Source organism: Delphinus delphis, chromosome 16 (assembly GCF_949987515.2).
Source record: "Delphinus delphis chromosome 16, mDelDel1.2, whole genome shotgun sequence".
Classification (NCBI taxonomy): domain Eukaryota; kingdom Metazoa; phylum Chordata; class Mammalia; order Artiodactyla; family Delphinidae; genus Delphinus; species Delphinus delphis.
The window spans coordinates 34,374,904-34,516,695 of record NC_082698.1 but is presented as its reverse complement, the minus strand read 5'-3'; the positions used below and the strand labels follow the sequence as shown (position 1 = coordinate 34,516,695).

The window sequence follows — 141,792 nt, the reverse complement described above, 5'->3', positions numbered from 1 at the left end:
GAAGTCCTCTTAAATTTCTTTAACTAAAATATTGGTCTGCAACAAATTGGAAATTAAGAGGAAAACAGAAACAGTAGTCCCTCACAGATAATTTGAAAGGTAGAAGAAAGATATCTGTTTTTTTTACCACTAGACCCATCACTTAGCACAGGCTGACACATAGTAATTCCTCAGTAAATTTTTGTTGAGTAAATAGTGATTAAGTGATTGGGCTCTAGATGGATCTGGATTTGAATTTTACCTTATCCCACACCAGTTTTACAGCCTTGAACATATTACATAACCTTTATAAGCCTTACAATACTTATCTCATAGGTTTGTTGAGGGAACTAAATGATCTTCTGTATGTGCCACTAAGTGCTGTACTTGGCAAAAACTGGTTATTGTAATTATATTATTATTTCCCTGAATCCCCAGGACCAGTGGTTGAGTTTTCTCACTTGTCATGGAGATATAGAACATAGAATTTTAAAACAGCAAAATTTATTTGCCACTGGACTGCTCCCTTTGTTCCAATGAAACCTTAAGAAGCTCAAATATGAGGTATGTATGTCCCTAGGAGGCTGAGGATCTCAGTTTGAAAAAGACTAACAAAAGCACATAGACATTATGGCAACCTGGTTGGGGAAGGAAGACATACCCATAACCCAAGCCTGCATCATATTCCTACAGTACAGAAGAAACAAACTCCACTCAAATGAACTCATGATCAAAAGTCCAAAACAATCCACTGTGAGCATACGTCAGTGGACACAACCTTAGAGCTTTAGCACCCTCACAAACTTAATGTAGGATGATAACTATGGAATGAGAATATTTAAAATGATTGGCTGGGGGAGGAAAGCATAAAAACCATTAGAAAAGATGACACTGGAAAAGGCAAAGTAGATTTGAAAAGCTAACTCTTTTGGGGAACTAAAAAAATGTATAGTTAATGAAATTAAGAGCCCCGTGGACAGATTAAACCACAGATTGGGCATATATGAGGAGAGAATTGGTGAACTAGAAGATAAATCAGGAAGATACCCTGGTTATAGCAGAGGAAGGGATGGGAAATAGGAAAAGGCTAAGAAACATGGAGAATAGAATGAGAAGATCCAACATAAAGAATAGGGGAAGGAAGATATTTGGAGATTTTTCCAGAATTTTAAAGGAGGTATGGATCCTCAAGTTAAGAAAGTGTAACAAATATCTAGGAGAGTGAATAAAAACAAGTCTGTTTCTAGACATATAGTACAACTACAAAAGAAAAGAGAAAAATCTAAAAGGGACTAAGAAGAAAAGTTACCTGCAAAGGAATAACTACGCTGGTAGCAGGCTTTTCAATGGCAGCAATATAGGCCAGAAGACAATAAAATAAGTTGTAAGTGTTGAAAAGAATTGATGTTAAAAAAAAAAAAGAAAAAAGGATGTTAGCCTTGAAATCTATACAGAGACAAATTAGCATTCAAATGAGAGGGTGAAAAACACATTTTCAGATTTTCCTGAAAGAACTCATAGGATTTATTCCAGAAAGAAGGCAGTTGAATCCAAAAGGAAGGAGTGGACTGCAAGAAGCGTGGTGAACAAAGGAATTGGTAAACGTGTTGGTAAACAGACTGAAATTATACTCGTGTAAAAAAAAGAGTAAGTACTAACTCATAAGGAATCATCTTCAAGATACAATAAATGAAAAAAGAGGTTGATGACTATGTATGATTTGGTACTCTGTTTGTATAAAACAGGAAAAAGTACAATATACATTTGCTTCTTTATGCGTAAAACACCTCCGGGATACACACAAACTATTGGGAGGACACCTAGGTGCCAGGGTACAGAGGTGTTGAAGAGACTTTTCACTGTATAGTCTTTTATTCCTTTTGAATTTTATAGCAGGACTATTTTTTTATATTTATTTATTTATTTTTGGCTGCATTGAGTCTTCGTTGCTGTGCGCAGGCTTTCTCTAATTGCGGCGAGCAGGGGCTACTCTTTGTTGTGGTGCACAGGCTTCTCATTGTGGTGGCTTCTCTTGTTGCGGAGCACGGGCTCTAGGTGCGCAGGCTTCAGTAGTTGTGGCGCACGGGCTCAGTTGTTGTGGCTCACGGGCTCTAGAGCCAGAGGCTCATTAGTTGCGGTGCATGGGCTTAGTTGCTCCATGGCATGTGGGATCTTCTCAGACCAGGGCTCGAACTGTGTCCCCTGCATTGGCAGTTGGATTCTTAACCACTGAACCACCAGGGAAGTCCCTAGCAGGACTATTTTATCTATTTAAACAAAACTATAATAAAATAAGCATTGTCTATAAAAATACCGTAGGAGTAATAAATAGATAATGAGATTTTAAAAACAAGGTGGAATTTAAAGTACTACTTGACAATAATGTGGGAGATAGGAGAAACTTTAAAAGTGTTGATGAGCTTCAGAGTTTAAGTATGCATATTAAAATTTTAAGAATAATCACTAAAGGAGTAGAAATAGAACTGTAAAGATGAAAAAAGGTAAAAGAACACTCCAGCAAAAGTGGGGATCAGAGGTGACTCATGTACTTTTTTTCTCCCAAAAGGTATGAAAGAATCCTAAACAAGTCGGAAATTATCTGTAAAGGGGTAAGAACAGGCTGGACATTCCTGGAATGGTGGGGGCGGGGGCGTCAACGAGAGGACCAGACGTCAAGAATAGCATTAAGGCGCCAGTAAATAAGTGTAGTAATATTGGTGCAGGGATGGATTCATCTGACCAACCGAACAGAGTATAAATGGGATTTTTATATACACCAGAGGTAGCACTACAGATCATGTGGGAAGAAGGAGCTGTTCAATAAATTGTCAGGAAACAACTGGTTATGCATATGGGAAAAATTTGTATATCTGGATGCATACACAAAAATCACTTCCAGATGGATTTTATATGGGACTTAATATGAAAATCAAAAAAAAATTTTTTTTTTGAAAATCAAAATATTTTAAATGTTAAGAAAATACAGAAGAAGACTTTCTGATTTGGGGATAAGAAAGAGCTTTTAACTGAGCTTCAAAGAACACTTAACCCTAAAAGAAAAGATTGGTAAATTTGTATTAAAATTAAGAACATCTGTTCATCAAACGACCTTTGTAAAGAAAGTAAAGAGGCAGGTCACAAAGTGGGAGAAAATATTTGCAACACATTTAAAGGGCAAAGGATTCATATCCAGGATATATTAAACTAAGGGGGGAAATGAGTAAAAAAATAAACAGGCATTTCTCAAAATGGGAGACCCCAGTGACCACTAAGCATTCCAAAAAATGCTCAGCCGTATTGGTAATCAGGGAAATTCAAATTAGGTAACATGGTAATACCATTTTACACCTGCTGGAATTGACAAAAGTAAAAAACTTGAGACAATGCAAACTATTAGAGGATGTGGATCTCTTACACATTGCTGTGGGTCTAAGTGCTTTGGAAAACAATTTGACATTACCAGTAAAATGAAAGAGCCTAATTCTGGGTATATAAAGAGGAAGCAATAAAAGCAATGAAAATAATGTCACGTAGAAACAAAATAGGACTGGCACAAATAGGATACTGTATGCTATTCTTGGATAGAAAAGTTCAATATTATAATGATTTTGGTTCTCCTTAAGTAAGTATATAAATTTGCCATGACCTAGTAACATACTGGATTGACATATACACACTACTATACATAAAATAGATAACTAATAAGAACCTACTGTACAGCACAGGGAACTCTACTCAGTACTCTGTAATGACCTATATGGCAATAGAATCTAAAAAAGAGTGGATATATGTATATGTATAACTGATTAACTTTGCTGTACAGCAGAAACTAACACAACTTTGTAAATCAACCATACTCCAATAAAAATTAATTCAAACAAAAAATACCAACCCTTTTGAGGGAAGAGGTGGGAACCTATGCAAACTGATTCTAAAGCTACTGTGGAAAAATAGATATACAAGGATTCTTATAAAAAGTTTCTGAGAAAAAAGTACTGAAGGGCTACTAGCCATATCACATATTAAAAAAATTTTTTTAACTATTAAACAGTAATACTGGCACATAAGCTAATTACTGGAATGGAATAGGGAGTCCAGAAATGGTCTCAGATCTACGGTAGGAAAGGTAGGATATTATGAAACTGTGGGGAAGATAATGGTCTTGCAACAACTGAGGAGCCATCAGGACAAAATAAAGTTGGACCCTTGTTTCATGCATCAGAATACTTCAGTTGAGTCAAGTATGTAATGATAGAAAGTGAAACTACAAAATTACAAGAAGAAAAACAGAACAATGGTACCAATATTGGTATAGCAAAGACCTTTCTGATTATAACAAAACCCAGAAGCTTTGAACAGAGATTGATAAATCCAACTTCACACAAATTTTGTCTGCAAAGTTAAAAATGGCAAACTGTAAGGAATATTTGCAGCATGTAAACGAAGAATTTAATTTTTTTAACATTAAAAGCTCTTCAGAATCAGGAATCAAAACACCAACAACCCAATAGAAAATGAGCAGTATACAGAGAAGGAAATTTTTTAAAACGGCATTTAAAGAGGAGAAATGCAGCTTAACTATGTACCATGGTGCCATTTTCCGCTTCTCCTCCTAAAAGAAAAGATGGAGTGATATTCAGAATATTTAACAGCCAGACACTGACCAGGCAGAAGAGACTGAAGACCGCCTCTTCTGCCTGCTGTTAACCCTTTAGTTGAGAGATGGTGGGAGATTGTGGGGGAAGTAGGGCCTCTGGGCTGTCTCGGAGGCTCTAGATAGCAGGGAGGAGCACTCAGGACTGGGGGCAGCAGGTAGTTACCAGCGGGCGCAGAAGCATGCCGATATTTAACAGCCAGTACAGTCCCACTGGTGGAGGAAAATACCTCTCTTGCTTCATCGAGAAACAGCCTCTAGAGGGAAAACCGAGCAGTACTTGTCCAAATTTTAAATGGGGATACCCTCTGAGGAAGAGGACCTGTGGTAAGGAAATACATTACAGCATTATTTGGAAAGACAGAGTTATAAGCAGCACATCTCTCCATCAATAGGGGACTGGTTAAATAAATTACAGCACATTTATACACCAGAAAGTCTGGAACCATGAAGAGAATGAGCCAGTCCTACATGTACTGATCGAGATAGATTATTGAGTGGAAAAAACAAAAGCAAGGTTCAGAACTGCGTATAGAGTCAGTTACCATTGTAAAATATAGAGAGGAAATACCAACACACAGGCATAACTTGTGCTGAGGAAGAGATCCAGGTGGCAGGAGACATAGGGGTGGAATGAAAGCCAACTTTCTATTCTGTATCTGTTATACTTAGAATTTTGTACTTTATGCACTCATTTAAAAATATTTGTCTAAAGATGAGATTTGAGTTAGGTAATATCTAAGAGGTTTTTTTAAGCTGTAAGTCTGGAAAAGTTTGACCAAAACTGAACTGAGAAATCCCCCAGGGGGGGTTGGGGGGGGTGGGATGATTTGGGAGATTGGGATTGACATATATACACTACGATGTATAAATACATAACTAATGAGAACCTACTGTATAGCACAGGGAACTCTACTCAGTGCTCTGTGGTGACCTAAATGGGAAGGAAATCCAAAAGAGAGGGGATATATGTATACGTATAGCTGATTCACTTTGCTGTACAGCAAAAACACAACATTGTAAAGCAACTATACTCCAATAAAAATTAATTTTTAAAAAAAAGAAATCCCCCAAAGCTGCTGTGCCTTCAGTCTTCCTCTTCGTAGTGAAAGACCTCTCCGTCCGTCCAGTTGTTCAAGACAAAAACCTTGAAAGTCAGCGTCCTCTTTCCCTCACAGCCTACATCAGCTCACCTGGCCTTCCTGCTTTCACCCTTGTCCACTACCGAGCCCTTCCGAACCCCACGCCCAGGTCCCTTAGTCTACTTTCAATTCAGGGGCCAGAGTGATCCTTTTGAAGCATAAGTCAACTATGTCACAAAACCCTGTAGTGACTCCCCATTTCACTTAGAGTAAAAAGCTTAAAATACCCAGGTTGACCCTACTCGATCTGCCACTGCACCCCTGTGATGCCATTTGTCACTCGACCCCTGGCCACTCCAGCCTTCTTAGCATGGGCATGCCCGCACCCTCAGGGCCTTTGCAGGGGCTGTTTCTGCAGCTAGAATGCTCTTCCCCAGCATTCTCTGTAATTCGTTCCTCACCTTCTTTCCTGTTTGTTCAGGTATCACCTCAGGAAGTTTCTCCAGAACTACCTTATTTTATTTTATTATTTTTTTTTGCGGTACGCGGGCCTCTCACTGTTGTGGCCTCTCCCGTTGCGGAGCACAGGCTCCGGACGTGCAGGCTCAGTGGCCATGGCTCACAGGCCCAGCCGCTCCGCAGCATGTGGGATCCTCCCGGACCGGGGCACGAACCCGTGTCCCCCGCATTTGCAGGCGGACTCTCAACCACTGCGCCACCAGGGAAGCCCCAAAACTACCTTATCTCAAATGCCACTGCATACTCCCCATCTCCCTTAACTCACTCCCAGTCCTCCCTACCCTGCTCTATTTTTCCCTATTAAACTAAAAAGTTCTAAATTCATATAATTAACATATTTATTCTCGGTCTCTCCACACTAAAAGGTAAACTTCACAAGGGTGGATTCCACTGATGTAGCCCAGTGCCTGGAACAGTGTCTGGCACATAGGTGGTGCTCGATAAACAATTGTTAAGTGAGTGAGTGGGCTTATATGATCTTCACTCTGTCCTTTTAAAGTCTACTCACCATTATATGGAGAAATGGTTAGTACTGGCATTACCAGCAGCAACAGTAAAAAGTTGTTTATATCAAATCCACTACCAGCAGTAACACCAATAATCATAGCTATCATTTTTTAAATTCACTACCGATAATATCAATAATCACAGTTCTCAATTCACTATCAGTTGGATCAGTAATCACAATTACCATGTATTAAATGCCTGCATCATAAACCAGATAATCCCACATGAAGGGAACTGGAGCTCCAGAGTTAGAAACTTCCCCAAAGCCAAGGCTGGTAAGTCTTTTCCGATTCCCTTTTGCCTGTGTTTCTCAGCCCTCCTAAGTGGTGCTGTGCTCTTAGCGAGCAGTAAATCAGCCCTGGGGAGACAGGAGTCTTTCATATAGGCTCTTTGGGAGTGTCACTGGTTGCCTCTACCATATGGAGATTCAGGGTGGGTAGGTCTTTCCTGGGACGTCCAGTCTCAGATCAGGGGAATTAACGGCCGCGTGCCTGTCCTGGAGCCAGCACTCCTCCTCACCTCAATCGATGTGCAGAATCTGTCAGAGGAGCTTCATGACTCTAAAGGCAGAAAACTGCACTACCATGCTTGGAGGCTTGACCCGAAAAGGAAGTTGATGAAAATCTAACTGCCTGCCTCAGTGCCTCCCCTTTTGACGCAGATGCTGGAAAGCATGCTTTTACTTAGAACTTCTAATCAGCTGAGTGGTAAACTGAACAATTGGAGGAACAGATGGATTCGGGATGGAGCTGTAATCTAGAGGTGGAAACTGATTTCTTTTGATAGTTTCAACCCTACATTTTTGTCAGGAGGAAATAGTGGGAACTCTTCTGGGGGAGTGTTCTGTCCCAGAAAGAGGAGAATGTTTCTGTTCTGACCACTGAATAAAGGGAGAATTAATCTAGGCAGAAATGACCTGCCTGAAGTTTAGTAGATTTCATTATAAAAAGGCTAACAGATTCCAGTGGAAGCGAATGTAGGCAATTTGTATTTATAGACAGGGATTAAATAAACCAATCTGACGGGATTCTCTGCAAGCAGTTGTTTGGGAATAAGGTAGATCCATCTGCATGCAAAGAATTGTGAATGAATAAAGATCCATGGCTCAGTGGGCAGGCGGGGCATAGGGGAGACCACCAGTCCAGATAATCAGACATTCACATTTCCCACTGTTTTGTTCTATTGTATCAAAATGTGAGAAGCTGCTTGCCAGGCCCCCACATACAAAGCTCTTTACTGGACTTTACTGAGGCATGATCCTGGCTGTTTTACTCAAACTGCCAACATCAGAAGGAGCTTTGCTTGATGGCGTCTGACAGCTCAGCTGTGCCCCCAAGTAGATTTATGAGCTGAGAAAGATGGTCAAATTCACACCCTAAGCATTCCTGATAGAATTAGAAGGTCGGAGATATGCCAGCATTTGTATACCACCCTGATGGAGCACACCATCTTTGTGTCTTCCCAGCCCTCCTGGGTGGGGTTTGGAGAGGGAGAGCAGGAGGTGACACCCACAGCCCTCTCCCAGCTGGCAACACAGAGGGTCACCAGGAGATTCCAGATGATGTTATTTGGCATTTAACATGTTCTAATGGCAGCATCTCTCAGTCAAAAGGACTGAACTCTTTCAGGGCTGAATACCTGTCCATGACTCCCTCTGGAGAGAAAGAGCCAGTCTCTTCTCTGGGGTGGGATTGACTCCTCCAACCGTCCTGACAAGTACTGGGGGTGGGCCTTAAAACATCCATTTCAGTAATATTAATTACTGATTGTTGTGCTTATAACAGTAAAGAACATTCACTGCAGAAAATCTGGGAAAGGCTGAAAGATACAGCTAAGTAAAAATCACCCATCATCCCATTACTTAGAAACAGCTTACCATTAACAATTTTGTGTATTTATTTACAATCTGTTTTCTATGCATATAGACAGGAAATTTGTTGGTTGTAACAAAGCCAGATCATATTGTTTAACCTGAATCTTTTAATATTATATGCAGAGCATTTTCCCATGTTGCTAAATATCTCCTTTTGGAAAAGCTTCTTTTTAATCACTGCATCCTGTTCTACCATATAAAGTATCTCAACTTAGGTTGCATTACCCAAAGTAGTATGTTTTAATTCAGGGGACAATGTGCATGAACAAGTGTGTGACACACAAGCAAGATGCAGTATCAAGACTCTCCCCCCAAATTTGCACTACCTGATTCTAAAACATACTACAAGGCTATAATAATTAAAATATGTGCTATTATTATAAGAAGGGACAGTGAAAGTTATTGAAAGAGAATAAAAATGGTATTTCCAATCAATAGGGAAAGAATGAATTATATAAGTGTTCCTGATAGAAGTAATTAATTGTTTAGGAAAAATTAAAGTTAAATCTTTACATCATAGTCTAAAATAAATTCCATGTGGATCTAAAAGTCAAATATTTTTTTAAATAGAACTAAAAGATGATAAAGGTGAATATTTATATAATCTCAAGATGAAGAAGCATAAAAGCAAAAGTTGTAAATCAAAAGATTGAGATGTGATTACATTTTTAAATTTAAAATGTAAAAAATACATAGATACCAAAAAAGAAATACAAAATAGATCAGAAATATGACAGGAAAAAAGTTCAACACTAGAACTAATAAGATGAATGAAAGTTAAAATAACTTATACCAACTTTATCTATCAAATTGGCAACTTTTTTTTTTTAAGAATGATACTCTGTGGTGGAGGTGCTAAAAATGAGTATTTTTTTAAACTGCTGGTGGGAATGTGTATTGGTGTAACCCCTTTGTAGATTCATTTGTAAATCTGTAAATCATAAAACAGCATTTTCCAGCCTTCCTTTTCAGACATTAAAAGAAATAAACACCACCTACCGTGTAGTGTTACATATCAGACTCCTTACCTAAATGATAACCATTAATTTTCGTAGCAGACCTATGAGGTTTTATCTATAATGATGCCCATTTTATAGATGAGAAAAATGGGAGTTAAATATTTGTCAGCTGGGGACTTCCCTGGTCGTGCAGTGGTTGAGAATCTGCCTGCCAGTGCAGGGGACACGGGTTCGAGCCCTGGTCTGGGTAGATCCCACATGATGCAGAGCAGCTGAGCCTGTGCGCCACAGCTACTGAGCCTGCACTCTGGAGCCCGTGAGCCACAAGTACTGAGCCCTCGTGCCACAACTACTGAAGCCCACGCGCCTAGAGCCCGTGCTCCACAACAAGAGAAGCCACCGCAATGAGAAGCCCGCTCACCGCAACGAAGAGTAGCCCCCACTCGCCGCAACTAGAGAAAGCCTGCGTGCAGCAACGAAGACCCAATACAGCCAAAATATAATTAATTAATTAATTTAAAATATATATATATATATATATTTGTCAGCTGTATGTATTTCATTGTTCTGACGCTAATTCCCATGTGTTGTTATTTTTTCTTTTGGTCTGATTAGACCCCAGTAGAGATAATAAAAGCATTATTCCCCACACCCCCAAATAAAGTTTAAAGGAAAATCCTTATGCATAGTCCTTCACCTGCCTTCTGAAATCTTCAGAGCTGCCCACTAGAGAGGGTGTGGGTGGAGTGATAACTCTGCACTGTGAGGCCCACTGACTGAAGAATCATCATCATCATAGCAGCACACACTTGGGCCCCCAGTCATAGAGACAAGAAATGACTAGACGGTTATCTGTGTAGTTGAAATTCCACTGGAACCCTCTAAGGAATGGATGGAGGCTATGAGAAAACCCTGTGATTTAAGAAGTTTGGAAAATACTTCTTGATTCCCCAGGACTCTTACCACCAAGGTATTCCATCCTGTCTCGTGGATAAGCCCTGATCACTCTATGGCATGTTTTGATATTGTATGCCTGCCACTGGATATTTTTTAAAGCATGTATTCAGGCTTCTTGTCATTTATTTCAGGATTAAAGTGTTGTTTGTGGTATGAAATGGGGTTTCAGAACAGTGCCCTAGTTCCTAGCCTTGTATCTATAGAAAATACATTCCATTTTTATGATTCAATTAAGGACTGTCATCTAGGAGTCATTTAGATTGTATTATCAAGTAGGAAGTTGTGTAACTCTTGTGTTAGGGGTTCTCAGTCCTGGTTGCCATTAGAATCACCTGGGAAGTTTAAAAAATGCTGCACGGTCCTCGCTTCCAGATTCTGATTCAGTTTGCCAAGAGGGGACAATACAAGAATATTGGCATTTTTAAAAAAGATCCCAAGAAATTCTAATGTGCAGCCGGAGTTGAGAGCTGCACTGTTTGATCCCTTGTTCAGTTGCCTTTCCAACTGGGCTACTGGCTCCACGTAGACAGGGACCATGTCAGTCTTGTTCGTGACTGTCTTCCAGCATCCTGCCCAGTGCCGTGGACACATGTTTGAAATGAATGCAGTGATATCCTTGGGAGTTCATTGATTCAAGGCCTGAGTGGCTTTTGGGAGGATGCTGGAGGCTCTGAGAACCAGTTTTTGCCAAGCTTGGAGGTAACTGGAGGAAGCAGGTAAAGATAAGCACATGATGAGTGACCAGGGTATGTGGGGGGTTTACCAAGGGTTGGGGGCAGGCTCAGCTAGCCTTGAGTTTGAAATGACTGATTTAGTGTGAAAGGCAATTATTTATCCCTTGAAGGACCTGGGGACGTCAGCTGTGTGAGGACATTGAGATGTGGTGCCAGTTACGAGCTTGCAACAGAGACAGGAGTTGGCCAACCCTAGGGAGCTGTTGGGACACCCCCGTGTTCAGAGCTGTGCTTCTGCTTTCCTTTAATTCCAAGCACGAAGTTGTGCTGTAAATCAGAGCTCTGGTGGCTACAGGCCCAGGGAAGATTGATGAGACGAGTAAGGGGGACAGATAAGAAAAAGGGGGGATTAATGCTAGCATGGAACAGTTCTGAAGACTAGGAAGCTAGAGGGAAGAGATGCTGCTTTGGATTTTCTGCAAGTCGCTATTTGAAAGGATGAAGGGAGGCCCGAGGACTGGCTTCTTTAAAAGAGTGTGTTGTTCTGGCCCTGAAGCAAAGCCATAATGGCCATGCTGGTATAAAGGAGGGTGAAGCCAAAGTGTAATTTTTATATGTTTGTTTTAAAACATTATTTATTTAATTTGAGTAGGTATTATATTTACATGGTTCAAAAATATTAAAGTATAAAAAGATATTCAATAAAATCTCTTCTTTTATCCCCATTCCCGTCACCCAATTCTCCCACATAAGATAAATGCTATTATTTGTCTCTAGTGTACCCTACCAGAGATTTTAATACATACACAAGCAAATATGAATGTATATATGTATGTATACATTTTAACCCCCTTTTAAAATTCATATTATACACACTGTTGTGCGTCTTCCTATTTTCACTCAACAATGTATCTTGTGCATCTCTGCATGTTAGTACATTGAGAGCATCCTCGGTGTACTAATATGCACAATGCATGGCTTTTCATTTTGTAGGTGTGCCACAATCTGTTTTACCAGTCTCCTACTGGTGGATATTGACAACGTTTCAAACATTTGCCATTACCAAAAAAAAAAAAAAAAAAGCTTCAGTGAACAACTATATGGTCATGTCATGTTTTGAATGTGAGTATACCTGTTTGATCAATTCCCAGAAGTGGAATTGCTGGTCAAAGGGTCAAAGGGAGTGATGGGCAATGTCCAAGGGTAGTTTAAAAAAGTAAAATGCACATAGTGAAAATCAAAAGGTAAGAAAAGGTATAGCATGAAGAGCAAGCCTCTCTCCCAAACCACTCCCTGCCACCCAGTTCCCTTCATTGAAGTAACCAGCATTATCACTTTTCCATATATGTATATGGGTTCCTTGTTTCTCTTTTCTTTTTTAACACAAATAGTAGTACACAAGACACCTTGCTTGCTTTTCTCTCTACAGCATTTCTCCAAGATACTTCTAAGTCAGTATCGTGTTCCCTCAATCCAAATTGAGGAATTTAGAATTTTCTAATCCTACTCCAGTGTGCTGCAGTTGTATTCATTCTTTTTTTTAATTTCTTTTCTCATCCAGCTAGAAGGCAGTTTAGCTCAAGTCTGAGATTCTCACACCGTTGAAAAAACTCTTAGAGGTTACATCTGTTTTTAAGACATGTGTGATTTGGGAGTTGGTTTTATTTGCATCTCCATCTCTGTGAGCCATGGTATCAGGGAAGAAGGGTGATTCAAGGAGGTAAAACTTCAAATGAAGCCTCACGTGTGCTCTACACTCTCTGACTTTCTAAGTCCTGGTGGACACCTGTCATATCAGACTTCCCCTGTTCTACACATTGGTCTCCAGCATAACATATTGTTAGAAATAAGGATTTGGATCTGATATACCTTCTTGGATTTCAGAAGAGGGTAGTGAGGCCAAGAAAGTTTGAACAACTTATTTAAGTCCACCCAACTGGCAGGTGCAGGAACAGAACGAGGGTCTCCCAAGCAAGGTCCACATCCTTCTCTCCTCATGCCGGGACCCTCATCCACCTTCTCAGGACAGCTAGTGTCCTAAGTTGACAGCAGAGTGTTTAACCAGCTCCTCCAGATAACACCTGTGCATGTTATCACTACACCACCCAAACCTGAAGAACTTCCTAAAGAGTGGACACGCTAGGCATTCCAGAAGAACCACTGGGAGGACTTCGGGGGAAGGAGGCAGTAGGTAGACATCTGACCTGTCCAGCAGCACACAGGGCTAGTTGGTGCAAGGCCAAGGAAACACTAGACCCAAGAGCTCATAGGAACCACGAATCAAAGTGAAACACTCCTGGGTCTTGTCTGGGTAACAAGTTACCAAAAGTGATTCTTACCAGAATCACTTGGGCAGTCTGCAGGTTAAAAATAGTCTCCCCGGTGCTGCCCCAGATGGTCACTTCCGGAAGATCCAAGTGTGGTCCAGAAATCTGTATTTTTCATGAGCTCTGTGGGTGGTTTAAGTGGTTTAAGTGTAGGCACAGCTTGCCTACACTTACTTACAGGAATATTCTTTCGAGTGGCCTCCTCCTTAGGCTGTTCATGATTAATGTGCTTAATGTGATTATTAATAATTTTGGCAGACGTTGTGCTTTTTTTAATAAAGAGGGGGGAGCCATTTTCAAGATAGAAACGATAGTCCTTTAGCTGTTGCCTATGAAGCGACAATTACAGCATTTTTTCCCCAGTTTCAAAATGTTGCATTTTACCTTCTCTTTAAGGAAGGACCTGCCATTGTAAGTTTCAGACCCCAGTTAGTCCACCGGCATTCCTTAGGAGGGCCTGGTTTTCTTATACATCCGGATTTTGATTCGCTTTTTCTCCAACTTCAATAGACATTTCCTGAATGTGTCCTAGAGGCAGGCAGCGCAGAGGAGAAGATGGAAACAAGAACAATGACTAGCAACTACTACATGCCTGCTGAGCAAATGTTTTCCTTCAGAAAACTAAAAAACATCAGCTTCCCTCCCTTTGCTTTAGTAATTCCCCCAACTTTGCTATACATTGGGATTACCTGGGTTTTAAAATAATTTTTTTTTAACATTTATTTATTTGGCTGCGCCCGGTCTTAGTTGCGGCACGCGGGATCTTCCTGGAGGCATGTGGGATTTTTAGTTGCAGCATGAGGACTTCTTAGTTGTGGCATGCATGCAGGATCTGGTTCCCCTACCAGGGAACAAACGCGGGCTCCCTGCATTGGGAGCACGGAGTCATACCCACTGGACCACCAGGGAAGTCCCTTAAAATAATTTTAAAAAACGCTGTTGCCAGGCTCTCACCCCCAGACATTCTGATGTACGGGAGTGTGACCTGGGCCACAGGGATTTTAAAAAGCTCCCCAGGTGATTCCAATGTCCACGAAGTTAGGGAACCCCTGGCCTAACTACTTTTCTCAGGTTTCAGCTCAGTATTTCTTCCTTCAGGAAGGCTTCCTGATTCCCCCTCTCTGACACCTCCACACACACCCATGACCCTGACCCAGTCGGGTGTCCCTGCAGCACCCTGGGCTCCTGCAGCACCTGGTACTCACTCTTTCATAATACTGGCCACCTCAATCAACGCTCTTCCTCAGGAATACTGGCAGATTCTGGAGGGCAAGACCGGTGTTCCACACACTCTTGAATCCCTGGGGCCTGGGGCATTGTGGGTTCTTTAAGTACTAGTTAAAGGAGTGATTTAATTTTCTATTGGACATTTCCTTTTACTCATTCTGTACATGCCAATTTACTTTTTCTGGTGATAATGTCATTTTGTATTGCCCACTTAATCACACTTTCTCTAATTTTCATGGTAATTGGATAGGTGATAAAAATAAAGGATTTACATTATTTTATGTTTTATATATTTTATAAAATAGTTTAGGAAATATTGCCAGCTGAAGCTATTTTTAAAATATGGTTTTTACAGAAAGAAGAATAAATTATTAGATTTGGTGGAGCATTATTTATGAAAATAATATATTCTTTTCATTTAGGTTTCTATAAACTTAAAACCCAGTTCTTCTATTATTTAAAAAAAAGTTTATATTTTATGAGAGGTGCTTTATAAGATTAGACAAGGGCAAATCAGGAAAAGTGTCTCTTTTTTGTTTGATTCATAGGGATTTAATGAAAGGGCGTGCGCACACGCACACACACATTTCTCAAGTTGTACCACGCTTTATTTCCAAAATTCAGACAAAGGAACAGATCTGCAAACACAGGCCCCCTGTCACATCACGAAAGGGGTCAGATTACTAGGCTAGTCGACGACGGGGGCCTTAAGAATCACGGTAATTGTCTCCACGTTCCTAGCCCATCATTTCTAGATTCTGCGACGACGTCCATAGACTTCTTAATGTCCCGCTTTGTAACCCCCGTCGGGCCGCGTGAATGGTGGGGAAGGTAACGTGACTGCAGAGCGCAGGGTCGGCCCCGGAGGGGCGCGAGCTTGGCCAGTGGGAAGGTTGGATGCGGAGCCGCGACATCACCCCACCGGCATCAGGCCATCGCCTCCATTCAGCGGCGGAATGTGGGCGGGCAGAGGATGCGCGGGCCCCTCGGCCTGCAGTTAACCCTGTGTGTGCCCGCGGTGGAGCATCACCCGGCGCGCGGAGCACCACCGGACGCACAAAACATCACCCGGGTCGCGGAGCACCTCCCGCTCCCGAGCACCGCGCGCAGTGCTTTGGCTTGCCAAATTCATTTTCCTCTAAAATATACTTGTGTTCGTGGCTCTTTTTTTTTTTTTTTTTGCGGTACGCGGGCCTCTCACTGTTGTGGCCTCTCCCGTTGCGGAGCACAGGCTCCGGACGCGCAGACTCAGCGGCCATGGCTCACGGGCCCAGCCGCTCCGTGGCATGTGGGATCTTCCCGGACCGGGGCACGAACCCGTGCCCCCTGCATCGGCAGGCGGACTCTCAACCACTGCGCCACCAGGAAAGCCCCGTGGCTCTTTTAGTGTTGTCTTTTTTTTTTTTTTTTTTTCAATCTTACATTTAATCACCACGGTTACATTCCTCAGGACCACATTTTCTCACTACAATTCAAATAATGTAGAAAACATTTTAAGGTAATCGTGGGGCCTGGGAAGCTTCCATTGCACAGAGCCCACAGGAGAGAAGCCAGCAAGGCAATGGCTCTGTCTCTCTTACTCTCTCTGTAACTTTATTATATTCCTAAGTAGAGGCGTGATCAGTTTCCAGTTAGTTTTTCTTCAGACTTTCTATTTAGGAAATATTCAAATCTACAGAAAAGTTGAAAATGTAATACAATAAGACAGATGAATATTCCTCTACCCTTCATCTACGTCCACCACTTGTTAGCATTTTGCAATTTAGCTTTATCATATATCTGCATAGAGAGATTTCTTTCTCCTGAATTACAAGAAAACTGCGCATCTCATAACAGTTTGCCCTGAAATAATTCACATGCAGGAACTAGGCATAAGGACGTTTTTCTTCATAAACACAATACTGTTATCACACCTCGGATAATTAACTCTGCTTAAATATCATTTAAAATATAGACCATATTTAAATGTTCTCAGTTTTTCCCAAAATGCCTTTTAACTAGATTTTTTTTTTTTTTTTTTTTCCGGTATGTGGGCCTCTCACTGTTGTGGCCTCTCCCGTTGCGGAGCACAGGCTCCGGACGCGCAGGCTCAACGGCCATGGCTCACGGGCCCAGCCGCTCCGCGGCATGTGGGATCTTCCCGGACCGGGGCACGAACCCGTGTCCCCTGCTTCAGCAGGCGGACTCTCAACCACTGCGCCACCAGGGAAGCCCTAACTAGATTTTTTTAAAAAAATCCAGAATCCAATAAAGTTTCATGCATTGCATCTAGTTATGTTTTTTCTTTTTATAGTAATTTTGTTATATATTATTATTGTTTTTATTATTTTCAGCCTCCCTGGCATATTTCTGGAGTTTAAATTTGTGCACTGTGACCTACAGTGCAATATGGATCTTGAATATAGTTCCCTGTGCTATACAGTAGGACCTTGTTGTTTATCCATATTGCACTCTATTTTTTAATCCCTTAGATCACTGAGAATGAGTACTAGTCAAGATTGTAATAGAAAATATCCAAATGGAACTCATAGCAGAAAAAAGGCTGAAGGGAAAAAGGAAACAGAACATTTTCAGAGTGATCTGTTTATTTTTTAAACCCTAAACTGTAGAACATGACCATATAAAATGTGCAAATATGACATTAGAAATTCTTTAATGAATATTTAACTACTTCTCAAAACAATGAAATCCGGCTAGAAAATTACTCTCATCAAATCTACAGCTCGAATAAGTAGATGAAGGTCTCTGCGCCTCCAAAGTCTTTACTAAGTGGAGAAGTAATGACTAATCAAAGCAATGAAAAATTTAAAAGAATTATTCCTTTTAAATCACAAATCAAAAACTTCAAATGCTACTCTGGACTATTAGCTGATAAAGAAAATTACATTTAAAATATAGGCCATGAAATCGGCAAGCTAGATGAAAAAGAGGAGACCTCTGGAACGATTTTGGGGGGTTAGGATCCTGGAAAATGGCCCTCACATCCTTCCAGCATGAGGATGTTCCTAGCGCTACCCCCCAAAACAGGTTAAGTTCAAGTAAATGATTATCCAAGTTTAATATTTCATTGTACATAAAAATTTCTTCAGATGGAGAAACTGACTTTTAAATTCTAAGCACAAATGCAAAGTATTCTGTAGCTCCTCTTACATGTTTCACAATCATGTCATAATTAGCTTTGACCAATGGAGGGACTTGTGAAAGGACACATTTAGATGCTCTATCAGAAGAACATGACTGTCACTTGTGCATTAAAAAAACAGACACACACAGACATGCAAACCCTAGAACTGAAAAAAAAAAAGCTGAATAAACAATTAATAGTATTTCAATAGCTGATTCACTTTGTTATACAGCAGAAACTAACACAACATTGTAAAGCAATTATACTCCAATAAAGATGTTAAAAAAATATTATTTCACAAGGACAACTAAACACCAATATAAAACATCCACATAATAGTCATAAAATAATAATACATATCCAGTATTCAGCTAGACATGACATTTTTCATGGCACTAACGGCACATTTACAGAAAATAACAGCAGATTTCTGGATTTGATTAAAATGATTTCAAAAGTTATAGCCAGGGGCTTCCCTGGTGGCGCAGTGCTTGAGAGTCCGCCTGCCGATGCAGGCGACACGGGTTCGCGCCCCGGTCCGGGAAGATTCCACATGCCGTGGAGCGGCTGGGCCTGTGACCCATGGCCACTGAGCCTGCGCGTCCAGAGCCTGTGCTCCGCAACGAGAGAGGCCACAACAGTGAGAGGCCCGCGTACCGCAAAAAATTAAAAAAAAAAAAAAAAGAAAGTTATAGCCAGAACAGTCCAAACTAATGTTTCATTAGTCTCACACCTGTTGTAAAAAGCACAGGTTTTCACTCAAGAATTGAAGAAACGAAAATAAAATATCAACTGTAGGTATTGATTTAAAAGGTTGTTGGGGACTTCCCTGGCGGTCCAGTGGTTAAGACTCCATGCTTCCACTGCAGGGGATGTGGGTTCAATCCCAGGTCAGGGAACTAAAATCCACCCCCCCCCCCACCTCTCCCACCGCATGCCGCTCCAAGAGGACTAAATAAATAAATAAAATAGGCCTATACCATCTTGGTTAAGGGAAAGATGTGCAAACCAGAATTTTGGACAAAAATCCAGAAGCATTCTTGGTGTTCTACACCAGCACTGTCCAATAGAAATATAATGCCAGTCACATACGTGATTTATTTTTTAATTTAAGGGGTTTTTTTGCCTCACCATGTGGCATGCAGGATCTCAGTTCCCCAACTGGGATCGAACCCGTGCCCCCTGCAGTGGAAGCATGGAGTCTTAACTACTGGACCGCCAGGGAAGTCCCACATATATGTGATTTTAAATTTTCAAGTAGTTATATGAAAAAACATAAAAAGAAACAGGTAAAAGTAATTTTAATAGTTTACTTTCTTCAACCTACCTAATATCTCTAAAATATCACTTCCACATGCAAGCAATATTATAAAATTTTTTCATGTAACATCTTACATTTTTGTGTTGTAGGGGGAGGGGTACCAAGCTTTTGAGACCCAGTATGTATTTTATACTCTCAGCCCATCTCAATTCAGACTAGCCACATTTCAAATGCTCAGAACCTCATGTGTCTAATAGCTGCTATATTGGGCAGTGCAGTGCATAGTTTGACTTTATTTCAGGAGACAGGGTCTCAACTGTGCTAGTAGCAATGGCATTCTTTGGAACAATTCAAAGATTATATGCTCTATTTTCTGGATCTGCCCAGAGATGTCACATCTTGATGAAGTACACATTAAAATTGACCTTTCTGACACACAATGTGAGAGCCTATGAAATGGTGCTAAAGCAATGGGACTTAAGCTAGATAAGACAGAACATGTGTGAGATGAGTTAAGTGAAACAGATCTTCAAATGAAGAACAAATTGTAGTTGGTGATAGAAAATGAAATTAATTTAAAATGTGCTCTCTCCGTACTTATTTTTGGTATATCACTTGCTATTAATAAGGTTATCAAAAGCTTATAAGAACAACATATAGATTCAAGATTGCCTATTTCACTTTTAAAAAAATTAAAAATACTTTTTTAATTTTAGTGAAAAGTGGTTATTTAAATTGAATGAAACCGCATGTGACATATGAACAAAAGTGACATTCTAATAAAACATAAGGAAATCAAAATGGAAAAGAATGTTTGCATGACTTTGAAGGAAAAGATTTATTCATAATTGATTCTAAACTAATTTCAATAGAGCCTATTTTCTGGCCTTTGTAGAGCAAGGTATCCTGTCAACTGAAGAGAGATTTGAACAAATTGGAAACTTTGAATTTAATATTGAATGGTTCTAGATATTGCTTTAAGAGATGAAACACTGAAGTATAAGTGATAGCAATTTATAGGATTAAATTAAAATGTTTTACAAATACATTAAATATTTTATGCTACTTTCTGTAATAATGTTAATTATCATTTGCAATTCCAACACCAGTGCTTGAATGTGATTTATAAAATTTCGGGTTCATTTCTGAATCTAAGAAATTCATTGACAAATTCAGTTGCTACTGCCTCAGCAGAATGAAGTTTCTCAAAATCGAAATGAATAAAAAGCCACCCAACAACTAAGATGACTCAAAAATTATTATGTAATTGGGCATTTCTGGCACAAATCTTGCCGTTATAATCCAGACAGCATAATTAGCAATTTTGCTGAAATGAAGACAAAATATTACAATGTAATAACTTGTGAATTATATAGGTCACTATTATTCATCCATCGTTCACCGGCCCATCAAGAGGACCCCAAACACGCACCATGATCATTAAATTTCATTGTCTTTGACATTTTACCACTTTCAATCGTATAAAAATTATAGTTTTCATACGTATATATTTAAAATTCTGTTGTTCAAAGGTATAGCCAAGATAGGAGGATAGACTATATTCATTAGCTTGCGTTACTATTATTTAATATTTAGACATACCGTATGTGGACTTCCCTCCACTGGAACTCTTGCCACAGGCCCTGCAAATATTGGAGGAGGACCTAAAGAGGGAAATGCGACTTGGAGTGATGTCTCTGCCTAAATAATCGTAGTATTCCCACCCCTATTTCTATAGCTCTGAGAATCAATCCCTTACTCACAAGGGGTCCCCTGGTACATTTCCAGAGAGACTCTAGTGGGACAGACCTTCTTTCAATGTGCTCCTGGGTTTAGTGCAACCCACCCCTCCCTGGGGACCTGGCACGCTTTCCTGGGGGTTAGGTGGGAAGTCAGTTTGAGCAACACCATGTAATGCAGTGTGCCTTTGATCCCCACCAGCTGTTCCGCCTGGGAGGTTAATAAGCAGCCATTATTCCCCAACACATGCGGAGTTCAGACTTGGGAACAGGCCACCAACACAAGTTCACAAGCTCATTAACCCTTCTCACTCTTAGATCTGAGCTCTCACTTTCAATATTTAACAAGGACCAGGAAGTCTATGAATTTCAATTAGGATCTAATGGCAAACTTTGAGATAAACAACAGAATCGTAAACAAAGGGACTTTTATGTTATTGATATAGAATTTTGTGAAACTGCATTCGTTACCAAAATAACACACCAGTCATGTCTAAATGGTTTTCTAAGTTATTTTCAAAATTCAAGAAGATCATTGACATTAAACAATAGTTATTATTTTTTAACGGCAAATGAAACTTCATGACTGCTAAAAGAGAAGGCCTCCTCTACTATTTTGAACAAATTTACCATTAAACAGTGGCCAAATTTCGAGGCTGCAGTCAAAGGGGCTCAGTCGAGGCCCCTTCTGGCCCATCCCCTCTTACATCCTACCAGCTGGTCTCATGAGGCTAATTATCCCTCCTGCAAATAACTTGAGCTCTCCAGCCTTCAATCTGCCCCCAGCCTTCCTAAGGCAGCCCACCTGCTTCTAGGCATACGTGCTGTCCTCTTACACTGAGGTCCTTCATTCTCGGTGACTCAAAGTTTTTGTAACAGTGTAGGTGCCAGCCATTCACAGTTACTCAAAGTGATTTCACCCTCCAGATTTTCCTGAGGGTTTATGTTGTGGATTTTAACAGGGTTTTGCAGGAACATCCAAACCCATCTGAGAAGCTGGTTGCATACCCACATGGTGGAGACTGCTGGTGTGAGCTAAGGAATGAAAGACGTGACTGTCCTAATCAACTTCTTTCCTCTGGGCATACTGCAGGCAGTAAGTTTTCAAAATACTCCAATCCTCTGTGTGTGTGTGTGTGTGTGTGTGTGTGTGTATGGTGTGTGTGTGTTCTGTTGTGTAGTGTGTTCTTTTGCTTTGCTTTTTTAAAATTTAATCGAGAGCCCTCCCAAGCCTTAAGTAATAATAGGAAGGGAGAAAAGAGAGAAGATAAAGAGCTACCTCTAAATGCTGGCAAACATTTCATCCTGTGGCACTCCCAAGGAATACTAACACATGATTAAATATAAACTGTGACATCTCACCCTCCTGGGGATCCCACACTGGCCATCTTCCCTTCACCTCTCTCCCCACATCTTAAAATCAATGCATAAGGGCCCTCTCCCTGTCTCGATTTGGAGAAGAATCGTTCTCATTGTGATCGTTATGCCTGGGAACAAAAGAACATATGGATCAAAGGTTTAGGGTCCTCAGCCCCGCCACGATCACATGACCACCCAGCTCAGAGGCGGCAACAGTCAACCGAAGCGCTGGTTGGAAGCTTCTGGCCTTCTATGGAGAGTCCCTGTGGTTACCTAGAAACAGTCCACTCACATCATTTACATTGTTTTGCACTGTGCTGCCAGCAGTCCTTGGGGAGATTCTGTATTTAACCATTTCAAATTGTACCCTTAACCTCAATGAAAGCATCCTTTTTTTCTCTCTCTCTGAAACATACAACCCTGCACCCCTCCAGTCCCCAAATTCGTTTTGGTTTTCCTTTGGAATTTTAGAATCAGTTTGCCCAATTCTCGCACCAAAAAATCCTTTTGGTAGTCTGTTGTTATCATGTTTAAATGTATAGATTATTTACAGATTGACATTTTTAAATGTTAAGGCTTCTTTAATCATAATCATAATCATAATCCACACATGTTTTCATTTACTCAAGTCTTTCTGTTCTGCCCTCAGAAGTATTTCTGTGTTCTTCACATAGCTCTTGTATATTTTTATTGAGTTTAATGAATTGGATTGCTATTATTAATGGCACCTTACATTATCTTTTTCTAACTGCTGTTGTCTGTATATAATGACCACCTAATAATTTTAATATGGCTGAAGCAGCTGTCTTGCTTTACAAAAGGGAAAGGAAGGCTTTGGTCTGCTTTTATGCCTGCTTTTAAAAATTGAAATGGGGAAGAGTTTGAATGTGGTGAGCCAGAGGTCACAGGAGGGACAAACTTGGGGTAAGTTCATCAAAGCTCTGCAGCTGTAAGCATCGGGCAGGAAGTAAGGAGAGATGCTCTTTGAAGTTGTAAGAAAACCATGGAGCTGGGAGGGCAGCTGTGGTCCCCAAGCCTCCAAGACCAGAAACATTCTCATCTCCTTTCAAGTCGCTGTCATCGAAGGACATCACACATACCCTCTTGCTTACGCGTCAGGGATACGAGCACTGTATTTTGTTCTCCTCATCAGATAATTCTCCCTTCTACAACTACACATTTCTTGCTTATTTCTTTTTATGTGGCTCCCAGCTGAGATGGAGAGTTTCTGATCACCATTTTGTGTAAGTGCCCTGTAAGACTGAATCCCTTTGGATAATTCCCTGGCAGTCTACTGCAGGGGGGGCCAAGTTCGTTCCCTGGTCGGGGAATTAAGATCCCTCAAACCTTGCAATCCTATCTTTAGGGGGTGGTCTCAAGCTACTCTGAGCTTCCTTTCCTTGGCCAAGATGAATTTTATCTAATGGTCAATGTTACTCAGAATGTGATTCATAAACGTGGCATGAAACTATGGTCAATCTGAATGTTTTGCCAATTGTGTGAAGAATGTACAGAATAGGTAAAAGATAGTTTACATTTTCTAGGGGCTGGTCAAGGAGGAAAAAGTTCAGGAGATCTTCAGTATCTGTAAGATTGTTGCATTTACCATTATTTTAAAGGAGAGGAGGTGAGAAAAACAGAAGGTCAGCCAAAAACACTTATATCTGGTGGTGGCTTAAATGTCTCATGGGTTCAGCCCTGTAATATAAATGAATAAAGTCAATTTATAAGACGTGCAGCAGCAGTGGGAAAACCCAAGAAAATATATCTACTCTAAAGAGGTCAGCCAATATTCAGCATCATCCAGTTGTTGCAATGTGGAAAGATGTGTCCAATGTCATTAGATCTAATTTTACAAGAGAATTCAGAAATCTGGCTTTTTATATGAAATTATCTAATTTTTAAATGCTAGCAACAAATCCCAATTGGGAGGGAGGGAGGAAGAGTGGAAAAATGAGAGAACTTCATGCAGGCCAAACAGAGCAATGATAGGACCCAGGGTTTGTCAGTTTGTGATTTTTCCCTTATGCAGACTTGTTCTTGTCTTTCCCCAACAATTCAAGACGTTTTTAGGAACTAACTTCAAGGTATACTCAGAACTAGATCAAATGCAGTCAAAATTTCCATTGTCCTGCCAGTTCTTTAAATCTAGCCGTACAGTTTTTATTGAGCGCCTAACACATGCAAAGTCTATCATTTCATCTTATTTAAAATGAAATATGTTAACAATTAATTACATGAGACAGAGAGATGACTTCCATAATGGTCCAAATGACTCTGAGATATGTACTTACATTTTAGCTTTTTTAAAAAATACGATCAAATACAAAGAGAATTGTTTTTTAAAACCTACTGGAGCACTCAACTCTTATAATTCACTTCTGAATTTGGAAGGTTAATAGGACAGTTTCAGAACACTAGGCATCACTCTGTTTAAAAGCAGCACTTCTAAAAGAATTCAAAGGCAATCATGCTGAAAACCTTTTCACTGGAGTCAGTTTTGAGCTCTGAATGGCTTCAGATCCATTGATCCCCTATAGGGATCATCTATGACAGGAGAGAGCACCCAAGTTCATACTAATTCCTAAAGAGAAAAAAAGTTGGTAATCTTGTCAGCTGAGTAGGTGAGATGGCACTGAAAATTCAACCTGGCTCAGGTTATCAGCTGCTCATGAGTATATTTTAATAGAAATGCGTTAAACAGTGTACATTGTATCCTGCTTCCCACACGAGAGTCACATCATTTTAGTCAATTTTTCCCACTCATTTTTTCAGCCTCTCTCTGTACCCGTCTCTCTCCCCAGTCTACAGTTTTTACACATTTAGGGTATGCCTACTTCTGTTTCTATTAGTTCTTCTGCTCTTAAACAGGGTCGACTCTTTATAATTTTTAACTTCCCTGCTGTCTCAGAGACTCTCCATAGCCTTTATACTCTCATCCCAAGCCCCACCTCCACCCCCCAGACCCATTCTAGAACCTGGACTCTTCCCCACTCTCTATCCAGTATCTTGTGGCCTAGGATGCCCTTAGCTTCCCCTCCCGGGCTGCGCACAGATCCCCTCCCTCTCTCTCCCCTTCCCTCCCCAGGCCCGCACCCTCAGCCATTCCAGAAATTGACAAAGAAGTTGCAGAGGGAATGCCACTTCTCAGCACAGTAGGTCTCCGTGAGCTTCGTGTTCTCGTCCAGCTCGTCGGGATCGGGCCGGGTCCCCAGAGATCGCTCCTCGTCTGGGTTCCATGCAGCCTTTCTCTTGCCTCCTTTGGTCTTCTTCTCAGAGGGCTTCCCTTTGGGCGGCGCGTTCGAGGGAGGCGGGGCCCCTACGGTGGGGCTGCGCGCGGTCTCTCGGGGCTGCCCCCGGCTCCTGGCCCGGAGCTTGGGATCCCGGGGAAAGCCCGCCCCAGTAGGGCTGACGAACGGGGATGCATGGGGCACCAGGCGCAGCTCCGCGCCCTGGCCCTTCTTGCCCGCGCACAGGCGGGCCTTGAGCGGCGCGGGGTCGTGGCAGGGCCGCCGCTTCCTGCGCAGCCCACCCAGCACCTGCTTCCAGTAGTGCGAGGGGCTGGCGGCATAGACCGGGCAGCGCCCCGGCTCCCCGCGGTAGGCACACTGGTGGCGCGCCCCGTCGGGGCCCTGGCAGCGCAGCGCCAGCTCGCTGCCCGCCGCGGGCCCTGGGGCGGGCGGCAGGAGCTGCCAGCTGCACGCATGCCGCTCGGGGCTGACGAAGCGACCGGAGGAGCCGCCCGCGGGGCCCGGGGCTGACTCGACCGCGCTGCCGATCGCCTGCTGGTTTCTCCCGGCGCCCTCGAGGAGGTAGCCACCCAGCAGCAGCAGCAACGAGAGAGACGCTCGCAGCCTCAGAGGACTCATGGCTCGTGGTGTCTGCACTCAGGTCGGCTTTCCAGGTACCCCTGAGCGCTTCAGTGGTAGCAGGGCCAGGATAGCAGCATCCCTTAGACCTGGGGACAGAGGCAGAGACGGCTACTGACTGAGTCGGGCGCAGCCCTTGGCCCAAGCACAGGCACCTGCCAATCTTCCTCCCCAGACTTTCTGGGCCTCGGTTTTCAGTGGGCAGCAGCAGTTTGCGAGTGGCCCCTCTGAAGAGGTTTCCTGGGAAAAAGCCAATTACTGTCTAATCTTTTTGAAACTATTTGCGCATTGAGGTTTTTCTCCCCATTGCAAATATGATAGCAAAGCGATGCCTGATAATTACCACCTCCACCCCTTCCTCCACCCCTTCCTCCACCCCCTCCCTTCTCCACCCTCCAGTAAATTATCTACAGTGTCATTTCAGATTATTCTTTGGAAAAACGCACTTTTACTGCACTTTGAACTTACCGAGTTCTGGGCGAGGTGGCGGAGCCTTGTTAAGATAGAGGGAATGACTGCAAGAAGGATTAGTCTGTTTTAGCCGGCTTCCAGTAAATGAACGTGTTATCGATGGAACGGAACAGGCCTCCCTGACTATGCCCCTCCCAGACTTCTCTCTCTCTCTCCCTGGGAGACTTCCCACCACCGTGCCACACACGCACACACACACACACACACACACACACACACACACACACACACACGGACACACAGACACACAGATGTATGATAGAAGTGGCAATGTAACATGAAATATAAATCTTTTTTGCTTCCAGTGTTTAAAATAATCACGCGAATTTTAACAAATCATTCTTTTCTTTCCTTTTACATATTTTACTTGAATTTTATTTATTTATTTTAATTGAATTATAGTTGATTTACAGTATTGTGTTAGTTTCAGATATACAGCAAAGTAACTCAGTTATACATATATATGATATATCTATATTCCTTTTTTAAAAATTCTTTTCCATTATAGTTTATTACAAGATACTAAATATAGTTCCCTGTGCTCCACAGTAAATCTTTGTGTATCTATTTTATGTATGGTAGTGTGCATCTGTTAATCCCATACTCCTAATTTATCCCTCCCCCCCAAACCACTTGTTTTCAATGCTCTTTTAAAAATAGGCATTCATAACTATATTTGCAGTATTAGAAAAAAAGCTTGAATAGTGCTTCCCTCACCTACTTTTTATTGAGATATAGTTCATATACCATACAATTCACCCATTTAAAGTGTAAAATTCAATGGTTTTTAATATATTCACACATACGCGCAACTATCACCACAGTTAATCTTAGAACACTTTCATCACCACAAAAAGCAACTCTGTACCCTTTAGCTACTACACCCCCTCTCCTTTTACATATTTAATCATGTGAAGATAAAAGTTAAACAGAAAGATCTAAGTTTTAAGAGTTAAATATAATGAAATTAAATAAAACAACTGTCAATATCCTTAACTGGGCACGATTTACACTCTATTTTTTATATCATTCTGAGTTCTATATTTTTACCTACCATTTCTGATAGTTTTTCTCATCCTAATACTCTTAATCCTAATAACTGTTACTACTAATAAAAATGTAATATCCTCATTTATTGATGCATTATAATGTCCAGCATTTCATCCAGCGGTGAGCATTTGGTCTTTTGATTGTTTTTAGGTATTATAACTCAATTACAAACTTCTTACAAAAATTAGAAGTTTAAAAAATTATTTTGATTATAGTGTAATATTACCAATTCAAATGGTTAATCTTTAAGAATCAATGTGTTCTTGAATCTTAAGAATTTTACAGGTAAACAAAGCAATTTTTCTTTTACACTTTAGGATATTCCATTATCTTTTAAAAACTGTTCTCAGTAGTAAATGTGATCTTTTTTATTTCAAGAGTTTATGCCTCTGACTATAATTGTTTAATACAAGTATTTTCCTAAAATACTCCCTCAGGACATCAAGAAGTCTCATTATATTTCCTAATGTCTTCTTGTGGGCAGTATTTTCTGTTACTGAACTCCCATTGGTATTGTATTTCAACAGTTACAATTTGATTACTACTATAAAAACCAAAATATTTTAGAATTAGAGTGTACTTAAATATGTTTTAGCACAGAGCAAATATACGGTAGTGTATATTGACCTAAGAAAGGATGTTTCTACTACTCTGGTGAAATCAGAGAGATTAAAGGACTTACCCAATGTCACACATCATTTAGTGGTAAAGCCACCTGACTTTCAATGATAAATGATCTTTACATTTCAGCTTTGTGTTTCACTATCACTTACAAAGTTAGTTATGTCTTAATTACACAAACTCAATTTATAGTGAAAAACAATTAGTACCAATGAAGTTAATAAACATTAACATAAATTTCATGAACAGAGTAGCTTATTAATACATTTCACAGATGGAAACCTTCTCTTTCCCAGAAAACCGTATTTGTATGAGCAAAGCACTATATACAGGCTTTTATCTGATGCTCTGGAATTACTTATAGCTATCGGCTACTGAACCAAATTGGAATAGTTTTTCAGCTAAAGAGTGACATCTAGTGACATTTTTCACTAATTACAGTGAAAAAGTTTGCTACTGGAAAGTCATAATTATTAAAGGAGACATTCGAGACCATGCTTTCTGTCAGAAACATTGCCCCCAAAACAAACATAAGGGCACACAGATGTGCTATGCCATGTCAGAAAGGGGTAACGTCTTACTAGAAGTTACTTTTTATAAGTTGTGGTTAAATACACATAAAATAAATTGTACCATTTTTTTCTTTTTTGTATTTTGTTTTTAAAATTAACTTTTATTGGAGTATAGTTGATTTACACTGTTGTGTTAGTTTCTGCTGTACAGCAAAGTGAATCAGCTATACGTATACACATATCCCCTCTTTTTTGGATTTCCTTCCCATTTAGGTCACCACAGAGCACTGAGTAGAGTTCCCTGGGCTATACAGTTAAGTTCTCATTAGCTATCTATTTTATACATAGTATCAGTAGTGTATAGATTTCAATCCCAATCTCCCAATTCATCCCACCCCCAAATTTACCATTTTAACCATTTTAGGTGTACAATTCAGTGACATTAAGTACATTCACACATGGTTGTGCAACCATCACCACCATCCAGCTCCAGAACTTTTTTCTTCTTCCAAAACTGAAACTCTGTACCCATTAAACAATAATTCCTCATTCCTACCTTCCTCCACCCCCTGGCAACCACCATTCTACTTTTTGTCTCCATGAATGGACTACTCTGGATACCTCATATAAGTGGAATCATACAGTATTTGTCCTTTTGTGACTAGCTTATTTCACTTAGTATAACTTCTTCAAGTCTCATCTATGTTGTAGCATGTGTCAAATTTTCCTTCCTTTTTAAGGCTGAATAATAATCCATTGTATGTATAGTGCAGTTTGTTTATGCATCCATCGGTTGATGAACACTTGGGTTGCTTCTACCTTTTGGCTATTTTGAATAATGCTGCTATGAATATGTGTGTATAAATATTTGAGTTTCTGCTTTCAGTTTTTTTAAATAATTAATTTATTTTTATTATTTATTGTTTTATTTTTGGCTGCGTTGAGTCTTTGCTGCTGTGCACAGGCTTTCTCTAGTTGCAGCAAGCGGGGGCTACTCTTTGTTGCAGTGCGCAGGCTTCTCATTGCGGTGGCTTCTCTTGTTGTGGAGCATGGGCTCTAGGCACGTGGGCTTCAGTAGTTGTGGCACGTGGGCTCAGTAGTTGTGGCTCGTGGGCTCAGTAGTTGTGGCTCGTGGGCTCTAGAGTGCAGGCTCAGTAGTTGTGGCACACAGGTTTAGTTGCTCCGCGGCTGCTTTCAGTTCTTTTGGGCACATACCCAAAAGTGGAATTGCTGGATCATATGCTAATTTTATTTTTAACTTTCTGAGGAACCTCCATACTGTTTCCCATAGTGGCTGCACCATTTTACATTCCAACCAACAGTGCACAAGCGTCCCAGTTTCTCCAGATCCTTGCCAATACTTGTTATTTACTTTTTTAAAAATATAATTTATTTATTTTTGGCTGCGTTGGGTCTTCGTTGCTGCGTGTGGGCTTTCTCTAGTTGTGACGAGTGGGGGCTACTCATCGTTGTGTTGTATAGGCTTCTCATTGAGGTGGTTTCTCTCCTTGCGGAGCATGAGCTCTAGGTGCGTAGGCTTCAGTAGTTGTGGCACGCGGGATCAGTAGTTGTGGCTCATGGGCTCTAGGGCACAGGCTTAGTAGTTGTGGCGCATGGGCTTAGTTGCTCAACGGCATGTGGGATCTTCCCGGACCAGGGCTCAAACCCTTGTTCCCTGCATTGGCAGGTGGATTCTTAACCACTGTGCCACCAGAGAAGCCCGTTATTTACTTTTTTTGTTTGCTCTCTTGCGCGCGCGTGCGCTTTATAATAGCCACCCTACTGGGTATAGTTTTTTTTTTTTTTCTTTGTCTGTGTTGGGTCTTTGTTGCTGTGTGCGGGCTTTCTCTAGTTGCAGTGAACAGGAGCTACTCTTCGTTGCAGTGCACGGACTTCTCATTGTGGTGGCTTCTCTTGTTGTGGAGCACAGGCTGTAGGCGCGCAGGCTTCAGTAGCTGTGGCACACAGGCTCAGTGGTTGTGGTTCGCGGGCTGTAGAGCGCAGGCTCAGTAGTTGTGGCTCATGGGCTCTACAGCGCAGGTTCAGTAGTTGTGGCACATGGGCTTAGTTGCTCCACGGCATGTGGGATCTTCCTGGACCAGGGCTCGAACCCGTGTCTCCTGCATTGGCAGGCGGATTCTTAACCACTGCGCCACCAGGGAAGTCCTGCCATTGATTTTTGAAGCCACCTTTCTTGTGATAAAAAATAATAATAATAGCTACAATTTATTTAGCACTTAGTATTTCTTAAGTGTATCATGTATCAACTCATTTGCTCCTTACAACAACTTTACAAAGTACAGGTTCATGATCCATTATTTACAATTCTGGAATTGAAAAAGGTCTGAATGATACTTTAAAAAAAATGCGTCTGGCAGCAAAACCTGACCTAAACTGCCATGCATCTATTTAGAGTTTCTTATTTAGTCCTCTTAGTATGGCTATTCCTATGTTTTGCTGCAGAACTATAAATGTACTTGACCATGGGGTGCTGCCCTAGAAGCTGCTAGGGTGTGACATAATATGCACTGGATTACCTTTCAAAATCTAAAAAATTCTAAATTCAGAAAACCATCTCTAGCCAGGGTCTCAGATAAGGGTTGTGTACCAGTACTAATATTATCCCCATTTCACAGCTGAGGAAATTGAGACATAGAAGGTAAGTCATTTGCTTAAGGTTGCATAGTTAACAAAAAGAACACTCAATGTAGTTAATAATGTTTCTGAGTGCTTAAAGTTTCAGTCACTGGGTTAAATGCTTTATATTCATTATATCCTTACCACAACCCTATAAGGTGCTATTATTGTCCCCATTTCCCAGAAGCAATTGAAGCTTAGAAAGGTTATACAACTCCCTGGACACACAACTGTTAAGTGTGGTGAGGAAGGATTTAAAAACAAGTCAGTCTGACTTCAATATATTTGATTATTACACTATGCCTTACCAATCTGTAACACCAGCCTTTTCTTCTCTTCTATATGTCCTTTAGAACTATATATCTAATTACCTCTTGGATACTAAAGAGTAAGATTTTTTAAAATGTATATCAGATCATTTTACTCACATGTTTAAAACCCTCCTATGACTTCCTATTGCTTGACTAAAATCCAAATACCTTACAATGGCCCCTTTCTACCTCTCCCATCTTGTCTCCCAAGATAGCCAGCTTCTCTTAGGTTTTTACACTAGATGTATCCCCTATCTGGAAGGCTCCCCAGGTTTTCACATAGCTGGCTCCCTCTTGTCCTTCAGGCCTCAAATTAAGCTCCTTCTTTGTTTCCCCCTAATCACCCAGTCTGGGGTCTCTAATCACCCTCTCTATCCCAGCATTCTGCTTTCCATAGCATACAAACATGATATTTTCTCGTTTATCTGTTTGCTCTCTTTCCTCCCATTAGAATGTAAGTTCAACTAGAGTGGGCACCTTATCTGTTTTTGGTTTCTTTAGATGCCCTAATCTCTAGTATAGAGTTTAGCATGTGGTAGGTACTTAATTTTGGCTGAATAAATGAATGTAGTGTACAATCAGTAAATGTACCTGCTTGTTAGCTTCAGTGGTGTTAGATGAACTGAAAAGGCAGGTGGGAGGAGGCTGTGAAATATGAAGACATGTGAACATCAGCTTAATCAGATATTGTCTAATAGTATAAAACAGTGCCGAGCAGAGTGTCTGGCATAGAGCAGGGGCCAAATTAATATTTGTTTAAGAATGAACAGTAAATATTATTAGTAGCTTGGATCTTGGGCAAATTACTTAACCTTCCTGAGCTTAGTTTTCTCACCTGTAAATGAAGATTAAAACTTACTTTACAGGGTTGGCCTACAAATTATATGAGATAATGCATGCCAAATGCCTAACACATAGGTTCTTAAGTTAGTTTCTTTCCCTTTATGCTTTATAAACTCTTGTAAGCTTTTCTAGATACATGACCTCATTTTATTTCTATAGTACTTCTCATTAGCCTCATTTTATAGATGAAAAAGACTCAGGGTTGAGGCAAAGCCTCTACAGATAATAAGAAACCAATGGATAAGTTTTATAAGCAGAGGAGTGACACGGTGAAAGCAGTGTTTCATGAAGATTAATCTGCTGGAGGCCTTTAAGATGGGCTCAGTTGAAGCTGGAGAAATATTACTTTGACTACTATCAAAAAATCAAGTTTAAGGTGATAAGGGCCTGCACTAGGTGACAGAAGAATGTTTAAAAGCCTAATAAATTAAGCGACTGAACAGCCACATAAGCAAATAAATAAATACATAAATAAATGGCTGAGAGTTTTCAAATATGGTTGAGAAAATCATGGTACCAACAACACAAGCAATTAAGAAATCAAACATGGCAAAATGGTTGACAGAATACCTTCCCTCCAATACCTAGGCAGAACATATGGCAGATAGATGGCAAACATTCGAGCCGTGTCTTCTGTGCCGTTGCAGGTCTTTCTGGATTTCACCCCTCCCACTGGCATCGCCACCTGGACTAGAGCATGCTATGGTCCTGTGGATTCTGCTTTCTCTAGAAGCAGTCTGGTGAGATGGAGATCGGGGCAGTGAGGAATTAGAAGCAAAGGTTTTAACTCCCAGAACCTTGGCTAGATCGCTTCTTTTCCTTCCCTAGAAAATAAGTGGACTCATTTCTCCTCTCTCGCCTCGTATGAAGACTACCGACCCCCTCTAGATGAGCAAAGACAGCTTGTTTTGGCGGCGCGCGCCGCCAGGCCGTAAGGGCTCATACTCCTACTCAGCGGCGGAGCGGAGCCCCTGGCGGTGAGCTGGCGTCACTTCCGGCGCGCTGACGCTCAGTCCGGCGTGCCGACGCCTGCGTCAGCAAAGAGCGGGGTTGGGGGCACCCGGTTTGAAGTCGTGCGGGTCGGAGGAGTGCTGCCTCCGCCGACGTCTCAGACCCCTGCTCCCGGGCCGCGGCAGGGACGAGCTCTGGTAGGCGGCGGGGCAGATGCCCGAGGGCCCGCGCCGGGACATCCTGCGCTGCACCGGCCGCTCCTATCTGCTCCGTGGCCTGGGCCTGCGCCGCTCCGCTCCCTGGAAACTAGCGCGTCGGTAGCGCGGCGCGTCGCTCGCGGGGAGCTCCGAACCGCCGGCGCCCGGCCATGGCGGTTTCCAGGTGGGTCTAGCTTCTCCCGAGCGGACGGGAAGGCGGCCCGGCGAGGCACGGTCTCCTCTCGGAGCCCCCACTCCTAGAAAGGAACGGTTCCTATTGTCACTGGGCTCGGGTGCCTTCCTCCCCAGACTCCGCGGTTCGCCCCTCGGTCTGCGGGGGTTTGGGCTCGGGTTACCCCTCGTAAATCGGTTCAAAAATGTCTTTTTTGTTGTTGAATAGACCCTTTGGCGCGTTAGGGCTAGTTTTTCTCTTTCCTCACCATGTTTCTCTTCTCTGGTTTCTCTTCCCCCTTTCAGTTCTGGGAGAGTCTCTTCTCTTTCTGAGCATTTTAAGGCCGATCCCTAACCTCCATTTCACGGGAAAACTTGGTAGCAACTGTCGAAGTCGGGGAGATTTTGAGTTAATATTATCTACGTGGCCTTCTAATTATGTTAAAATTTTGCGTTTACGGCTTTAGGGATATGTTCTTTCCTGAGGACTTTTTCCTTACATTACAGTATAATTCTTCGCTTTGTTTGACAGTACACATTCAGTCGTCAGCATTGTAATCTTTAGCAAATTATTGTATTAGCATCATCTTCCTCACCTAAGGCGTGAAAGATGTATCGCGAGTCTTAAACTAGTTTGAAGCGATGCCCATCGATAGGAAACTGTAGAAAGGCCAACAAGACATTTATTTGTATAGCTATAGAAGGAAAGTTCTCCTTTCCTCCAATATGAGAGAGTGGGGAGAGTACATTTTGTCAGAGGCTTGAAATTAGTGGACATGTGTGTGTGTAAGTAGGGGATAGTCCCTCTGATAGCAGTCAGGATTCGCCAAGTTTACTGTTAGTTTTCGTGAGAAATGGGTCCTTCTGCCACATAGACTGAAAGGGGAAAATGATGATAGTTCAGAAAACATAGTTTTTGTTCATCTTTCATAGTTAACACATTCCTGTTTTGCAAATGAAATGATAACCCATCCCTCACAGATTCCCTAGATAACTGATAAAAGAGTTCATGGGAGAAACCCATGGGAGTTGGGTGAAAGGGGTCCTAAGATACCTGTAGTGGGGCATCTAATTTTTATTTCATAGATTAGTTGAATCCGTTCAATGTGAGGAAATTCTTATTTTGTGATATGTAAAATCGCCTCGAGAGTATACAAGTAGTATTTTCAATTTTTGCAAAGACAGAAAGGTGTACCATCTAATTTGTTACCCCCATATGACTATATAAATACATACATTATAAATACATTGATATACAAACTTAATATGGTATTCTGTTTATAAGGTGGTAAAACGTTTAAGGGAATGAGTAGCTCTTGAAATTTCGTTCCTGAGTAGACGGTATATGTTCACAGTATTGGTTATAGTTTTATAGAGACAAAATGAAAGATTAAAGGGTGCCTAATCTCCTTGGCCAATGTTAATCTATTTACAGAAGTTTAGAGCACCTAAACTTCTGAATGAATGAGTGAGTTTTGAAAGCAAGTGCTTTTTGTTCTCGACATTGGATTTCAAAGGGTGGTGCTCTTTTTTTCTATAGATCTTTTTTATTTAGCTTGCCAAAATTCTATCAAATTCTGCTGTAAAAAGAAAGCCTGTCATGGTTTTATGAAAGAGCTAGTCCTGTGCTTATTTTGGTAATATAATAGGTTCACAGAAAACACTTTTGAGACACTTTCTGGTTTCGGGATACTGTCAGTCCTTGACTTTTTCATCTGAGGGTTCACTTTGGATAGCAAACTTTTAATTTCAAGCTGGTCTTCTCCATGCACTGAGCACCTGTCTTTATTAACTAAATTTCCTTTTGGTGTGGAATACAGACTCATTTTAATACTTTATTGTAGAAAAGGTGGAAGATGGTTCAAGAGATAAAAATCATATTTGCTAGAACCAAATCTAAAATATTTTTTGCACTGTTTATATCAATGTGTGTAACTGAAAAGAAACTGTAATGTTTTTAGAACCTTGTAAGTATTTCCAATAGAAGGGAAATATTAAGTTCAGATTGCAAGATCCAGAAATCTAGGAATAATATTTGACTTTGCTCTCCCTTCCTTTCCCCCAGTCTAGCTAGTCCCCACATCCAATCTTGTCAGTTCAACCTTTCTAATCTTTCTCTGGCCAGTCTTTTTCTTTCCATACTAATTACCACAGCCCTCCTCCATACCACCACCATCTCTAATCCGAGACACCTGTAACGGCAGCCACTCTGCTCTTCCTGCCTCCCATGCATCTCTTTCTAATTTATTCTTCATTTCAGTTATATTATTGTTTGCTAATATGCTAATTTTAATATGGCCTTTTTTCTGCTAAAAACCCTTTAGTTTTCTGTTGCCTTAAGATAAAGGCCACATTCCGTAACCAACACATCTTAACAGATCATTTGTGATCTGGTTCCTACTTTACCTTTTTAAGCTTCATCTTGTCTCAGGTTCCCTGCATCTCTCTCTCTCTCTCTTCTCCACTCCCCTTCATTCTGAATCTTTGTTCTCACCTCCAAGTCTTTTTCTCTGGAACATTTTTCCTACCTCCCCCCTTCCCCCCAAGTCTGGCTAATTCCAACCTTAGTTTTTAGGTCTAAACCCTAAGCCTATACATATGTCACTTTGTTTGGGAGACCTTCTCTGGTTTTCCTTCATCTGAGCTCTTTGCACCAATGTGTACTCCTATCAGTCATATTTATCATACTTGGTAAGTGATTGTTTAATTGTTCTCTCCCCTGCTTGAGCATCAGTTCTGTGAGAGAAGGGAATGTCTTTGATCTTTCTATCTTCAGGAGAGTGCCTCGTTCCTGGTAGGTGCTCAATATATTTTAAAAAAAAGGAATAAAAGAGTGCTTTTGTTTCTTGTTTTAATTCCTCTCATGATTTTTCTGTAATTTATATATAGTAGGGTATTTCTGGTGTTTTTCAATGAGTGCTTCTGAGTTTTACAGTTTTCCCTGAGGGAGAAAAACTTTATAGCTTTGACTATTAGCCAGAATTATAATTTTAAAAATATAATAAACATTGTCAGAACTAGTTTTTTTTTTTTTTTTTTTTTTTTTTTTTTTTGCAGTATGCGGGCCTCTCACTGTTTTGGCCTCTCCCGTTGCGGAGCACAGGCTCCGGACGTGCAGACTCAGTGGCCATGGCTCATGGGCCCAGCCGCTCTGCGGCATGTGGGATCTTCCCAGACTGGGGCACGATCCCGTGTCCCCTGCATCGACAGGCGGACTCTCAACCACTGCGCCACCAGGGAAGCCCCAGAACTAGTTTTATAAGTTTATATAGCATGGTCTTTTATAATGCAAATTGGATATAATGTAACCCTGCATTTTGTGTAATCAAAATTTTTAGACCCCACTTAGTTTTATAAAGGCCTAGTTTTAATGTACTTTGAATTATAAGAATGTAGCAGATCATGAAATGTATGGTCAACTCTTGATCCATGGATGAGTTAAATCTTGCCACAAACAAACACCCCCCCCAAAAAAAAACCTTTGTGACTCTCTAAAATTGCAAATACAATTATAGCATTTGAAATTCCTGTAAAATGCAGTGAAATACTACTGAAAAATGTATGACTCCTTTAGACCCTAAATAAAAGAGAGCATACACATGTAGGAGAACAATGTTGCCCTTAAGATGTGAATACTGGAAGGTCAGCCAAGCTCACTCACTAGCTACTTGACTTGCTCCCATAAAATCAACCTCAGCAAAAAAACAAATTAGTATATATTACAGGCTTTCAGTGTTATTTGCAAACAGTTTGAATTATAATTGTTAAATCTTTGAATACTGTTTTGTAGAGGCTCACAAGAGTCTCTCTCCCTGTATTATCTGTCATCTAGTTGGGGTTGAGTCACCAATAGTAAAGGCAACCTTAGAGGGATTGTTAAAACTTATGCTCATTACAGAAGGTGTAGGTGAAATGTGTGATGATGTTGGGTTCCATGGCTTAATACAGATTTTTTAAAAAGATTGTTTTTGATACCTTTGCCTGTTTATGCCACAATTGATTGACTGTTGTTATACATTGATTAGCTATTATGAACTTAGTTTTTCCTTGATCATATAGAGAAAATGTAAAAATATAATTTAGAGAATTTTTCCTGAGTGATCTCTGCTGTAAAGTTCATGTCTAAAATGTCGAGACGGTAATTATGACTTGACTGTTTTAGAAGTCGTGCCTTAAGTCTGTGACACATACTCTTTGCATTTAAAAATGATGCAGTGTTCAGAAAAGATTCAGGGGAAAAAAGGGAACATACCCTCTTCTGGAAGAAACAAATTGCTACATGTGAGCAGAACTTTGCTCAATTTTGATAATTCTCTCTGTGCATTGCTGATACTTCAGAGAAACATTGTTTCAATGGCCTGTTCTGCCAAGTAAAAGGAGGTTTCATGATGCGGGGGCAAATTACAGTGGGTCCTTGCTCTTGAAAATGGTAAAATAATCTTACCTATAGGACAGCACAGGTTGCTTATGTTTGCTAGGCCTATTCCTCCATCATTGCTAATTTCTATCCATTATAAGATTGACAGAAGGCACTGTTGTAAATTGTAATGTATCAAATATTTTGTTATTTAAAAAATGTAGGGACAAAAAGCTAGGAAAGGTGGAGGAGGCATTATATAAGTGTATCCATTTTAATCCCTGTGGTAAATTCCTCCCTGTTTTAGTTTATTTCTCAAAGTACTATACACATAACAAAATTCACTGTTTTAAAGTGTATAATTTCAAGTGAAGTTTTAAAACCACAGATATTTTTCCTGCAAAACCTAGATTTTGTCTTTAAGATAAAGTCATGCAAGAGGCGGAGATTAGAAAAAAATATGGCCTGAAGGACATAACGCAACTTGGTTGTCCTTTTTCAGCACTCATTTAACAAGTATTTACAGAGTGCTTTTTATGTTCTAGGTGCTTGGAGATACAGCAAAGAACAAAAATGGAGTTCCCATTCTCATGGAGTTTGTTTGTGTTCTAGAGTGGGAGTGGGGGGAATGTAAATTATCTAGCTGCACCTGCCCTTGCACCTGGCTTTGGTGTGGTTTCACATCTTCATATTTGTTCTTAGTGTCCTATGTGGTATTTCAAATTAATCTACTTTCTTGTTTAAAAAACATAACATTAACATAGTTTCAAATAACCCACAGTAGGAACTAGAAGGCGTACATTTTAAAACATCAGTCTAGACAATTTCTTGGAAGTTGTTTCTTTTGACCATAACTTCCTTGCTTAATGATATTATGTAGGACTAAGTACAGTGTTCATATCATCTATTTATTTTCTTATTCCCTAAGTAACACAGAAAAGTTAAAACTTCAAATAGTAAATGTAAAAATGTATGACAAAATGGACAAACTTCACTGACCAATCCCTTTTAGTTAAGATTACAAAGCCATCTGCGTAAGTATTCTGCCAGTAGACCTTCCATAAATTTTCAGAGTGATTAAATTTATTCTGAGAATATTGAGATTGGAAGTAGATTGAGGAAGTTATATCTTATACTTTTTTTCATCCTCAAATGGCTTAGGAGTGGAAATGCAATATATATATGTTTATTAATGATGAAATAGTAATCTAGGACACATTTTATAGTGCAAAATGCATATGATTTCTTTTTATATTTTTACTTTATGAATTATCATAATGGGAACAGCTGAAGTTAGATCACAGTTGCCAGCATAACCTCTACAAACTCCCACGTACTTTCCTTTTTCTAGGCAGTCTTTTTTTTTAAACAACTTTTTATTTTAAATTGAAGTATAATTAATTTTCAACATTATATTGGTTTCAGGGGTACAACGTCGTGATTCAGTATTTTATAGATTATACATCATTTAAAGTTATTATGTGCTGTACAATGTATCCTTGTTGCTTATTTATTTTGTACATAGTAGTTTGTGTCTCTTAATCCCACACACGTCTTCCCATTCCCTCTTCCCTCTAGGCAGTCTTTAGAGCAGTTTTCTGAAATCACAGGTTTGTAAAATAAACATGAATCATATCTTTTATAGTTATTTCTGTGAATTAAAATCCAAATTGAAAATGGGCCAGATTATCATCATCAGTAGATTCATAACCAGTGGATACTGTCAAATATAATTGCCTTATGTTTTATTAAAATTATTCGTCTACAGTCTTTGGTACCTTCCATTCGGCTTGACATCTGTTACCTCTTTCTCCTCCATCTGTCTATCCTTCGGCGAATGAAGAATGTCATTTTTTTCTATTAGCTGTTATGCAACATAAGGTTTAGCCAAAAGAAGTATCGTGGTAAGTACTGTGTTCCCTCAATCAGCCCTTCTTTTAACTTCATTTTTCTTTTGATCACCTAGCCTTCAGACCTCTCCCTCATCAAGGGCCCTGTCTGCCCTCCAACATAATAATGACTCTGTCTCATGCCCTTTCCTGTCCCCTACCAGTTCATTATACCAGCCTTTTCCATTGTGGCCTGGCGCTGATGCTTACCCTGCTTGCCTCATAGCTGGCTATCTTGGAGTAACAGGTCAGATTGCCCTCTTGTGAGATCCTGGTCTGCACATCCCTTTGTTCTTCCTTTTGTGTGGCATCTAATCTGTTGTCCTGGAGAGAGGAATGGAGAACTCCAAAAGGGGCTTTGAGTCAAGAGGACTAAAGAAGCATTCTTGGGTCCCCATTCCTCTATTCAGGGAGGCAAATTTGGCTATCAAAAGGTGGGAGATGTGAGAATAAACAAGCCTGGAATTGGATGAGAGGGTGAGCTGATCTGCTACCCTCAGGGCAGTTGGCTGGTGAGGGAGCAGAGCTGACATGACATGGCATTGGGATAAAAGACTTCGAAGAAAGCAGGAGGAACTGTGTGGTTGTGAGGCAGAGTCAGCATTAGGTTAGAGAGGAGTCGAAGGTCTTTGAGCAGGATATGGTTCTAATGAAGCTGGGTAGCAGAGGACTAAAGGAAAGTTTAGGAAGGGTAGAAATTATTGAAGGAATACAGTGCCTACTGTGTGGTCTTTTTCCGCTTGCTCTTTGGAGCAAGTGTAACTGCCGTGATGTTCAGATTGCTAAAGTACTGCTGTGTTCATCTTTTCACTTAGTGAAACATTCATTGCCTTAGCATCACTTCTGTTATTTTTATAACTTGTTTTTATGTAATATAGCTATGACAGATTAAGGATATTTCTTGAAGGAAGCAAAAAAAATTGTAATATAACACCCTCTTTCTTTGCTTAAAAATGGTGCTTAAACCTGTCCCAAGAAACTTGAACTTTTCTTTATCTATAATTTTAATTACAGTAAATACCAAGTATTCAAATATTTGACTACTGTGCAAAGACACTGTGCATAGTATTGTGGGGGACAAAAAAGAATCATTGAAGAAGGTGAAGCCTAACGAGCATAAGACAACACGTGACAAATTAATGTATAATGCCAAAAAATGCATAATAAATGCCAAAATGGTTATTTAAGATGAGAATCCCTGTGGATTTTAGAAGAGGATATAATAGTATAGTAGTCTGAGATGGTTTCAAGAAGGTAAAGGACTTGAACTGAACCTTGATGGGTGGGAGCTAGCTGAAGAACTGGACCAAGAAAGGCATTCCAAGTAGCGGAAACAGGGTAGACAAAATTGTGGAAACCAAAATGGACCCTGTTTGGGAGATACTTTTTTGTTTTTGATTGCTATCTGGTAGGTAAGGGTGAGCCATTGAAAGTTTTAGAGTAAGGTAATAATTTGATCAAAGAGTGCTTTAGGAAGTAAATTTAGCAATGAGATCACATTAGTATTGAGTTATGCTCATCAGGCAGTTGAAAGTGTGGCACTGGAGCTCCCAGATGGGCTAGGTTTGGGGATTATTTTTACTGTGTTATAGTTTAAACAAATTACAGTTTCCTACAGGAGAAATGGGTGAGAGATGGGCAGCCAAGGATTGAATCTAGGAGAATGTTCATATTAAGAGTGTTAAAGAGTAGGGAAACCACAGAAAGAATTAAGAGTTCAGAGAAGAACAGGGTAACAGAATGTTGTGAAAACTTAGGAAGGAAAATATTTTAAGAATGGGGTACTTGCTGAAATCACATGTCATAGAAGATTCATGAAAATTGGATTTACAAAAAAACACAACAACATTAGATTTAGAGCTTAGAAGTTCATTGGTGACCTTCAGGTGTGCTATTTTAGTAGTAAAGAAGGATAGAAACTTGATTTATAGGGATTAAGTTGGGTATGGTGAGGAGATAAAAGAAGTGATTTTAAGCACTTGTTCAAGATGCTTGGCAGCAAAAAGAAAGTGTTCTAGAAGATGGAAGTCAAGCAGTTTATCTTCTCATTAAAGATGGACCTCTGGATATTTGAAGATAGAAGGGAATAGATTACTAAGGCAGTGATTTAAGATATTGGAGAAAGGATAATTGAATGAGGGTAGAAGGAGATGGTAAAAAAAAAAATAGCGGGACTTTATGTAAGTCTTGAAGAAGAGTGAGGATTGTCTTTTCATCTGAAATTGAAAGAGGATAAGTGTAAAGCCCTTTAGAGGTAATGAGTAGAGAACAAGATAGTTCTTGTTCCATAATCTAGAGATCTACTCAGTCCATTCCTTTTTAGGGAATAGGGAATGGCAACTGGGACTTGAGGAAAGTGGAAATGATTGGGGAAAACTATCAATTTTATTTTAACTTTTTACACATGGATTTATAAACAGGTTAGTATTGTCACTTCCTTAGAGTGTTCATTTTGCAGCCAGCTTTGCTTTTAGTCACAAAAGCAGAAACTCCATCATCAAAAAAGGGATTATGGGGACTTCCCTGGTGGTCCAGTGGTTAAGAATCCGTCTGCCAATGCAGGGGACACGGGTTCGATCCCTGGTCCGGAAGATCCCACATGCTGCAGGACAACTAAGCCCGTGTGCTGCAACTACTGAGCCCGCGCACCATGACTACTGAAGCCCGTGTGCCTAGAGCTCTTGCTCTGCAACAAGAGACACCACTGCAATGAGGTGCCCACGCACCACAACGAAGAGTAGCCCTGCTTGCCGCAACTAGAGAAAGCCCGTGTGAAGCAACGAAGACCCAGCATAGCCAAAAAAAAAAAAAAAAGGGAATTATGAAGTAGTTTAAGTCTTTCCAGAGGTGCAGTCTAGGGAACTTTGCATCAATAAGTCAAAGATATGACAAACACTGTGGTATATAAGGGAAGAAAAACCTATTAAAACAAATACAATGATGTGAAGCTATAAAATATGGCTAAATCTAGTTTAACCCTACAAAATAAGAGGTTAAGCAAAGTTAAGTGAGCTTATCTAAGTCTTCTAACAAGTAACAAAAGTAGTGCTTTGTCTCCTAACTTCCAGTCTAGTTTGTTTTTCCATTTTACCACTGTTTTCCTGTAAGAAAGTCCTGGGTTTATGTGAACTGTACACATACAAGAGAGCCCGATATTGTTATAAAGAATGCATGCATCATATGCAAATATAAGTCCACTGTTGCATAAATTTTACGTAAGACATAAATTTTATAATAAAACATTTAATCTTTGATAATTTTGCCTGCCATAGAATATAGATTTAAAATGAATATTTGCCTTGATAGAAAGTTGTTTATAGATTATTTAAAATTTCTTTTTGCAAATTTCATTGAGCAGAGGCATTCAAAATCAGAGTCATGGAAATAGGCATTTATTTGTTGTGAAGGTTCAGAGAGAGTTTCAGTAACTTTAACATCACAATCAGTTATAAAGATGAAAATACGTCAAAGAGCATTCTTAGGGTTATGTATGGGATGTATAAGGGAAGTCATTTTATGGGGAAGGGATTTGGGGTCTGACTTAGTGTTAGAACTTTAAGAAAACCAGCTGTCAGAAAATTTTTTTTTTCTCCCTTTTGTCCCATTATCTGTGAGTCACTGTTCATCAAATCCTGTAGCAAGGCCTGAAGAATGAATGGGTAAAGACAAGTATTTAGATAGCCTTGAATGGATAAGGAGAAATATTGTGTCAAAAGGTGTGGTGTGTCTATGCACAGTGTATAAAATAAATTGATTTTTGCATGTTTTTTAGAAATAATTTCTGTAAAATCACTCTGTGTGCCATTCAGTATATTGGAAGCAAAAAATGTGTTGTATTACTCTTTTTTTCCCCTTTATTTCGCTGGCTTTAATTACCTCAGATATTTTTCTTGAAACATGTCCTTCTTATACATACCCTTAACTGAAAAATGTGAACGTCACCTCTTAGTGTTTTGTTCTGAAGCAGTTGAAAAGTTTTCATAGTACCCTTAGCCTTCTTGACTGAAAAAGATCTATTTTAGTTATATATATATATATTTTTTTTACCAGTTACAGTGATTTTGTGCTTATCAGTGACTGGCTAGTTTTATAAATACTACCCCTTCGAAAAGAAAAAGTAAGAAAAGGAAAAACCCTGCTTATTTCATTTGCCCCCTTATAGCTTTATATTTTCTCGTAAAAGGTTTTTAGAGCTTTGCTTTCTAAGTTTTTAGCTCTTTGTGAAAGAAAAATAATCCCAGAAGTAAAATACGAGTCTCTCTGCAGTTTATTAATACTTAATGCTCATGCTTAACTTTGGGACCTTGCTTGCTTTCCTTTCCTCATTAGATGACATTTAAAGGTGTATTCTCTAAATCTCCCCTCATATAGGATTGGGCACAATTAATATAACCTTGCCCCTTTTCACCCTTCATCTTGTTTGAAGTACCCATTTATTCTGGGTATGAAGCCGCCTTCCTTTTGTTGTCTGTGGCATCCATTTGCCTCATTGAACCTGATGAGTACTGTGGTGGAAGGGCTAGATCTTCTACCATGTGGACTGCTGGTGGTAGTTACTGGTTTCTTTGCCTTTTTAAAATCTTAGGATTTTTCTGTATCTCAGAACAAGGGACACAGTTTTCCATTTCTCCCCACTTATTCCAGGTATAAGGCATTGTGGTTTTATTCCAAACTGTTCGTTGGATAAGTGGCAGAACTGGGATTTGAATCGTGGGGCTGTGGCTCTGGAATTTGTCCCATTATGCTATTTATCTTTACAAGCTCTTTCCTCAGAGATCTTATTGCTGTATCTGTCACTTCTATACGAATGACTCATATATCTATATATCTTTCGTCTCAAATTTCTCCTGAACGTCAGATCTCTATTTCAATTATCCTTTTTGGTCTCCCCCAGCTTTCCTGTTCCTGCCACTAATAAACTTGTCATCTTTTCTCAATAACATTTCTTCCACTAGTTATTCCCATATCTTTTAATGATATCTTCATTTCTAAAATTCAGAGTCTCAGAATCCTTTCATTTCCTTGACATTTCATGGAATTACTATATCGTGGTGTTTTACTTCTGCAGCGTTTTCCCCAACTTCTTTCTAGTCTTAGATTGTAGTTCAGGTGTGAAAGTTCTCTGAAAGTTTCCTTCCATTTTACTTCATGCTTCACACTGCTGCCAGACTAATCTCTCTAAAGCATAGCTCCAGTCCCATCACTTTCTTGACCCAAGACTTTCATGGCTGAGCTGTAATTCAAGGGTCTCCACAATATTAGCTGTGTCTTCCACTGTTCTCTTAAGTGTACCCTGAATTACAACCAGGCTGTTTTACTCACTGCCCTAAATATAGTCTCCTTTTATTGCTGTTCTCTTCTTATTCCCTCTTCCAGATGTATCTCCCCCTTTTCCTTTTTACCACCTCATCACCAGTATTGAAATTTTTTTCTACCATTAAGGTCCAGCTCATACACCATTTCTTTTAGAAAGCCTTCTCAGTATTATACAGTTGGGGATGTAGTGTTTGTTGCCTCCATTCCCACTCCCCAAAGCACTTTGTATGTCTTTTCTGACATGTGTCTTATTGTATGTATCCATGCATGTACAATACTTGTATTGGACCCTATATTCTAGTTGTGTGTTTGCCTTACCCTTTCACTCCACCTCCATAGCAAGTTCCTTATGAGTAGAGGTTAGATTATCTCCTGGGACCCTACCATAAATCTTTCTTCATAGGTGCTTAATATGTACATTTACTGACTCAGACTTATACATATGAAGAAACATTTTAGAATAAGCATTATATTTTTGTTATTTTAGGCTTGATCGTCTTTTTATCTTACTGGATACTGGCACTACTCCAGTTACAAGAAAAGCTGCTGCACAGCAACTTGGAGAAGTGGTGAAGCTTCATCCCCACGAGCTAAATAATCTCTTATCTAAAGTAAGAACTCTTTTTTGTTTTCTTTTAGTATAATACAATTGTAGAAATTTATCCATGGGCAGGAACATAAAAGTAGAGAAAGAAATTGTCTTATTAGTGACACTTTGTGGTCTTCAAATTCCATTAAATATCTCAATATTTCTCCAGATATTTTAAAATTTTTGCTATTTTTGTTTGTCACAAGGTTTAAAATATTTTGTTTTTTGCATCAAGTTTGTTTGACATTATAGAACCTTTGGCCTGTGGCACAAATTTGAATCTGATCCAATTTGGTAACAAAGTAAGTTGTTAATCTAGTTTTTTAGTGGTCTGACTTGTTCTTAGCAGCTAATAATTATACTAGTTGGCCGTCTTCAAATGGATGAGTACTCATGGGTAATGGTGGAAATATATGAGAAGCTAGTTGTTACATTCTTAGTTATTAGCTCTTTGAAAGTGGAGCCTTTCTGCTTTGGTGGATAAGTATTTTCATAATCCTAGCCCATGTTCTTTCCCTAAGCAATGCTTTATTTTTACTGAACTCTGTGGGCTTGTAGAAGTGTGACTGTATGATAGTAAGTAGCAAATTCCATGTATTTAATTCTCTGGCATGCAAAGTAAAAACAGGAGTGCTTTGTATCTGTGTTTAGGGGGGTGGGAGCGGTGGATAGAGGATAAGGTGGGAAGCACTATGATAGCCCAGATATAGCAAGACTCAATATATCCCTGTTCCCACCAGTCTTATCTCATCCTTTCATTCTGATTTGTCCCTCCCTGCTTCCTATGAGTAGGAGTTCTAAGCCCTTTGTCATCATACACAAACCTGCACTCTATTGTTCCTATCATAGGGGCTAACAGCGATTCTCATTCCAATGCACTCCCCACTTAGATACTATCAGAACTTTCTAACCAAGATGTCGATGAAGAGGTAGTGATTTGACATCTACAGGCTCCATATTCTCAGAATGGAGAAGGGTGCGTATGAGACAATACCATACTCATGTGAAAGGTGTGGGGATAGAGAGGTATACCCATTTATTCTCATCCCAAGGGAAGAGATGGAGGACTGAATGAGCTGAAACTGGAAACAATGAACAAGACTAACTTGTGCTGAACTGAGAAAAGGTTTCCAGACTTCCAAGTTAGTTCTGGTCTTCTTAACTCAGACCCCACCATATGGCTGCCATCAAGTAATTCCAAAAGAGGCAAAGTTTGTTTTCAGCACCTTCTGACCTCCTATGCCCTCTCTGCCCTCGTGTTTTCCTATTGCCTTTGGTTTTATTTTTTTAAAAACAGCTTTATTGAAATATAATTTACATACCGTACAATTCACCCAGATAAAGTGTACAATTCAGTGATTTTTAGCATATTCACAGATATGTGCAACCATCACCACAATCTAATTTTAAAACATTTCTATCACCCCTAAAAGAAACTTCATGCCTATTACCAGTCACTCTCCATCACTCCCCCTCCCATAGCCAGTCCTAGGCAACCCCTAATCTACCCTCTGTCTATAGATTTGCTTATTTTGAACATTTTATATAAATGTGTGACCTTTTGTGATTGGTTTTTTCACTTAAAGTATTATTTTTAGGGTTCATTCATATTGTAGCATGTTTTGTTTTTCATTCTTTTTTATCGCCAAATATTGTTCCATTGTATGGATATGGATAATGCTGTATGGATATAGCACATTTTATTTATCTCTTCATCAGTTGATGGACATTTTGGTTGTTTCCACTTTTTGGCCTGTTATGAATAAAGCTGCTATGAAAATTTGTGTGCAAGTTTTTGTGTGGATGTATGTTTTCATACGTGGGTGTATACCAGAGAGCAGAATTGCTGGGTCATATGGTAACTGTGTTTATTTAACTTTATGAGGAACTGCCAGACTGCTTTCCAAACTGGCTCCACCATATTACATTCCCAACAGCATGTATGAGAGGTTGGATTTCTCCACATACTCGCCAACACTTAACTATTAACTGACTTTGTTTATATCCGTACCAGTGAGTATGAAGTGATATTGTAGTTTTGATTTGCATTTTTCTGATAACTAATGACATTGAACATCTTTTCATTTTTTTATTGACCATTTCTATATCTTCTTTGGAGACCTGTCTGTTCAGATCCTTTGCCCATTTTTAAGTGGGATATGTGTTCTTTTATTAATGAGGTGTAGGAGTTCTTTATATATTTTAGATACAAGCCCCTTATCAGGTATGGGGTTTGCAAATATGTTCTTCTAGTCTGTGGATTGTCTTTTCACTTTCTTGATGGTATCCTTTGAAGCACAAAAGTTATTAATTTCAGTGAAGCCGAATTTATCTTTTTTTTCTTTTTTTAAATACATCACTTGTGTGCTCTTGAGATCATATCTAAGAAACCTTTGCCTAACCCAAGTTTACAAAGGTTTATCCCCATGTTTTCTTCTAACAGTTTTATAGTTTTAGCTCTTATTTTTAGGCTTCTGGTCTATTTTGAGTTAGTTTTTGTGTCTTGTGTGAGGTAGGGATTTTAAGTCATTATTTTGTTGCTCTAGTACCATTTGCTGAAAAAACCCCTTTTTTCCCATTGAATTGTCTTGGCACTGTTGTTGAAATCTGTTGACCATAGACACATAGTATTATTTTTGGACTCTAAATTCTATTCCATTGATCTATGTATCTGTCCTTCTGCCAGTACAATGCTATCTTGATTATTGTTGCTTTGTAGTAAGTTTTGAAATCAAGAAGTGTGAGGCTGCCAACTTTATTATTCTTTTTCAAGATTCTTTCGATGATTATGGGTCCCTTACATTTCCATATAAATTTTAGGATTAACTTGTCAATTTCTGAAAAAAAGCCAGCTGGGATTTTGATAGGAATTGTATTGAGTCTGTATTCAATTTAGGGGGTATTACTATCTTAACGATATTAAGTCTTCCAATCCATGGACATGAGATGTTTATTTAGGTCTTATTTAATTTCTTTCAGTAGTATTTTGAATTTTTTTGTAGTCTTCAATATACAAGTCTTGTACTTTTTTTGTTAAATTTATTAAGTATTTTATACTTTTTGATACTATTATAAATGAGATTATTTTCTTAATTTCATTTTCAGATTGTTGAAAGTGTACAGAAATACAGCTGATTTTTGTATATTGATGTTACATCTTGCTCTCTTGCTGAACTCATCTTTTCTACTAGTTTTATAACTCTTGTATTAAGTAATGGGACTTAATGAATAATATGCACTTTGCTTTTTACTATGTTAAAAACTATGTTATTTTTAAAATGCACTTAAGCATTCTGTTTTGGCCACTTTGAAAAAACAATATTTTTTGTTATATAACTATTTAATTTTTAATTTTTTAAGGTGTTGATATATTTAAGGAGTACAAATTGGGATACCCGGATTGCAGCAGGACAAGCTGTTGAAGCTATAGTGAAAAATGTACCTGAATGGAATCCAATGCCAAGAACCAAACAAGGTGCTTTTAAGTGGAAAAGTCGGTTGCAGTAAAAACTACACATTTTATATTTTAGTAATTTCACTTTTAAAGACTTAATTTTCATGCTTTTTAGGTGCAGTCTTGTCAGGAAATAATAATGAATACTGTGATTTTTCACCATGTTTTAAAAAACATACTAGACAAAATGTTTTCGCATATATGTTTTATTTATTTTTCTTTATTTTTTAAATTAATTTTTATTGGAGTATAGTTGCATTATCTCACATATATTTTAAATTATTCTACAGTATGCTTGATTTAGAGATTATTACTTCCCTCAAGGATTAATGTTCTAAAAAAAGAAATCAATACAATGTAAATATTTGAAACAGTCTATTTATTCTTGTTGCTGGGAAAATAGTGTAATTGTTTACTAAATTTAAGCACGATTATGTGTGGAGATTTGGAGGGGTCAGTGTTTAGTGTTTTTTATGTGTCTTTTAGATGTCTTTTAGCGGAAATTACTTGTTTTCTGACTGCCTATTATATATGACATTTAAAAATGAATGTATGCTTTTACAAATAGATAAAGGTATACATTTTAATTAAGTGAGAATTTAATACGGTACAAATGCATTTCGTTTTCAAGTCACTTTGATAACATGACTTTTATCATATGTCTTAGCTCGTCTAAAATTTTTGCTTTAATTTGCCTCACCTATTATTTTGAGGGATTGTGTTAATTTGTCTTCTCTCATCAAAAGAAATATATAACCAGAAGAAGTTATAACTTGTTTTAGAAAAGAACCTTTTCCATTCCAGCCTATTACTCAAATTCTTTTCAAAACACATTTTTAAAAAAAAATTTTTTTTGTCCTTGCTGCGCAGCTTGTGGGATCTTAGTTGCCTGACCAGGGATTGAATTCACAACCCCTGGAGTGAAAGCGTGGAATCCTAACCACTGGACCACCAGAGAATCCCCCAAAAAACTTTAAAGTAGTTACAGTAGCATTAAAATATATAGTAAGGTTACTTGTTATCATTAGAAAACTTTAAGATATTCATAGCAGTTCCCTTTCAGTTTAGCAATTATACTTTAGTTTACAGATGAATTATATGCAAATGCCAGTTAAACGAACTATTAAGTCAGTGAACAATTACAGTACATTTAAAAATTTACAATGCCATAACCTTTTTGGGGGAATACAGAACATTTTATAGATAGTTTTAGACCCCAGTTGGATATTTAATTTTAGCAATTTGCCAGGAGATTGTAATTTGCTTTATATTATGAGAAAAGAGTCCTATTGATTGAGTACTTCCTTTATGTCCTAGATATTCCTCAGGTATAGGGAATGATGATGCTCACTAGTTTTATTTATGAATATATTCTATGAATATGTTTATCTTCCAATTTATCACTATGATAAACTACCTTGGTATTTTTTAACTGTTTAACAGATTGCACGATTTTTAACATACGTATTTCAACATGGGGATGCATTTCTTCATATGACATTGTGCTTTCATAGTCAAAAAGTTATACACACACCCACTGACATTCTGATACTTTGTAGTAAGGGAGCCACCTACTAAATAATTTTTTCATAAATAATAGTTGATCATAAGTAAATTCACAGTAGCTTTTCTACTTCTTCCACATTTTACTTTTCTTAAAATACCCTCCCCCCTGCTCCCCCTGAAGTGATGCTATTTTCTTTCGTTCTATACTTTGGCTATATAATCAAATGTTTTTAAACCTAATCTAGAAACTACTTCAGAAGGTGCTATGGAAGATTCATCTACTACAGATCGATTGAATTTTGACAGATTTGATATATGTAGATTATTACAACATGGGGCATCACTTTTGGGATCTGCTGGTGCAGAATTTGAAGTACAAGATGAAAAATCAGGTATGTAGTAGTAGTCCTACAGAAAAAAGTCTGAAATGCATGCATTCAGACCAGTTTGTTACTTGGCGTGCTATGTTATCAGTCATGCAAAATCTAATAGATGTCATGAAATGCAAATTCACTGAAGTTTTCAGTTTGAGGTGTGGGGCATGCAGGTGGGGAAGGTAACCAGAAGCACTTTGTCTAAAGCTACTATAGGAATATTTTTCTTCCCTTAGTTGAATATGTACTATATATATATATATATGCACCATTAATAGATACATATTAATATTTCAGTATTTCAATATAGAAATTGTAAAGTGGTACCCAAGAGCTTCAGTTGAATAGATTTTAAAAGCCAGGATTAGTACAGATTGTGGTAATGTTTTCACAATTCTGGAAATTTAAGAGGCTATGATAGTTTCCTTTTTATCATATGTTTTAAACATTTAAATAATTGGATCTACTTAGGCTGATGACCAAAACAAAAACTAAAAATGAAAAATAAGTCTTAGATAGGTAATTGTCCCATTATCTTTAAACTTACAGAATCCATCTGGATATAAATAAATGTTTTGGCCATTCAAGATTGATGCCTTGAGTGGAAAAAACCTTGATGTTTTTAATGGATTTCTGTAAGTAAATAAGTTGCTTTTTTGACTAAAACCAAAACAGAACAGTGTTTTGTTTTGTTGCTAATTTATTATTAGTCAAAGCATATCTGTCTAAGTTAATGAAATGATCTTCAATTTGTTTATTTAAAAAAATGTCAAATACCCATTTCTTCTTTCCTAATATACTTTGTATTGAAAGATCTAGTGTCATTATTTATGGAGAGAATTAAGAGGAGAACTTGCTTAAGTTCCAGAAAAGCACAGTTTTTTTTTTTTAATAAGGGAGGTAGAAGTCTTCAGAAACTTTCCAATTTGAAAAAGTTATCTCTAAGTTTACTAATTAGTAAGTTTACTAATCTTACTAGTGTACCCATGGACATGATGAGAGATCATTGGCCCTTATCTAAGGATAAAAGTCAGTGTCACTTTTGTCACTTAAAAAAAAGTACGTGTTTGGGTCGTATCTTAAAGATTCTGATTTAATAGATCTGTGGAGAGTTTTGGGAAATTGTATATTAAAAGAAAAAGCCCCACAGGTGACTGATATGTAAGCAGGATTGGGAACCCCAGTTTTCTTGGAATTCAGTTTTTAATGCTGATAAGTCATAGCATGCTGAAGAGTGCTCATTAAAACCCTCTAATTAGGTTTTCTTTAAATATCTGCTCATCTGTGTTGGTCTCTACATATTTATAAATTACACATATTATGATTTACATAGGTGCCAGTCTGAGTTTCCTTTGCAGTTGGTTATTTTCCCCAATAGTACTTTCCCTGGAATGAGAGGACCAATTTTAGGCTCTTTGTAAGTGTACTAAACTTATAATCCAGCAGCCTTCGTTTTGGATGCCTAGTGTTTTTCCCTCTGGGTAGAGTAGCCTTAAATTTTTTTTTTTTAATGTAGCTTTAGAGAGATATAATTCATATACGATAGAAATCCCCATTTTAAAAGTGTCCAATTCAGTGGCTTTTAGTAGATTCACAATTGTGTGTAGTTAATTTTAGAACATTGTCTCAAGAAGAAACCCTGTATCCTTTAGCAACCACCCTACATCCTTCCCTTCTCTTCCCATCCCTAAGGACCATTAGTTTACTTCCTGTAGCTATAGATTTGCCTACTATGGACATTTCATATAAATTGAATCATATAATAAATATGTAGTCTTTTGTGACTGGCTTCTTTTTACTTAGCAGAATATTTCCAAGATTTATCCATATTGTAGTATATATATTAGTACTGTTTTCATTTTTTTCGTAAGTAGTAGTTACTACTGTTACAGGGTGTATCAGTTTTTAAATTGTGATAGAATATAGATAACATAAAATTTACCATCTTAATCATTTTTAACTGTACAGTTCAGTAGTATTAAGTACATTCATATTGTTGTACAGCCAATCTCCAGAACTCTTTTCATCTTGCAAAACCGAAACTTTATACCCATTAAACAGCAATTCCATTCCTTTTCCCCCTCACTCCCTGGCAACCACTGTTTTACTTTCTGTCTCTGAATTTGACTACTCGAGGTACTTCATATACATGGAATCATACAATATTTGTCCTTTCGTGACCGACTTATTTCACTTAACATAATCTTTCATGTTCACCTATGTTATTGTATGTGTCAGAATTTCCTTCTGTTTTAGGGCTGAATAATATTCCAGTGTATGTTTATACCACATTTTGTTTATCCATTCATCCATCAGTGGACACTTGGGTTGCTTCTACCTTTTGCTTATTGTGAATAATGCTACTATGTACGTGGGTGTACAAATATCTGTTTGAATTCCTGCTTCCAGTTCTTTTGGATTTATGCCAAGAATTGGCATTATAGGATCATATGGTAATTCTGTTTTTGATTTTTTTTTTTAGAACTGCCATACTGGCAGTTCCATGGTGGCTGTTCCATTTTACATTCCCATCAACAATCTATGAGGTTTCCATCTTCTCCACATAACCTTGTCAACGCTTGTTATTTTCTGGCTTTTTTGGCAGTAGCCATATTGGTAGGTGTGAAGTTATTTTATTTTCTGGCTGAATAACATTCCATTGTATGAATATCACATTTTGTTTATTCATTCATAGGCTGAAGACATTTGGGTTGTTTCCACTTTTTTGGCTATTATGCATAATGCTGCCAATAAATGTTCATGTAGAGATTTTTGTGTGGGTGTATGTTTTCATTTCTCCTATGTAGATACATAAGAGTGGACTTGGTGGGTCATATGGTAACTATGTTTTACCATTCGAGGAACTGCCAGACTGTTCTCCAAACTGGCTTCACCATTTCACATTCCTCTAGCAGGATACAAGGATTCCAATCTCTCCACATCCTTGCCAACGCTTGCTTGTTATTAACTGACTTTGACTATATCCATACCAGTGACTGTGAAGTGATATCTCATTGTAGTTTTGATTTGCATTTTTCTGATGACTAATGATGTTGAACATATTTTCATGTGTTTAGTGACCATTTCTGTATCTTCTTTGGAGACCTGTCTATTCAGGTCCTTTGCCCATTCTTAAGTGGGATATTTGTTCTTTTATTAATGAGATATAAGAGGTCTTTATATATTCTTTGTAAAATCTCTTATCTGATATGTGATTTACAAATATTTCCTCCTATTCTGTGCATCTTTTCACTTTCCTGATGGTAACCTTTGAAGCATAAACGTTTTTAAGAAGTCCAATTTATCTTTTTCTTTTGTTTCTCGAGCTTTTTGATGTCATATGTAAGAAGCTATTGCCAAATCTAGGGTCATTTACCCCTGTGTTTTCTCTAAGAGTTTTATAGCTGTAACTCTTACTCTTAGGTATTTGATCTGTTTTGAGTTCATTTTTGTATGTTGTGAGGTTAAGGATCCAACATCATTCTTTACATGTGGCTATCCTGTTGTCTCAACACCATTTGTTGAAAAGATTCTTCTTTCCCCACTGAATTTTCTTTGCACCCTTCATGAAAACCAGTTGGCGGTAGACATATAGTTTTATTACTGGACTCTCAGTTCTATTCAATTGATGCCTTTCTTTAGGCCAGTACCTCTTTGTCTTGGTCACCATTGCTTTCTGGTAATTTTTAAAATCAAGAAGGAGGGTGGGAGGGAGGGAGACGCAAGAGGGAAGAGATATGGGGATATATGTATATGTATAGCTGATTCACTTTGTTATAAAGCAGAAACTAACTGACTAAATAAAAATTTAAAAAATAAAAAAATAAAATCAAGAAGTATGAGCCTTCAACTTTGTTGTTCTTTTTCAGGATTATTTTGGATATTCTCAGTCTCTTGCATTTCTATATGAATTATAGGATCAGTTTGTCAGTGTCTGCAGAAAGCCAGCTGATATTTTGATAGGAATTGTTTTGAATCAGTATATCAATTTGAGAAGTATTACTGTCTTACTATGAGGTATTATGATCTGTGAACATGGAATGTTTTTCCATTTGTTTAGATCTTTAATTTTTTTCACTAGTATTTTGTAGTTTTCAGAATATAAGTTTTAAGTTTTACTTTTGATGTTATTGTTAGTAGAATTATTTTCTTAATTTTATATACAAGTTGTTTGTTTCTTTAAATCGTTTTCTTCCCCTCCCTGTTCTTTTTTTAAATTTTATTTTAAGAAGATGTTGGGGGTAGGAGTTTATTAATTAATTTATTTATTTTGCTGTGTTGGATCTTTGTTTCTGTGCGAGGGCTGTCTCTAGTTGTGGCAAGCGGGGGCCACTCTTCATCGCGGTGCGCCGGCCTCTCACTTTTGCGGCCTCTCTTGTTGCGGAGCACAGGCTCCAGACGCGCAGGCTCAGTAGTTGTGGCTCACGGGCCTAGTTGCTCTGCGGCATGTAGGATCTTCCCAGACCAGGGCTTGAACCCATGTCCCCTGCATTAGCAGGCAGATTCTCAACCACTGTGCCACCAGGGAAGCCCCACCCCTCCCTTTCTTTAGATGAGGGAACTTTGTATAGCTTTATCTTTGAATTCACTTATAAAACTATTATAATTTACCCTTTGCAAGTGTATTATTCTATTTTTTTTAATAGTTTCTGTTTCTCTAATGAGGTATTCTATCTTTTCATCATTGTGACAATATCCTCCTTTACATTTAGCATTGTTATATTAGCTGCTTAAAAAATCTTGTCTTCCACTTCCAACATCTGGGTCGTCTCAGTGTTGATCTCCATTAATTGTCTTCCTTTTGGGAATGGGTTACATTTTCTTGATTCTTTGTATGTCAGTTAATTTTGGATTGTATTCCTCACATTATAAATGTTTATACCACAGGCTGGATTCTGTTATATTCTTCCAAAGAATGTTTTGATTTGTTTGGTTTAGTTGTTTTTGCTTACTTGTTTTAATAAGCATTTAATTTGGTGAAACTCAAACTCAGTCTCCTTTGTACTGGGCAACAACTCAAATCCCAATTCAATTTTTAGCTTTAGTTGGACTGTTTGGAGTCTGCCCTGTGCATGCATAGTTCAGAGGTCAGCCAGAGATTTGGCTGAGTTTACAGAATTTGGGCTTTCTCTCTGGTTCTCTCCTTTCTGGGTTTTTTCTCTCTACTTCCCAGTGGCTATAGTGATCTCTGACTCTCCTCTAATTCTGCAACAGACAGACTGGGTTTTTACACAACTTTTAAATGTAGGGCGTGGCTGCCCTACGTACCACAGACTGGGTCTACCTTTAGGCTAAAAACATTCAAAAATGGGAAACTCACCTAATGCCATGTACTTCTTCCAGGTATTGATAACTCCTCCAAGTATACGCCTACTTTTGATCTCTTTCCAGTGCCTTCAGGTGGTTGTTTATTATATTTTAGCTAGAATTTGTTATCTGTGGAGGAGTAGTCCAATAAGAACTTAATCAGCTATTATTGGAAGTTAATCATTATAGAACCATCTCTTGCAACTTAGCTAGTTTAAGCCCAAATTTTTATTTTTAAAATGATACCTTTTGATCTATTTTCCACTGAAATATTGGGAGATTTTTCTTGGGACATTCAAAATCTACTTTTATGCCTTTGTCTTTGTTATTTGGGCTATCAGGACTGTGTCATCTCAGAATACATAAAGGCCACACTTGGAATAAGCATGTATTTGTTGAGATCTTTTTCTGTAAAATAAAATCTAGATTTTTTTTTTAAAGCCTGGTTAGAGCTCTCAGAGAATGTATGAGATTAGCTATAAAATAATAAGATTGGTTTATTTTCATAGGAATAGATCTCATTATATATATACTTGATAATTGACAGTAGGGCAATGGGGTAATCTCAGTGAATTTTTGTTAGCTAGAGTGTTTTGTTAGCTAGAGTGTTTTGTTAGCTAGAACACTGTTTTCCAAGATCCAGTAAAATATTTACTCTATTAGGTAATAAAGTTTATGACATGTTCAGAGATTGTGAGTGTGGTTTGTTTTATTATCAAGAGAGGTATTCTAATGGTTAATTTTTTTAAAAATTTTAATCGAGTCTGATCTTCACGTATTAGAAAACTGCTTAACTGATTTGAAGAAAATGTATTTCTTCTTTGTTTAAAGGTGAAGTGGATCCTAAAGAGAGGATAGCACGCCAACGAAAACTATTACAGAAGAAACTTGGCCTTAATATGGGAGAAGCTATTGGAATGAGCACTGAAGAACTCTTTAATGATGAAGATTTGGATTATACCCCAACTTCAGCAGCGCTTGTAAACAAACAACCTGTAGGTAAAACCTCTGGTTGGTTGATTGCAAGTAATAATACAGGGGGTTTGCTTTATTTTGCTATGCAATTGGAATTTAAAAAAATGCGTTTTTTAATTCTACTCATTGTTGCTTAGTGTCACCATAATTTAGTGTCTTCATAAGTTGGATTTCTAGTGATAGATTCTAAGGAGACAGAAGTTGCCACCTACCTCATAGACATTGGACTATTAGATAAAAGGTATGGTACATCTTTTAGGAGACACTGGTGTTGAAAAATCCTAGTTGCATCAATTGCTCTTTCTTTGTTCTTCAATGAAGCACAAAAAAATATTTCAGAGGGTGGGAGATAGTAAGGGCTATCATAGTCAGATATGATGATACTAGAAATCTTTACAGCTATGATTCTTTTATTTGAGAAAGTAACAAACATGGTGAAAACTTTCAAACAATGCAGAAGGGCACACAATAGGAAGCAACGCTTTTTAAGTTATTTGTGCATTTTTCCTGAAATTTTCTCTGTATACATAAGTTCTTTTAAGCCATGTTCACCTTGTCTCACTTCATATGGCTTCATATATCAGTATATACAGATTGATCACATTCTTTTTTGACAGCTTCATGCTATTTATATGGCTGTACCATAATTTTGCTCTGTATTTTTCCTGTTCCTCTGTTTTTCTAGTTCCCAATGGATGCCTGTATGCTTCTTTTTTTTATACCATAGACTCTTTTTAAGCTCCAGTAAAAGCTGTGGCTCTTTCCTCAGAAAAATTCACATACATTTGAGATATTACCTTTCAGGGAGTTTAGCACTCTTTCCTCCTGCCCCTGCAATATCCTTTTAGGGATCTGTGGGTCCCATTAAGAATTCCTGCTTTACATGAAACCCATATCTTCTCATTCCCTTGGCCTTTCCCTTTGCTTAAGAGGAGAAGGGTTCTATTTGCCTTTATACCAGTTGCCCTCTAAACCATTAGAATTTATAAACTAAATTTTTTGGCATTGAGGGGTATGTGATGATGGAACTTTTGCCGGCAAGGGGGCAAAAAAGGCAGATTCTGGAGGGAAAAAGAAGAGTACAGAGGCAGAAAATATAATAACAACCAGGAAGTAATAGAAAGAAATGGGGTACAAAGGGATGCATAAGATATAAATAAAGAAGACAGGACTTTTCTGGTGGTGCAGTGGTTAGGAATCCGCCTGCCAATGCAGGGGACACGGGTTTGAGCCCTGGTCTGGGAAGATCCCACAAGCCGCATAGCAGCTAAGCCCGTGCGCCACAGCTACTGAGCCTGCACTCTAGAGCCCATCAGCCACACCTACTGAGCCCATGTGCCACAGCTACTGAAGCCCACGCACCTAGAGCCCGTGCTCTGCAACAAGAGAAGCCACTGCAATGAGAAGCCCATGCACTGCAACGAAGAGTAGCCCCCACTCACCACAGCTAGAGAAAGCCTGCGTGCAGCAACAAAGACCCAATGCAGCCAAAAATAAATGAATAAATAAATACGTAAAATTTTAAAAAATAAGGAAGACAATAGAATAAAATAAAGGAAAACAAAAATGTAGTAATGTGATCACAGTGTGGTATTTCGACATGGTGTAGGGAAATGAATGGGTAGGTGTATTAGAGAAAATGGGCTATAGACAGAATAGTTGGATATGGGATGGCAGCAGCAAATTTGAGGTTTGCAGGATCCAAGTTTGGTTGCTTTAGATGTCGCGGACCTTTGGGAAGAGTTGCTGAGGTTAGTTGTTGCCATAGGGTCATCACTGCTGCATTGCCTTGTGTATATGCCAGTGGTCCCTGGACCAAGTCTGTAGCAGGGCACCCACACCAGTGAGCCTAATTGGTTGTAGAAGTGTAAATTTCAATTGAATCTTAATTGGTTAAGGGCAGAAAGGATTTTTAGTCTTGCACTCAAAGCATTTTTGTTCACATCCTTAATAATGTCTCCCGTTAATGCAAAAGAGATCAAAAACAGTATGCAGTGAGTGATTAAGAGGGAAAAAACATATAGGCTAAGTTAACTATAGGACGCTGGCCCAGTTACTAAAACTATATGGCTATAGTTATTTTTATTTTTTTCAGTAGAAGATGATTATCATTGTTTAAAAATTGACATTCTTTATTATAACTTTTGGATGGTAGTATGGTTTTTATTTTGTTTTTGCCTGTGTTGGGTCTTTGTTGCTGTATGCGGCCTTTCTCTAGCTGTGGCGAGCAGGGGCTACTCTTCTTTGTGGTGCATGGGCTTCTCATTGCGGTGCTTCTGTTGTTGCAGAGCATGGGCTCTATGCACGTGGGCTTCAGTAGTTGTGTCTCACATGCTTAGTTGCCCCACGGGCATGTGGGATATTCCCGGACCAGGGATCAAACCCATGTCCCCTGCATTGGCAGGCGGATTCTTAACCACTATGCCACCAGGGAAGTCCTAGTATGGTTATTTTGAAGTCTCACCTCTTCAAAGCCCTCACTGGGGTCAAGATCATACATTTTTGCCTTATCTGTGGCAAATGAGCATTTCCTGGCAATTGAAAGAATAGGGGAGAAGGAAGAAGAGAGTGGAATTATGGTACAGTCATACAGCAGAATAGCATGAAGCTGTCAAAGAAGAATGTAATCAATTTGTGTATAGTGAAATTTACAGACTTTAGTCCTCTTCTGAGGCTGAGACTATGGGTATATATTCTAACTTCAGAAGTTCAAATTCAGAATTCTTTTATTCTTTTAGACTCTCCAGGCAGCTGAATTGATTGACTCAGAGTTTCGAACAGGAATGAGCAATAGACAAAAGAACAAAGCTAAAAGAATGGCCAAGTTATTTGCAAAACAGAGATCCAGGGATGCAGTGGAAACTAATGAGAAGAGGTAATAATCTTTTTCTGCTTATTTAAAACAGAAATGTTGGTTAGCTTATCTGGGTCTGCTTGATTTCTAAAAACATTTTGATGACATTGTCTTTGGCTGTGGAGTACCATTTGGATTGTCTTTCTCAATTGTCAGAGAGTATTTACTATTATTAGTAGACTAGGGACTATTATTAGTTGTCCTAGGGACTAGGACAACTTTCCCAGAAAAATCTACGTATGCACATTTTTTTTTCTTAATAATTATGAGCCCTGAATGAGGATTGAAGATCTTCCAAGGGGAGTGCATTCCAGGTAGCAGGAACCAAGTGTAAATGCCTTAATCATGGAATATTCAAGAAACAGAAAGAAAGGCTGTATGACTGGGATGAATAGACAGAAGCAAGAGTAGTAGAGAATGAAGTCAGAGAGATGGCCTGAGGACTACAAGTTAAGAATACTACATTTATAAACTGGGTATTATATCACCTGTTCCCTGGCTGGGGGCTAATCCAAATAGTGGGTAATAATCCAGGCTTGTTTACCTAATTCTGTTGTAGGAAAGAACTCTGGGGGTAAAATCACTGTCCTCACTTTCTTAATGAGTTCATAAAAATGATACCTGTGTGGCTTGGAGTAGCATTTCTCAAAGAGTGGTTCAAAACAACCCCTTTCATAAACATTTTGAGAAGCTTGTTAAAATGTAGATTCTTGGGCCCCACTTAACTCTTAAATCAGAATCTTTAATGGTCTCCAAGAAATGTTTGAGGAAATGGTGCAATTCATAAACACATGAGATCCTATGAGAATAAGCTTTTGTTGCAGATAACAGAACTTTTTGTTATTCTTTCCATTCATATAAAGCTAAAAAGTTAAGTGTTTACAGCGTTTATTTAAAAGCTAGGCATATGGTGGGGTAAACAATAAACATCTACTTGGTATAAATTTTTACTTGGAGTTGTTTTTTTAAGTATAAAATCTTTATTGATCTTGTTAACTACAGGTTTTTTTTTTTAAGTTAACAGCTCATTAGGATCGTGTAGTAACCTAGTAAGTGTTTTTACTGACTTCTATTCATTTAAGACTTTTACCCAAATATCTGAATATTGGAAATAATAGACCTTATTTTTCAGAGCCCATGACTCATTCATTACACAGATCTTTATTAAATACTTTTTATGTGCCAGATACTGTTCTACGCTCTCATGATACAGTAGTGAATAAAATAGGTAGGAACTCCTGTCTTCGTGGAGCTTACATTCTAGAGGGAAAGATAGATGAGGAATAAGATAAATAATTATTTTAATGGTAAGGGTTAATAAGGAAAAAAGAGGTAAAGCAAGGAACAAACAAGTGAAATGTATTGTGGGGAGGGTGTTTTAAATTTTAGATAGGATGGTCAGGGAGAGATTCACAGAGGTTACTTTTCAGTAAAGATATGAAAGAAGTGAGGATGCTAGCCAGCCCTGGGAACATCTTAAAAAGACATTCCAAATAGAGGGAATAGCAAGGACAAAAGCCTGGAAGTAGAAACATGCTTAACAAGTTCAAAGACAGTAAAATGACCAACCAGTGTGACTAGATTGAATTAGAAATAATTAGAATAATAATAGTCTCCGATTTCTTTCATCACCTAGAGAAAAAATGGTTGGCCAAGATTGCACTATTAAGGTGGAAGGTGGGGCCTGGTGGATATCTATAGAAAATAATGCTGTGTATACCTTAACAATGCTAATTCTTTCTTTCTGTTAATAATTCAATAAAGCAGTTACTTGTCTTCTCCTTTGTAATATTTTGTTATTAGTCTAGCCTCTGTTTTTGTTCTTTTAGTCATAAAATTTTCCTCAAATTTTCTGCACACATTTTTCATCTTCTAATAGTCTTATCTCTATATTTTTCAAGAACTAGTAAGATTATAGTGTGTTGCTCAGTATATTAGTTTTTTTCAGGGTACAAAAGCCTAAAAAAAAGTTATGCTGGGCCAGATTTAGGTTGTTAGGCCAAAAGAGTTTAAAATAAAAGGGAGAGGAGCTGGTTGTAGAGAGAAGGGGAAAAAAGAATACATTGTTAAATTTGAGATCCAGTCTGAAAGCAAGATGTCTTTGACCTTTTTACATTTATCAGTAAGAGTAGTAGGATAAAGTTTGCTCAAACATTTTTAAGCAGTTAATCTTAGTTATTTGATACATGAAATTGTAAGTAAACCATATAAGCAGAAAATGGCAAAACATTTGTTAAAATGATGGATTCTCTTACATTCATTGTGGTTAACATTATCCTTTATTCACTTTTTTTAAATGGTGACTTTTTTTTTAGCAATGATAGCACTGATGGGGAACCAGAAGAAAAGAGACGAAAAATAGCCAATGTTGTTATTAATCAGTCTGCAAATGATTCCAAAGTCCTGATTGATAATATTCCAGACAGTTCTGCCTTAATTGAAGAGGTACTATTGAAATGCCATAAAATGTCCTTTGAAATTATTTATAATTTTTTCATACTAATGTGTTAGTAGATGGTATATAATAATGTGTCACTTGAGCGAACTTTTATTATTAAAAATCTAAGTATCTTTACTTCATTAGTAAAAATTGTTAATTATTTAAAAATTTAAAAGCCTGACTATTATTATTAGTCCTACAAATAAATACACCATATTACTTAAATTATTAGCATAAGATAGATCTTTTAAATTAGTAGTAATTCTGTTTTTCTTATTCAGACAAATGAATGGCCTTTGGAAAGCTTTTGCGAAGAACTTTGCAATGACCTTTTTAATCCCTCCTGGGAGGTAGGATTTCTTCATTACAGTTTCTCTCAGCTCTATTTTCTTGGCTAATGATAAGAACCATGTCAAGCACAATCTGTTTTGTCAGAGTTCCTGTTGTTGCCCCGTATCCTTCTCAGAACCACTGGTCAGGGCACTTCATATCACTCGCCTCTTAAATAGAAAGCTTTAGACTGATTTTCACCTTTTATACCCCTTTTGACATATTTCTTCGGTGAATTGTTCATTTCTTTTCATTCTTTTAGTTATGATATAAAGAGTTGCATGTCTTCCAGACAGTAAAAATTTCATCTGGAAGTGGACAATTTTGATTAAGACTAGTAGTTTCCAAGCAGTAGCTTAGCCTCAGAAATATTTCTTCAAAGAAAATCTTGAACAGGTCTCATGTAAAAGAGATGAACGTGAAGTTCCTCTGGTTGAAATTGAGGGTTGGTAGTCTCAAACGATTCTGTCTCACTTCATTTGGCCTCTGAGTAATTTTAAAACACTGTTTTGGAATACCCTTTAGCACTCTTTCTGCTCCTTGATGTACTTCTATTTAAAGCTATTCAAGTCTTAAATGGGGTCTTGAATAAGTGGGTGCAGTGTCAGTGGCATGTTTCCTCCCTTCCAGATGGCACTGCAGAAGGCTACAGGGCTACAGTAAAGTATTAGTCATGAGACATTTTATTTGAATTGTCTTCCTTTGATGCTTAACACTGGTAGCTTTGGAACTTAGTATTGATGTATTTATTTCTAAAATATTGGTTTTTGCGCTATAAAGAACATTATATGATGCTTGTCTCTCCTTTCCTGTGGATGATGCTGAATGCAAGTAGAGGTTAGAGGAGTGACAGCCAGGTGGATTAATATCTCAGAAGGAATTTAGAATAGCTGTTTTCTTGCCTTGATTTTTAAAAAAATTCCACATAATCAAAATTGTGAAATAAATATATGTAATTCTTCTTGGACAATAGAAGAAAAGCACATTCTTGTGAAGTACTGCTTAGTTCCAATTTCTTAAAAATCTAATATCCCTTTTTCATACTGAAGCAAAGGTAAACACTGTTTCTTAAGCATTTAACCTCTGATATTTGCTTCTTGGTTCTTATTAGGTTCGACATGGTGCAGGCACTGGACTTAGGGAAATCCTTAAAGCTCATGGGAAAAGTGGTGGTAAAATGGGAGACAGCACTTTAGAAGAGGTAAGTGTAAGTGTAGAAAATCAGTAATTATCACCAAGTTTCAGTAGGTGGCCTCTTTTTCCAAGACAGGGAAGTAACAGAGCCATGAAGCAGAAATGAGAGGTAAATAATAAGAAACATGGAAAGGTGAACATAAGGAAAAAGATAAAAACGTTAGGAAGAGGTTTATTTATATTATTTATAGACAGGAAGAATGAGTTCAAGGGAAAGATATGTCTGGAGATATTGAGTGGAAAAATATGTAGAAGCATTAGTATTTGAGCAGGATATAAGGGATTAGAATGTAGAGTAAGGTGAATGAAAGGATAGTTTAAAGGTCAGTAAGTAATATGGTGTTAAAATGGAGACACTGGTAATAGGCTAGATAATAGATACATGATAGATATAATTAATATCAGAGCAGCCTTAAGTGGTTTCTTAATTTCTCTTGGAGTGCAAGTAAAATGATAGAATTCATGAATTTTAAAGATTTTGGTACAGTATATCTAATAATCATGGAAGAGAATGTGGTTAATATTAAAGATAGTAATTGGGACTATTCCATATTTTGGTTATTGTTCCTACAGCTAAAATAATCTGTCCCAGTATTTTGTTTCAGTTTACTATAGTATAATAGTTTAGTTTTAGTTTTTGGACCTAATATGTTTCCCTTAATATGTTTTAATACGTTATTAAAAAGTGATCATTTTAACAGATGATTCAACAGCATCAAGAGTGGTTGGAAGACTTGGTTATTAGACTCCTTTGTGTGTTTGCATTAGACAGATTTGGAGACTTTGTTTCTGATGAAGTAAGTATCGCCTAAGGGAGGCTTTACCCAATCAAATTTCAGATTCTTACAAAATAAGTTTTTTTGCAAATGTGAGTTATCTTACTTTCTCATTTGTAGGTTGTGGCACCAGTTCGTGAAACTTGTGCTCAGACATTAGGTGTGGTGTTAAAACACATGAATGAAACAGGAGTTCATAAGACTGTGGACGTGCTGCTTAAATTACTTACACAAGAACAATGGGAAGTTAGACATGGTGGTCTGCTAGGAATAAAATATGCTTTGGCAGTTCGTCAGGTAAACACTTCAGTTTTTGAAGCATGTATGGGAGAGTTTTTTCCCCCTCTTAGTTTATTTTCATTAATTAAATGAATTGGCCCTAGATTCTTAGTGTTACAGGTAAGCCAGTCCTTCAAGATTTGCCTTGTTGAGGTAGTATCATAGAGATAGGTGATGCTAATAAGAACAAATTAAAAGATAGGCTTGGAAACCTGTTTCTGTTTCATAGCAAGACCAGTTCTCGGCGAGATTCCTAGTGTATGATCACAGGAGTAGCCTCTGGGAGCTGCCTTTATTGGGGCGATTGAAAAGAGGGTAGTTTGGAGTAATGAGAAGCAGGAAGAGATGGCTTTCTTTCCCTCTTCTCTCGTATTCCCTTTGTTTGTCAGTGGTGTTGAATGAGAAATAGAAGTTAAGGTTCTAGCACAGGGGTGTGTATGTGTGTATTCACACTGGGAATTCATAGTCCCGCCTTGAAAACATGTTCTGATGTTTCAAGTCACAATGAATAATGAAGTACTTGATACTGTTGTGTTCTTTTTGAAATGAGATTAGTTACATAAGCATCTGTTGATGTTATTTTTTGTTTCCATTTACATGATTCTTTTTAAATAAATATTGGAATTTGTGCTTCCATATGTAAATTTAATAAAAGATGTTTAAGCACAATAATTGTACTATAGAAAATTAATCTGTTTTGATCTACTCTTTTACAGGATGTAATTAATACTTTATTGCCTAAAGTTTTAACTAGAATAATTGAAGGACTCCAGGATCTTGATGATGATGTGAGAGCTGTTGCTGCAGCATCATTAGTACCTGTGGTAGAAAGCCTTGTGTATCTTCAGACACAAAAAGTAAATATTTTTACATTTTCTTCATGTAGAGCCTGTTTACATTTGAGGTGTAGCATGTTAGGAAAAACAGACTTTTTTCGCCATTCTCCATTTTTCTTATGACAAATAACCCTCTGATGCATGGAATCTCGATTATATATTATCCTTGGGAAGAGTGAACTGTGTCTATTTATCTTTCCCTTTCATGTACAGAATATGTAGGGAACTTCCTTGAGAAGGAAGCAACCATCCCTTCTTCATTTCATTCCCGGTTTTTAGGAATATGAGATTTTTGTTTGTTTTGATTTTGGTTTTGGCTTTTGGTTTTTTAATCTGGTTTCATCTTTGAAATGCCTCTTTTAAGATCTATCTGACTTCCTTTTGAATTATCAAAACTGGAACACATGTATTTGGGAGTGTGGCAAGCAGTACTTTGAAAGCTCAGAAACTAAATTTGTCCTTCCATGATGATTAGGAATGTATTAAATATATTAAATTACTTTACTCAGAGAGTCCTGACATGTGTGTCTACACTGTATTGGTTTCAAAGTTTAGTTTTTTACATAAAATAGAGTATTGGATAACTTATTTCCTGAATTCTCCATCCCATTATGAGCCTCATTAGAAAGGGCAGTGCCAAAGTAGAGTTGAGTGGCATTAAAAAGAGGGGTAGAGAATTGTTAAAGGCTTCTTAACTTTGCTCAAAACTGACATTATCCAGGGTCATTGGGATTGTATATGTTGTTGAATCAGTAGTGACTCCTGAGATACAATTTGGCATGACTCGGGAATATTTCTTGCAAAATTAATAACTTTTCTTGATAACTAATCTTACAGGTACCCTTCATTATAAATACATTATGGGATGCTCTTCTGGAACTAGATGATCTAACAGCTTCAACAAATAGTATTATGACTCTTCTTTCATCCTTGTTAACTTACCCTCAGGTTCAACAATGCAGGTAATTATTTCTATTCAGTGGAATAAAGTAAAAAGTGTTTACATACATTTCCAGATAATTAAGCCTAAAAATACAATAGTCTAGCACCGTTTAGAACAGTACGGTAAGTTGGGGATGCCAAAGACAGTTATTTCCAGGAGGACTTTTCTTCTTGACTGTCTAGCCACCAGCTCTTTTGGGGCGGGAACTTTGGTCATATTCTTGGGTTAGTTTATTTATATAATTCTTCGATTTGTTCATCCTGTAATAGTTAACTTTAGAAATACAATTATTACATATTATTTTCACCTCTAGCCCCAGACTATGGAATTTTAGCCTTTGTGACATTTAGTTAATAGAATTACTGTTGAACATCAGTTTTACTTTTTCCAAAATTTGCTACTCTGTAAACTTTTTCTTTGTGATGTTCACTTCAACTCTTGTTCTTGATTTCAGTAATCAGTCATCAGGAAGGGAATACATAATAATGTAATATAATGTCCAAAGTCAGAGTCTGGGTGAAGCCAAAACATAAACCAAAAATTTAAAATGTTGTTTATTTTCCTATCCTGATATTTGAAATGAAGCTCAGCTAATTAATGTATTCCCTACCTTTTAGACTGGCTCCTGAATATTATTTTCTATTAATAGTATCCTTGGAGATAGAGAAGAAAATCGTATGCAACTTAAAAAAAAAAATCACAGATGAGAAAGTTATTCTTCTTAGCCTAGTGAGAGTGTTCAGTGAATGTTTATGTGGTTATGATTATAAATGATTTCTGGTTCTGAGAGTGCATCTGTTTCCAATGAAAATCATCAATGTGTGAAAAATGTTTCAAATAATACTGACCTGCTGATAGTCCTTCAATGTTAAATTTAGGCTAGTAGGACAGCTCACAAATTGGAGTAGCAAAATAAATGCCTATAAAATGAAGAAAAAAGTTGAAGTGGTAGTGCATATATGGCGTTTCCTAATTTTCAGATGCTTTCATTGGTATAGGGATTAAATCAGTTAATCTATATGAAAGCCCTTCTCAAGCTTCAAAATGCAAGAGTTCTTAATTACTCTATATCAGGGGTTGGCAAACTTTTTTTGCCCAGATAGTGATGTTTTGGCTTTGTGGGCCATATGATCTCTGTCAAAACTACTCAACTCTGCCATTGTAGCACAAAAGTAGTCATAGATAATACATAAAGGAATGAACATGCCTGCGATCCAATAAAACTTTATTTAAAAAAACCAAGTAGAGTGGATTTGAACTGTGCGCCTTAGTTTGTTGGCACCAGCCCTAAATAAAGACTTTGGACTTTTAAAAAAAAGTAATCAAGTGGACAGTGTCTGGAAAGCTAGATAATGTAAACAAAAATGAAAGAATGTAGTGAAAATTCTGTTAATTCAATGAGAAATAATGTAGTTTTTTATTTTTTTTTTCAAAATTGCCTTAGAAAATTTGCTTCATATGTTTTGATATTTGGCAGATACTTTCCAGCTTATGTAAGAAGAAATGCAGCATGTATTTGGAGCATGAACAGTTACACTATTAACAAGACCTGTTATAATGCTTTTATAATACATTTTTGACTGTTTTATGCCCGTGTGTGCATGTGTTTTAAGTTATAATTTTATAAGTAAATTTACTAAATGTGTAAATAAATTTAAGAAGTGATGTTCATACAAACCTGCAAGTAATGAAAATAGCATTAAAAGATGGATGTCCTGAGAGGAACTAAAAGAACAGATAAATAGTTACAATGACATATTCTTTTTTCCTCATTTCTTTTTCTGCAGAGGTATATATTTCAAGTGCTAGTTATAAATAATTTCCTAATTTGAGGTAACTTTTATAAATGACTCACGGATGTGACAGGAATCTTAGTCCAGGTTGTTAGCCTACACGTGGCTTTGCTTGCTTTCCCATTTAAAATCTAATCTGTGAGGGGCTTCCCTGGTGGCGCAGTGGTTGGGAGTCCGCCTGCCGATGCAGGGGACACGGGTTCGTGCCCTGGTCTGGGAAGATCCCACATGCCGCGGAGCGGCTGGGCCCGTGAGCCATGGCCGCTGAGCCTGCGAGTCCGGAGCCTGTGCTCCGCAACGGGAGAGGCCACAACAATGAGAGGCCCGCGTATAGCAAAAAAAAAAAAAAATCTAATCTGTGAGAAGGAAGATAATTTGAATTTTCCTAACTTAGTAATGCAAGATCAGGATAACAAATTTCAAATCTACTACCATACCATCTCTTGTTTCTTTTGATATGTGATAGAGATGGCCCCAAAGGGGGTTGTAAGTTATGTGCACCTATTGGTTACCCATTGGGGTTACCCATTGGGGTTAGCCATGGGAAAGTAATAAGGATTAGCAATCCTGATTTTGTGTAGGCTGACTACCAGCTAAGATACATGCCCCCATTTTCCTGAGTAAGAACAGACTGAGAATAAGTGCAGTTATATTGGAAAGTTCTAATTTGATAAAGGTTAATTCATGGCATTAGTGCCATAGAACAACCTAATGTTAATATTTCTCCTCTTCTTTATGACTGCATTTGCTCTGTCTGTACTGGTACTATATAATAACGGTTTTGAATGAGGGTGTTAAGCGAATGTTCATATGAAAATTGTATTGTCTTTTTAGAATTTATTCATCAAAAATGATGCTAGGTCCACAAGGAATTGATACTTAGATAATGTATCAATAGAGCTTCAACTGAGAATGAGTAAGATTAATTTGTTTCTTCTTTATTAGTATTCAACAGTCACTCACAGTTTTAGTTCCACGAGTCTGGCCTTTTTTGCATCACACTATATCATCAGTTCGAAGAGCAGCATTGGAAACTCTGTTCACTTTATTATCAACTCAAGACCAGGTAAGAACTAATAACCATAGTAATCTTGAAATTTATATAAATTAATTTTGTAAAATAAATATGATCACCAGGTTACCCTTGCTTCACATAAAGATCAGGAGAATGCTAGGCCTAGTAAAATTGTATGGTGACTCTGTAGACACATAAGAATGTAATCACCATAAGGGCAGAAATATTTTAATATTTTGTTGTAGGTTGTATTCCCAGCACTTGGAATATTGCTTAACACATGGATGGCCCTCAGTGAGTATTTGTCGAATGAAAGATTGATTGAATATTCCCTTCCTGTCAGAGACTTGTTGTTTATTCTTTTCTTGCTCTGTGTGGTTGACAGTTGGATGATTGGCAAAACTCATCCCAGGTTAGAAGGCTACATTTGAAGCTCTGCGGTATGACTCTAAAGACTGATAATAAAATTGCTAGGCACTTACCTTCTCTTAAGGATTACTCAATCTTAAGAGCATGATATTTCAAAGGATAGTATACTTCAGGAATAACACAATGAAATGCCTACAGAGAACCTTCAGGTAATATCACTGTGTGAATGGAATCTGTTAATGAGCTGAGGAGTCCTTGCCCTGTCTGTAAAAGGCTTCACATTCCTATTTTAAAAATAGCCCTAAAGGTCAAACAAAATACTAGAATTTAGGGAAACACCATAAGGAATCTATTCTTCTATCATGCTGTTATTTATAGATAGTGCAGTTTGAGACGGTGGTCTTCAAAAAGCAGTGATTAATTTTTTAGACAATATCGTAGGGGTAAATGTCTCTTTTGTGTTCACTAACCATGCATTCATATGTGAATTAGGAATATTCCATGTAGACCTACTTTAATCTACAACATGATGTTGTGTTGCACTACCATGAATCAATGTTTGTAAAGTTTCGTTTTACATTATCTTTTTTGTCTAATCACAGTCTTCTAAGGAAAAACTATCAGGTCTGTTTTATAATCCTTAGTTGATCAGGCATGGGTTCATATGACAAAACCGGCATGGGTTGTTCTGAGTTTTCACTTCATTTTTGTTTTACTTTTGTGAGTTTTGCCTAAATGTTTTTGATGTAAATATTCTTAAATTCACTTTCGGTAGACCTCTTGAAGTTATCAAATTTCTTCCCTTCATGTTGTTGTTGTTGTTGTTGTTTGGAGCAGTTTTAAGTTTATAGAAAAAGCGAAAAGTACATAGTTCCCATATGCCCCTACCCATATGCACACAGTTTCCCCTTTAGCTAAGATCTTGCATTAGTGTAGTACATTTGTTACAGTTGATAAACCAATATTGATATATTATTAACAAAGTCTACAGTTTACATTAGGGTTCACTCTTTGTATTGTAGATTCTATGGGTTTTGATAAATGTACAGTGTTACGTGTCCACCATTAGAGTAACACAGAGAATAGTTTCACTGCCCTAAAAAATGCCTGTGCCCCACCTATGCATTTCTACTTTTCCTCCCTTCAGAGCCTTAGCAACCACTGATCCTTTTACTGTCTTCATGGTTTTGCCTTTTGCAGAATGTCATATAGTTGGAGTCATGTAGTAAGTAGCCTTTTAAGAGAGGCTTTTTTTCATTTAGCAATACAGAATTAAGGTTCCTCCATGTTTTTTTGTGACTTGATAGCTCATTTTTTTTATCACTGAATAATGTTCCATTGTATGGATGTAACACAGTTCATATATTCACCTATTGAAGGATATTTTTGTTTCTTTCTGTTTGGACCATTATGAACAAAGTTTTAAACATTCACGTGCAGGTTTTTGTGTGGGCATAGTTTTCAGTGAAATACCAAGGAGCACAATTGCTGGATCATATAGTAAGAGTATGTTTAATTTTATAAGAAAGTGTCTTCCAAAAGTGGCTGCACCAGTTTACATTTCCACCAGCAGTGTGAGAGTTTGTGTTCCTCTACATCATCTCCCAGCATTTGATGTTGTCAGTGTTGTGGATTTTAGCCTTTCTAATAAGTGTGTAGTGGTATCTCACTATAGTTTTAATTTGCGGTTCCCTAATGATATATGATGTTAAACATCTTTTCATATGCTTTTTACCATCTATATTTCTTCTTTAATGAAGTGTTCAGATCTTTTCCCCATTTTTAAATTGGGTTGTTTTCTTACTGTTGAATTTTAAGATTTCTTTGTATATTTTGTATATGAGTTCCTCATTGTTCTTTTAAGCCTTTCTGTTCTTTATAAGGTGATTAAGCCACCTGCAGTCTCTTTTAAACTTAACTTTTGTGGCATTATTTCTTTAGTAATGTCAACTTTATTTACATTATTAGGAAATCAGGTATTTCATATAAATCAGTTTTCTAAATAGTTGAAACATACTTTTTTGCCACCAAAAATAGTTACCCATTAAAATCATTGACAAACCTGGTTATCATCTTAAAGTATATTAAACATAAGTTAATTTTTTTTTGCGGTACATGGGCCTCTCACTGCTGTGGCCTCTCCCGTTGTGGAGCACAGGCTCCGGACGCGCAGGCTCAGTGGCCATGGCTCACGGGCCCAGCTGCTCCGCGGCATGTGGGGTCCTCCCGGACCGGGGCACGAACCCGTGTCCCCTGCATCGGCAGGCGGACTCTCAACCACTGCGCCACCAGGGAAGCCCATAAGTTAATATTTTTTGATGAAAGAGTCACCAAGATGATTTATTGGTCGATAGTGTGCTTGCTTATTACGGTATACCGTGGGAATATTGAGATACATGAGTCACACTGCTTCTTTTTCAGTTGCTTTTTCCTAGGTGTTTTTTTTTTTTCCTCTCTCAGCTGTCAATTGTGATTTCTCACTTTTGTCCATCTTAAAATCTGGCTCCTCCTCTCATGTTTCAAATTTTTTTGATTCCAAAATTGCTCCAAATCCCCTTCAAAATTGTTTTAGCCCTTCAGTGATTGGTTTGTTTGTTTTTTTAATAAATTTATTATTTATTTTTGGCTGCGTTGGGTCTTCGTTGCTGCGTACAGGCTTTCTCTAGTTGAAGCAAGTGGGGGCTACTCTTGGTTGCAGTGCACGGGCTTCTCATTGCGGTGGCTTCTCTTGTTGCGCAGCACAGGTTCTATGCGCGTGGGCTCAGTGGTTGTGGTGCATGGGCTTAGTTGCTCCGCAGCATGTGGGGTATTCCTGGACCAGGGCTCAAACCCGTGTCCCCCGCATTGGCAGGCAGATACTTAACCACTGCGCCACCAGGGAAGTCCTCAATGATTGTTGATATTGGCTATTAAAATTATGTGGTTGTGAAAACATCTCTACGGTGTTCTGTGATGTTGATTTCTTTTTATTCGGGGCTTTATTTATTTATTTATTTAGGTCCTTTGACCAAATTTGAATTTGCCTTTACTGGCTTGTAAATGAATGCTTTGGCCTTAGCATGTGTAGTAGATTGATGATGATGACTGTCATTTCTTATACCAGAACTCTATTGTGTTTGTATGTGATTTGTGGTACGTCAGCCATCACTTATGCATAGGCCCTCAATATTTGTTAAATAAATTTATATAAAATTCAGTGCAGGGTGTTACGGGAAATTATCAATAAGAAAAAAATCCTACATGGTTCTTACTTTGAAAAAATTTATGATATGATTGTGATAAGACTCTTATGTAATAAGTTTAATAAACCTCTGCAAATAAATAATGGAAGACCAGAATATGATAGGTGTCAGGAAGCAGCATTGAAGGCTAGACTAAGTGCTGAAAGATCAGGAGGATTTGGGTGATAAGGTTAAAAAAAGTCATCTTCCCTTACTTCTTCCTATTTAACATCTAGTATCTTTAATACATACTTCTATAAGCATCTCATTTTTCTGAAAAATATGTCAGTTTCAAATTAGGCAAGTTATACAGACTGTATTGAACAAAAGAGCTTTTCCAAAGAGTCTCCTCCTTTTAGACATTTAAATCTATCCTGCTTCCATATCTTCCGTCCAGTTATTCTGATATGTGCATAATCCTTTATTTTTCTAGGTTTTAATGTTTATTGTATTTCCTATGTCCTTTTGTGTTTGTTATCTATGCCTCTTCTTTTTCTCTTCTTAAAAAAATTTTAATGGTGTCACTAATGAAATTTCCCATTGTTACTATCTATCCTGTATCTTCAGAGTGTCTTTTTACTGAAAGCATTGCTGTCAGTGAAACTTAATATTGATGCATGTAGATTATTTTGTGCTTCGTCACTGCCCTGAGCCTTGCTCTCCAGTAGCCTCACCATTGGAGGCTGTAGTTATGGTGCATATCACCCACTCTTAGTACATTCCACTTTTTGGCCCCCACATATATTCTTTACTATTTTGTTTGATTTTTTGTTCTGTTTTTTTCCCAAAATAATACTATAAAGCCAAACCCTTTCAGATTACTTTTCTTACTATCACCACCTCTTTTTCATTTTTTTAATTTTGGGAAATTATTTAAATAGAAAAAAGAGGGAATTATAAAACAACATTCATCTATCCACTATCCACACTTGGCATTTGTTATAATTCTTACTTGCTTCAAGTTTTTTTCATGAAAAATATAAAGAATAAATGGTAACCCCCTTAGAACATCACCTATTTTCTAATTTACCCATTTTCTTTCTTCTGTATATTTATAAAAAAATATTATTGTCCTTTCCCTAATAGTTGGCTCTTTAAGGTTTGGAATCAGTCTTTGTATATTTAGTTTCTACACAGTCATAGTATTTCTAAAAGGGGAGAATTTGAGTTAAGTGTCAGGATAATTTGGGGGACCATAGCCTCATTTACTTGCAAACTTGTTAGTAATTTGTCATTGCCTACTACATTAGAATTAAATTCCTGTCTTTCTTGTTCTTCTGTTATTTGGCTCTTGTCAGCCTTTTCCTCTGCTATTCCCTAATATTGTCCACGTCTACCCCTGTATCCCAGTTGTAACCATGTTACGTTCTTTTGATGAGAGTATCTTTGTACATGGCTCATCACCAACACTACCTGCCCCCAGCCACACACACATTTTCTCTCCTAAATATTCGCTTCGTTTCTTCCTCACTGTAACTTTCCTTCAGGAAACAGGTCAGATTTCTAGGGCCATAAAGTTATTCTGACTTATACAACTCACTATGATTTTTCTTTATCTAAAACATTATTTAAATAAAGTCATTATGCAGTGAAGAGCATTTATTTAATGGTTATGGTTAATCTTGTGATTTTGGCAACATTATTTGCTTTCTGAGAAGATAGCAGAGTAAACCATGTATGATGCTTTTATCTGTTATTGTGTTCCTCCCATGGCATTACCTGATAGTTATTATAGATTGATTAATAGCTATGCACAGACTCTTGTAATGCAAGCCCATGGTCTCTTACCAGCAATTTTGAAATCCAGCACTTTTGTAAGTTGGGTCAACTTATAAAACTACTTATTTGGCAGAAAAACCTGACCATTCTGAATAAGTCTTTATCCTACTTAATGTGCCTATTCACAAATTTTGCTGCAGAAATATTAATATATTTTATTCAGATGCTGCCTCAGACTCTATTGAGGATATTACATAACATATGGTATATACAACCTCATTACTGTTCTAAAATTTGAAAATATTCTGAATTTTAAAACATATTTGGCTCCAGGGAATTTGGACTACAGATGTTAGGCCTGTTGTGACAATAAAATATACCTTCATATAGCTTGCCTCACTTTTTTCTGAGCTGCATTCTATCACTGTTGTTTCCTCTTCAGTGGTTTAATGAAAAGATCCCTTAACTAAACAGAGAATCTGGGTTCTAACCTTAGCTCTACCATTTGTTAGCTTTATGACCTTGATCAAGTTTATTTAACCCTCTGGTGATAATCTCTATTGATCCTTTTTCAGAGTAATATATTGACCAAGTAAGATAATGTATATGAAAGTGCCTTAATTCTGTACAAATACAAATTATTAATAGTACAGACATAACAATAATAATTAACACTTACACTTCTTGGAAATCTTTCCTAACAATTTCAAAATCTTATTTGTATTCTAGGGTGTAAGAATGATATGTAATTGTAGTAATAATAATCCAGGCTATTATTGAGAGCTTAACTTTATGCTGTGAATTTCAGTAAGCACTATAAATGGGGTGGCTATTGCCATTCCTATTTTGCAGATGAGGGAACTGATGATCAAAAATTAAGAAACCTTCCCAAGCTCATAGCTACACATCTCATAGTAAGCGACTCAACTCAGATTTAGATCCAATTCTTGCTGACTTTCAGCTTCTAGTTTTAGAAGACAAAATGGAATGTGTCTCTTGAATTACCTTCCCATTTCTGAATATGAAGTCACCTTAAGTCCAAAGTGAAAAAAACTTCAGAGCTAATTTACTAGTTAGCTCTGTTTTGGTTTCAGTTCCTAGTTTCTCAACCTATTCCCCTCAATAATTCCAAGGTAATTTGGTGTGGCCAAACCTCACTGTAGCTCAGTGCATCAGTACCTCATAAAGACTGATGCCTCTGTTCCATTGGAAGTATTTTGATTATCTTTAGTAATTTTGTGTTTTGTTTTGCTTTGTAAAACCAGAAGACTTTATAAGGAAGATATCCTAAATCTTAAAATTTATCCGATCATAAGTGTGTATACATGGCACAGGGAGATCAGCTCGATGCTTTGTGACCACCTAGAGGGGTGGGATAAGGAGGGTGGGAGGGAGGCTCAAGAGGGAGGGGGTATGGGGATGTATGTATACATACAGCTGATTCACTTTTGTTGTACAGCAGAAACTAACACAACATTGTAAAGCAGTTATACTCCAGTAAAGATGGGAAAAGAAAAGTGCATATGCAGATATACTCATCTCTAAAATGTTTTTGTGTAGAATCACAGTTAATATAGTTATTTATGAAATAATAAACTCTCATTTCTTTTATTTATTTATTTGGTTGTACCATGCAGCTTGCGGGATCTTAGTTCCCTAATGACTGATCAAATCCGGGCCCCCGGCAGTGGAAGCTCAGAGTTCTAACCACTGGACTACCAGGGAAATCTCATTTCTTTTACACTTCCATGTGACATACCTTGGCATCTGTGAAAATAAATTGTTTAATCCCCGTGCCTTTATCTCTGTTGTTAACATATGAAAGTATTGGCAAGCCTGGCTTCTCAGGGAGTATGAAATAAGAACTCTTAAGCAAACCAAATTAATTTCGTTTGGTAATGACTTAAAATCAAGATGTAACTTTTTTTTTTTGCTGAAGTAGGAGCTTGACAAAGTGAAGTAATTGATCACTTGCTTTTCCTTTTTTTAAAAAATTATTTTTTATTAGAGTATAGTTGATTTACAATGTTGTGTTTCTGCTGTACAGCAAAGTGAATCAGTTATACATACCCATATATTCACTCTTTTTTAGATTCTCTTCTCATATGAGTCATTACGTGTTTTTCCTTTCTATAGACTATTCATGCGAGTTTATCTATGAATGTATATGTCTATCAGCGAACTACTTTACTGGAATGTCTAGATTAATTAGTCTTGATAACCACTATCTGTTTTAACCAGAACTCGAATTCACGATCTAGGAAAATATGCTTCTGGACATTAATCTCTAGTTTAGCCATGTTTTGTTGACTGGGTCAACTTTTCCATTCCATTTGCATCAGTCACTTTGTGAGTCAATCCAGAATTTCAATACATACAGTATTGATTTTTGTTTGAAAGGCAAACATTAGCATGACGCTTATATTTAGCATGAAGACATACATGAGATTGAGTTGGAATCTGGGGCATATTTAGTCCAGGATGTAAGAAAATTTAACATATGCATATGTAGAGAAGGAAAGAAAGACCAAAAGAATAGAGCTGACTAAGACTTTGGCATTTGAGAACATTAGCATAATTAGGTATTGACCAGGTTTTATAAAGGTATGAGAAGAGGAGAGCAAAGTTTATATATTTAGTTGACTTTCAATAAATATTGGTTGGACAAATAAATAAAACAAGGCATTATAAATTGTCTATATATAGAATTGGGTTTGTTTTTGTTTTTGGCAGTGGGCCAAAATAGGATTTCAGACCAAATTAGTGGAAGAACACAGAACTCAGTATGATTCATCACTTTGTTGTAGCTTCTTTCCAGATTTTCTTCCCTGCAATCCCAGATCATTTGATATGGAGATAGAAATGATGATGCATTTGCCTGCAGGCAGGAATCAGGTGTTCATGGTAATGATAATCAGATTGCTGCTTTTTTTTCCACATCTGCCCACTTTGTGGGTGTGCTTGGGGGAAGATAAAAGAGGGGGCATAGCAAAATGGTACTGGCAAGATCTTATCCCACCTAAGATGCCAATTTTGCCAGTTAGGGATTTATTGCCAACTACAGTTGTGGAAAATTTTGCATATTACCAACTATTCCCTGTGACTTTGGACCATTCCCCTAAGCAAGGTAGATTTATTCAACAGATATTTTAGTGCCAACCGTGTGCCTACAATTTTCTAGATACTTATTGGTAAGAGACAAGGTCTCTGCCCTTCTGTTGAACTTAAGACAGGAAACTAAGCAAGACAGGAGAAGACAACTAGACAAGGCCTTATAATTATATAATGGTCATTTCATAAAACTATCAATACATAATGAGGTAAGTATCTGGTAGGGGAAGAAGACAGTGCTACTGGATCCCCACTAGCTAAAAGTGAAGTTGAAACTGAGACCTGAAGGATGAGTGGAATTTAACCAGGTGAAGAGCAGGGTAACAGAGGAAGGAACATGTGTTAAACTCTGGGAGTAGGAGTGAGCATGACGGCACTAAAGAGGAAGTGAAAGGAAATTGGTCTGGCTGAAGGATAGAGTGTAAGGGAGTATAGATGGCTAGAAGTTTAACCTTGATTTTCTGCTACAGTGACGTGTCTGATAGGCTTATTTTTGTTTGTCATCAGCTTTCCTTATTAGTTCCATGAAGGCAGAACACAGGAGGGAACACCAATCTGAATAAAGGAGCTGGAAAGAGACTGCCCCATTCTCATCAAATTAAATAACTGTCCTTCATTCCCCTGAGTAATTCCCATAAATGCCCTCCCCTCCATCTGACCCTCACTATAGAAATGTTGGGGACCACATTTAGCACTAACATAAAGCGCTAGCGCTAATATCATATTAATTATTTAACACAAAAGAATATTTTTAAAAGCCCTCTTAAAACATGAATTTACTTATAACTTGAGTTGTAGTAGTCCAGGTTATAGTTGATTTAAACCTGGTGAAGTAAACAGTCTGTGGTAGGAATTTTTCTGTATTTTAGATTGCACTCTGCTAGACTAATACTAAAGTCATCAGAACTTTCCAGACTTTGCCTAAGATTAGGAGGGAAATTTTTGACTAGTAGACTCCTAGTTAGTAGCATACTAGAAGTCTATTGACTATTTTTTAAAATTTTGGAATGGAAAATCCCAAGGTGGATAATGTCTGAAGGACTGAAAGTACTACACCCCTCACTGTACCCTACTCCCCAACCAATTTAATAAACTATAAATAAAAACATTAGGTTACCTGCCTAAATCATTGTCTACTGGAAGACAGGCACAAAATTAATGAAAGCAGGTGGACAAACTTTCAGATTTGCAAGAGGCAAGTTGACTCTGGATGGGCCAAATTGTACTTAGTGATATTTTGAGAAAATACTAATAGTGAGCTAAAGCATGTAACTTTTTGCAACCATATCTAAAAGGAGATGCTTGCACAGTTGTTTAGATGGACTGAATTTGGCCTATGGCTGTTTTCCCAACTTGTATTTTGTATCTTGTATTTTCTTCTAGGCAGACTTTATGTTTTGCTACTGGAGAATATGTGTTTTTTAAAATACTGGTTCCTGTGATGATGGTGATCTGCGTATGCTGGGTCGGGTTTTTTTTGTTTGGTTAGGTTTTTGGTTTCCCTTTATTTTTTTAATTTATTTTTTAAAATTGATTTATTTATTTATTTTTGGCTGCGTTGGGTCTTCGTTTCTGTGCGAGGGCTTTCTCTAGTTGTCGCAAGTGGGGGCCACTCTTCATCGTGGCGCGCGGGCCTCTCACTATTGTGGCCTCTCTTGTTGCGGAGCACAGGCTCCAGAGGCGCAGGCTCAGTAGTTGTGGCTCACGGGCCTAGTTGCTCCGCGGCATGTGGGATCTTCCCAGACCAGGGCTCGAACCCGTGTCCCCTGCATTAGCAGGCAGATTCTCAACCACTGCGCCACCAGGGAAGCCCTCTCTATTTTTTAAATTTTATTTTTCTGTTTATTTATTGACTTCACTTTTTAGAGCAAAATTAAACAGAGTGCCCATCCATATACCCCCTACCCTCCCCCAAACACACCTTCTCCTACCATCAGCATCTCACACCAGAATGGTACATTTGTTACCGTCAGTAAACGAACGTTGACATTATCATTATCAGCTAGTCCATAGTTTATATTAGGCTTCACTATTTTTCTTTGGCTGCGCCACGCAGCTTGCAGGATCTTAGTTTCCCAACCAGGGATTGAACCCTGGCCCTTGGCGGTGAAAGTGCGGAGTCCTAACCACTGGACTGCCAGGGAATTCCCTAGGCTTCACCCTTGATGTTGCACGTTCATTGTGCTGAATTTGACAAATGTGACATCTCTCCGTCATTATTGTATCATACAGAATAGTTTCTCTACCCTAAAAATACTCTACCCTGTGCTCTTTCATCCCTTTCTTCCCCTGGTTGTTTTTAATAATTATAAAGTAGAATTTACTACAGTAAGAAAGATTATAGCCTGAGAAGGCTACTACAATTTATATTATATTCATTGTTTGTAAATATAGGGGAAAACTCTTCCTCTATAGGTGTGGCTTTGGGATCTACAAGCAACTATTTGGATTTCCAGTGATGGGGTTAGGGGAGAATTAAGAGAGTTGGTAAATATGGTGGGGAGAAATGAGAAGAAATTATGGGAGAGTAATATCAAATTATTTGGTTATTGCTGTTACAGCTTTCCTAATTCTGTTAAGATTGTCCCTAATTCTCTCTGCTAAGAAAAGAAAGAGAACTTTTCTTCTTTCCAATTTCCCTTTCCCTTTCAATGGAAGGTAGTTAAGGCATAGCAAATCAGTGAGTAGGCTCCCCCAGCTGTTGATTTTGCAGTCTGTTTTAAACTTCTTTCAAACCATTTTGAGAAACATATTAAAAAGATAGGACCAGGGTTGTTAGTTTTCCACTGGCTAGAAAATTATAGGTAGCTTTCTGAGTTATACATTATCCCTAGATCTTCTCGCTTTCTGGAATTTCAGTTAAATTTTTCAAATTTCTCTTCAGTCTCTTCCAGACAACACAGTTTTTGCTTTAAAAAAAAAAAAATTGTGGAAGGAGGTAGTGTTAAGTACTGTGAACTAGTTAGTAGAATTTTTAGCTCTCAACAAGCTTGTAATTTTGAACAATAGACAACATGTGAGATTCCTTTTCTTAGAATTTTAGGCACACAATAGATATTTAATTAAGCACTATTTGATTGCTTGATTTGGGTTGGCTTTTGAATTGCTGAGAAATTCCTTAGATTAAGGTTCTAAACCTGGGCTTAAGGAAATCCCTGAACCCCCGAAACTGAAAGCAAAATGTTACACCTAAGTGTGTATATAAGTGTATTTTTCTCAGAAAAGGTTGCGTATAGTTTTTTGTTGTTGTTGTTTTTCAAAGATATCTGTATTATCAGTGTCTATTTTCTCCATACTTTTCTTTTCACAGACACACACACACACACTGTATTTTATTTCTACAAGAGATAAATAGACTGACATCAAGCATTGTAAATGGATGACCACAACAAAAGCAACAATGATTGCAATTACCAAACACGAAACACACTCATACTATGTCATAATGTTGACATTCAGTCCAGTAATCCTCCACTGTAACAGCTCCTTTACTTTAGAGTGAAAATTGATTTGTATATTTTTTGCCTCTGAGTCCTTGTGGGATTCTTTTTTTTATTCAAACAGAAAGTCACAAAAATTATAATCATCCTCATCAGTTCACTCAGTCCCATGTAATTTTTTTTATCTTGATCTTTTGTTAGCACTTTTATGAATTCATCAGTTTTCCATTAGAGTTCTGAAAATGCTTATTCATCCAGTTTAGCAGTATAGTCAATTACCAGAAACCTGAACTTGTCAGAGTCTTTTCCATGAATCCTTGAAGACGAAACCCTTTTATAGGAACATACTTGCAAAAGCATCAGAGTACACCCAGAACTGTCTGTAAATAACAAAAGACTGACCACGGTTAAAGATTTGATGAAAGTTCATAAAATGCAATTGACAAGGAAATTTAGTTATTTCTGAGATATACATTTTAAAGTAATAACTACAATTATGACTTATAACATTATACCAGAACATATAAGATTTTTAGAAATTTCAAGTAATGCCTGAAAAATTTATATTAACATATGTCCATACAAATAACCCAAAGAAAGTTTAGTATTAGTTGTTTTTTGTTTGTTTGTTTTTTTATACTGCAGGTTCTTATTATTCATCAATTTTATACACATCAGTGTATACATGTCAATCCCAATCGCCCAATTCAGCACACCACCATCCTCACCCCACCGTGGTTTTCACCCCTTGGTGTCCATACATCTGTTCTCTACATGTGTGTCTCAACTTCTGCCCTGCAAACCGGTTCATCTGTACCATTTTTCTAGGTTCCACATACATGCGTTAATATACGATATTTGTTTTTCTCTTTCTGACTTACTTCATTCTGTATGACAGTCTCTAGATCCATCCACGTCTCAACAAATGACTCGATTTCGTTTCTTTTTATGGCTGAGTAATTCCATTGTATATATGTACCACAACTTCTTTATCCATTCGTCTGTCGATGGGCATTTAGGTTGCTTCTGTGACCTGGCTATTGTAAATAGTGCTGCAGTGAACATTGGGCTGCATGTGTCTTTTTGAATTATGGTTTTCTCTGGGTATATGCCCAGTAGTGGGATTGCTGGATCATATGGTAATTCTATTTTTAATTTTTTAAGGAACCTCCATACTGTTCTCCATAGTGGCTGTATCAATTTACATTCCCACCAACAGTGCAAGAAGGTTCCCTTTTCTCCACACCCTCTCCAGCGTTTGTTGTTTGTAGATTTTCTGATGATGCCCATTCTAACTGGTGTGAGGTGATACCTCATTGTAGTTTTGATTTGCATTTCTCTAATAATTAGTGATGTTGAGCAGCTTTTCATGTGCTTCTTGGCCACCTGTATGCCTTCTTTGGAGAAATGTCTATTTAGGTCTTATGCCCCTTTTTGGATTGGGTTGTTTGTTTCTTTAATATTGAGCTGCATAAGCTGTTTATATATTTTGGAGATTAATCCTTTGTCCATTGATTCATTTGCAAATATTTTCTCCCATTCTGAGGGTTGTCTTTTCATCTTGTTTATAGTTTCCTTGGCTGTGCAAAATCTTTTGTGTTTCATTAGGTCCCATTTGTTTATTTTTGTTTTTACTTCCATTATTCTAGGAGGTGGAACAAAAAAGATCTTGCTTGATTTATGTCAAAGAATGTTCTTCCTATGTTTTCCTCTAAGAGTTTTATAGTGTCCGGTCTTACATTTAGGTCTGGAATCCATTTTGAGTTTCTTTTTGTGTGTGGTGTTAGGGAGTGTTCTAATTTCATTCTTTTACATGTAGCTGTCCAGTTTTCCCAGCACCACTTATTGAATAAACTGTCTTTTCTCCGTTGTATATCCTTGCCTCCTTTGTCATACATTAGTTGACCATAGGTGGGTGGGTTTATCTCTGGGCTTTCTATCTTGTTCCATTGATCTATGTTTCAGTTTTTGTGCCAGTACCATATTGTCTTGATTACTGTAGCTTTGTAGTATAGTCTGAAGTCACAGAGTCAGATTCCTACAGCTCCATTTTTTTGTTTGTTTTTTGTTGTTGTGTTTTTTTTGTGGTATGTGGGCCTCTCACTGTTGTGGCCTCTCCCGTTGCGGAGCACAGGCTCCGGGCGTGCAGGCTCAGCGGCTATGGCTCACGGGCCTAGCCACTCCGCGGCATGTGGGATCTTCCCGGACTGGGGCACAAACCCGTGTCCCCTGCATCAGCAGGCAGACTCTCAACCACTGCGCCACCAGTGAAGCCCTCCAGCTCCGTTTTTTTCCCTAAAGACTGCTTTGGCTATGCAGGGTCTTTTGTGTCTCCATACAGATTTTAAGGTAATTTGTTCTAGTTCCATAAAAAATGCCATTGGTAATTTGATAGGGATTGCATTGAATCTGTAGACTGCTTTGGGTAGTAGAGTCATCTTCACAATATTGATTCTTTTTGTTGTAGTGGTAAATGGGAGTGTTTCCTTAATTTCTCTTTCAGATTTTTCATCATTAATGTATAGGAATGCAAGAAATTTCTATGCATTAATTTTGTATCCTGCAACTTTACCAAATTCATTGATTAGCTCTAGTAGTTTTCTGGTGGCATTTTTAGGGTTCTCTCTATATAGTATCATTTCATCTGCAAACAGTGACAGTTTTACTTCTTCTTTTCCAATTTGTATTTCTTTTTCTTCTCTGATTGCCATGGCTAGGACTTCCAAAACTATGTTGAATAATAGTGGTGAGAATGGACATCCTTGTCTAGTTCCTTATCTTAGAGGAAATGCTTTCAGTTTTTCACCATTGAGAATGATGTTTGCTGTGGGTTTGTCATATATGGCCTTTATTATGTTGAGGTAGGTTCCCTCTATGCCCAGTTTCTGGAGAGTTTTTATCATACATGGGTGTTGACTTTTGTCAAAAGCTTTTTCTGCATCTATTGAGATGATGATATGGTTTTTCTTCTTCAATTTGTTAATATGGTGTATCACATTGATTGATTTGAGTATATTGAAGAATCCTTGCATCCCTGGCATAAATTGCACTTGATCGTGGTGTATGATCCTTTTAATGTGTTGTTGGATTCTGTTTGCTAGTATTTTGTTGTGTAATTTTGCATCTATGTTCATCAGTGATATTGGTCTGTAATTTTCTTTTTTTGTAGTATCTTTGTCTGGTTTTGGTATCAGGTTGATGGTGGCCTCATAGAATGAGTTTGGGAGTGTTCCTTCCTCTGCAATTTTTTGGAAGAGTTTGAGAGGGATGGATGTTAGCTCTTCTCTAAATGTTTGATAGAATTCACCTGTGAAGCCATCTGGTCCTGACCTTTTGTTTGTTGGAAGATTTTTAATCAGTTTCAATTTCATTAATTGTGATCGGTCTGTTCATATTTTCTGTTTCTTCCTGGTTCAGTCTCGAAAGGTTATGCCTTTCTAAGAATTTGTCCATTTCTTCCAGGTTGTCCGTTTTATTGGCATAGAGTTGCTTGTAGTAGTCTCTTAGGATGCTTTGTATTTCTGCAGTGTCTGTTGTAACTTCTTTTTCATTTCTAATTTTATTGATTTGAGTCCTCTCCCTCTTTTTCTTGATGAGTCTGGTTAATGGTTTATCAATTTTGTTTATCTTTTCAAAGAACCAGCTTTTAGTTTTATTGATCTTTGCTATTGTTTTCTTTGTTTCTACTTCATTTATTTCTGCTCTGATCTTTATGATTTCTTTGCTTCTGCTAACTTTGGGTTTTGTTTGTTCTTCTTTCTCTAGCTCCTTTAGTTGTAAGGTTAGATTGTTTACTTGAGATTTTTCTTGTTTCTTGAGGTAGGCTTGTATAGCTATAAACTTCCCTCTTACAACTGAATTTGCTGTATCCAGAGGTTTTGGATCATCGTGTTTTCATTGTCATTTGTCTCTAGGTATTTTTTGATTTCCTCTTTGATTTCTTCAGTCACCTCTTGGTTATTTAGTAACGTATTGTTTAGCCCTCACGTGTTTGTGTTTTTTACGTTTTTTCCCCTGTAATTTATTTCTAATCTCATAGTGTTGTGGCCAGAAAAGATGTTTGATATGATTTCAGTTTTCTGAAATTTACTGAGGCTTGATTTGTGACCCAAGATGTGATCTATCCTGGAGAATGCTCCATGCGCACTTGAGAAGAAAGTGTAATCTGCTGTTTTTGGATGGAATGTCCTGTAAATATCAATTAAATCTATCTGGTCTATTGTGTCATTTAAAGCTTATGTTTCCTTATTTATTTTCATTTTGGATGATCTGTCCATTGGTGTAAGTGAGGTGTTAAAGTCCCCCACTATTATTGTGTTACTGTCGATTTCGTCTTTTAGAGCTGTTAGCAGTTGCCTTATGTATTGAGGTGCTCCTGTATTGGGTGCATATATATTTATAATTGTTATATCTTCTTCTTGGATTGATCCCTTGATCATTATGTGTCATTCCTTGTCTCTTGTAACATTCTTTATTTTAAAGTCTATTTTATCTGATATGAGTATAGCTACTCCAGCTTTCTTTTGATTTTCATTTGCATGGAATATCTTTTTCCATCCCCTCACTTTCAGTCTGTATGTGTCCTTAGTTCTGAAGTGGGGCTCTTGTAGACAGCATATATATGAGTCTTGTTTTTGTATCCATTCAGCAAGCCTGTGTCTTTTGGTTGGAGCATTTAATCCATTCACGTTTAAGGTAATTATTGATGTGTATGTTCCTATGACCATTTTATTAATTGTTTTGGGTTTGTTTTTGTAGGTTTTTTTCTTTTGTGTTTCCCACTTAGAGAAGTTCCTTTATCATTTGTTGTGGAGCTGGTTTGGTGGTGCTAAATTTTCTTAGCTTTTGCTTGTCTGTAAAGCTTTTGATTTCTCCATCAAATCTGAATGAGATCCTTGCTGGGTAGAGTAATCTTGGTTGTAGGTTCTTCCCTTTCATCACTTTAAGTATATCATGCTACTCCCTTCTGGCTTGTAGAGTTTCTGCTGAGAAATCAGCTGTTAACCTTATGGGAGTTTCCTTGTATGTTATTTGTCGTTCTTCCCTTGCTGCTTTCAGTTATTTTTCTTTGTCTTTAATTTTTGCCAATTTGATTACTATGTGTCTCGGCGTGTTTCTCCTTGGGTTTATCCTATATGGGACTCTCTATGCTTCCTGGACTTCGGTGGCTGTTTCCTTTCCCATGTTAGGGAAGTTTTCGACTATAATCTCTTCAAATATTTTCTCAGGTTCTTTCTCTCTCTGTTCTCCTTCTGGGACCCCTATAATGCGAATATTGTTGCGTTTAATGTTGTCCCAGAGGTCTCTTAGGCTGTCTTCATTTCTTTTCATTCTTTTTTCTTCAGTCTGTTCCGTATCAGTGAATTCCACCATTCTGTCTTCCAGGTCACTTATCCGTCCTTCTGCCTGTTGATTCCTTCTAGTGTAGTTTTCATTTCAGTTATTGTATTGTTCATCTCTGTTCATTTGTTCTTTAATTCTTCTAGGTCTTTATTAAACATTTCTTGCATCTTCTCGATCTTTGCCTCCATTCTTTTTCTGAGGTCCTGGATCATCTTCACTATCATTATTCTGAATTCTTTCTCCAGAACGTTGCCTATCTCCACTTCATTTAGTTGTTTTTCTGGGGTTTTATCTTGTTCCTTCATCTGGTATATAGCCCTCTGCCTTTTCATCTTGTCTATCTTTCTGTGAATGTGGTTTCTGTTCCACAGGCTATAGGATTGTAGCTCTTCTTGCTTCTGCTGTCTGCCCTCTGGCAGATGAGGCTATGTAAGAGCCTTGATGGGAGGGACTGGTGGTGGGTAGAGCTGACTGTTGCTCTGGTGGGCAGAGCTCAGTAAAACTTTAATCCCCTTGACTGTTGATGGGTGGGGCTGGGTTCCCTCCCTCTTGGTTGTTTGGCCTAAGGCAACCCAACACTGGAGCCTACCTGGGCTCTTTGGTGGGGCTAATGACAGACTCTGGGAGGGCTCATGCCCAGGAGTACTTCCTAGAACTTCTGCTGCCAGTGTCCTTGTCCCCATGGTGAGCCACAGCCAACCCCCGCCTCTGCAGGAGACCCTCCAACACTAGCAGGTAGGTCTAGATCAGTCTCCCCTGGGGTCACTGCTCCTTCCCCTGGATCCCGATGCGCACACTACTTTGTGTGTGTCCTCCAAGAGTGGAGTCTCTGTTTCCCCCAGTCCTGTCGAAGTCCTGCAATCAGTTCCCACTAGCCTTCAAAGTCTGATTCTCTAGGAATTCCTCCTCCTGTTGCTGGACCCCCAGGTTGGGAAGCCTGATGTGGGGCTCAGAACCTTCACTCCAGTGGCTGGACTTCTGTGGTATAAGTGTTCTCCAGTCTGTGAGTCACCCACCCAGCAGTTATGGGATTTGATTTTACTGTGATTGCACCCTTCCTACCATCTCATTGTGGCTTCTCCTTTGTCTTTGGATGTGGGGTATCTTTTTTGGTGAGTTCCAGTGTCTTCCTGTCGATGATTGTCCAGCAGCTAGTTGTGATTCTGGTGTTCTCGCAAGAGGGAGTGAGAGCACATCCTTCTACTCCGCCATCTTGGTTCCTCCTCTGTGTATAGTTTCACCAGATTTTCAAAGGGTCCCTAACCCAAAATAGATTAAAAACATTGGCCTTGGGGCTTCCCTGGTGGTGCAGTGGTTGGGAATACGCCTGCCAGTGCAGGGGACACAGGTTTGTGCCCGGTCCAGGAAGATCCCACATGCCGCGGAGCGGCTAGGCCCGTGAGCCACAACTGCTGAGCCTGCGCATCTGGAGCTTGTGCTCCACATCGGGAGAGGTCGCGGCAGTGAGGGACCTGCACACCGCGATGAAGAGTGGCCCCCGCTCGCCGCAACTGGAGAAAGCCCTTACACAGAAACGAAGACCCAACACAGCCAAAAATAAATACACACACAAAAAAAGAACAGTTTACTTAATTTTGTAGTGAACTCAAAGTTGAATTTTCTAGGTTAGATATCATCTTACAGTTCATTACTTGCATTAATGGTGAGCACATAGAACTTAAACTGTTTATTTAGCACAGCAGCAGTAATCTGATCATTTGTCAAATTTCCCTGACTGAGCAGTGATATATAATGTAACCAAAGAGTTGTTGCTGGTTAGAGCTTGCTCCCGTATAGAGGATGATTTCAATTTATTAGAAGCACAATTTAGTGTTGTTAATCATAATCAGACTTTCTCCAGCTTCCTAGCGATTGTGTGCCATTTAACTTCTCCAAACCATTGGAATAATAAATGCGGTATTGTTGCTCCAGAATCTTGTCAAAATTTATCACCAGTTGAACATTATTGATGAAGTCATACAGTCTTTTCATGGTAGTACTTCTGTTATTTGACTTACAGCTTTTTAAATAAGCTAACACCAAAGAATTATATGCTATAATTTTGATTTTGTTTTTGTTTTTAGAACTCTTCATCTTGGCTTATACCTATCCTTCCTGATATGCTTCGACACATTTTTCAGTTTTGTGTTTTAGAAAGCAGCCAGGAAATTCTGGACCTCATTCACAAGGTATATGGTGAATATATCTGTACTCCTTTCCCAGTATCTTGGTAGATGTAAAAAAATTTTCATAACTCTGTACTGTTGTTGATTGGGGATTTTAAGAAATTAGAAATCATCCAAGAGATTTGAATAGTCTGGAGATCTGCAAAATGAGACAAGGAAATAGGCTTCTTATGGAATATAGTAAAGTCCTGGTTAGCCCTGCTGCTTGTGTGACCTACCTGGCAAACGTTTTAAGCGCTTTCTTTGTAGCCTCAATACAGAAAATAAAATGAAGGAAAGGCTGCTTTTCTCCATCCCTCATTTTGCTGTTTGTCAGCATGCTTATTGATCCTGCAGAGTATCTTTGGGATTTATTGGTCATATATAGAGTCTGATTGTCATAGTTTAGACTTGTACTTTTTTATTACTTAGCAAAATTGGTCATATGTGTTGGAACCTTTAAAGAATAGACATTTGATGTATTTAATAATATTTATGGGAGGAAATGGCACTGTTGTACCTTTAAAACCTGTTAAGTTAGTCTTGAATCGCTGACCTCTGAGGTGGCTCATTGTTAACAGCCTTGGGTTAACATTGGTATTATTTCTACATGCTGGCCCTAGCCCATTTAATGCTAGGCATCAAAAAAGGTGCTTTATTGAGTAAGATCATGAATCAAGACTTATACTTTTCTTAATTTATACTAGGATATTACTACCTCTGAATTTAGCAGAGGTTATTTATAGGAGCTATTATATATTGAAGCGGTGTTGAATATAGGACTGCATATTGAGCTTTATGATACATACAAAGGATTTCAGAGACTTACTGAGATTTTGATAACTTATTTTTATGGGTATCTTTTTTTTTAAGTGATTTTCATAAAATACTGAGGAAAATACTTTGTACTCCTTTTTTAAAAAACTTTCTCGTGTATTACTTTTTTTTAGTTTATGAACCTACCTACCCAAAAACAGTATTTAAAAATAAGCCTCTATATTGAATTTTAAAATTAATCTCTGTGCTATTTCCTACTTTTTTTTTTTTTTGATTCAGTATCCCTAAAAGTAAGTGTTAGGTTTTTTTAGGCCTTGCTAGAAAAATTTCACTTTCTTGTTCCCTTTTCATTCTGCAGGTTTGGATGGAATTGTTGAGCAAGGCTTCAGTTCAGTATGTGGTAGCAGCTGCTTGTCCATGGATGGGTGCTTGGCTTTGCTTAATGATGCAGCCTTCTCATTTACCTATTGATTTAAACATGCTGCTGGAAGTAAAAGCTAGAGCCAAGGTAAGTGTAGAGGGACATAATGTATTTGTATGTTCAACTCATAGTTATTTTTTTCAACTCATAATTATTAATACAGTAACCATGTAAGAAATCTGTATTGCTTTATTATAAGCATGATACCATTATTGTAACATATGGAAAAATTATATCATTAGAACCTTGACAAAATGCATAGCAATTTTTATCCATTAAAATTTTGTGAAAAGAACTGTATTTTACTGGGATTATAACAAATGAGAGTGTTTTTGATGTTGTCTATTAAATTTTAATGGTTAATCTTTAATTATTGTTTTCTTCCCCCTTATTCCCTCTAGGAAAAAACAGGTGGTAAGGTGCGTCAAGGCCAAAGCCAGAGTAAAGAAGTACTTCAGGAGTACATTGCAGGTGCAGACACCATCATGGAAGACCCTGCCACCAGGGATTTTGTTGTTATGCGGGCTAGAATGATGGCAGCCAAGTAAGTATACATAAACTCAAAAGTCATTTAACCAAAAGATTCCTCTGATGTGTCTGTCAGTCTTTCCTCCATCACACTAGTTACAGAGTAGGAAAAAAATTAAAGCATAAGAAAAAGTTTCTAATTTTTTTGAAGTTTTAAAAGTAAGATTTATATATTTTTATGAAGATAAGATAGGAGTTATGTCTTCCTTGGGAAAAGTTATAGCTTCAATAGGGGAAACTTCAAGCAATTCTATAGTAACTTCTTTTTTTCTCCCTCTTAGGTTGTTAGGAGCACTTTGTTGTTGTATTTGTGATCCAGGTGTAAATGTGGTAACCCAAGAAATTAAACCAGCTGAATCCCTTGGCCAGTTACTACTCTTCCATTTGAACTCCAAATCTGCCTTACAGAGAATTAGTGTAGCTTTGGTAATCTGTGAATGGGCTGCTTTACAGAAGGTAAGATTTTGCCCAAAAATAAATGAAGACAATTTAAACCAGTTTCCTTAGCTGTTAGGATTATTTTCATTATATTTTACAAACAGAAAAGTGAAAATTTTCTCTGTATAAAGATCCAACATTTATAGAAAAGTATTCAAATTATATTGCAATATTGTTTCTCATTTGCCTTTAACCCTAGACTTTTTTCTTAGAACCCCCAGTCTTGTACTTGAGAACTACAAAAGATAAGAGGCTTTGAGTGATAGAAATCCATTTTTATGACTAGTAGCAAGGGCAGATTTTTGGTCACAGGAAGAATAAAATCTCCACATTTAAACCCAAATCTTTATGTTTCCAAATAAGCCATTCCCTTACAGCCCCTTTAATTTTTAACTTCTAGTAAGACGTATGATTTTGTGTAAGACTTGCTTCTGTAAATCAGAGAAACTTCCTGCTGGCTTTGTTTATTCCATTGACTGGAATTCTGGAAATTTAACTGTCTGCACTTGCTGTGAGAGCTGCTTGTTACTGCCTCTTAGCAGTTTGTCAGAGCTGTGTCTAAAAGTAATTGAGCCATGCTCTATTGCAACTGAAACCCCAGCTTTGCCTCTGGAAAGAAGCAAGGCTCATCTGTTTTTAGGCAGGACTCGGTGTGCTGGAGAGGCAGTGATGCTGTGTTTTTGTGCCTCTCAGACTCAGCAGCAAGTGTTGACAGTTCGGTTTCTGGACCCTCACAGAGCTTCTCTGGACTTACTCTGTGAAGCCCAGGCTGATCACCCAGATCCCACAGAACCCCTCATGGCTCACCACTGAGGTCATTCCCCCTCTGGTTGGGGCAGGCAACAACCAGAGAGAGTGGGAAGGGTTAGTTAAATTTGGGGGCAGGTAAGTAGCCTTTAAATTATATATCCATTTCTACAGTATGGCATGTGAAGCTATGGGTTCAACTGTTAAGAAATCTAATGAGTTTTTAAATAACATTTTTAGTGCATGCTAAGTGTTCTTTTCTGACTGATTTCTTTTTACAGTTGTATATTTTAAAATCTGTGGTATATAATATATATGTAAACTTGGAATAAATTCAGAATAAAGTAAGAGTAATTAAGTGGAAAGTTTAATGGAATTGTAATAGTTCCATGTGCATGTGCTATAGTCATTCATATTAAAATTTTAGAGTAGTTTGGGTGTGATACCTTTTCTCTGTGCAACTAATAACTATGTTGTTCTGGGAGATAAGAGAATATAGGTTCAAAATCAATAGAAATTTAGACTTGGTAGTTTGCAAGTGAAGATTTATGTATTTCTGGAATTATGTTTACATATTTGCCCTGAATATTTGTTGTCTGTTATATTTTAGGAGTGTAGAGCTGTTACCCTAGCTGTGCAGCCACGTTTACTTGATATCCTTTCAGAACATTTATATTATGATGAAATTGCCGTTCCATTTACACGAATGCAGAATGAGTGTAAACAGCTTATTTCATCATTAGCTGATGCACATATTGAAGTTGGTAATAGAGTAAACAACAATGTTTTTACAATTGATCAAGCTAATGACCTGGTGAGTAAAGAAGTAACCTTAATTTTAGAGCATGAAATAAGGATAAGAACTTTGTCATGTCATGTTTACCACAAAAACACTAATTTGTTGAATCTATTTATGGCTTGGTAGCCTGTCATCACTACCCTTTAGAAAGGTTATTTCATTGTATTGACTTTTCTTGAAATAAGAGAATGGGGAAGGGATTTTTTTTTTTATCTCAGCTTTGACAAACCAATATACCTTTATTAGAAAAAACTGTTACATTTTTGTCACTTCTCAGTTTTGCTTAAGACTGGCAGAGTACAGAAAAAATTGATTCTCTAAGTTCTTGAGTACTTCTCCTCCCTTTTGCCAACTTACAATGAAAATATTCAAACATAAGAGAATTACACAATGAAGTCTCATATACTTACCAACTAGATTACACAGTTAACATTTTACTAAATTTGCTTTATCACATATATATGCAACTCTCTACCCCTCTATTCAACCATTAATCCTTCTTAATTTTTGGTGCATTTTTAAGTAAGTTACAGACAGATATCAGTACACTTAAACTAAAATTCAGTTTTTATGTTTTTTTCTCTTTTTTTATGTCATTAACTAAAATTGAGTTTTTATGTTTTTTTGTTCTTCTTTGAGGTAAAACTTATGTACTATGAATTGTACAAATCTCCAATGGAACATATGATAAATTTTAACAGAAGCAAATACCTATGAAACCCAAACCTCTATCAAGATACAGACAGTGCCATAACACTTCCCAGTCAATCCCCTGCCCTCAAATAACCATTGTTCTGGTTTTTCCTTCACCATAGATTACTTTTGCCTGTTCTAGAATTTCATATACATGGAATCATACACTCTGTGCTGTTTGGTGTAAGGATCTTTTTCAGCATGATGTTTTGTAAAATACATGTTGTTATATGTATCACTAATTCATTCTTTTTATTGCTGAGTTTTCTTTCATTGTATAAATATACCACAATTAGTGTAAGCCCTTCTCTGCTTGATGAACATTTGGGCTACTCCAAGTTCTTAGCTCAGAGCTGCTATAAACATTTTTGTACAAGTTTTTTAAAGACATATTTTCATTTCTCTTGGGTAAATACATAGGAGTGGAATTGCTGGGTCATAGGGTGAGGTGTTTATTTAGTTTTATAAAAAATTGCACTTCTCCCAAAGTGGCTGTATCATTTTACCTTCTAATCAGCAATATATGAGAGTTCTGGTTGCTCTACATCATCACCAACATTTGATGATGGTCACTCCTTGTAATTTTTGCCTTTCTGGTGGTTGTGTGATAGTGTCATTGTGGTTTTAACTTGTGTTTCCTTGATGACTAGTATGTTTAACACTTTTTTATGTCTTATTGGCCATTTGTTCATCTTCCTTTCTGAAATGTCTGTTTAAATCTTTTGTCTGTTTTTAATTAGGTTGTCTTTTTATTATTGAGTTGTAGGAGTTCTTTATATATCCTGGATACCAATCCTTTGTCAGATAGATGCTTTCCGAATATTTTCTCCCACTGTGTGGCTTGCCTTTTCATTTTGTTAATGGTGTCTTTGGATGAGCAGATATTTTTAAGTTTGATGAAGTCTAGTTTATCAGTTGTTTTCTTTTATGGTTATTGTGTTCTGTGACCTAAGGTACCTTTTCTTATCTCCAAGTGGTGAAGTTATTCACACACATTTTCTTATAAAGCATTGTAGTTTTAGTTTTTGTTCAGTCATCCATATTTATGTTTATATATAGTGTGAAGTAGAGATTGTGTTTTGTTTTTCATATAGATACCTAATTTTTCTATCATCATTTATTGAAAAGATTTTTCTTTGGCCATGGAATTTCTTTGACACCTTTGTCAAAAATTAATTGAAATGTAAGTGTGTGTCTGTATATGGGCTCTATTTGTTCAGTCTATTTGTCTGTTATGCTAGCACCAGTGTCTTGATTACTGTATCTTTGTACTTAGTAAGTCTTTGAGGTTAGGTGGTGTAAATGAGTTCTTCCTTTTATGAGTTAAAGAACCAGAAACTCAGCTGCTTCACTTGTGTTGATTGCTGTGAAAGAGCGTGCTTCATTTCTTATCCCCCTTTCTTATTGAAAAAATAATATAGATGAAATTTTTTTTGTTCTCACCTGTGAAAAAAAGCTAAAATTGCTTCAATTTTTTTTCTGAGTTTTTCTGATTGTTGTTTTTCTATAATTTCTCCTTTTTGCTTCCCCTCCCCCATATTTTGCCTTCCTGGAATAAAACCTCAAATTTTCTTTAAGGTCTGGGTTCCCTTCTTACTGTTTCTGACATTTCTTTCTAAAGCTATTACATGGACTCTTAAAGCTTTTCTTATTCAAACCTCTCACTCCCCAATGAAACTCCTATTCTGTTTCATCAGCTTCCTTAGTCCAGTGGTTTTGACCTGGGATATCAGAGTCTCTAGAAGAGCATATTTGAGGGAAGAGCAATTTTAAAAGATTAGTCTTGGCCTTGGCTAAAAGCCACTGCTATTTGTAACTTTCTTTGCATCCCTATTTTATTCTTACCTGCAAAATATAGGCGTTTCCTGAAGGACTTCCTTTGTCTGTCACCATTCTCACAATTTAGTTCTTAACCATGTACTGTGCTATCTTCTCTTGATCTTTTATGTTCTTCAATTAGGCATTTTTGCTTGGATATCTCACTATCATTTCAAACTTAACCAAAATTGGGATTTATTTTTTAACAGAAAATAGCCCTTTTTAAGCACAGTCTCAAATCTTGTTAACATTTCCTTTCAGAAAGTTTCATATGTTTATCCTTTCTCTGTTTCCATCACCACAGCCCAGTCAAAGGCCTTAGTACTTTATGACTAGGTCCTGACTCATCTCTAAGGCTCCAGGCAGTCTCTGGTTCATTCCATCCTGCATGCTGTGCCACACTAATAAAATTCTTAGTGCCACTCCGAACACATCCCTCCCCTACTTAAAAACATGATTTTCTTTTTCCTTGATTTTAGTTTTTTTCTTACTTTCAACACCTTCTCTAAATTCCCCATCTCTTTTCTCCTCATTATTCTCAAACTTCCTCCACTTAAGCCTAGTTATTCTCTTGCAGAAGTACACCACCCTCACCCACTTTCTTTGCTTCACTCATTCTCACTTTGGTGTCTGAGCTCCTCTTTCCTTTGCCAGAAATTCCCTACCCTCCAGCCTCTGCTCATCCCAAGTTCATGTCTTGACATTCCTTCATCGCCTTGTGCTCAGGCCGTGGTAAGCTGTTGTCAGTTCCTTGGACAGTGCCTCACTTTGCACTCCCTACCTCACTCTGTTTGCCAAGATGTCCCCATAACTCCAGACTTATCCATTGTTTAAGAACCTAGCATAAGTGTTAACTGCCTCTGGCAAGCCTTCTCTACTTTTGTCTCCTCTAAGAAGAGTTAAGCTATCCTTGTGCTACCACAGCAACTTGCACTTACCTTAGTTTCATGTTACATTGTCTTGTTTACTTATGTATCTGTCTCCCACATTATTCTCAACATTTTTTGAGTGTATGAAGACATTGATACTCATCTCTTAGTATTACTCATTAAATATTTGTTGAGTGAATGAATTTGGGGTAATTGGAAAGCTTTTCCTAAATTGCCTAGAATCATTGAAAATTGACAGAAGCATAGTGTATTTAGGACAATGTTTTTAAACTTTTAGTAATGAAACCTCTTTCAAATGATCTTATGCAAAGCTTGAACACATAAAATAGACAAAGCAAAGTGGAAAGTATAAGCTAGAAGTGGTATGTGATCATGTTCCTTTGTAGAGAACAGATCAAGATGAAGCAGATACAGCTCAATTTAAAGTCTTCGGTATTTTATAATGATAAAAGAAGATCTTATTTGTGTGCCTATTTTGCTTTTTATAATAGAGGTTGGCATTATCAATCTTGTCCATAAGGGAATTGATTATTTCTAAGTCTGAAAAATTGGGTTCTCCATTAAAAAAAAAGGTAGGTTCTTTAATGTTACAGGCTTTTCTGACCAACATTGATCAGATTGGATTTATGGAGCCTCTTTATGATTGCAGTTACCTGTCAAACAAGAAGACTATTTTTGTTATGTAATCCATCACACAGTCTTTAAATGGTAATTTTAAAAATGTGTGCACAGAAACTTGTACATAAATGTTCATAGCAACATTATTCGTAATAGCTAAAAGGTGGAACCAACCCATCCAGTCATCAACTAATGAATGGAAAAATGCAACTGATATATCCATATAGTGTAATATTATTTGGCAAAAAAAGGAATGAAGTAATTATACATGATACAACATCAGTGAACCTTGGAAGAATTATGCTAAATGAAAGAATCTAGTCACAAAAGATTACACATTATATTAGTCCATCTATATGAAATGTCCAGAATAGGCAAATCTATCAAGATAGAAAGTAGATAAGTGGTTACATGGGGGTGATGAAAATGTTCTAAAATTGTGGTGATGGTTGTACAACTCTGAATATAATAAAAACCATTGAATTGTACACTTTAAATGAGTGTATTGTATGTGAATTATATCTCATAAAGTTGTTTTAAGAAGATGTATTGAACAGTCTTTAACGGGACTTGTAAAGTAGTCTGATGCCACAGTCTTACAGCTTTAAGCAGCTCTTGGTAATTAAATAATTAATGACTATTGTACCGTCCTCTCTTAACTGTTGGTTTATATTTGCTTACAGCGTTCTCATTTCACCAAAGTACTATGTGGGTATTGTGTGTGATTTTTCACTCAAACTTATTAGATATAATAAGTCTCTCAAGAAACTGTCTTTCTTAAACAATATAATACTAATGTTAAATTAAGTCAGATTAAAATAAAGTTTAGGGCTTCCCTGGTGGCACAGTGGTTGAGAGTCCACCTGCCGATGCAGGGGATGTGGGTTCGTGCCCCGGTCCGGGAGGATCCCACATGCCGCGGAGCGGCTGGGCCTGTGAGCCATGGCCGCTGAGCCTGCGCATCCGGAGCCTGTGCTCCGCAACGGGAGAGGCCGCAACGGGAGAGGCCACAACAGTGAGAGGCCCGCGTACCACAAAAAAATAAATAAATAAAAAATAAAATAAAGTTTACTTGGAAGGTTTTAGACATTTATTTAGTTTACTGAATAGTAAAATAGTACTAGATATCATGGAACTTAAAATTGAAACAGAAAGTTTGTTGTCTGCCCTTTAGGAGTTTACAGGCTATTTGGGGTTGATGTCCTTAATGATTTTTGATTTCTCTTTTTTAATAGGTCACTGCTGTTTTTAATGAAGTCACATCATCTTTCGATTTAAATCCTCAAGTGTTACAGCAGTTAGATAGTAAACGACAGCAGGTCCAAATGACAGTTACAGAGACCAACCAGGAGTGGCAAGTGTTGCAGTTGAGAGTGCATACTTTTGCTGCATGTGCAGTTGTAAGCTTGCAGCAACTTCCGGAGAAATTAAATCCTATTATAAAACCATTAATGGAGACAATTAAAAAAGAAGAGAATACTCTAGTGCAGAACTACGCGGCTCAGTGCATAGCCAAACTACTACAGCAGTGCACAAGAAGGACGCCCTGTCCCAATTCAAAAATTATTAAAAATCTCTGTAGCTCACTTTGTGTGGACCCATATCTAACTCCTTCTGTCACGTGTCCAGTACCAACACAAAGTGGCCAGGAAAATTCTAAAGGTATATATCTAAAGTTTTATTTGGGGTAGAGAAAGAATTAACCATTTAAATTTGTTTATAGTCACTTACAGGTATAATTTAAGCACAAATCCAGTTTATGGTGGAGCTTTTTCCCATTTTGAGAGAATTTGCACATATTGCTAATAAAATCACAACCTCTTAACTTAAATAAGTTATTCATAAAAGACCTGATATATAAAATGACTAAATTCTATGAGACAGGTGTTAACCCTTAACTTCTCTTTCAAGACCATAATTATAGGGTTTACTGTTAACAGAGCTAGAAAACTTAATTATATCCAGTGGTGAATAAAAGTTCTTCCTGTAAAATTCTGGTTTCTCTAATTTAGTACATGTCTTATGAGATAAGTGAGCTCTGTTACCTTTAGCAAATAATGCTTAAACAGCTTTTCTATTTTCATCCAGAAAATTTATATGGAAAGTAACTGCTCTTTGTAGGCTAATCTCAAGGACCAATGTTTCTTCACATACCTTAGTCCTAAATTCCCCCCATCCCTGTCCCTGAGAGCTATGTGAGGCAGCAATATTTTGCAGTGGTTGGTGTTTCTGAATTCATGGTAACTATGGACTTTTTTTTTTTTTAAAGAAAACTTACTTGCATTGTTTTTTAATGTTTCTTTTTATGCCTGGAAACATTCATTTTTAAAGAATTAATGTACTTTTAACTGAAGGTACATTCATTCTTGCATGTAATATTTCTTGTTGTTAATATGATGCTGCAAATCTGGTTGTATTAAGTATGGTCCTATGCAAATATTAAAACATTCAATGTTATAAATTACTGATTTTTGTTACCATTTCATTGTCTAAAGAAAATATCATTGGCCTATAAAAATTGAGGCTTAAAAGACAATTTTAAAATGTGTTGTATCTCTTTTGGAGCAGGAAACATTTGGTCACCTATATTATGCTTTAAAAGTTATTTAACTTTTTTCCTTAATAGGATCCAACTCCGAAAAAGATGGAATGCATCATACTGTCACCAAGCACAGGGGTATAATTACACTCTATAGGCATCAAAAAGCTGCTTTTGCTATCACAAGTAGGCGAGGTCCTACCCCCAAAGCAGTAAAAGCTCAAATAGCAGATCTTCCTGCAGGAGGTGGTGGAAATATCCTTGTTGAACTTGATGAGGTAAATAGTTTTTTTCTTTGAATACTCTGATTTTAAAACAAGTATCTTACAGATTGAGAGCTAAATTGTCATATCAGCTTCTAGAATTGTTATTTTAATATTTTTAAGTGAAAGAACTGGGGCTAATAACTTTTTGGAGTACTGCAGCAACAGGGTCCAGAAAAACGGAAAACTTCTTCAAATTTCTCATGCCTCTTATTATTTTTACCAGCTTAACTTGATGATTATCTTCCTAGGCAAGAAACCTTCTCAGTAGTGGGTACATAAGTCATTCTTGAATATAAACTAATTCCTATAACAGTGACTACAGAGATGTTAAGTAATAGTGAAAGCTAACTTTTCTCAGTCCTATCAATGTCAGGAATTGCTGTTGATATTCAGAGGATAAGTTTATACATGTCAAAGTTTTACCTATCTGACTTTTAGTCAACTTGGAATTTATTAACTATGTGATGTGAGGTAGGAATCTAAATTTATTTGCCCACATGGACAGCCAGTTTATCCCACCGTTGAATCTTTTCCTCCCTGGTTTATAATGGCACCTCTGTTTTATGTCATGCTTTGTATATATAAGGATCTCCTTGGGCTCTCTATTCTGTTTCATTGGTCTACTTATTCTACAGTACAGTCTTCTTTAAAGATGATTTTAAAAAGTGTTTGGTTTTGGAAAATCTTACAGTCACATTGTTAACAATGGAATGAATGCTCTAGGTAGCTCTTTTGGTTGCAAGACATAGGAGCTTAACCTGAGTTCAGCAATAAACTATCAATGCTAAAAGACATGTGTTTAATATATTTCTATAAAGTATAGGCCTATTTTAAGTTTCTTTTTTTAAACCAAAATCTTAGCTTATTGTGTATATTTCTTTTAAAATATTCTGTGAATGAAGGTTTTTTCACTATCTATATTCTTCCCATAATTTTAATCAAAAATTTACTGTGGTTTTAATATTTATACTTACATGGTTTACATAGTTCCTTCATTTAAAAATATATATGTATCTTTCTGGGGGGACAGTTTCTTTTCTATTTAATTATTATTAAATTACTGGGCTTCCCTGGTGGCGCAGTGGTTGAGAGTCCGCCTGCCAATGCAGGGGACACGCGTTCGTGCCCCGGTCCAGAAGGATCTCGCATGCCGCGGAGCGGCTGGGGCTGTGGGCCATGGCCGCTGAGCCTGCACGTCCGGAGCCTGTGCTCCACAACAGGAGAGGCCACAACAGTGAGAGGCCCGCATACCGCAAAAAAAAAAAAAAAAAAAAAATTACTGCTAAGTAAGAGGTTATTAATCTTGTGGTTAAATTAAATAGATGTTCATATTCTATCCCTTAAGCAAATATAAATAAGGGCCCATCATTTTATCTCCTTTTCCTCTCTCTACCTGTTTCTTTGGAGTGGAGAGAAGAAAAAAACATGTTACTTAGAACTGTCTCTAGAAACAGCACATATTTATCTATTCCTTATCTCCAACCCCCCGAAAGTATTTTACTTTGGATGTGAAAATCTAGTTTGGGATTTTATGCCCATGTAAGTTTAATTATTGAGAAATGTTTATAGTTATGGTAAATATGTCCAGTAATTGCTTAATTAGTTAATGGTAACACTGTGAATTCTTAGGTAGTGACTTTTAAATTATCTTAATAACATTTCAAATGCATTATACTTTTTTCTCAAATTTTGTTTTCAACTAACATTTAATTTTAGGCCCAGAAGCCTTACCTGGTACAACGGAGAGGAGCTGAATTTGCCTTGACAACTATAGTGAAGCATTTTGGTGGTGAAATGGCAGTGAAGTTGCCACATCTCTGGGATGCTATGGTTGGTCCATTGAGGAATACAATCGACATAAATAATTTTGGTGTGTACATATTTTTCCGAGTTGCATTTTAAACAGATTTCAGTATATATCCATTACGTATGTCCTTATAAAATAACAATGCCTATACCTGTTTATCCCAGGCCAGCTGGTAAGGTTTTAAATGGAAGGTTGGTAAAAACATTTATTTTCATGTCATTTTGCATACTTTTTGCTTTTTACTTTTTCTATTACATATTTAGAAACAGATATTTGAAATGGATCATTATGTTAAACACCTTTAGTTGCTTTAGGTGTAGTACCTCAGCAGTTAAATTAAGGACATGGTATTTCATTTTACATTATAAAGCAAAATAGACTCTCCCACAGTACCTGGGGGAGTGCTAAAACTTTTTGTGGGCTCTAGATTTTAAAGAATTATTTGCAAGGTAATATGCATTTAAATCAATATGTTTTAATAGATGGAAAGTCCCTCCTGGAAAAGGGAGATGGCCCTGCCCAAGAACTGGTGAATTCTCTGCAAGTTTTTGAAACAGCAGCAGTGTCAATGGATTCTGAGCTTCATCCCTTGGTAACTAACTAATGCAAGTGTAGTTTTTTTTCCAGTAAAACAAGTAGTCTTATTAGACTTAAGGCTTGAATGAAAAGTGCAACTTTGATGTCATCCCTTATAATTGCATTTTCTTTTATATACTATATCTAGATTCCTTCTTTCCTGACAACTCAACTCTTATGGGCTTTGAGGCAGAGCTGGGTGCATGAATGATAGAAAACCCACTCTGGGAGCTTAGAATACAGGGCAGTAGGGACAGGGCTCTGATGACGCAGAAGCCAGGTATAAACAGGAAAGAAAGCCGCATCCCTATTCATCTATACCATCTTAACAATATAGTCTAGGAAAGGAAGAGTACAGGTAATAAAACCTCTTTCCAAGATAAATGTAATGGTAGAAGGAAGTTACCTCTCAGAGATGAAACTAGTCAGTGGCAAAGATAGAACCTGGGTTTATTTTTTGACTGTTAAAATATCTCTTACCAAAAAATTGGAACAGAGGGAGGAGGAACATAGACTAGAGAATTAATTGTCTGGTTTTTCCATTGAAGAAAGTATTACTCTTTCCGTATAACTGCAATAGGAAGCTCTCTGCAGTTTATAACATTGTGAAGGGTGCTATCTCCAATTCTCTATTCACATCTAATATAAGACGGAGAATCTAGGAGAGAGTAGAGAAGAGTGAAATTTTTCTGTTTATATAGTAATAAAGCATATTCTTGTTAAATTTTGCGGATTTATCATTAGTAAAGAAGGGCAGAATCCTTTATATGCTCACCCTCCGTGATCAACAGCATGCATTCAGCTGAGCTGTAAGGCTAGTCTGTTGAGCAAGTACCTGGATCTCATGAGCATTAATCCTGGCTTCCATGCAGCAGACATTTAATAATGGGATATGTTGTGGTCTTGTGATCATATTGCCTTTGGTAAGCCAGGAAGTTAAAGTGGAAAATACCTACCAAAGTATAGTGCCCAGAACAAAATCGAGATCACTCAACCCCGTGAATAAAAAAGTATGTACCTAAAACTAAGCCATATTGGGAGGGGGCTGATGATGTGTGGTGTCATTTTCCCACCCTCAGTAGGAGATTTTTGCAAGTCCCTTTGATGTGTTCCCTGCTAATTTTGGAAACAATTGAGTGTTCCCTGATGCGTAAGAGGATAGTGAACAGGGGAGAAGTTCTGCACCTTTCTATTCTTTTTAAAAGCATTATAATAACAACTTAGATTTAAATTTTTATTGAGGATGTTTTGACAGTAATGGTTTGAGGTAATTGGAGATATTCCTGGATTTAGAGTTACTTAGAATATTGAGAACCTCTGAGTATGGGCCGTTATAGTTATATTTTGAACAGTAGATTCCCTAATGAGTGTTCTGATTATCTTAAACTTTTTGTTTTTAGTTGGTACAGCATTTGCCTCATCTTTATATGTGCCTTCAGTACCCCAGCACTGCAGTGAGGCACATGGCTGCTCGTTGTATAGGCGTCATGAGCAAAATAGGTACCATGGAAACAATGAATATTTTTTTGGAGAAGGTTCTTCCATGGCTGGGAGCAATTGATGACAATATCAAACAAGAGGGTGCAATTGAAGCACTTGCCTGTATCCTTTTTTATTTTGACAAACTATTCAGAAATTATATTCATTTTATTTAAGGATGACTAAAATAAAATTTATTCAAATGTGCACAGGGAATTCCCTGGTGGTCCAGTGGTTAGGACTCCGTGCTTTCACTGCTGAGGGCATGGGTTCGATCTCTGGTCAGGGAACTAAGATCCCGCAAGCTGCGCAGTGCAGCCAAAACAAAACAAAACAGAACAAAAACAAATACGCACATAACCTGCCTTGTTCCAAAAAGAAACCTACTTTTTTAGATTTTGTTTTGAAGTGTATTTTTATTACATTATAATACATTATAAATATATTTACATTTGATTATGAAAATATTCACACAGAAAGTCTGAAGAATTACTATTAATTTTAAGAGATCTTTTTACAGGCAAAAATTTTATGTACCTCATGAACTATTTATCTAGTAACTAATCTGTTTATTTGGTTTATAATCAATTTTTTTTAATATTAATCAGATATAGGTAGTTCTTATAAACATTATGTTCGCTTTGTTCATTACTTGGGTAGAAAATGACTAAGTATATACTAAATAACTAGAAATATACAGGCAAGCTTATTTATTTATTATTATTATCATTTTTTGCGGTACACGGGCCTCTCACTGTTGAGACCTCTCCTGTTGTGGAGCACAGGCTCTGGACGCGCAGGCTCAGCGGTCATGGCTCACGGGCCCAGCCGCTCCACGGCATGTGGGATCTTCCCGGTCCGGGGCACGAACCCGCGTCCCCTGCATCGGCAGGCACACTCTCAACCACTGCGCCACCAGGGAAGCCCTACAAGCAAGCTTTTACCAAGGGTATGGCATCCACTGACATTCTTTTCTCGAAATAACCCGGAAGATATTTCGGTATAAGAGCAAGGAAGACGGATGGAGATTAAATCAGTTAGAAACTCTGGCTCAGAAATGCTAAAGATTACAGGAGGACTGAACTCACTGGGCCTGCTATGTCCAGTTTAAGATTGTTGAGATATTGGTGGGAAATTTGGAATTAATCTTTGACGCTGAGTTGTGCTCCCTTGCTTGCAACTGTAACTCAATTTTGGTATGGGAATTCTAGAAACTTGCAGGAATTTCTCTATGGAAAAAAGTCTTATTAATAAAGTTACCTCCAACCTTCCTCATGATGAAAATGATGAAAAACATCATTTTATCTTCTTAATCATGAGAAAGTTACATAATGTTCACAAAGGAGTAACATTGTACAAATGCTGTTATAGTTGAATCATAGACCTTGAGGGACAGTCAGTTCTTCATAATACAGGTGAGAAAATGAGGAACTGTTTTAGAAGTCATGGTCTTAGTTTGTGAAAACATCTACCTTGGAACCAGTTGGAAATTTCCTTAATAACTTACTCAGGTGTAATGGAACAACTGGATGTTGGTATTGTTCCATATATTGTCCTTTTAGTCGTGCCTGTGTTGGGAAGAATGAGTGATCAGACGGACAGTGTAAGATTCATGGCTACACAGTGCTTTGCAACACTAATTAGACTCATGCCACTTGAGGTAAGTTGAAGATACTTGGTTTATGGACTTAATGTTTTCAGTAACTTCATAGTAATTGTAACCCTTTTTAAAGAACATGTCAGGTTTAAAAAAAGATTTGAATATGTTTATGTTATAAGTGTTAAGAATTTTATGCTTTAATGGGTAATTTCTTTTTTAATACAGTGTTTTAAATAAAACTATGGTTCTGGGACTTCCCTGGCAGTCTAGTGGTTAAGACCCCACTGCAGGGGGCACGGGTTCTATTGGGGAACTAGGATCCCACATACCACACGACACGGCCAAAAATTTAAAAAACAAACAAAAACTATGGTTCCTAAAAGAATGATAATTCATTGATGCTATTCTAGAAATAGAATTGTTCCTAAGTATCCCTGGTAACATCTATGTAAAGATTCTGTTCTGAAGTTTACGTGAAAGGTAAATTTGAAAGATGGTAATTGAAAGTGTAAAAAGCAAATGATGTCTCTGTTGGATTATGGAGAAAGCAGACTAGAAGGCTGAAGTTGGAGAATTTTGGAGTATATTCATGCTACAGAAATAATATATGTGGCCAGTGTGGGAAACAGAAGTGTCTTGAAGCAAGGGAAAAGCCAGGAGGACCCTTCCACTTAGCCACTTATATATTTTTATGGGATTTTTGTAATTCAGGAAGTAAGTATATATGCAGTTCATCCGTGCTGTAGTATGTCAGTAGCTCCTTTTGGATGTGTTATCCTTTTGGGTGTGTTTAGAGTATTACTGGCCAATAATACTCTGTTTCATGGAGACACCACATTTTGTTTATCCATTCACCAGTTGATGGACATTTGGCTTATTACCAGCTTTTGGCTATTATAAGTAATGCTGCTATGAACGTGCACTTTATGCACTTATAAAGTCTGTGTGTGGATGTATGCTTTTATTTCTTTCCTTTAATTTATTTGTTTTATTTATTTATTTTTGGCTGCGTTGGGTCTTTGTTGCTGCGCGCAGGCTTTCTTTAGTTGCGGCGAGTGAGGGGCTACTCTTCGTTGCGGTGCACGGGCTTCTCGTTGCAGTGGCTTCTCTTGTTGCAGAGGACAGGCTGTAGGCACACAGGCTTCAGTAGTTGTGGTGCACGGGCTTAGTTGCTCTGCAGCATGTGGGATCTCCCTGGTCCAGGGCTCGAACCTGTGTCCCCTGCATTGACAGGTGTATTCTTAACCACTGCGTCACCAGGGAAGCCCCAGAACATGGATTGTTAACCACTGGACCGCCAGAGAAGTCCCTGCTTTTATTTCTTTTGAGCAGATATTTAGGAGTGGAATTACTGGATCATATCATGTTTAACTTTTTAAGAAACTGCCAAACTATTTTTCCCAGAGTAACTCTACCATTTTATATTTCCACCAGCAAAATATGAGCGTAAGTTGGATGATAGCCTCTCTGAAAAAAAAAAATTGGCTATATCTGGTAAAGTTGAAGATTCCCATCCCAATGACCCATCAAATCTATGCTAGGTATATATCCTAGAGAAATTCAGAATACATCCAAGACACACCTTCAAGAATATTATTTATACCATTATTTATAGTAGTCTTAAAACCACTCAGATATTCATTATCTGTAGAGTAGGTATGTTAACTGTGGATTATTATACTGCAATAAGAATGAACAAAGTACAGATACATACGACAATTAGTGAATCCTTAACGTAAGATTGTATTTTTATGACGTTCAAAAATAGGCAAAAGTACATGGGATGCATACTTAGGTGATAAAGGTATAAAGAAAGGTAAAAAAGAAATTGCCATGAAAAGTCAGTAAGATGATTACCTCTTGAGGAAAGGAGAGTGGGTTATCACTGGGGGGAGCTTACAGGACCTTGTAGGATGATGGCAGGGCTGTTTTCTTTTTTTTTTTTTTAACATCTTTATTGGGGTATAATTGCTTTACAATGGTGTGCTAGTTTCTGCCCCATAACAAAGTGAATCAGTCATACATAAACATATGTTCCCTTATGTCTTCCCTCCTGCGTCTCCCTCCCTCCCACCCTCCCTATCCCACCCCTCCAGCCTGTCACAAAGCACCGAGCCAATATCCCTGTGCCATGCGGCTGCTTCCCACTAGCTATCTACCTTACTACGTTTGTTAGTGTGTATATGCCCATGACTCTCTCTCGCCCTGTCACAGCTCACCCTTCCCCCTCCCCATAACCTCAAGTCCGTTCTCTAGGAGGTCTGCGTCTTTATTCCTGCTTTACCCCTAGGTTCTTCATGTGTTAGCATACGGTATTTGTCTTTTTCTTTCTGACTTACTTCACTCTGTATGACAGACTCTAGGTCTATCCACCTCATTACAAATAGCTCAATTTCGTTTCTTTTTATGGCTGAGTAATATTCCATTGTATATATGTGCCACATCTTCTTTATCCATTCATCCGATGATGGGCACTTAGGTTGTTTCCATCTCCGGGCTATTGTAAATAGAGCTGCAATGAACATTTTGGTACATGACTCTTTGAATTTTGGTTTTCTCAGGGTATATGCCCAGTAGTGGGATTGCTGGGTCATATGGTAGTTCTATTTGTAGTTTTTTAAGGAACCTCCATACTGTTCTCCATAGTGGCTGAACCAATTCACATTCCCACCAGCAGTGCAAGAGTGTTCCCTTTTCTCCACACCCTCTCCAGCATTTATTGTTTCTAGATTTTTTGATGATGGCCATTCTGACTGGTGTGAGATGATATCTTATTGTAGTTTTGATTTGCATTTCTCTAATGATGAATGATGTTGAGCATTCTTTCATGTGTTTGTTGGCAGTCTGTATATCTTCTTTGGAGAAATGTCTATTTAGGTCTTCTGCCCATTTTTGGATTGGGTTGTTTGTTTTCTTGTTATTGAGCTGCATGAGCTGCTTGTAAATTTTGGAGATGAATCCTTTGTCGGTTGCTTCATTTGCAAATATTTTCTCCCATTCTGAGGGTTGTCTTTTGGTCTTGTTTATGGTTTCCTTTGCTGTGCAAAAGCTTTGAAGTTTCATTAGGTCACATTTGTTTATTTTTGTTTTTATTTCCATTACTCTAGGAGGTGGGTCAGAAAGGATCTTGCTGTGATTTATGTCATAGAGTGTTCTGCCTATGTTTTCCTCTAAGAGTTTGATAGTTTCTGGCCTTACATTTAGGTCTTTAATCCATTTTGAGCTTATTTTTGTGTATGGTGTTAGGGAGTGATCTAATCTCATACTTTTACATGTACCTGTCCAGTTTTCCCAGCACCACTTATTGAAGAGGCTGTCCTTTCTCCACTGTACATTACTGCCACCTTTATCAAAGATAAGGTGTCCATATGTGCATGGGTTTATCTCTGGGCTTTCTATCCTGTTCCATTGATCTATCTTTCTGTTTTTGTGCCAGTACCATACCGTCTTGATAACTGTTGCTTTGTAGTATAGTCTGAAGTCAGGGAGCCTGATTCCTCCAGTTCCTTCTTTCGTTCTCAAGATTGCTTTGGCTATTCGGGGTCTTTTGTGTTTCCATACAAATTGCAAAATTTTTTGTTCTAGTTCTGTGAAAAATCAGGGCTGTTTTCTTAATCAGGCAGTAGTTAGAGAGCTGTTTGTTTTCTAATTTATTGATCTGTACCTTTGTTTATATATTTCTCTGCATGAATATTTTTTCCACAATATGTTAAAATAACCACCGTGACTAAAAAAATACTAGACTACTGTATCAAAAGACCCAAGTGACATTTCCTGAATTGTTTCCATCCTCTGCTTCCTAGGTCTTATTCATATCCTTTAACTTTTGGGCCTTGCATCATCTTATCTGTAAACTAAGTTGATTATGCTTTGTCCCCTTGGTCTTTTTTGGCATTGAAATCAATGAGTGATGAGAAACCATCATGTGTTCTTTGAGCAAAGGAGTAGATGATGAAAGCAGTGTTTTAGGAAAATCAGTTTAATAGCTGTTTGAATGTGGATTAGAATGTAAGTGCCCCCAGAGCCCAGATCCACTGTGAGGTGATAAAGAGTCTAAACTACTTGTTTTTTAAGGGAGAATAACAGTACTTGATAACAAGTTGGCAAAGAAAAGAGATTTTGAACTTTAGAGATTGAGAAAAGATTGATAAGATTCCCTTTGATAGATGTGAAAATTACAAGGATGTGATGCATATTTTGCTTCCAGCCATGATAAAACAGATTTATCCTCCTACCTTAACTTAGAAAACCAGACAAAATGAATCAAACAATGGATTTCAGACATTGAACAACAAGGGAACAAATGAAATGCCCTAGCTTACTGCCTGGAGTGAGTTTCCAGACCATAGGACAGGGAAGTGAAACCTAAACAGAGGCTAGCAGAGTCAGAGTGCAGGGAGGACAAGATGGGTAGAATTTGCAAGGCAGAGTACCTGAGAGGAAGTAGCTGCACAGAGAGGAAGCTCCAGAGGTCCACACAAAGGCTGAGTATTCATTCATCTGGGCATATGTATGAGAATATGTTTGAGACTGGGGGGAAAAATCAGAAAGGAGTAGGTGGAACAATTCCCAGAGCTCACACAGGGTCAAGAATAGGTATTTCCCCCAAGCTGAGTCAGAGGACCTACCATATCGGGCACTGAGTACAGTCCCTAGAAGTATATTGCCTGAGTAGTAGGACCAAATTAACCCTTGACAGAAGACTGATTTGAACCCACCTTAATAAAGCTTAAAAGCAAGCCTGAAAAGGATCAAATTGGTTTCAGGTAATTTAACTATATCCCCAAAAGAAAAAACTGTTTAACCCCCAAAAGTTCAGCACCCAACAGCGTAAAACTTAGGACGTTTAGCACCCATCAGAAAATTAACCAGAGGGAGTTCCCTGGTGGCCTAGTGGTTAGGATTCCAGGCTTTCATTGCCATGGCCAGGTTTCAATCCCTGCTCAGGGAACTGAGATCCTGCCCCCCAAAGAAAAGTTAACCAGGAGAAAAGTCAGTCAATAGAAGCAGACCCTGAAATGACCCAGATAATAGAATTAGTATACAAGGACATTAAAATATGCTCCATATGTTCAAGAAGGTAGAAGGAAAGCATGAGTGTGATGAGGAGCAAAATGGAAGACATAAGAACAACCCAAATTGAACTTCTTGAGTTGAAAGATATAATTACAAATAAAAACACACTGGATAGGATTAATAGCAGATTAGATGCTATGAGTTTGAAGATGCAGCAATAGAAACAAGAATGTCATGCAAGTTAATTCCTGTTTCACTTTATCTTGATTTGCTCTGTCCCATCTTCATAGGAAGAATCATGTACTTTTCAGTCAAGGATTCAGGGAATATAAACCAGTGGTTTTGATAGAAGCTTTAATTCCTTGCACTATTAGTAACTCTTGCTGCTTTTACAGGAATTGGGGTGAGGAAGATACTCAAAGGAAGGGTTCCTGGCACTAAACAGTATTTATGAATCCTAATCGTTGTTAGGAAATGTCCCTATTGTATGGCCTTATATCTGGTTGTCATTTATTAAAAGGTCCATGAGGATAAATGTTTGAAGATTTGTTACTTAAAAAGCACTGTGCAGAAAGGCTTCATTTTGATGGTTGTCATTATGGTATTAGATGTGTTAAAATGTTAGTTTCTATCTTAATTGACAAAGTTGTTAATTCTAAAACCTTTTGAGGGAATTCCCTGATGGTCCAGTGGTTAGAACTCCACGCTTCCACTGCAGGGGGCACAGGTTTGATCCCTGGTTGGGGAACTAAGATCCCTCGAGCCCTGCAGCACAGCAAAAAAAAAAAAAACCTTCTGAAAATATAACATGCAATCATCTTAAGACTCAGTGTATACACCTCACTCCTGATACTATTTCTGGTATTATAAGGAACTTATATTTTAATTGAATTTAATTGAAGTTCTTTTCTGAGAATTTTACATTTCTTAACTTCCACTTTACATTTCTTTTTTCTTTTTTTTTTGTGATACGCGGGCCTCTCACTGTTGTGGCCTCTCCCGTTGTGGAGCACGGGCTCCGGATGCGCAGGCTCAGCGGCCATGGCTCACGAGCCCAGCCGCTCATGGGCCCGGCCATGGCTCACGGGCCCGGCCATGGCTCATGGGCCCAGCCGCTCGTGCCACGAACCCGTGTCCCCCACATTGGCAGGCGGACTCTCAACCACTGCGCCACCAGGGAAGCCCTCAAGGACATTCTTAAGTGAAACCAACTTTAAAAAAAAGCTGGTGTTGACCACCTAGAGGGGTGGGATAGGGAGGGAGGGAGGGAGGGAGACGTAAGAGGGAAGAGATATGGGAACATATGTATATGTATAACTGATTCACTTTGTTATAAAGCAGAAACTAACACACCATTGTAAAGCAATTATATTTCAATAAAGATGTAAAAAAAAACCTACAGCAAAAAAAAAATTACATAATAAAAAAAAAAAAAAAGCTGGTGGATGGCTGTGAGGAATACTGCAGTGCCTACCAGTACACTTGGTGACATTGCCTTGATTCTTTCTGAGGCACAAGCAGTTTTGCCCATTATTTTTGTGCATCAGAGCAAATGTCAACACAGTGAAAAAAGTAATGTCTTTCTTTTGTTATGAAATAGTTGACGTCAATAACCCTTTGAAAAGGTCTTAGAAATCCTGAGAGGTCTGCAGACCACATTTTGAGAACCAATACCCTGGGGTATCATAACACTAAAATTGAGAAGCTCCAGTAACAGGATTTCACTTAAAATAAACTGTACAATTTTATTTGCCTCTTTATCAAGTAATGCATGGTACTGGAAAAAATAAATTGTAGCTGTGTTCTTTAAAATATCTCAAATGTGTTTATTTAGTAGTCTCATTATAGCACTTTTAATACCTGTCAAATTCTTAAATATTTGTCTTCCAGTCTTTAAAATCATACTATTTTTGAATTGCTTTTTTCTCTGCATTTTTATATATATACATATATATGTTTTATTTTTGGTATTTTTTATAATTGAAGTATAGTTGGTTTACAATATTGTGTTATCTCTGCATTTGTATTTTGATAAGATGTGAAATGATTTCATAATCTGAGGATGGAAAAATTAATAAATAGTAGCAAATAGTTTTAATACACTTTAAAAAACAATTTTAGGCAGGCATTCCAGACCCTCCAAATATGTCAGAAGAATTAATCCAGTTGAAAGCCAAGGAACGACACTTTTTGGAGCAATTGTTAGATGGGAAAAAATTAGAAAATTACAAGATTCCAGTACCAATCAATGCTGAACTCAGAAAATATCAGCAGGTAAAGTTTTATACTTATAAATAGTGACTATTCCTTGTAAATGTGCCTTAAAGAGTTTAAAAATTGATATAGTAATTCAGTTCTTCTGTCTAGTGTCTTATACCCATTTATTTCTCATTGCCTGTAAAAATACAGATTTTTTGGTCTGTGTAAACATGTTCTTTACAAGAAAAAATTTGTTATGATCTGTTCACATTTATCATTTTTCTTTTTCTCCCAACCTTTCAGGATGGTGTGAACTGGTTAGCATTTCTTAATAAGTATAAGCTTCATGGAATTCTGTGTGATGACATGGGTTTAGGAAAAACTTTACAGTCCATCTGCATTCTAGCAGGAGATCATTGTCACAGGTAATTTTAAATGTTATTTTAAAAGAAGGCTTTCAGATGCTGAGCAGTTTAAACAAACTGGTTAATTCATTGTGTTTTGCTGTCTAAAGGGCCCAGGAATATGCAAGATCAAAATTGGCAGAATGTATGCCACTTCCTTCCTTGGTGGTTTGTCCGCCAACATTAACAGGTCATTGGGTGGATGAAGTAGGTAAATTTTGCTCCAGAGAATATCTCAATCCATTGCATTATACTGGACCTCCCACTGAAAGAATAAGGTAAGAACTGTACAACCAAAAAATGTTTTATCTTTTGCTTTAAGTAGTTTGGAAGAATAAAATCGATTAAAAATGAATTCTAGTTAGCTTTTTTGGTTGTCAGACATAGGAACTTACTTATTTAAGAAAGGTGAGTGAATAATAAAGATATAATCAGTGAGACTCATCAAAATTCAAGGACTTTATCCATTGTTAACAATCAGTTGGGCTTTCTAAGTTTTGGAGCCGGGAAACTGTCAGGAATCAAAACCATTCTCTATGCCTTTCTTGGAAGTCTTCTGATCATAGTATCTTCTAGGTGCTTCTGTTGTATCCTCATTTTCTACTCAGTTTCCCGAAGTGCTCCCTCTTTCTTCTTCTCTCTCCTCAAAAATGTTTTTTGGTCCACAGTGGCTTGCTCTAGTTGCCCTGATACCACAGAAACACTAGAGTTCTATTAGTTTTACCTTCTTTCTATCGACTAGTACATCTCTGTTCCTAAATACAAATGTTGAAGAGTGGTATATCATTGATTTCAGTTCATCTTTTTTTAAAATAAATTTATTTATTTATTTTTGGCTACACTGGGTCTTCGTTGCTGCACACGGGCTTTTCTCTAGGTGCGGCGAGCAGGGGCTACTCTTTGGTGTGGTGCGTGGGCTTCTCATTGCTGTAGCTTCTCTTGTTGCAGAACATGGGCTGTAGGTGCACAGGCTTCAGTAGTTGTGGCACACGGGCTCAGTAGTTGTGGCTCGCGGGTTTTACAGCGCAGGCTCAGTAGTTGTGGCACACGGGCTTAGTTGCTCCGTGGCATGTGGGATCTTCCCGGACCAGGGCTCAAACCCGTGTCTCCTGAATTGGCAAGCGGATTCTTAACCACCGTGCCATGAGGAAAGCCCTGATTTCAGTTCATCTTTTAAAGCTTGGATAGTCATAGATTGCTGATTAGTCCATAGATTTGCTGCCCTTCTGTTAATAATAGCTAACATATATTGAGCACTTACTGGCTAGGCATTATTCTAAGCAGTTTTATTTACATTTATGTAAAATTGTGTATTCTCATAATTACCTTATGAGGTATGGGTACTATTATTCCCAGTTTGCAGATGAGGAGTCTAAGACATGGGGTCTGGGAGGAAGGTCACTCAGCTAATTAAATGAAGATTGGAACACAGGCAGCTCAACAGCTTGTACTCTTAAAGAATTTATTGTAAAAGAATTCATCCATTTACAAGTGGTAGAAGCTCAGCTCAGACTAGCTTAAGCAAATGGCAAATTCATTAATTAAATTGAGAATCTCAGGGGGTGAATTCTTGCTTCAGGTACATCTAATTTACTATTCTTCCCCACGTATAACTTGTTCTGTTGATCTCTACTGGACTTCAGTCTACTGTTGGTAGGTAAGATGACCATGGGCATTCTCCTAGCTTGGCAACTATAATAAACAGAAATCTTTTCTCTCCCATCATGAATATATCAGTACTTGAGATGACTGACTGGCCTTGACTGGGTCATGCCCCCAAACCAGTCTTTGTGGTCAGGGGATAAAATATTGTGAATGGCTTGACCTGATTAAAATGCTTCATCTCTTTGGTGACTGTGAGGATGTGTGATTGATAGCTCCCCCTCTACCCCCCAGCACAACATGGAATGGTGAAGGAATAGTGAGTGCCTCCAAGGAAGAGGTGTTGGCAAATAAAGTTAAAATGACCTCCACATTTTGAGTCAGGTACCTGTCTCTTTTCTAATCAGACTGAGTTAGGGCAACAAGGCCAAGTCATAAGAAGAATGGCCTTCAGGTATCAGGGTCATGGATGTAGAGTAAGCAGAAGGGAATATTGGGCTTAGTAGGTAGATTGAAAGCACTTTATACAATGGCATCTGTGGTTTTCCCCTTGAAAGCATATTATAAACTTTGCAGATTCCCCATTTTGTAATCTTATGTATTTTTAAATACAGGTTACAGCATCAGGTGAAAAGGCACAATCTGATAGTGGCTTCATATGATGTTGTGAGAAACGACATAGATTTCTTTAGGTAAGAATTAAACTTTTTTAAAGAAAGACTTAGTATCAAATTCAGAGAGACTTAGTATTTTCCTGCCTCAAAGACTTCATATTGTTCCTGACATATAGTAAAAGATGCTAACATTTTTTGTTTTTCTTCAGAAATATTAAATTTAACTACTGTATTCTTGATGAAGGCCATGTCATCAAAAATGGAAAAACAAAATTGTCAAAAGCAGTAAAACAACTGACTGCTAATTATAGGATTATTCTTTCTGGAACACCAATCCAGGTAATTATTTACCTTTTTTTTTTTTAATATTTGCCATGTGGCGAGAAGGCTTGGCATTTCACAGTGAATTAAAGAGGTTTTTTTAGTTTATAGGAATGATAATTTCCAATAATTATCTTGCTTTTATAATGGTTCATTTGGTATGTAGCAGTATGTGAGCAAACTAGGTTTTAAATCTCATATTTAAAATGTAATTTTAGGCTATGTAAACATAAGTCTTATAAGTCTTATAACATAAGACATAAGTCTTCCACATTGGCCATCTTCCTTCTGCAGTATAATACAATCTGATTTAACATTGAAAAGCTAGAGATGATTCAGAGGTGACTCATCATATAGGAGAGGTATGAATACCTGAGATTAGGAAGCAATTGAAGGAAAGAGATTGTAACAGTTTATCTTAGAAAAGGAAGGAGATGGCTGAGTATGTAGATGCCTTTAGATATTTTTGAGAGATTCTCTTATCTTCCAGAGGAATTGGTTGCAAATGTTCACATCTAGCTGGGATAGCCAAGTCTGATGGGAAGATACCCTCCATCATTCTCCAGTTGGTAGGAGGGTAGACACCAAGTGACCTCTAAGATTGCTTCTGACTCTTAAAAAAATGATGGTTCTTTATGTATTTGTTACTTTTCTTTTAAATTTATTTTTGGTGATGGACTGACTACTAAAGTATTATGGTTTTGTCTATTAAGTAAACACTTCAGATTTTAATAACCACAAGAGAGAACGTAATTACAAACATATGAAAATTTAATGGAAGTAAGAAAAAGTACAGTTAAAAGGGAAAAAGGGACTTTCCTGGTTGTCTAGTGGTTAAGACTCTGCCCTCCCAGTGCAGGGGGCATGGGTTTGATCCCTGGTTGGGAACTAAGATCCTGCATGCCACGTGACACAGCCTAAATAAATAGATAGATAAATAGATAGATAAATAAATAAGAGGAAAAAATCACTCTTTAGGTTTGTTTTTTTGTGTGTGTGTGGTACACGGGCCTCTCTCACTGCTGCAGCCTCTCCCATTGTAGAGCACAGGCTCCGGACGCGCAGGCCCAGCAGCCATGGCTCACGGGCCCAGCTGCTCCGCGGCATACTTTTTAGGTTTGATATATCAAGATTTGTTTTGCTTATATGGAAACTTCACAGTATTTTAAAATTGATTATAGCTTTCACAACAAAAGAAGTATTTGTTTGCTTAAAGGCTCTCTTTTCCCCTTCCACACCTCAACAGTTTAGCTCTGAAGCTGTAAGGTGGGTGGGTTTCTGCACCAAACAGCCATGGTAGCCCATGAGTCATGGGGCAGAGCCTGGTGAGGAGGCCTTCTGGAAGGGGTAAACAGATGGGATGGTACCTTAGGATCCACACATACTGGGAAAGCATCTAAAATGAAAAAGTGTTGATTTCTTTTTTCCTTTTTTCATGAAACTCCAACAGAATTGGAAGGAACCTGTGCCTGTTCCTCATGCCCCATAAATACTGGGTAGACTTGACCTATAACCAAACTCTTCCAGGTTTTCCTGTGTTGAAGAAATGGTGGTATTGGCCAAATTTCTTAAATCTTGCTGCTAACCTGAGTCTCAAAGTTAAAAGAATCAGACATGTATTCATCTTTCTCCTCTTCTATTTACTACTTGATGGAACCTACCAGTAGGATTTAAATACCATGGACCAAGGCTTATTCTGGTGGAAGAGACTTGAAAGTTTCCTCCAAATAGGATAGAGTATTTTCTCCAAATTTTACACGTTAAAATATAGACTTATAGAGACTTCCCTGGCGGTCCAGTGGTTAAGACTTTGCCTTTGCAGGGGGTGCGAGTTTGATCCCTGGTCGGGGAGCTAAGATCCCACATGCCTCATGGCCAAAAAACCAAAACAGAAAACAGAAGCAATATTGTAACAAATTCAATAAAGACTTTAAAAGTGGTCCACATCAAAAAAATCTTTAAAATATGTGTATATATAGACTTATACCCAAAAATGTGGTGGTAATCTATGTCATCACAGTGGGCTTTCATTAATGTTCCATTTTTAAGTATAAGGAAATAATCCTAGTACACAAGATAACTGGTGTTCCTTTCTTATATTCAGAACAACGTTTTGGAGCTGTGGTCATTATTTGATTTCCTCATGCCAGGATTTTTGGGGACTGAACGCCAGTTTGCTGCACGATATGGTAAACCTATATTAGCAAGTAGGGATGCTCGAAGCTCCAGTCGTGAACAAGAAGCAGGTATGAAAAAGAGATACAGTTATATACTCTGTGCAAGTGAATATAATTTATATCTAACTTTTGGGAAGCCATTTAATCTTATTATTAAGAGAAATTAATAATAATAATAAATAGAATTAAGTTAACTCTCTTATTATTAATAGGTGTTCTCGCGATGGATGCACTGCACCGCCAAGTCCTGCCATTTCTTTTGAGAAGAATGAAAGAAGATGTTTTGCAGGATCTACCACCCAAAATTATTCAAGACTATTACTGTACTCTTAGTACTCTCCAGGTTAGGAATCTGGTGATCGCAATTGTGGTTGGTGGTGGTATGTTTATTAGGGGAATGTTTTGAACAAGCCACAAAAGTATTGAATAAAGGGGATTTAGCCTTTGGTTTGTCACTCTAATCTAGCTTCTACTTCCTTAGACTTCAGGAATACTCAGTTTCAAACAGGTGTAGATAAAACCTAAATGAATCTGTTTGGATATGTAAGTACACATTTGGGTATGTGCATTTTGAATATAGCATTAAAACAAAATCCAGTATCATAATTGCTTTGTTATATATGTCTAGTTAATTGAAAAAGTTGGAAGGTTAAAATGATACAGAAGTAAGCCAATGTTTTATAAGGGCCAGAAGTCTGCCTATAATGTCATATCCTTGCAGCAGCATTATAGGTGTATACATCAGGGCTGAGTTGGGAAGTGGGACCTTGTCCCTTTTAAAGTATTGCCAGTAAATTTCCAAAATAAGTACTGGCTTCTGCACAGTTCTGATTTCGTACATAGAGACCATTATCAAAGGAATTTATTGTATGCCTTTCCTTGTGCAGTATTTTTGTAAGGGGAAACTGTCTCTTGTCTTAGTAAGATATGGCCTATAAGCAGAATTTTCTGTTTGAACGTTTACTTTGTGTTCTAGGTTAGTGAGCATCAGTCTGTTTCAGTATTAGAGTTGATTTAGTATGGTCAAATGAAAAAAAGATATACAGACATACCTGGAAAACTGCTTCTTTCCCTCCAGTGTATAGACATTTAACCTTTTAGTATTTATCTATACAACCTGAGTTTAGTGGACAGGACACTAATTTAGATGCTAAGAGCTCTGTGATCATTTATATTATCTACCTCATCTCTCTGAGCCTCCATTCCTCATTTGTAAAAATTGGATTAATATTTCTTGAAGGAAAAATTTTTAGAGGTAAGGAAATCAAGACTTTTTAAAGTTAAGTATAATAAAGAGAAGGTGCCATGTGAAGAAACCTGAGATGATATACTGGGGGTGGCACTATAACACCTCATGAAACACGCTTAAGCAGTCTGGAGGAAGGGGGCTGGGGAGGGAAGTGACATTTGGGTTCGTTTTGCACCTGCAGGTTTTTATTCTCTGACTTCTGTTCTCTAGCACTCTAGATTCTCTTCCCTTTCACATTGTTTTAGCATATACAAGGCAGGAACCCAGACTTCAAGATAATACTTTGAACTTGGTATGGGTTCTGCAGTTAGTATCCTTTTTTAAACTTGGTCTTTTGAAATATACCTATTAGGGTCTTGACCACATAACTTCACTTAAGGAAGATTTCCTCATTTACTTGTAAAGGTTAAAGTTCTCTTTTATTGGTAATGTATTTCTCTTCTTGAACAGAGTGGAAAAATTGGGTCTAGGACTATTTGACTATTTTTTTAAATATTTTAGCAGCCAAACAATGTGTTAAACTTGTTTTCTAAATGTAATTTAAAAGGAATTTACCAAGATGCAGTGGATCGTCTGTAATCAAGTAGTGAAATATAGGTATCATAATTTATTTTCTTTGATGAGGGCTGATTTAAATTACTGCTTTTATTGGCCTTTGCTAGTTATGTGGGGTTTTTTGGGGGTTTTTTTTGTGGTACGCAGGCCTCACCGTTGTGGCCTCTCCCGCTGCGGAGCACAGGCTCCGGATGCGCAGGCTCAGCAGCCATGGCTCACGGATGGGCCCAGCCGCTCCGTGGCATGTGGGATCCTCCTGGACCGGGGCACGAACCCGTGTCCCCTGCATTGGCAGGCGGACCGTCAACCACTGCGCCACCAGGGAAGCCCGCTAGTTATGTTTTGAACAATTGAAAATAATTATACTTATTGCTTTCATGGGGGGAATTTTACAGGTTCAGCTCTATGAGGATTTTGCTAAGTCTCGTGCCAAGTGTGATGTTGATGAAACAGTTTCTTCAGCTGCACTTTCTGAAGAAACTGAAAAACCAAAGCTTAAAGCTACAGGCCATGTATTCCAGGTATATATTACAGTCCACTTTTTAAATGTTGTTGAACAATGTTCTTCAGTGCAGCAATTTTTACATGGAACACTGAAATACGGATTTATTTGGTTTTTTTCAGTATTGTGTATACATTCTTGAAGATAGGTAAAAGTACCAATTTAATTTATTTTCATATTCATAATTAGTAATTAATAAGTAATTTAATATTAAAATTAAAGTAAAACCACAATATATGTTTGTATATTACATTAAAAGAAGGGTTTTAAAATAGAGAAACTTTTATTTTCTATTCAAAAAATATTTGAACATCTACCACAAGGCAGTAATTTTTCTATAACCTCAGGGGTTAATTAAAGCAGTGGACAAAACAGACCCCTTCCCTTGTAGAGGTGAAAATTGATTAAGTAAGTAAAATATATATATCATGTAAAAGAAAATAAAGGCAAGTATGGGGTTATACAGTATAGGAGTCACGGTAGGTTGTGGTTTTCAATAGAGTGATCAGGGATGTCACTGAGAAGGTAACATTTGAGCGAAGATCTGAAGGAAGACTGAGGCATGCAGATATGTGTGTGTGGGGGGAGTGATTCCAGGCAGAGGATACATAAAGCACAGAAGTCCTGAGACACATGATGAATGTGCTTGAGAAAAAAGAGTATCAACTCACTTTTTTTCTTTCCCTTTTGAAATATTCCACTGTAGAATACTTTCCAAACCCCCTTGTCACCAATAAATTAAATACTTGTAGCAGTTTTAAAGATAGAAATGGGGAAAGGTGATTTTGAAGGCTTATACCTCTCCCACAGTTTCTGTCATAGTGCTTACGGATACAGTTGAGACCCAAACTATAAGCCAAGTAAATGACAAAAGACAAAGGGTATGGCTGAATCAGAGAAAGAAAAAAAAAGACCTGAGGGGGTTCTGATTCTCAAACACAACCACTTGAAACACAACCACCTAGTTCCACCTTACCTTTCCCACCACCAGACCTGCTGAATCAAAATACTGTGTAGAGGGGAGAGATTTACAGATTTATAAGGTCCTCAAGAAGGTTTTATACCCACTGAAGTTTGAGAAACCTTTCTTTAGAAAATGTCTAGTTCTAGAATCATCAGCATTATCAGGCACTTTGAGTGGGAAAGAGTTAGCTAGAAGCTAATAAATAAGACATTCTTTCACGAGAAGCTCATTGTCTAGTGGGGGAGACAGACATAAACAGTACAATTTATACAAGTTATAAATGCTGTCACAAAAATAAATACAAGTCGTGTAAGAAACACAGATGAAGACATCACAGATGAGGTACTTGAACTGTTTCTTGAAGAATGAGCAGAGGAGTAGTGAGAAGGAGAAGAAAGGCATTTTAGATAGATGGACTAGCATAGGAAAGATACTGACATGAACATTTGTGGCATGTGAAGGAGACTTGTGTATACTTTCTTCCCCTTTCTTAAAGGCATTACAGTACCTGCGTAAACTGTGCAACCATCCAGCATTAGTCTTAACACCTCAACACCCAGAGTTCAAGAGTACTACTGAGAAACTTGCGGTTCAGAATTCTTCTCTCCATGATATTCAACATGCCCCTAAACTCTCGGCTTTGAAACAAGTAAGTAGGTCTTCTAAGTGTTAGATGTGTGTTGTACATTCTTGGTCTGTAACAGTAGGTAAATTTGCTTTTCCAAAAGATTACTGAAGTGTTTACTATTTCTTTTATTTTAAAATTTGGTTTGTTAAATTTTTGATACAGCTTTTTAAAAAATTGTGGTAAAATATATAACATAGTATATGCCGTTTTAACCATTTTTAAGTGTAGAATTCTATGGCATTAATAACATTCACAGTGTTATGTAACCATTACCACTATTTATTTCCAAAATTTTTCCATCAACCAAATAGAAACTCTGTACCTGTTAAGCAATAACTTCCCACTCCCCTTTCTGTAACCCCAGGGAACCTCGAATCTACTTTCTGTCTGTATGCATTTGCCTGTTCTAAATATTTCATGTACGTGGCACCATATTGTTGTTCTTTTGTGGCCGGCTTATTTCACTTATTTTCAAGGTTCATTCATGTTAGAGCACATATCAGCACTTCATTCATTTTTATGGCTGGATAATAGTCCTTTGTTGTTGTTGTTGTTATTACCACCACCAGTACATTTTGTTTATCCAGTCATGTGTTGATGACACTTGGGTTGTTTCCACCTTCTGGCTATTGTGAATAATGCTGCAATGAACATTGGCTTGTTTGAGTCCCTCTTTTTAGTTCTTTTAGATATTAGACCTAAGAGTGGAATTGCTGGATTATATAGCAATTCTATGTTTAACTTTTTCAGGAACTGCCAAACTGCTTTCCACAGTGGCTGCAACATTTACATTCCCAAGCTATGTGCCAGGGTTCTGATTTCCCTACATCCTCACCAACACTTATTTTCCTTTTTTTTAAGTATAGCCATCACAATAGGTATGAAATGGTATCACATTGTTGATTTGATTTGCTATTCCTATTGACTAATGATGTTGTTTTTCATGTGCTTATTGGGACATTTGTATATCTTCTTTGGAGAAATGCTTTAAGTCCTTTGACTGTTTTTTCATTGGGTTGTCTTTTGGTTGAGTTTTAGGAGTTTATATTCTAGATATTAAGCCTTTATCAGATACATGATTTGCAAATACTTTCTCCCATTCTGTAGATTGTCTTTTAACTTTCTTGGTCATGTCCTCCATGGTGTCTGATGAGAAAAGAGGTGTTCATCTCATTGAGAATCCCTTTTACATGAAGTCACTTTTGGGAATTCCCTGGCAGTCCAGTGGTTAGGACTTGGCGCTTTCACTGCTGGGGCCCGGGTTTGATCCCTGGTCGGGAGACAAAGATCCCACAGGTCGTGTGGTGGTGGTGGGGTGGTCACTTTTCTCTTGCTGTCGTCAAGATTTTGCTTTTTGTCTTTGTCTTTCAACAGCTTGATTATATGTGTCAGTGTGGATCACTGGAATTAATTTTTCTAGGAACTGCTTGCTCTGCCATTTGCTCATGTCACTCTTGGTATAGCTTTTAAAAATGGAGTTTTAAAAAATTCTGGAATTTGGAAAGGTTAAATTAAAGGAGCCAATTTCAAGTTAATGTAAATGTTAATACCATTTAGTTTTTCTAGCCTTAAAAATTAAGATCTTATTGTAAAACCTGGACTTTATTGTTTTAGCTTTTTGTAGTTATTCTGGCTTAAATTTTATTGAGAATAAATAACGGATGAAGATTTTAGATTTCACATGGGCTAGTGTAGAAAATGTTATAAATGAGAGCCCCAAATGCTAATCTGCTTTTCAGGTCACAGGTAAGTTAACCTTTTCTCACCACAAAGAGAAATATTTATTTTGGTGAGATTGACTGCCTACTTTTATTGGACATCTGTGTAACAAGTGATTCTTTTTTCAAGTTGCTGTTGGACTGTGGTTTGGGAAATGGCAGCACTTCCGAGAGTGGCACAGAGTCTGTTGTAGCCCAGCACAGGATACTGATCTTCTGTCAGCTTAAAAGCATGCTTGATATAGTAGAGCATGATCTTCTCAAACCTCACTTACCCTCTGTCACTTACTTGAGATTAGATGGTAGCATACCTCCTGGTCAGAGGCATTCCATTGTTTCACGGTAAGTGGCTTCTAAAAATCTTACAAATCAAGTTATAGTCAATTTATTATTATTACTTACATAGAAGTTTGCCTCATGAAGTATCTTCTTTGGCTAGATATTTGCAAATGTGTTTTTTTTTGTATAATTCAACCCAACTAAATCTTTACCTTTTTAAAATACAGAACTGCAGAAATATAATTGAATAGTTTGTTTAGTTAGGGGGAAAAAAGTGTGACTGTATTAGGAAAGCACTCCTAAGGGCATGAAAGAAATTTAAGGCATCAACAAAAAATAGAGATAACTACTTTCCCCTCATCTGTTTATGGGAGTTGGGGCAGGAGGAAGCAAACAAGTGGCTTAACTAAGCTCTTTATCCTGATCCCTCTGTCTCTGCTGAAAACAAGTTGGAAGCTGGCCTAGCTTGGAAGCAGAATCACTGAGTACAGTGTTTCTTACGTGTGGTCTGCTCCCTCTGCTTTGGAAATCGCAGGGGTTCATTTTTAAAAATGCATATTCCTAGGTTCTGTCCCAGGCCTGCTGACTTCAAGAGTGAGCATTTTTAACGAGCATCCCTAAGAGATTTTTAGGCACAAAACAGAGACCCACGAAGGGACTTTGAACCCAGGTTTGACTCTGACTCTACCATTGAGGCAGTGTTCTCTTGGGCCTGTTTATTATCCACACAGCCTGAGAGTCTCTCAAATAACAATAATAATATCTTATAGAGCTATTGTAAGAAATAACAAAGTATATAAAGTACAAAGCCCATTGCCTGACTCAGAGTGAGTAATAAATGGTAGCTTAGTAATGTTAGTTTTTCTTTTTCCTAGAAGCTACCAGATGTCCTTTGTCAGTATCTTCTAGGACTAGTACAATTTTAGCAACCCTCAGCACGCTAATCTTCTACTTTCCCTGACTGATCTAACCTTTCTCTAACACTCTTCTGTCTCCATATGTTAAATGTTCATAGTTGGGTTTTGTCTTAATTATAATTAGTGTTCATTTTTGCATCCATTTTGCAATTGGACTTAATTGCTAGGTATGAAATTTCTGACATGTTCTAGAATACCTTCTTTCTACTACTAAAGATGTTATGTATATTAAAAGAAGATAGTCTGAACTCAGGTGGTCACAGAAATGTCTATGTCGTGGATTATAAAGCAGTGTTCTCATTTGTGCTAATTTTTATTAAACAGTTCAGTTTCTGTTACTTGAACTTTAGGAAGAAATGTACTAATTTTATTTTTTAATATCTATGTTTTTAGGTTTAACAACGATCCATCCATAGACGTTCTCTTACTTACAACTCACGTTGGTGGCCTGGGGCTTAACTTAACAGGTGCTGACACAGTGGTATTTGTGGAGCATGACTGGAATCCCATGCGTGATCTACAAGCCATGGACCGGGCCCATCGCATTGGGCAGGTAAAAAGTCAGCACTCACAAGTGTTAACTTGTGCACTGGGAAAAATAACTCCCCCCAAAAGACAGGAAGCCTTGGTTTAAGTTCCTGCTCTTATGTTAGTAAGGGTTGTGACGTTAGGCAAGTCACTTAATTTTGTGGCACCATTTCCTCATGCGCTAAATGAGGTGCCTGGGCTAAGAAAACCTGGGAAACTGTCCATTCCTAATATTCTGTGATCGTCTACAAACATTTTAAGGTCATGGGCACAGATAAAGAAAACACAATCCTAATTCAATGGTAGTTAAGTACTTAGTACAAGTATGTAAGCCCTCTGACTTGGTAAATCTCAAAACTTACCCATTTATTCATACTACAGTTGCTTAACTTCTTTTTCTCATTCAGAAACGTGTGGTTAATGTGTACCGATTGATAACCAGAGGAACGTTGGAAGAGAAAATAATGGGTTTGCAGAAATTCAAGATGAACATAGCAAATACTGTTATTAGCCAAGAGAATTCTAGTTTGCAGAGTATGGGGACAGATCAACTCCTTGATCTGTTTACTCTTGATAAGGTAAAGAACTTATACAATTTGTTGTATCTTTAATGTATTCACAGACTTCCTGGGACTGCTTGGTAAAAGTATTAAAAGGAGCAGCAAAAGTCATTCACTTTAGTATCACCTAGACAACCCTTTGAGGGAATTTTTGATGTCCAGATAAAACTCTCCAGGATACTAGGGCATGTTTGAAGGTCTGACTTTCTGATTGATGTCTCCAGTGTCTTCCCCAGGTTTTCGTTCCTTAGTCCCTACCTGCTAAAGGACAGCTGTTTCTGGAGTCAGCTAGACCTGGGTCTGTGTTTCTTGTGCTGCCTCCTATTAACTGGCGACCTTAGGCAAATTAACTTCTCTGACCATCTTCAGCCTTGGCAGAATAACAATGCTTATATTACTAGAGTTACGAAAATAATAAATAGTAGCTATTGTTGTTAATGTGGATGATGGAACTAATATATATCAGATAACAATCCATTATCAAAGGGTGCACCAGCTGGAAATATTGGTTGGTCTAATAATGTAAAACTAATAGGGTTGGATTTAAAGTCCTGTGTAGGTTCAGAAAATCAGCTGTACACTCAGTATAAATTAGGGTGAGAAATGGCCTTATATAATACAATTAAACTAGCTGTAATAACAGAATTATAGTGTCCAAATGTGAGAGAAAGTAGTTCCACTCGACTCTGTGTGTGTTAAGCCACATTTAGAATACTGTCTGGTTCTGGGTGCTGCATTTTAAACAAACAGTAACAAATCAGTGAATCCCCAAAAGATGGCCAGAATGGAGAAAAGTTCTTCAATCATGTCACATAAGGGAGATTGAAAGAACAGGATCTGTGTAACCCAGAAAAAAAGGCTCAAAGAAACATGGATTGCTTCAAATGTATTTTATTCCATTTGAAAGAATATTCTTATGGGTGACTTTCAGTGAGCAGAAACTGGGCTCAAGGGGTGTTCCAAGGAAGCAAGAACGACTGCCATAAAGGATCTTATTGGCAAAATTTGAATATGGCCTACATATGAGATCATGTTAATATACCAATATTAAATTTCCTTAATTTGATCTTTGTACTTGGGTTATGTAAGAGAATGTCCTTGTTCTTGGGATAAAGGGGCATACTATCCACAACCTACTCTCAAATGGTTTTGGGAAAGGCTGATAATTTATATATCTAATACTAACATATACACAGGTGTGTGTGTGTATATATATATATATATACACACACACACATAAACACACACAAGGGGAGAAGAATGACAAAGCCAAATGACACAGTTAACAGTGAATTCTTTGCAATGTTCTTAAAATTCTTCTCAAATAAACGTAAAATGATAAATTATTAGGGCTGTGGAAAAATGGGCTATTTTATGAGTTCACGAGCTTCCCCATATTTTGAAGTATTTAACTCTGTTGAAAAAGTGCAATGTTAGAAACAACTATGATATTTTAAAGGAAAATAAAATTTCTGAAATTAATCTTTCATTTTATCTTTCTGCCAATTTTTCTTAAGGATGGCAAAGCAGAAAAAGCTGACACCTCTACTTCTGGAAAAGCAAGTATGAAATCAGTTCTTGAAAACCTGAGCGATCTGTGGGATCAAGAGCAATACGATTCAGAGTACAGCCTGGAAAATTTCATGCATTCTCTCAAATAACTATCAGATATTGTAAATGCAATTGCTGCTAGTTCAGTAACATTTCTGCTGATATTCAGCAAATTACAAAGTTTATGGTGAACTTTTTAGCTCAATGTGTAAATAGATCTGAAGAATATTCAGCATAACGCTGGTTCTTGTTTCACTGGGGGGAACAAGTTATTCTCAAACATTTGCACTGTATTAAATTTAAATGTTAATGTGAAATGGTTTAAATTTTACATGCTGAATAGCTGCAGAGCAGAGGAACCAAACCAGGTTTACATGTGCTACCATGAGGTGTTCTTACTGGGAACAAGCCTCCTATCTTTACATAGTAGTCACTTTGTACAGGATAATATCCATGAGTACGTTAGTGTTCATGTACATTTTACCTTTTAAAGAGAACTTGTTTTTATAAATGATTAAAACTAGGGCTTTTTTTTTGTATAAAAGCCTTTAATGAGCCATAATTTTAAGAATAATGACTACAATACTGGTACTCTTGGAACATGAAAATCTTAGACAATTAATTGAACCAAACCTTTGGTGGAAACCTTTATATATTTAATGCAAAGGCATAGTGTTGTTCAAATCTTTAACATCATTTTGTTAACTTTTAAAACATCAACTATTCTAAATACAGGTAATGTTCTATTTAAGGCTATCATAACATCCTATTAAGAGGGTGTTCTTTTAATTTATCTAAGGGCTAGGATATAGCCAGATTCTGAGGACATATCTACTCAATAGGTTTCAATCAATATATATATAAAATATATATTTTTTGTAACTATGAACCTATACAGTTTTCCAGAAGTAGATTTTACACTGTTTAGAATTTCAAAACCTATGGTGAAAAGACTGTTTATCGTAGTAATGCATGACTGTAGCATAAAAGGGAGAAATGATTCCTTTATACACACAAACATACATAAATACACATATCTATATGCACAGATGTACCTATCCTGCATCCGAAAGGGTGCTTGGTATTGGCACTAAAATCATGTAGTTATACTGGGCAGCAGTAATTGGGCATGAAGCTGATTAGTGTTAGAAAAGTGAGCTCAATAGTGAGGGTGGGTATATGTATATAGATATGCATGTATGTGTATGTATATAATTTTATATATTTCACACATAAATTAATACATGCCTGTGTGCATATATATGTATGGGATATATTTGTATATACATGTACAGGAAATAAACATCCCCCAGGTTTGTGGCTGGCCATACACACACATAGGCATTGGTTTCAAAACCATCAGACCTCAGCTGTAAAATAACTTTTTGTTAAAATAAAGTTATACTGTTCTGCAGCATTTAGACATGGATATGTGTCACATTTCAGTAGCTTTGACAACCATACTGTAACATTAAACATAGCATTCCACAAGAGAATAAAAAAAGATTTAACTGTAAAAATATGTGCAACTGTGTGTTATTTGTAGGAAGTGATCACTAGAAAAAGCAAAAGATTATTAGTTTAGATATGGTCAAAAAATGCTCAAGATCTTTTTTCTTACTAATTAAATGGTTATTTTTTCATTATTTAGGACTTATAGTCAAATTTGGTGGAAGACAAAAAGGAAATTCTTGACTTTATATAGAATATCCACTGTACATAGCACAGAGAAGCTGTCTGAGAATGTGACCACTCAGAGGCAAAAGTGGGGGGACTATAAGAGCATAATAGAAATTACAGAAAAGTAACAGCGTTGCATCACATATCTGTTCCAAATATTTAATCCCAGTACAATCGTATACCTCTCGATTAAAGGTAGACCTCCTAATTTCCCAGAACACATGCTGGCATCAGTGGACTCTAAGTGAAATTGATTGCAGGAACATCTGTTATCAAGTGTCAGAGTACTCAGTGTGAATCTACGAAGCAAAAACTTGAGTTGTGTCAATAAACAAAATATTTGCTAGTCACACAAATCAGTGTCAGACATCAAAAACTGCCTCCTGCTTAAAGAAAGGGTTCCCACCGGTCTCTAGTAAGTTCCCTTAAACCAGTGAAGTTCTGTTGAAGAATATAGGGGCTGATATCCTACTATCTGTGTAGGGACAGCAGCCATGGTTTCAGGCTTACAGGAGAAAGTGGAGCTATAACTTAATCCTCTCCATAAAGCCACAAAGAGTTCACGTATTGAAACAGGACTAGTAGAACTGTCCAAGAGCCCAGAATCGCAAAGTCATCTATGAGAAATCAGAATCCCAGAATACCTGTACCAAAGGTAAGTAAGGTTGGGTTATTTTAAATGTATAGCTATAAGAACCACAAATTAAGAAAATAACATATCAACTCTGGGACCCTAGCAGAAGCAAACAAAACTGCCCTATAGGAACAGTTTCAGATAGGGTCCCTTAGGATTGCCACAGGGAAAAGCTTCTAAGATTAAACTCACACACACACAATCTACAGGAGGCAATGAACTACCAGGAGGAAGAGTCAGCAGATGCAAATAGGAAAATTCGTTATTTCAAAACTGCAAATAGGGACTTCCCTGGTGGTCCAATGGTAAAGAAACCACCTTACAATGCAGGGGACGAGGGTTTGATCCCTGGTCAGGGAACTAAGATCCTACATGCCACGGGGCAACTAGGCCCGCGCCACAGCTACTGAGCTCACACGCCACAACTAGAGAGCCTGCGTGCCACAAACTACAGAGCCCACGTGCTCTGGAACCCACGAGCCACAACTACAGAGCCCACATGCCCTGGAGCCTGCACGCCACAACGAGAGAGAAGCCCACGTGCCACAACGAAAGATCCTGCATGCCTCAGCGAAGATCCTGCGTGCTGCAACTAAGACCCAGTGCAGCCAAAAATTAAATAATCTTCAATAAAGTTATTTTAAAAAATAGAATAAAAACTGCAAATAGAATAATCTGAAAGACCATAAAGTAATGATTAATTAGATATGAAAATAAGGAAAACATTATTTAAAAGTTAGGCAGGGCTTCCCTGGTGGCACAGTGGTTGAGAGTCCGCCTGCCGATGCAGGGAACACAGGTTTGTGCCCCGGTCTGGGAAGATCCCACATGTCGCAGAGCGGCTAGGCCTGTGAGCCATGGCCGCTGAGCCTGCGCATCCAGAGCCTGTGCTCTGCAACGGGAGAGGCCACAACAGTGAGAGGCCCACGTACCGCAAAAATAAAAAAATAAAAATAAAAAATAAATAAAAGGCAAATTTGAAACATTCATAAATGAAAAGTCACAAATTGAAAACTTGATAGTCATCAACGCAGATTAGACACAGGTGAAGAGAGAATGTGAATTGGGAGACTGATCTTATAAAATCATCTATGATGGGATGCAGACATGGATTGATAGAAACTATGAAAGGGCAGGCAAAAATGGGAGATGGAATGAGAGCACCTAATAATACAATTCATAGGAGGGTCCAGAAGGAATGGGATATGGGAAAAGAGAAGAAGTCGTCTTTGACTTAACTCTAATTATTACACACCCCTGCATCCAGTCTATCAGCAAGTTCTACCATCTCTGGCTCCAAAATATATTCCAAGTCTGTTCACCATTCTCCATCTCTACTACTACTGCTATAGTTCCCACCATCATCTTGACTGTTCAGGACTACTGTATTCTAACTGGTCTTCCCTCTTGCCAGGCCTCCCATGACTTCCTATAACACTCATACTGAATCTGAACTCCTTACCATGGTATACAAGCCCTACATGTTCTGGCCCCTGCCCATCTCTCTCACTTTCATCATATCCCACCATATTTACCCCAGTCAAGTCAGTCTGTCCCCCTGCTAATGCCTCAATGTAAAACCAAATGTGTTTCCATCTCGATTTTGGTTCTTGTACAGCTTGGTGAATGGTGTCATGAGGAGATACAGAATACTGAAAAAGGAACAGATTGGGAAGGGGGAGAGTAGGAAATCAAGAATTGTCTTTTGGTTGTTAAATTGAGATCCTTGTTATATCAAAGGAGAGATGTTGAATCTAGAGCTCAAAGGAAAGGTCAAGACTAGAGAGATAAATTTGGAAGATAGTATTTTTAAGGAATGTATGAGACTGAATGAAGTCTCCTGTGGTGTTATTTATATAGTGAAGTAGTATACAGCAGTGAAAAATCAATGACTATAGTAAAACATGGATAAATCTCAAAAACGATGTTGAATGAAAAAAATAATAAAATATGTATAGTTTCAGTCTATATAAAGACTGAAAACAGGTAAAAATGAAACACTGTTTAGGGATATACAAACAAATCACATATATGGTTATTTCACATTTGAAACATAAAAAACTGAGTGACAGTCACATGCACAACACTTGTTGATCACTTCCTACTCTGTACCAAACACAATGGGAGAAGCTTAAAGACCAGTGAGAAGGATACCTTAGCCAACAACTGATATGGTTACATTAATTTCAGAAGTAGTAGACCTCAAGGCAAAAAAATATTACTTACAGTAAAGAGGGGTACCTCATAATGATAAAGTGATTTCAGTTAACCAGGAAGTTATAACAACTCCAAACTGATATACACCTCAAAATCCATAAAGGAAAAATAGACAACTACATAAAATGAAATGGACAGGTCCAAGGTCATAGTTAGAGATTTTAACACACCTCTTTCAGTAGAACAAGCAGGCAAAAAAAAAAAAAAAAAAAAGCAACAGGATATAGACAATTTGAATAATATGGTTGACAAATGTGAGTTAATTGACATACCTAGACATACCCAACAACTCCAGAATACATTCTTTAGAAGCTCATGTGGCACATTCACCACAACTGACCATATGCTGAGCCATAATGCAAGTCCTGGCAAATTTTAAGAAATTAAAATCACAAATACAGTGTCCACTTTCTCCACTCCTATTCAGGAAAGTGTAGTATTGGCATAAAGATGGATCAAAGATATACTTAAGGTCCTTCCTTGTGCAATATGACAATAAAAGGAAAACACACACATCAGAAAATAAGAGACAAAACTTTTGACTTACAATGTCTATGTAGAAAATTCCGAAGAATCTACAAAAAAGCTACTAGAATTGAGTTTAGGAAGTTCTCGGGATACAAAGTCAATATACAAAAAGTCAAATGTATTTTCATACTTGGCAATAAAAAATTGGAAACTGAAATTTTTAAACATACGTTATATAACAGCACCAAAATCCATAAAATAAATCTTAGAAAACATGTAAAAGGTTTGTGTGCTGAAAACTACAAAAATGCTGATGAAGGAAATCAAAAAGATAATAAAAAATAGAGATACATATTATGTATCAAAACTCAAAATTGTTAAGATTTCAGTTCTCTCCATACAGATCTATAGACACAAAGCAATTCCAATCAAAGTTTCCAGGAGGACATTTTGTACATATCAAACTGATGCTAAAATTTATATGGGAAGGCAAAGGAACCATAGTAATCAAAGAAAACTATGAAAAAGGAAACAGTTGTAAGACTTACACTGCCAGATTTTAAAGCTTACTATAAATGTATAGTAGTCAAGACAGTGTAGTACTGGCATAAAGACAGATTAATGGAACAGAACAGACTGCCTACAAATATACTGACACTTAAATAGTCAATTGATTTTCTACAAAGGTGCTAAGGCAACTCAATGGACAAGATCATCTTTTCAAAAAGTGTGTGTCCATACGCTAAAAAAAAAAAATAATAACCCACAACTCCAAACATACCTTATATCTTATGCAAAATTTAATTCAAAGTTAAACATGGACATACATGGTAAACCTAAAGCCGTTTAACTTCTATAGAAACAGAAAACATCAGAGAAAATTTTTGTGATGTTAGGTTGGGCAAAGATTTCTTAGAAATGATAAACATGATCCATAGGAGAAAAAATGTAAGTTGTACTTTGGAAAAAAGTAAGAACTTCCACTATTTGAAAGACACTAGAAAGAATGAAGAGCCACAGCATGAGAGAAAATATTTCCAAATCACATATCTGATAAAAGGCTTATATCTTGAACATATCAAGAATGCATAAAGAACTAAAACTCAGTAAGCAACCCAATTTAAAAACAAGCAAAAGATTCGAACAGATACATCACCAAATAAGATATATGAAAGACAAATAAGCACATGAAAAGAGGTTCAAAATGTTCAACATCTTTTCCAATAGTGTGTAGTGGTATATCCACTACAATTACACACCTATGAAAATAATTCAAAATTTTAAAAACTGACAATATGAACTGCTGAAGAAGATGCAGAGCAAAGTGGTATGGCCACTTTGGAAAACAGTTTGGCTGCTTCTTAAAAAGTTAAGCATACACTTACCAGATGACCCACCAATCCCATTCCGAGTTATTTACCTGAGTGTAATGAAATATGTTCACACAAAAACTTGTACACAAATGTTTATAGCAGCTTTATTCATAACAGACAAAGGATGCAAACCACCCAAATGTCCATTAACTGACAAATGGATACATTTGACAAATGGCTATTTGGCCATAAAAATGAATAAAGTACTGATGTATGCTACAGTATGGATGAACCTTGAAAACATTTTGCTAAGTGTAAGCACTTAGTCACAGAAGACCACGTAGTGTATGATTACAATCATATGAAACATCCAGAATGGAGAACCATATAGAGACAGAAAGAAAACTAGTGATTACTTAAGGCTGGGAGTGTGGTATAAGTAGGTGATAGGGAAAGGGTTCAGATTTCTTTGTGAAGTGATGAAAATGTTCTAAAATTAATTGTGGTGATGGTTGCATGTATCTGTGAATATATCAAAAACCACTGAATTGTACATCGAAAATGGGTAAACTGTATATGAATTATATCTCAAGAATTTTTTTAAAAAAAGAGTTTCTAGGGAAAGCCAAAGGAAAGAGGGGAGACAAAAACAAGGACACTAGGGGAAACTGAAGCCCCCAACACCTACAATTATGGCAAACGTTAAACAGAGCCTAACTCACAGCAAAGTAGACATAAAATCTCACACTAAAGGCCTAGTTACCTATTTCCCAATATGTCATGCCCAGCTTTCAACAAAAAATTACAAACAAGCTAGGGCAAGAAAAGACACAATCTGAAGAGACAAAGCATGATTACCAGACTTTGGAATTATCATATTAGAAATTTAATGGCCATATTACCCAAAGCAATCTACATATTTAATGAGATTCCTATCAAATTATCCATGACATTTTCCACAGAACTAAAACAATCCTAAAATTTATATGGAACATAAAAGACCCAGGATTGCCAAAGTAATCCTGAGGAAAAACAACAAAGCAGGAGGCATAACCCTCCCAGACTTCAGATGATATTACAAAGCTACAGTAATCAAAACAGTGTGGTATTGACACAAAAACAGACATATGGATCAATGGAACAGAATAGAGAGCCCAGAAATAAAGCCACACACCTATGATCAATTAATCTTTAACAAAGGGGCAAGAATATACAATGAAGACAAGACAGTCTCTTCAGCAAGTTGTATTGGGAAAGTTGGACAGCCACATGAAAATCAATGAAATTAGAACACATCATCACGCCATACACAAAAATAAACTCAAAATGGCTTAAATGGGAGGGAGGGAGACGCAAGAGGGAAGAGATATGGGAACATATGTATATGTGTAGCTGATTCACTTTGTTATAAAGCAGAAGCTAACACACCATTGTAAAGCAATTATACCCCAATAAAGATGTTAAAAAAAATGGCTTAAAGACTTAAACATAAGACATGACACCATAAAACTCTTAGAAGAGAACATAGGCAAAACATTATCTGACATAAATTATACCAATGTTTTCTTAGGTCAGTCTCCCAAAGCAATAGAAATAAAAGCAAAAATAAGCACATGGAACCTAATAAAACTTACAAGTCTTTATACAGCAAAGACAACCATAAGCAAAATGAAAAGACAACCTATGGACTGGGAGAAAATATTTGTAAATGATGCGACCAACAAGGGCTTATTTCCAAAATATACAAACAGTACATACAACTCAACAACAAAAACAACCCAATCGAAAAATGGGCAGAAGACCTAAACAGACATTTCTCTAAAGAAGACATTCAGGGGCTTCCCTGGTGGCGCAGTGGTTGAGAGTCCGCCTGCCGATGCAGGGGACATGGGTTTGTGTCCTGGTCTGGGAAGATCCCACATGCCGCGGAGCGGCTGGGCCCGTGAGCCATGGCTGCTGAGCCTGCGCATCCGGAGCCTGTGCTCCACACGGGAGAGGCCACTACAGTGAGAGGCCCACGTACCGAAAAAAAAAAAAAAAAAAAGAAGACATACAGATGGCCAAAAGGCACATGAAAAGATGATCAACACTGCTAACTATTAAAGAAATGTAAATCAAAACTACAATAAGATACCACCTCACACCTGTCAGAAGGGCCATCATTAAAAAGTCTACAAATAATAAATGCTGGAGAGCATGTGGAGAAAAGGAAACCCCCTTACACGTTGGTGGGAATGTAAATTGGTGCAGTCACTACGGAAAACAGTGTGGAGGTTCCTCAAAAAACAAAAAATAGAGTTGCCATATGATCCAGCAATCCCATTCCTGGGCATATATCCAGACAAAACTATAATTCAAAAAGATACATGCATCCCTATGTTCACAGCAGTACTATTCACAATAGCCAAGACATGGAAACAACCTAAATGTTCACTGACACATGAATGGATAAAGAAAAAGTGGTACATATAGACAGTGGAATACTACTCATCCATAAAAAGGAAAGAAAGAATGCCATTTGCAGCAACATGGATGGACCTAGAGATTATCATACTAAATGAAGTAAGTCAGAAGAAAAAGCCAAATACCATATGATATCAGTTATATGTGTAATCTAAAATATGACACAAACTTATTTACAAAACAGAAACAGACACACAGACATAGAGAACAGAACTGTGGTTGCAAAGGGTGGGGTAGGGGAGGGATGGAGTGGGAGTTTGAGATTACTAGATGCTAACTATTACATATAGAATGGATAAACAACAAGGTCCTACTGTATAGCACAGGGAACTATATTCAATATTCTGTGATAAACCATAATGGGAAAGAATATGAGAGACTTCCCTGGTGGTCCAGTAGTTAAGAATCCACCTTCCAATGCAGGGATGCAGGTTTGATCCCTGGTCAGGGAACTAAGATCCCACAATCCATGAGGCAACTAAGCTCACGCACCACAACTAGAAAGCCCATGTGGTCTGGAGCCTGCCTGCCACAACTAGAGAGCCCACGTGCTGCAACTACTGAGCCCGCGTGCTCTGGAGCCTGCACACTGCAACTACTGAACACATGCACTCTGCAGCTCATGCACCACGACTAGAGAGAAGCCCACATGCCTCAACGGAGAGTCTGTGTGCTGCAACGAAAGATCCCATGTGCTGCAACTAAGAACTGACGCAGCCAAAAATAAATATTTTTTAAAAAGAGAATATGAAAAAGAATGTGTATATATACATATATATATATATACGTATGTATAACTTAGTCACTTTGCTGTACAGCAGAAATTAACACAACATTGTAAATCAACAATACTTCAATACAATTTTTTGAAAAAAGGAAATGCTAAAAGTCAAAAACACTGTAACAGAAATGAAAAATACTTTTGATGGGCTCACAGTAGACTTGACACTGAGTCAGTGGATTTGAAGATATGTAAATAAAAACTTCCCAAACTGAAATGAAAATAAAAACAATGAAAAAGACAACACTATTCAAGAATTGAGAGAAAATTACAGTGTAACATATGCATAATGGAATAGCAGAAGTAGAGAGAGAGAGGGAGCAAAAGAAATATTTTAAGTAATAATGACTGAGAATTTTCCAAAATTAATGTCACAGAGCAAACCACAGATCCAGGAAGCTCCGAAACACCAAGCAGAATAAATCCCCACCCCACCAAATTTGCACCTAGGCATACCATATTTAAACTGTAGAAAATCAAAGACAAAAATTTTTGAAAGAAGCCAGAGGAAAAAAACACCTTACCTATGGAGGAACAATGATAAAACTTACATCAGACTTGTCTTCACAAATCATGCAAGCAAAAAAGGACTGGATTAAAATATTTAAAGTAGTGAAAGAAAAAAATCCACCTACCTACAATTCTGTATCAAGCAAAACTATCCTTCAAAAAAGGAGCAATAAAGACTTTCTAAGACAAATAAAAACTGAGGGAATTTGTCACCAGTCAACCTGCCTTGCACAGAGTATTAAAAGAAATTCTTCAGAGAGAGGGAAAATGATATAGGTCAGAAATTCAGATCTACCTAAAGAAAGGAAGAACATGAAAAGGAAAGAAAATAAAATAAAACCTTTTACTTTCAAAATTCTTAATCTAATAGTAACTATTCAAAATAGCAGCAAGAATATATTTGCTGATTATAGCTTATATGTAAGTGAAATGAATGACAGCCATGCTATAAGGGACAAGAAGGAGGAACTGGAAATACTCTATTATAAGGTATCTGCACTACCCATGAAGCATGGAATAGTGTTATTGGAAAGTGGACAGGGCTTCCCTGGTGGCGCAGTGGTTGAGAGTCTGCCTGCCGATGCAGGGGATACGGGTTCACGCCCCGGTCCAGGAGGATCCCACATGCCGTGGAGCTGCTGGGCCTGTGAGCCATGGCCGCTGAGCCTGCGTGTCTGGAGCCTGTGCTCCGCAACGGGAGAGGTCACAACAGTGAGAGGCCTGCGGATCACAAAAAAAAAAAAAAAAAAAGAGGGCTTCCCTGGTGGCGCAGTGGTTGAGAGTCCGCCTGACAATGCAGGGACACGGGTTCGTGCCCCGGTCCAGGAAGATCCCACATGCCGCGGAGCGGCTGGGCCCATGGGCCATGGCCGCGGGGCCTGCGCGTCAGGAGCCTGTGCTCTGCAACAGGAGAGGCCACAACAGTGAGAGGCCCGCGTAACGCCAAAAAAAAAAAAAAGAAAGAAAGAAAGAAAGAAAGTGGACATAGATTAGTGTAAATGCAAACTGCAAACCCTAGGGCCTCTGGTAAAAAATAATTTGTTAAAGAAGTATAATTGAAGTTCTAAGAAATGAGAGAAAAGGAACTTCCCTGGTGGTGCAGTGGTTAAGAGGCCACACTCCCAATGCAGTGGGCCCAGGTTCGATCCCTGGTCAGGGAACTAGATCTCACATATGTGCTGCAATAAGAGTTCACATGCCACAACTAAGAAGCCTGCATGCCGCAACTAAGGAGCCGGCGAGCTGCAAATAAGGAGCCCGCCTGCTGCAACTAAGACCTGGCACAACCAAATCAATTAATTAATTTTAAAAAAAAGGAATGAGAGAAAATAGAATCTTAACAATTTGCTCAGATAAATCCAGAGAAGGCAGAAAAAGAGGGAAAATTTAAAAAGACAACAAAATGAGAGCAATGTATAAAAACAGCTATAAACAGCAATGTATAATAAATACTCACTAAATATAAATTACCTAAACACACCAATTAAAAGGCAGAGACTGAGAGAGGATATTTAAAAAATGAGACCCAATTATATGTTATCTACAGGAGACCCACTTTAAATACAAAGACATAGATTAGAAGTAAAGGAATGGAATTACCTCATACCATTAGGGTAGCTATTACTAAAACGAAACAAAAAATAGAAAATAACAAGTGTTAGCAATAATGTGAAAAAATTGGAAACTTTGTGCACCCTTGTGGTGGGAGTGTAAGATGGTACAGTCACTATGGAAAAGAGCATGGTGATCTGTCAAAAAATTAAAAATATAATTACCACTTGATCCAGCAATTTATACTTCTGAGTATCCAACAGAACTGAAAACAGGATCATAAAGAGATATTTGCACACCCATTTTCTTTTCTTTTAATTTGTGGATTTAATTTTTTTATACAGTACATTCTTATTAGTCATCAATTTTATACAAATCAGTGTATACATGTCAATCCCAATTGCCCAATTCAGCACATCACCATCCCCACCCCCCAGCAGCTTTCCCCACCTTCGTGTCCATATTTGTTCTTCACATCTGTGTCTCAACTTCTGCCCTGCAAACTGGTTCATCAGTATCAATTTTCTAGGTTCCACATACATGCATTAATATACGATATCTGTTTTTCTCTTTCTGACTTACTTCACTCTGTATGACAGTCTCTAGATTCATCCACGTCTCAACAAATGACTCAATTTCGTTCCTTTTTATAGCTGAGTAATATTCCATTGTATATATGTACCACAACTTCTTTATCTATTCGTCTGTCAATGGGCATTTAGGTTGTTTCCATGACCTGGCTATTGTAAATAGTGCTGCAATGAACATTGGGGTGCATGTGTATTGCTGAATTATGGTTTTCTCTGGGTATATGCCCAGTAGTGGGATTGCTGGATCATATGGTAATTCTATTTTTAGTTTTTTAAGGAACCTCCATACTGTTCTCCATAGTGGCTGTATCAATTTACATTCCCACCAACAGTGCAAGAGGGTTCCCTTTTCTCCACACCCTCTCCAGCATTTGTTGTTTGTAGATTTTCTGATGATGCCCATTCTAACTGGTGTGAGGTGATACCTCATTGTAGTTTTGATTTGCATTTCTCTAATAATCAGTGAGGTTGAGCAGCTTTTCATATGCTTCTTGGCCATCTGTATGTCTTCTTTGGAGGAATGTCTATTTAGGTCTTCTGGCCATTTTTGGATTGGGTTGTTTCTTTAATATTGAGCTGCATGAGCTGTTTATATATTTTGGAGATTAATCCTTTGTCGATTCATTTGCAAATATTTTCTCCCATTCTGAGGGTTGTCTTTTCGTCTTGTTTATGGTTTCCTTTGCTGTGCAAAAACTTTGAAGTTTCATTAGGTCTCATTTGTTTATTTTTGTTTTTATTTCCATTACTCTAGGAGGTGGATCAAAAAAGATCTTGCTATGTTTTATGTCAAAGAGTGCTCTTCCTATGTTTTCCTCTAAGAGTTTTATACTGTCCAGTCTTATATTTAGGTCTCAAATCCATTGTGAGTTTATTTTTGTGTATGGTGTTAGGGAGTGTTCTAATTTCATTCTTTTACATGTAGCTGTCCAGTTTTCCCAGCACCACTTATTGAAGAGACTGTCTTTTCTCCGTTGTATATCCTTGCCTCCTTTGTCATACATTAGTTGACCATAGGTGCGTGGGTTTATCTCTGGGCTTTCTATCTTGTTCCACTGATCTATGTTTCTGTTTTTGTGCCAGTACCATATTGCCTTGATTACTGTAGCTTTGTAGTACAGTCTGAAGTCAGGGAGTCAGATTCTTCCAGCTCCGTTTTTTTCCCTCAAGACTGTTTTGGCTATTCGGGGTCTTTTGTGTCTCCATACAAATTTTAAGATTTTTTGTTCTAGTTCCATAAAAAATGCCATTGGTAATTTGATAGGGATTGCATTGAACCTGTAGGTTGCTTTGGGTAGTATAGTCATTTTCACAATATTGATTCTTCCAATCCAAGAACATGGTATATCTCTCCATCTGTTGGTATCATCTTTAATTTCTTTCATCAGTGTCTTACAATTTTCTGCATACAGGTCTTTTGTCTCCCTAGGTAGGTTTATTCCTAGGTATTTTATTCTTTTTGTTGCAGTGGTAAATGGGAGTGTATCCTTCATTTCTGTTTCAGATTTTTCATCATTAGTGTATAGGAATGCCAGAGATTTCTGTGCATTAATTTTGTATCCTGCAACTTTACCAAATTCATTGATTAGCTCTAGTAGTCTTCTGGTGGCATCTTTAGGAATCTCTATGTATAGTATCATGTCATCTGCAAACAGTGACAGTTTTACTTCTTCTTTTCCAATTTGTATTCCTTTTTCTGCTCTGATTGCCATGGCTAGGACTTCCAAAACTATGTTGAATAATAGTGGTGAGAGTGGACATCCTTGTCTTGTTCCTGATCTTAGAGGAGATGCTTTCAGTTTTTCACCATTGAGAATGATGTTTGCTGTGGGTTTGTCGTATATGGCCTTTATTATGTTGAGGTAGGTTCCCTCTATGCCCACTTTCTGGAGAGTTTTTATCATACATGGGTGTTGACTTTTGTCAAAAGCTTTTTCTGTATCTATTGAGATGATCATATGGTTTTTATTCTTCAATTTGTTAATATGGTATGTCACATTGACTGATTTGTGTATATTGAAGAATTCTTGCATCCCTGGGACAAATCCCACTTGATCATGGTGTATGATCCTTTTAATGTATTGTTGGATTCTGTTTGCTAGCATTTTGTTGAGGATTTTTGCATCTATATTCATCAGCAATATTGGTCTGTAATTTTTTTTTGTAGTATCTTTGTCTGGTTTTGGTATCAGGGTGATGGTGACCTCATAGAATGAGTTTGGGAGCTCATGCCAAGGAGTACTTCCCAGAACTTCTGCTGCCAGTGTCCCTGTCCCCATGGTGAGCCACACCTGCCTCTGCAGGAGACCCTCCAACACTAGCAGGTAGGTCTGGTT

The 141,792-nt window shown here is 37.6% G+C and overlaps 2 protein-coding genes and 1 long non-coding RNA gene across 3 annotated transcripts; 1 reads left to right on the top strand and 2 right to left on the bottom strand.

The window, feature by feature from the left end:
- Positions 1–25,339: 25,339 nt before the first annotated feature.
- Positions 25,340–26,110, bottom strand: FGFBP3 (fibroblast growth factor binding protein 3). The gene has a single exon (XM_060033647.1). It carries the CDS (start codon positions 26,108–26,110, stop codon positions 25,340–25,342), a length of 771 nt encoding a protein of 256 aa, XP_059889630.1.
- Positions 26,111–30,517: 4,407 nt separating this feature from the next.
- Positions 30,518–33,491, bottom strand: LOC132439804 (uncharacterized). The gene is made up of 2 exons (XR_009522422.1): positions 33,126–33,491; positions 30,518–30,957 (listed from the first exon to the last, which is right to left on the bottom strand). It is a non-coding gene; the product is annotated as an uncharacterized lncRNA (long non-coding RNA).
- A 93-nt stretch (positions 33,492–33,584) lies between these two features.
- On the top strand, positions 33,585–129,438 carry BTAF1 (B-TFIID TATA-box binding protein associated factor 1). Its single transcript, XM_060034479.1, has 38 exons — positions 33,585–33,887; positions 45,924–46,047; positions 49,386–49,500; positions 51,231–51,377; positions 57,498–57,661; positions 60,380–60,516; positions 62,811–62,940; positions 63,217–63,285; positions 64,377–64,466; positions 65,161–65,256; positions 65,356–65,532; positions 66,231–66,371; positions 67,188–67,312; positions 70,032–70,152; positions 89,389–89,493; positions 90,605–90,754; positions 91,069–91,211; positions 91,477–91,651; positions 92,991–93,194; positions 98,434–98,860; positions 99,825–100,015; positions 101,720–101,873; positions 102,293–102,402; positions 103,787–103,988; positions 105,377–105,525; positions 112,603–112,755; positions 112,984–113,105; positions 113,195–113,362; positions 115,301–115,378; positions 115,510–115,639; positions 117,726–117,867; positions 118,011–118,141; positions 119,998–120,123; positions 121,565–121,717; positions 123,545–123,756; positions 125,004–125,163; positions 125,546–125,716; positions 127,216–129,438. The coding sequence occupies exons 1-38, from the start codon at positions 33,874–33,876 to the stop codon at positions 127,357–127,359; spliced, it is 5,550 nt and encodes a 1,849-aa protein (XP_059890462.1). The 5' UTR covers positions 33,585–33,873; the 3' UTR covers positions 127,360–129,438.
- The last annotated feature ends 12,354 nt before the right edge of the window (positions 129,439–141,792 follow it).

Excerpts from the sequence above, each read along its gene's own strand:
- FGFBP3 (XM_060033647.1), bottom strand. The coding sequence starts at position 26,110 with ATGAGTCCTCTGAGGCTGCGAGCGTCTCTCTCGTTGCTGCTGCTGCTG.
- BTAF1 (XM_060034479.1), top strand. Across the intron at positions 102,403-103,786 it reads ATTCTGAGCTTCATCCCTTG|TTGGTACAGCATTTGCCTCA; the intron begins GTAACTAACTAA and ends TTTTGTTTTTAG. Across the intron at positions 117,868-118,010 it reads CAGTCGTGAACAAGAAGCAG|GTGTTCTCGCGATGGATGCA; the intron begins GTATGAAAAAGA and ends TATTATTAATAG.